Raw genomic sequence first — 144,179 nt, 5'->3', positions numbered from 1 at the left:
TCTGCGGGTATCATTTACAAAGCGTTCGTAATGGTTCTCTTGGCCCTCTCCCGTGCTTGGTTTGCCACGTCGGTGTAAGAGGAAAATCACAGTTATGTATTAATTGTGGCGGAAAGCGATACAGGGAACTAAAACGCTATTATGACAAGCGAATTAAAAACGCCGTCATTGACCCCACCGCCGATTTCGTCATTAAAACCCCCCAAGACTACGTTGAAAGATTCATAATTAAACCAAATAATAAATTAGACAAATAGTATTATTATACAAATGGACCAAGAATTTCAGCCGCATCCTGTGTTCGTCAGTTACGAGGCGTCTCGCGACGGCATTGTTAGAAACCGCAAACTGAAGAAGCCGGTTGGTACCGTAAATAATCACGGGTATTTAATGTTTGGTGCCGGAAAGAAGAAATATCTCTGTCACAGAATCATCTATGAATGTTTTCACGGATTAATCGAGAATGGGCTTGTTATTGATCATATTAATAATAATAAGACTGATAATTCTCTTACAAACTTGCAAGCCATCTCTCAGAGTGAAAATAGTAAAAAAGGCCAAACCGGTAAATACCCAAAGAAAGCAAAACCCGTAAAGTCATTTGATACAACAACTCACGAGGAAAAAATATTTCAGTCGATGAATGAAGCCAGTAGATACTTTGACATTTGTATCGCCTCAATACGAAAAGTAGCAGAACGAGTATATCAAACAGCAATCTCAAAAAAGACCGGGCATAGAATTCGATTTTCATATGTAGATACGAAGTCACCGGCGCCTATGGCGCTGACGAGGTCACGTCTAACGAATTATTAAACACCTCGGGATTGATACACGGGGTTTCATTTTTCTTTTTATTAATATTTTTGATATTAGAAACAAGATGTTTTATAAGAATAATGAATATCGAAGACATCAATAATATATTAGCCGAGATTTCAAAATTAAAAAATCAAGGAATTGAATTATCTGATGGTCTCGACAGTGAAAAAATATTATCCGATTATGAAATTATTAACGAACAATCGAAACGGGGGCGTTTTACCCTGGCCCGCGAGTATTTTTTTATAAAACGATTACAACATACGATCAATGAAAACTTGTACCACAATGACGCAAATGCATTCATTGGACTATTCACTGCCGTTGAAATAATACGAAAAAAACTTGGACGTGTTTATGAACGACGCAGGGAGATTTCTAGTAAAATCAAAAACATTAGAAGAATTATAGACGGAGCCTCCGGCGAGAAATTAGAAATTGCTTCGCAATTGCAATAATGGTAGGTGAATCACTTACTACTCGGCTAGCCAGAGAGCGGCTAGCAGCGCTTAAAAAGTTCATACCGTTACGAGACAGGGTCCGAGAACAACTTCAAACGCGGCAGCAAATGCAAACTGATTTTACTGTTGGAAGCGAACAACTCTTTGCCCCGGTAACTAAAGCGACCAAAGATGTTACGGCGGCAACTGTACCCGTTCTTGGTGCGCTTGAAAAGATAGCGGCTCAGACCGAACAAACAAAAAGGTCTTTAGAAACACTTCCTGCAAAAATAGCGGCTGCTACAACACGGAGGCCACCACCACTCGCTATAACCGAACCACAAGAACCTTATGTTACAATGGCCGATGAAGAAGAACTAGGTGCTACTGCGAAAGAACCAGAAGAAGAAATACCCGAAGAAACACCAGAAGAAGAAATACCGGAAGAAAAAGAGGGGAATATACCCCGTATTGTACTCAAGAAGAGCACAATAGATCAAATTAGAGGCTTCAACAGCAGGGAAGAATTAATTAATTTTACTGCCAACAATTTTGCTAAGAGCATACGAGATAAGAAGCATATCAATAGCGGTTACGAGAAAAATATAAAGTCGTTAAAGGACTGGGCAAGAATAGTGTATTTAGCAAGTAAACATAAAGATGCATTACCACATCGTAGTAAATCCGATTACGACGCATTCCACAAGGAAGTTAAGAGTATAACACCAAAAAAAGGAAAAGGATACCCTGTTGGTAAAGAATCCTACGGCGTTACCTGCCCTAATAGTGTTCTCAGTGATATATCACGGCTGGAAGTACTAATTGGAGGAAAACGAGCCGGAAATAACTCTACGGAAATAATCAATGAGGCCGCTGATATTTGCAAGCGTTTATTTGCAGGCGGTATTATGGACATTAATGCATATCGAACGCTCATAGACGAACTCGTGGATGATTAATTGGAAAACTGGTGTTTTTAATAAGGATGATCATACACTACAACCATGATAAACCAGTACTCGTCTACGTGGTAAACTCGCGATTGCCTGTTTACCGCGCGTACTATGGAGATGGTCTCGGTAGCACCATTGCGGGGTTATTTACAAGAATGGCTCCAAAAGTAGCGCCGTTAGCCAAACAATTAGGAATGAAGGCTATTGATGTTATTCGTGATAAGGGTATTAGTGCTATTGGAGACGTTGCCGGAAAGGCGCTTTCTGCCGCGCGAGACAAACTAATGTCGTTGGTGAAATCCAGGAGAAAAAAACAGAAACCACCGGTGATGCCATCAACGACAGTGATGCCTGCAAATGTCAGTAAAGTAATAAATAACGCCGTGGAAGAAAAATTAGAGTCGTTGGCGACGACTCAGTCGTTGGCGACTTCGCCATCCGCCGATGCGGCAACCAACGCGCTCATGAACGCGATAGCGGGGAGTGGTTTAAATTCAAAGAATTTACGACGAAAAAATCGCAATTGAAAACATCAACATGATAAATAATAGAATGTTTGCGCGTACCGCTGATCCCGCGTTTGATATGGATGCCCCAGTGCGCAGGGATGATTCTGTCCGTGATTATCAATATTATTCTTATTATGCAGCGCAACCCGACCTACGATCGCGAATTGAACTTCAAGTCCAAGATACCAGTAAATACTTTCTGCCGTGTGAAGCGTTTATCGAAATCGAGGGAGAACTCGTGACAAATGCCGCCGATAATGCACCATACGCAGATGACCATCGTGTTCGAGTTGGCTTCGTCAACAACGGTATCATGGCGTTATTTGAGAGCGCCAGATATCTTATTGACGGGCGAGAAATTGAATCAATAGAACGCGAGGTTGATGTTGCAACGACGATAATTGGGTTGGCGAGATACTCGGATGATTATACAAGATCGGCGGGCCCATCTATAATGTTCGCAAAGGACACCACTAATAACGCTGATCATATTCAGTATATCAACGTGCTAGCGAAGGAAAATATCGCAGGTGATCAGGCTGAAGCAGCCAATCCAGATCGCAGAGCAAAACCAGGCGCTGATTTCAATATTATAAAAAGTCTTAACGGTAATTACAATATGGGATTCGCAGCACGAGTAGGAATGTTGCAAGGACCACGCCGACAGTTTTCATGCGCGATTCCACTCCATCACATATTTGGATTCTGCAGAAATGTCAGAAAAGTTGTCTATGGGGCTAAGCATACAATCGCGCTGACGCGAAGGGGCGATGATAACAATGCAATATGGCGTGCTGCTGGCGTCACTGCCGGTAAAGTCGTTTTAACTAAAATGGCATTGTGGATGCCGGTGCTGACTCCATCAGTTACCACGGAAGCACGATTGTTAGCATTTATGGAACAGGGAGGGAAATCGTTGTTGAGTTGGCTAGCGGTAACAACTGATGCTAAAGAGGATAACGTCGCCGATACGTTTACATGGCACCTGGCGTCAAAACAGGGTGTTTCAGCCCCGCGTCATATATTCATAGCGCTGCAGAATAGGGAACGATTGGGTAGTCAAGAACGCAGCCATATGATATTTGATCAATTAGGAGTCAGGGATGTTTCGCTGAGAATAAACGGACAACAGGAACCATCCGAGGATATACAGCTTAATTACGGTGACAACCATGTCGCACGTGTGTATCATCGATTGCTGTCATATATGGGTCGTGATCAAAACGTCGACACTGGTTTGCAAATATCACAACTTGATTTTAAAAACCTGTATCCGATTTATTACTTTTCGTTGGAACATCTTGATTTAACGAGACAATCCGTCGTTGATATACACTTCCGAGCTCGTATAGCCCCGGCTGGTGCCAATTATAGAGCGGTTGCTGTCATTCTCAGCGATAAATCAATGCTGCTAGAAGGTGTTGGTGGACGAATGAGAATCGTTGATGCGCCAGTGGAAAACATGTAATTGAAAGCACAAAACGCGTTTACAATAAAATGTCGTATAGTGTCGTCAGTGTAGAGTTGACTGATGGTCAAGTCAAGAAATTACGATCAAAGTCGGCTAAACAATGCGGGACCACAATAACGCTGAAGCCGTCACAGATGGCGGGTGGTAATCATAAGATATCGTTGACGGCGCGTCAAATAAAACATTTCAATGATGCGATGAAGAATAAAAAGGGTGTTCAAATAGATTTTTCCGCCGCAGCAATTAAAAACATGGAAAGGACCGGTGGGATATTTCCGCTGTTAGCTGCGATTCCGGCATTAATTGCCGCGGCCGCACCAGCAGTGGCTAAGGCGGCGGCGTTAGGAGCCGTTGGTACCGCGGCGGGGATGGCATTGAAGAAGGCAACCGGGAAAGGCTACAAAAAAAAACGACCCGTGGCCGGAAAGGGTCTAAGACTACCGGGAACCCCGTATTCATGGTACTCGGGAAAGGGTCTAAGACTACCGGGAACCGTTTATTAACGCAAGAGTCTATGACTCCTGAGTCAATGACTCCTGAGTCTATGACTCCAATGTCTAATTTTGATTTAATAGACGCCGCAAACGCGCTAGCGATAAAAAACTTCAGAGGTGTTTTTATGAGGGATCAATTGCCGGCGGCACCAAGGAATATTGAAACCGGCATAATTAACCTCGATGGGTCCTCCGGAGCGGGAACTCATTGGGTTGCGTACGCGATTGATCCGCGCGCGATCGTCTATTTTGATTCATACGGGTTAGCCCCGCCGAAAGAGTTCATGCGGTATATCCGGGCGTGTTCAGCCCGGGCGTGTTCAGCCCGGGTTTTTTATTCCACGCTGCCAACACAGCAATTGAGTGACCCACCGATATGTGGCCGTGAGGTATTGAACGTACTCGCGGCGATTTCATCATCGCGGAAACCACCTCATGTGGTTGTAAACGAATACACTAGTGGGGTCGTAGAAGCTCAACGGATTTTAGAGAATAACATTTACAATAACGATGATTGATATTTGGGGACGACCGGTTTCGGCGCTGAAAGAATCCACGGAAACGGCCGCCGCCGACATAAAAAAACTAATTGAGGATGAAATCGCTGATACGTTGAACTTAACCAGTGTTGACCCAGATGAAATAGTTGTATTTCAAGACCGCCAGGGTAAATTGAAATCCGGTAATGTGTCGCTAAATGACGTTTTATTACGACAGCGTGATGCCGCCGAGAACACCATCGCGTTGTATACCGGCGACGGACTACTCAAACCGGGTAGACATATAGTGGAGATAGAGAATACGATAGAATTAATCCAAGACGGTGTTATAAGGTTGAATAGATCAATAATCGAACTCGAAGGGCATGTGAAAGCAACTATCGATAGATTTTTTGGGTACCCGATAGTATTCGAACCAAATCTTGCAACAATAAAAAATACTATTTTGGAGTTTACGACACTGTCGGGCCAATTTTACACGTTACGAAAAAATGTTAACAGGATCGATGACAACTTTGATAAATTCCTTGGTAAAAAAAATACCAAGCCGGATGAAATCACAATAACTATAAATGATATCACTGCGTATGGACAGGAAATAGAAACAATCAAAACTGATGTTGAAGCGAACAAAAAGGGTGTGGACGCGCATGAACGGGAAATAGAAACAATCAAAACTGATGTTACAACGATCATAAATAATATGGACGCGCATACACAGGAAATAGGAACAATCAAAACTGATGTTGAAGCGAACAAAAAGGGTGTGGACGCGCATACACAGGAAATAGGAACAATCAAAACTGATGTTGAAGCGAACAAAAAAAATGTAGACGCGTATTGGCGGGGAATAGGATTAATCAAAACTGATGTTGCAGCGAACAAAAAAGGTATAGACGTACATACATATGAAATAGGAACAATCAAACTTGATGTTGCAGCGAACAAAAAAAGTATGACCGAGAATACACGGGAAATAGAAACAATCAAAACTAATGTTGCAACGAACAAGAATAATATAGACGCGTATTGGCAGGAAGTAGGAATAATCAGAACTGATGTTGAAGCGATTAAAGACGGGCTACCGAGAGTAGCAGAGCAATTCGAAAAAATAAAAATCCCTCATGAGAACATCATCAACACAGTATACACAATTCGGCATGGATCATTCGATTGGACTCCTACACAGAATACAGTAAATATCACCGCAACTGTTAAGGGCATTTATCGATTGACACTGGTTTCAATGATGCAGTTTAATATATTATCGTCGAGTTCATCCGGGTTTAACAATACAATATCAACAATTATAGACAAGAACGCAACTGAACAGTTTACAATTTATGCCGTTGATAGAAATCTAGCCCGGGCAAACATTACATGGTATGTGGAATTTGTAGCGAATCTAAGTAATTAAAAACACTAGTTCTTTTAAAATAAAAATGACCACCAAGGAAATTGAATCAGAGGTATCACCGACGTCACATCAATATCGATTCGATACCGCAAAAGAATTTTCCGCGAACTTGAAAACGCTTTCCGAACAATACCGTGTAAAAATAAAAAAATACCGTCGTAAAATAACCGCCATCGACGCGGTCGTGTACTCGGTGTCGGGTATAGTAGCTGGCGCCGGTGTTATTTTATCCACGGTGACCACGATAACCCCAATCGCTGTTCCAATCGCTGTCTCCGCAATGACAACAGTTGCTGGAGTTGCCAACGCAATCACTAGGAAGATATCATCGTGTTTTCAGAAAAAACTCAACGAGTATACAGTAAAACATCAAATAGTATCCGACGCATACTCGAAATTATCCGGGTTGATCTCGTTATCGATTGATAATTTGTTCGTATCCGATGTTGAATTCTCCACGATGGTCCAGTTATATAGCTCCGCGATGTCAAAAATCGAGGATTTTCAACTGGAAGCCGAAACCACCTGGTTGTTAAAATTAGACACTAAAAACAACGAATAATAATAATGTCGCTGAACCCCGAAGGGTCTCAATTACTTCAGCGGATCGCGGAGAACACCACTCCGGTACAAACAAGTATGATATCGATAACATCAACGAAACCCGAATTCAGTGTGAACTTCCCATCACCGGTTCCAGTAAAGGAAATAGCGCTGGCAAAATTGCGAGTATATCACAGTTGGCCTAATATCCGAGCGGACGCATTTAACGGACAACAACCTAATAACTCGCTGGTTTTTGCACGGACAAATAAACCCGATGGGACCCCAAACTGGGAGGAGGTTACAATACCAACTGGGTCATACCAAATAGAGCAAATCAATAAAGAATTTCAACGCAGGATAAAATCGATCACAGGAAAGGAATCAAAAATCGCTATTACGGTTCATGAACCGACGTTATCGTCGACGATTGAAATAAGCACACCGGGGTATATGGTTGATATTTATAACAGTTCAATAAGAACCATACTAGGATGGCCTGAGAATCCACCCGCGGACACCCCCCCATCAACTATCCTCAGACACGATAACGGAGATGGTGGTAGGCATATTGCCCCGTACAACGTAAATATCGCATCAGTGATAGCGATCAATCTAGTGTGTGATGTTATCGAAGGGAGTTATCAGGTGGATACCAAGCAATCAAATCAAGCTCAACAGGGGTATATCCTTTATTCGTTTTCACCAACAGCCCCTCCGGGATTTTTGATCATTGAGAGTCCGATTAATCCGGTCTATATGCGATGCCATGATCGGTTTTTAACGAGAATTAATTTCAGACTTACCGATCAGTCAAATAACCTAATTGATCTGCAAGAGGAGGAGTTAGTGATCACTCTGTTTGTAAGATCATAGCAGCAGAGGGGGCGATGACATCGACGCGGTCGTCGATGTGCTTACCGGACGCTGACGACGCTGGGGATCGACGCGCAGAAGGTGTTAATTAAACCAAATGACGACGCGACGATCCCCCAACGACGTCGTCGTTTTTTTTTTTACCAGGCGCTGACGACACTAGATCATTGAGTGCAGAAAGTAATAATTAAGCAAAATAACGATTGGACAAAATGTCCGATTCGCCCCCTCTGCTGCTACGTCTGCGATATGTCTATGTTGTAAATCAGGGTTTTTATAAGCTACATCATGAACATGACAAGCTGCATCGATAGCATTTATTGGATACTCACCAGGTTTTGGTTGATCTTCACTATCGAGTCTGATGTCAAGTCTGGTTCCAGGGTCGCAGTAGTTGTATCCGGGAAGATGCTTTTCTCCGGGATACTTTGCCCAGGGAGTTCCAGGGAGTTTTCCAAGTAGGGCTGCGATGTCACCTCCGCTAAAACCTTGCTTTTTTTTTTAAATCTAAATTTTTTTGTGCCACATCGAGCACACTTACCAGAAAGTGCTTGTCGGTTATTCTTTGTTGTAATGGTTGTTAGGTCGTTTGTTGGGGTTCGTGCCTTACACTTCACACAATATAAATCCATAATATTATTTATTTGTATACAAATGGAAGTTACTGACTTTTCTGCGGCGAAGAAAAAAGAACCAGTTAAACATAATAGTGTGTTACCAAATTCAATCCGAATGATTATCATAGGACCATCAGGTTCGGGTAAAACACAGCTGTTGTTGAATTTGATAATGAAGTGGATGAAATGGGATAAACTGTATTTGATAGCTCCATCTGCAGATGACCAGCGATGCTATGATGTTATAAAAGATTTTAACGAGAGTACAAAAGCAATCAGAGAAAGTGATGAAAACATAGTTGAAATTATCACTGACATCGAAGAAGCTCCATCCGTAGATGACATTGATGGATCGATTAACAACTTAGTTGTGTACGATGATGTCATGCTAGATAAACAAAAAAATCCCGCAAGAATATTTTCCCGTGGGCGGCATAAAAACACTGATGTCATTTATGTGACACAACGTTATACACAGATACCAAAAGTGATCAGAGACAACTGCAATATTTTAGCAGTGTTTAACGGAGTTGACGCGCACACGCTGAGAAATATTCATCAAACTTGATGTGGCGGTGACATGGATCTCAATAAATTTAAAAATTTCTTCAGTCATGCACAGCGAAACCCACACGGATTTGTAACAATAAATTTACACGACCCTAGGACACGATATCGTATCGGTCTTGATACATTGTATGCATAACACTGTTGACATAAAATTTTTCACGAGAGCAGCAACGAGGGTAAACCGGTCAATAAAGTTTCACTGGGGGGCCCACGAGGAAAAAAAATGTTTTTATCCCATTTTTTTCACGTCGAAAAAAAATATTTTCACAGAGATTTATTTGTCAAATTTTGTAGATGAAAATAAGGACTTATTTTCGTAAAATAACCCTTTATTGGGGTCAATTTTTCGTGTAATGGTTTTCTCGGGAAACAAACTTGTACGGTTCACCCCCTCTGCTGCTTTAGGGGTTTCTCCTTGGAATACTTTTATACGTAAATCTTTTAAAGCTGTTTGTATAATTTGTAACTTGGCTGTTTTATTAGCGAAACATTTGAGTTCAGAATATAAGTAGTGAATGGGGCACCCTAGCCTCAATGGGAATTAGCATTACAGACCCCCCTTGGGCAAACCTAGCCTCAATGGAAATTTAACATGGGAAAAAATCATGGGCAAAACCTAGCCTCAAGGGAAATTGAACATGGGAAAAAATCATGGGCAACTCTAGCCTCAAGGGGAATTGAAAATGGAACAGGGTCGGGACCCTATTTTAATAGGGTCCCGACCTGATGGGTCTATGGAAAGGGAACAGGCGAAAATTGAAACAGGGAGGGTCTCTATTTTTTGTTTTTAAAAAAATAAAAAAATAAAAAAAATAAATATGGCTTGGCAATTGAAAGTCGATCTCTTTTCGAGAGATGTGGGTGGCCCTGAAAAGGGCCTTTGGGTTTCTTCTTCTTCTAACTCCTTAACTTCTTTATCCATCCCCTTATTTTTTCCATCATTCCTTCCTTCTTCTTCTTTTCATTTTCCGGTATCCAGTCCGGGTGACGCATGGCTCGGAACTTCTGTTGGATTTTCATCCAGTTAGCGTTTAGTTTCTCTAGTTCTTCCTTTTTCTTTCTATTTTCTTCTTCTTTTCTTTCCTTAGACCACATTTCTTTGATGTTCTTGACCTCTTCGGTCAGCACTTTCCTCATTACTTCTTCCGCTTTCTTAAGCTTGTCTAAACCCCACTTCACAAAAGACCAATCTGTCCATTCTACAATGTCTTCTAAAAAAACACCTTACACTCGTCACATAAACTATGGCTTCTTTCAACTTGCCCACTTTCACATACGGTGGGTTAATGAAACCTCTGATTCTCTTCTCCTCATCCTCTATCATTTCTTTCACAATATTGATGGCTAAGTGGAGGATGGTTACTTGTCTTGAAACGAAGTCTTTTGTCACTGCACACCTCCATTCAAGTTCAAGCATTTCTGCTACATTCAATCCATCCACCATCCAATGCCAGCTTCCCATAAGGTTGTTATACAAAGCTGAAGCTACTGGCATCTTCTTCTTTGCTTATTCTGTGGAATGGGCTCCAATGGCAAACACTTTTAGTTTTTATAGCTAAAGTGTGGACGTGAAGGAAAACATCCCCTTAAAACGTAAAATTGATCTTACCTAGATCATGACCAAACAACACGCAGACATGAAGGAAAACATCCTCCCCACTTCTCATTTCATATAATATACTATTCACATAAGTGAAGCAGCAATAAACAAACCCCAAATCTACTATTCACACACACACACACACACACACACACACACAAGAAAAGAGGAGTCAGTGTTTATATTCACACTACTCTACATACACACATTGGCAAATCGATTGTTATTTCTTTTCTAAAGGTTTGGGTAGCCCTGAAAAGGGCTGTTTGTTTTTGAACTCCAGTGACACCTGGTTAATGATGGCACCTTCCAGGCCTGGCACCACACACACATCTTCTTCCCCAGTCTCCTTTTACCTTTTTTCTTGGGAGTGCAGAGGCGGGATAAGTGGCTTCAGAATCCCAATCTTCTGTCTCTGGGATTCTGAAATTTCCTCTCTCCTTTTCTTCCTCTTCTTTGTTTCTTCTCTCCACCTCTTTCATCCTTCCATCTTCTACTAGGGCCTCTGCAGCCAGCTCATTCACTATACGCCTGGCATATTCCAGGTGTACATGAAGTTCAAGCAGTTTTGCTAGTCTGGTGTTCATTCTCTTGATCAATCAACAAGGGTAGCTAGACTGCCGAGCGAGTTTCAATTTATACTAAAAGCGCGGACGTGAAGGAAAACATCCCCCTAAACAAAATTGATCTTACCTAGATCATGACCAAACAACGCGAGGACCTAAAAGAAACACTCACTCACTTTTTATACTACCCATTTACTAACATAAAAATTTTCATTAATTACTTCAATATACTATTCACATACGCAAAGCAATCAAATCAAACCTCAAATCTACTCTCCACGCACGTCAAACAGCAAAAAAACATGATCATCATCTACTATCCACACAAACACATACACTCACACCACAAAAAAGTCAGTGTTTATATTCACACTACTCTACATATACACATTGGCAAATCTATTGTTATTTCTTTTCTAGAGTATTGGGTAGCCCTGAAAAGGGCTGTTTCTTTTTGTTTGCTATGGCAATCGTTTAGTTTCTAAGAATGCGACGTCCTCTGAGCATAGACTTTCTGACGATAGGTCTGCTTCTTCGGAAAGAGAAGAAGAACTCTTTGGTGTCGATACGACAATCGACAAAGCCTCTGTCAGGTTCAGGTTGCTGCTGCTGCTGCTGTTGTTGCTGTTGCTGCTGTCTCTGAAGTCTGTACTTCTCTGTCCATTCTTCTTTCTCCCTGTTCACTTCTTCTCTGAAGAGCTCTTCTATCAGGTCTTCAGTGACTTTTAACATTCTCACATTCTCTATCTCTTCTGGCTTCGGTATCAGACTGTGTCTGACCCTATGCAAATTCACGTAGGCTTCGTTTAGCTTAGCTAGTTTGGAGCACATCTTCGTAGGAGGATGAGTCGACAATGGATGGTTAGATTGGAAACTACCCCGGTTCTTAAAGTCAAAGCGCGGACGTGAAGGAAAACATCCCTCTACGGTTTTCGAGCCGGAACGATCAATGAGTGTCATGAGAGAGATAGAGAGAAGTCAAAGAGCATGAATCAACATTCTTATAGCCAAACAAAAGACAAAGGTATTTTTTTCAAAAACACAACATTTTTTATTCAAAAATCACTTAACCCTAACCAACAACTCTAACATTTTTTAACAATAATCCAACAATATAACATCAAACATTTTTTTTCAAATCTCAAACATTTTTTTCAATTCACACTCTACTTTAAACAGGGTTGGCAACGTTGTGAATGAAATTGTGATTTCCACTGATGGAAGTCATTAGGCCATTGATGTACACTACGTTTCCTAGCTAGAGACAAAAGATAAGCATAATGGTCAAAAAACCATTGATCTACTTTCACATCATTTCTAGAAGAAGAACGAGGATCAAAATGAGTCACTAAATGTTCTAAGGAATAGCCCAGGCTGCGATGATGCAGAAAATACACACAATATTGTCCACACACCAAGGAATCTGTGCCTTGTAATTTCACATTATTGAATCGGGTGGTCTGAGCATTTCTTCTCATAAAGTCAATGATATCGTCTTCCAAAGGAGGCAATCCGTACGAATCGAAATATTCCACACATCCTTCTTGAGGAAAGTAGACGGCTACCCAGTGGGTTCCTGGGAGATGACTGTCGTCCGTGTTGATCACATAAGCTAGATGGTCTTCAGGATTCCAAGAAGCCGTGTACGAACTGTGGTTCAAAAGGTAATAAAGTTCCCAGGTATCCATTGATTTTTGTTTTTTTTTTCTTCACAGGTAATGATAAGTCATCAATTCGATCCTGACTTTTTGCTTGAAAATGTCTGACAAGTAAAAGGCGTTTGGCTCCGACTTCTTATTCTGGTCAAAGAGAGATTCGATGCGACGGCGCTCCAGAGACGTTAATGGAGGAGAAGAATGTTTATCCAAGCCTTTATACCACTCGTTCAACACGAATTCTATTTCGATGACACCCCAAGCTTTGTCCAGATATTCGTCCAATTTTTCTTCTTGGCTCAACATCAGACTTTTGTCGTGTTGAATTTGACTGGGATGATCGTTGTGACATCCATAGCACTCTTCCTTGATCAATTCTTTCATTACATCTGTCAGGAATGTTGCAAAACAGGAGACTAAATGGGCTTCTTGTTCTGGCCATCTTGACTTCATCATGATAACTTCTTCGTCTTGGGATTCTTCTTCTTCTTCTTCCATGGTCTCCTCACATTCCATCTCCAAAGTTTCTCCACTAGGTAAAGAGGGATAACAGTCTTCCATGGCTTCTAATAGTCTAGAATGACTTCTCTCAAACTGTTTATTTATGTGGTATTATCGAATTCTGCATACAGGATGACGTTCACTGGCTCTGGCAGAGGATTTGGAAACTGAAGTTCCACACGCATCTGGCAAGATTTTATAGGATGGAAATGTCCCTCGTCGCTGCCCTGGTCAGGAGTGAAATCGAAGGCCCACAAAGCATATCCTCCTGCGTAATCCTCGTGCGTAATGCCGTGACTGGTGTTGGTACCTAATTGTCCGGTGGCTTCGTACAGGGACAAGTACGATCTCAAGTAATTCTTCTTGGTAAAGTCAGGTTCAAAAGGTCTGGTACACAAGGTCTTGCCATCGCGACTGACTTCGATTTTCTTAACGTCGAAGTGTTGAAAGTGGAAAGGATTTTCAGTGAAGGCTCCGTTGAAGGCTCAATTCTCGACCATACCAAGGATTAAACGCTTGGGAAACTGTCCTTGAAACAGATGATCTTCGATCAAGGAATGATGGCTAGCGGGAATGGTGAACGTTTTCACTTCCACACGTCGTATGGGATACTTGGCGGTCGTTCTGCTCAACGTCTGACTCATGTCATTTCCCACTTTAGGTAACACTTCCACGCGTCGTACGTAGAGTTTGGCCTCCTCGATTTTGCTTTTGGGATTGACGCCAGCACTATCAGTCAACAAATGGAAAGCGGTACTGCTACAATTCGGTCTCAAGCGGACATTTACAACGTTCAGCAAATATTTCTCTTGCAACCATATGTCCAAATGCAAACGATCCATCAGTTCTAGATTCTGTTCATTTAATATTTTGTCTCTTCGTTCTAAAAATCCCGCATTGTGTGGTGTTTTGCTTGAATCAGGTTCGGTTTCGTTAAACTCGCCCGCATCGTCAGGATCCCGTAACACGCAGGCATTGAGATGGGTGTTCTTGGCGTCTATTCCGTACGTCAAGAGATTTTCCACGTAGGCACGGCAAGGGTAAGTACCCATGCTGCTGCTGACCAGTTTGTCATTCAAGTACAAGTCCACTGAGCTGAACAAGGAATGCATGAAATTGTTGACGGGAGCTACTTTCTCGTCTACTATAGTATCTCCTCCCTTATCTAGAACTTTGACTTTCAGGTACAAGTAACTGCTATTCAGATCGATGTAATCTTCGGGCTGTCCTTTGATTTCAAACTCGATGGGAGCGGAATCTGTCAATGAGGAGACAGGGTGAAATTCCACCCATTGGGATTCTTGCATCGTCATCATGGTAGGTGGCATGGCAAACAGATCCAGTTCCGACTTGGAACAGGCGCATGACTCTCGGTGCATCATTTTTTTCTGTGTCTCAATAATCAAAAACGTCTAAGTCTCGAACGGTTCTTCTTTTCTTTGTCTTTCTAGCTTTAGAAGTGTGAAGTCTGGTGAAAGGGTGTTTTCTTCGTCGTCTCTTTCTGCCTTGTCCTTGCTGAATGCCTGACTCGGTAGTGTGCAGGGCTTTTATAGGTGTTTCTCGTCGACCCAAAAGGTCTTTACCCGTTTGCAGCAAGACATTTTTGCCAGCCCTCATGAAGGCTTCTTTAGGGTTTTGTTTGTCGATGATGACATTTTGGAGAAATTCTTTGCCTTACGTCAGTGCCGCATCTTTCAAGGCGTGCAATCCGCGTGTTACCATCGGTTTCAACACCGGAACCACCGAACGAAAGGCCGATTTCAGCATATCTCCTAAACCATGTCCTCGCTGTCGTGCAACCCCTCGGTACACTGGATACATGACTTACGAGTCGTGAGAGAACCGTTTTCGAAAATGGAGTTTCACCGTGACTTTTCCTTTGGTGAATGGAATATTTTGTCCCAGATCTCCTTTTATAGCAATGTTGACCGTGTCCAAATAAGACTTACTGACAGGTAAATAGTGAGGATGTACAAACTCGCGGTGGACGTGATAAGTGTTTCCACTTTCCTGGTCATCGTTCGTGGTAGAATTCACTTTGAAAGGAATGACACGCAGTAACGGTACGGAGGTGTGTCCCACCACGTTGTACTCCACCACATCGGAGTACACAAACATCAAATTCAGTCCCTGGTTCAGTTCTACCGGGAAACGAAAATACCTCGCAAAATGCGCGTTGTTGTCAATGTCTGCCATGTGAATCTTTTTGGTCTGCTTATCCGTGACCATATTGAGGTCTCCACCCAAAATGTCATACAATTCAGGGCAAAATTTAATACGAATACTTTTTTCCTCACTTTCAAATTTGATGAGTAGACGGTGAGACAGTTGATGGTACTCAATGGTGACACGTTTTTTTAGTTCGGTCAGAACTTTGTCAAATGTTGCATGGAATTTGTCAGCGATGGCCTCCACCAAATGTTGACCACTAAAATAATGGCCTGGGTTAATTTTAAAGTGATAAACGTAAAAAGGAGGAGAAGGGTCACTGCTGCTACGGGGTATTAGGGTCTTCGCAAGTGATTTATGTTGAGGAGTGGTCACCATGGTTTGCTGCACCTTTGGGTCGAGAATTTCGATGTCAAAAGTGTTTTGAGTTTCAGTGATGTTTTTGATTTGTGTTGGGTAAATCATTTCTACCAAAGCCACTTCCCAATGGGCTTCGTGATCTAATGGGATGGCCTGAGGTAATTTGGCCGTGTAGCAGCACAACGTGTTGTGGGGAAACACCTCCATGGAACTGTCACTGGGTAAGGTTAAGTAAAATTGGTTTTGGTGACTCATAATTCCAGAGTTCTGTGGCTGTCCGAGGGGTTACTGGACGTTAGAGGTGTGTCTCCGCCCAAAATGGGGTTCTGGTTGTGGTTGTTGTTGGAGTGGTGACTGGGACTGGCACTGGACACAAGGTTCCCGTGGTTCCCGTTCGAGGAGAATTTCAGGGAGGGATTGGGAAGCAGGTAACCGATGCAACTGCTCAATAAAATGGTCCACAATTGTTTGTCTCCTTGTTGCAAACTCAAATTGGCAATGGCTGCCCCGATAACACAATACAGCACGAAGATTTGGCAGAAAAAGACGATTTGCATTTTAGGCACACGTTCTCCACACCACACCCACAAGGGTTGTTTTTGTAAATCTTGCAGAGAAGAACTGGGTGAAGGAGTGGTCGACGTAGCTGCGTCTGTGTGAAAGGGCATGATGGTCACTTCTTTTTATAGTCGATGACTTGTGAAGCGTCGATCCAAGAATCAAAACTGGGTGGATATCCTTTCCAACGTACTTTGACTTCTTTGACACGTCGTTTGCCCACTTTACGGGTTCTGCGTTCGAGAATGCTTTCGATGTCGTACACGTCGTCTTCTTTTTTGGTGACACGTTGTAACTCGGGCAAATAAAACGTTCCTTTGAGCACTTCTCCGTTCATGTCTTCCAATTTATAGACGGCAGGATGACGGCCATGCACTCGTCCAGTGACACGAAACAATTCGGTCGTCCAGTTAGGTAAGTAACCTTTGTCGAAAGTGCGTTTGGTTTTGCCAATGTGCACCCAATCTCCTACGTCCAACACTCCACTTTTCTTGGGGACAGCCCTCGTCGGGGACGTACCAAACAGGCGCTCAAACACCAGCACTTCGTTTTCGGGAGTCACTTCTTGCGGGGCACGTCCGATGCTTCGATGGTAAGATTGGTTGTACGCTTGCACCAGGTGCGGTAAGATGTCGATGTACTTCAGAGTGTGGTGATGCGTAAAATATGTCCACATGCGTTCTTTCAAAGTGCGTTGAAAACGTTCCACGATGCTGGCTTTGGTTTCGGGATTCTCGGTGGTAAAAAAATGAATGTCACGTTTCTTTAATTCTTTTTGGAAAGCTTGGTTCAGAAATTCGGTGCCTTTGTCCGTTTGCCATCGAAGAGGGTGACGACCGCTTTGTTTCAACACCCGTTGCAGGGCTCGCACTAACTCGCTGCTCGATTTGGAAGTCAAGGGCACGACCCAGGAAAATTTGGAAAAGACGTCGATGACACAAAACAAATATTTGTAGCCACGATTGTAGCTGGGCAAATGAGAGACATCGGCTAAATCGGCTTGCCATTGATGATCGATGCCTTCCACTCGGGTGCGACTTCTGGCAAACTTGCGTCGAATGGGTTTGTGTAAAGTGTAAGTAGCTTGCTCTTGTAACCATCGTCGCACTTGAGGTAAACGAAGACTTTTCAGTCGAGTTTTGGCAGCACGATACAATTTTTGAACTCCTGCGTAACCTGCAGGATGAGAGGGATCGTAGTAAATGCTGGCTAACACTTTTTCTATTTTTTGTTTGTTTGTTTGTTAATAAGGCACCCACTCTTGGAAGATGCTACTCTTTTTGTCTTGGGGTACTTTCTTGGATTGCAATGCTTTGCGTGTGCGACCGGCAATAGGTGTCGAGGAGGATGAGAATGAGGATGTCAGAACAGGGGATATTTTTTCTTGTTTCACTTCTGTCTTCACTTTCTTTTTCTCTTGTGATGAAGAAGGGGTGGTCATATCTTTTTAATCCATCCAATTCTGGAGGTAGGTGGTGTTGTTAACTTGCGTACTTTTTCTGGTGGAGTTTTAAACCCTTCCTCTTCTTCTTCTCCTTTTCCTTTCTTGGTGACTGGTAGCGGTGGTGGTGGTACTGGTGATGGTGCTGGACTTTTCATCAAGGTCTTAAAATCTTTCAGAGTGGGTAGAGCTGTTTCGTCTAAAGCTTTCTGGTGAAAGAGTTGCAGTCGTTGCAAGAGTTGACCGTACTTTTGCGATTTTTCTGTTTCGGACAAATCTTGGCGATCCATCAAGGACTGCAATTCGTGTTGTAACTGGGACATCTCGCTCAAATGGGGATTGGGAGGTAAATGCGGGGTGCGTTGTTCTTGCCAACGATGGTATTCCATCCATCGTTTGTAAGGCACTAAAGCTAGTTTTCGTCCTTCCATGGGGTTGTCAGAGGTCGATTCTGAGATCTTGGGACTTCAAAGCCCTTTTTATCTTGCTCCCACCAGTCCTCCCAACATGGTTCCCAAGACTCCTTTCAGCAATGGACCTAACAAGAGGGGCAAAATACCTCCACGTTGGACCAACATCTTCTTCTTTTGACGAATGGGAATTTTCTTTTGAACCATTTGGCGAAGAACGTGACGATGTTTGCCTAAGCATTGTTTCTGGTGTTTGGACAAAGGGATCGTGCCTTTCAGGACGTTCAAACAACATTTGCACATGGTATCGACGACCTCTTTGGAGGCTGATTGAATGAGTTTTTTTCGTAGGGGTGGAGAAGCTTTGGACAGGACAGATAACATGTCCCCATGTTTGACTAAACGAGGAGGCAGTCCTTTCCTTTTCTTTCCTTGGATTTTAGAAGAGGGATGTTTTCTGGAGGGTGACATCTTTGAGTCTTCAGCACCAAAAACACTGATACCCCTACTTAGTCTACGTAGTCACAGGCCTTTTTTATACTGGAACGCGTCGCCACTGGTTGTCTTTACGGCGTATCAACTTCAGGACAGGCATGACACGTCGTGCAGGGGTACGTAACGGACTAAATCGAGCCAGTTCTTGCTTGGACAAATCCAGTAAACTTTGTAACATGCCCGATCTTTCTTGGACTTTGATTTTGGGCGAAGGAACTTTGTGAGCAGCAGCCACTGCCACTAAATTGGAGGGTCCTGCCACTGGGGAAGTTCTTGGGTTTATCAACGAAGAAGTTCTTGGTGTGATCAACGTCTCCAAGTACTCTTCAGTTCTTGGCGACATCAACGGGGAAGTGAATGAACCTGAGGGTACCGGAGACGCGGTCACCGCCTTTGCAGGTCGTGGTTTGCGACTGTAAGGTTGCGTCCTGGCCGAAGTGCCTCTCTTGCGACTAGTTTTCTTCTGTGGGCTTTTCTTTTTCTGGGGACTTTTTCTCTGTTTCTTTTTCTGGGGGCTTCTTTTCTTTTTCCGGGGTGGTGTCTGGTAAGAGGAGGGTCCCGCCACTGGAGAAGTTCTCCTTGGGGACCTGGTCTTTTTCTTCTTCTTGGAACTTCGTTTGACTTTTTACTTAGGGAGAACTTTGGGGGCATTAGGATCCCATCCTAAGAGAGAGCGAATGATGACCCCTCCTAGAGTACCGCTCCCTCCAGGTTTCAAAATGATTTGTTTTTTGGTTTGAGTGTCGATGCGGAGATCGGCCAGTTGGGTCAAAGCGACTTTGTTTCGATCAAAAAAGCGTTTAGTTTGATGAGGAATCTGAATGATCCCTTGGAGTAATTAACGTGCCGTCACCGTGAACCATCGTAAGACTTCTTTGAGACTAGCTTCTAAGACACGAGCCCGTATTTGTGGATTGTTTTTATGACTGATGCCATACAAGGCACGAATCAATTTGACGGGAAGATGCGACTGAAGGGACGTCATGTTCAAAAACTGTGTGAGACAGACGAAAAGGGTATGAGGTTTTTATAGATTTTTTCATGGGGAGTGAAGTTAAGTCGAGGACGGAGACGTGTACAGGACAGGCCCTCCGTCTTGGTACAAGTGGTGAAACAAGTGGGTACGAAATCGCAAATCATCGGGGGTCGTAGGTTTCAAATCAACGAGTAAATAGGCGTGTGGAGCTTGAGTGCCATCGTCGTACGCCTGAGTCAGCCAAGGCGTTCCTAACTGTTTGGCTAAGACTTGCACTTGCGATTTATCTCGAGGGCTTTTAAACAAGACCACGTAATGCGCATTGAGACTGATGGTGCGATGGGCTTTACTTTGTTGAAACAAATTTTGGGTGATGTAAACGACACTGGCATTACGGTGATGCCCTTTGCTCGTGAACCACAGTTTAATTTCTTCTTCGTCTTCTCCTAACATGTCGTCGAAAATGACCAAATGGGTTTGACGGGAGTCAGAGACGATGCCGTCGTCTTCTTTAGGAATGCCTTCCACAAACACGATGGAATCGCCTTGACTTTCTCGCAAGAGGCTGTACGCCGATTGCCACTCTTTGTAACATCACACGATGCGTTGAGGTGGACGATCGATCAAATGATGTTTATGTTCGATCAAACGTTTGACGAATTCGGTTTTGCCTGAACCGCTAGGTCCAGCAATGAGCATGTTAAAGGGATGGCGAAGATACAAGGCCTCCCAACTGGCACGATCTAAGTGTTCGTCGATGACTTTGACAGTAGAGGAAGAGGGAGCAGAGACAGCAGAAGTAGCCATAGTGTCAGGAATGTCATTTGTGACACGAAAACAGACAAGACGAGAGTTTATATACTTTTTTTCAGAACACGTTTATTGAATGTTTTAAACATGAATACGAAATACAAAAATACATAAAAGCCAAAGGCTTAAGTACAACGATAAAAGGCACATGATAACCATCAACGTGGAATAAAAACAAGTGTCTGTACAACATGTTTTGGGTAAAGTTCTGACCAGTTCTATAGGGGGTAAGGTCACACAAGTGTCCTCCTGGAATGACCTTTCAGGCATGTCCACGACAGTCCTGTCCTGGGTGACGGTTTCTTCTGGCACCGTCACTAACACAGGTTGAAAAGTGACTTTTTTCCTTGAACAACTCTCGTGCATACTGGGCCACTTCTTGGGTCCAAGCCTCAAAAACCCCTTTTTTCCAGTCACGGACATCTGTCCAATGGGGGTGTAAGTCACAAGTTACACACACACATCGTCATACACGTCTTGGGTAGCTAAAAGTTGACGAATCTTTTTTTCCCGTAGATGTCGAGAAGTATCCAGATGAAAACGCAAAGCTTTGAGCAAAAGGAGTTTTTCGTGACCATTTAAGGCCATTGAGGTGGTAAGTACTGATCGTAAAGAGTCCACAAAGAATCGGCTGGTAAACGAAATCCCAGAAAACAAGTCACTAAGACACACACCACTTGTCGACCCAAATTGGATGGATACAGTTCTTGTAATAATCGATGGTAATGATCCACGGTTTGAATATGGTCATTGAGTTCCTTCCACGGAATCTGTTGGATGACATGTGACATAAACCGTGGCATGACAGCCTGTTTTTATATTCTCTTTTTTTCGGATGCAATAGACGTACTTTCTAGCCAGAGATCTTCGTTCTCCAGTAGGGAATCTAAATCTTGCATACTGTAACCGAAACGTGAGAGTTTGTTTAGAAGTTTCCTCTTCCGCTAAGTAGATTCCACGTAAAATATGTTGGTAATTCTTTAACTTGTCTTCCTCAATGCGTTGCAGTAGGTGAATCTCGAAGTAATCAAAATGATCAACACGTGGATCATCGGGGCCCTGGAAGTATTGAACAAGGTCTGACCACTGAAACAATTTCTGACGAATCAGTTCTCTTATACCATTCAGGTACCAGTGGTTAAAGATCTGGTGACGTAACGGATGCAATTGTTCTTTACGTTGGACTTGTATTTTCACCAGCTCTCGGTAAATCCTTTCTCTCAACTCCTCAGGCAAGCCCAAAATGTTCTCTTGTAAAGTATCCATAAGTATATACACTGTTTTTGGAATCCTTGGGTGGTGGCCAATAGCCTCGTTTACCTTTGTGCCTGATGTAATATCCACTCATAATCAGTCTTCTTGTACTTTGGAACAGAGCATAATTTAAAAACGGATGAATAACTTTGCGTTTGCGTTTCGCTTGTATTTTGATCAGTTCTCGGTAAATGCGTTCTTTCAATTTCACATGCAAAGCACGAATGTTCTCTTGTAAAGTATCCATGAATAGATCATACTAAATCCTCTTTTGTCTGACACAACTAATGTACCGTTTGCACAGACATGGTTTTACTTCAGTGTCGAATTTAAATCGTTTAGTTACTAATTTACACATTACAATTCGTTCAGAAGTTTCCTCTTTCACTAAGTTGACATTGTGTACAAGATGTTGGTAATTCGTTAACTCTTCCTCTGGAATTCGATGCAGTACGTTTACAATGTAGTAGATAGAATCATCCATACCAAACCAATTCTTTTTATAGCCAGGGGATCGTTGATCAATGTCTGTCCAATGGAACACTTTCAACTGAATCAGTCCTTGTATAGCATTCAGGTACCAGTGGTTCAAACACAAGGTGACGTAACGGATGCAACTGTTCTTTACGTCTCACTTGTATTTTGACCAGCTCTCGGTAAATCCTTTCTCTCAACTCCACAGGCAAAGTGCGAATGTTCTCTTGTAAAGTATCCATAAACAGATTATGGTAAGTTACGTCAATGTCTCGGTCCCACTAAGGGTAAGTAATGACAATTCGGTGACCATCGAGCATGTTCTACGTAGGCCGAATCTTGTGGTTCCCAGTGGTGAAGTGACATACCGCAACTGAAGCACTTGACTTTATCTCCTTCGCCCAAGTAGAACAATCCGGCTCTGGTTAATTCTTCGGGGGTCGGTCCTCCCAGATACTTAGGCCATTTTCCTTTGAACGATTGAAGACGATTTTCAAAGTCGCAGTATTCCGACAAACGCACAGGAAACGAATATTCGTCTTTCACAGGTTCGTTTCGATGAGGGTTGGGTGACATGAACAGGAGTTTGCTCAGGGCTGGATGACATCCGTAGGGAGGTAGACGTGAAGGTGAACATTCACCTTTAAAACGAAACCCAGTAAAATGTCCAAGAGGACGAGCGGCATCGCTTTCGCATCCCTCAGGTTTGACACGCACAGCATCACTTTCCATGATAGGGGTAGTGAGAACAAAGTTCCCATGATGCTTTACGGCATCGCTAAGGTAACAGCGTACAGCATCGTTTCCATCGCAAGGCTCACAATCGCATTCCACTTCAGATGCCCCAAACTTGAATTGTGCCTTTCTAAACTTGTTTTGTGTTTCTCTGAAAGTATTCATCTTGTTCGCTTGGTCTTGGTAGTCACAATGAACTATCGATCTTGCCTAGGGTTCCTTTTTATATACAAAGCAATACCGACGTGTCCATACGGTAAGGTGAAATGATTGGGACGTCTCACTCTCTTCTGGTACACGATTTGATAGACTTTTTCCAGGGATCGACTGACGATGTGGTGAGTGGGTAAACGTACAATCTTGTTGGGTTGATAGGTGGTCACTTTAAAGTGTTCATCCTCTCCCGATTGCAAGGCTTCTTTCAATACCCCAAAGTTGACCACACGACTGGTACGATAATTCAGAGTCAATCCTTTCACTTTACACTTCGTTTGCAATTCTCCTTGTGGGTCCCGGTATTCGTAGCCGTAATTTTCTGGACCGCCACTGACGAAACTTAGAATCTTGTCGTCGGGATGCTCGTCTGTCCAGGCTCCTAAACGGTCTCCTGCCATGTCCGGGTGCTGTTGACTCGGGTGATGGATGTAAATGCAGTTGTCCGTGTCAAAGTACAGGACGCGTTCCCCTAACAGTTCTAAAGCTCCGTACAATTTTAAGCGAGCATGAGCTGTCACGTAAGCCGCAATGATGACATTTCCAAAAGGGTCGTCTTGTACAAAGTCCAGATCTTCTTCGTAATTGACCAAGATCAAATCCTCGCGAACGACGTCCACGTGTTTCATGAATTTGGTTTTGTCGTGAATCATCTGAAAGTAGCGGGAAGGTTCTGTCAAATACTCCGTCTTGGGTAAACACGGACGTTGTGCCATTTTACCCCACAAGCAATTTAACATCACTTTGGCAAACGATCGCCTGCCTTCGTTTTTCTCGATGTGATCTGAAGTAATGCCTTCTTGTGCCCAGTATTTCACTTTGAATGTCTTTTGGTCTTCGGGAGTGTGACACCAGGAAGGATAGCCACTGGCTTCTTGTTTCAGTTTCAAAAAGGCATCCACGTAGTCGGCGAAAATGCCTTTCTGACTGGGGTCACCCTTGTGGTATTGTTGTGTCTTGGGAAAGTAACAAATTTCGTACACTTCTAACAGTTGATATCCCATGTCCAGGGCTTTGAACAATTCTACGCTGACCCAGGTTCCCGTCAAAGCCCGTTCTTCCTGGGTGTGCTGACAAGGCTGATCTTGGTTGCACGTTTCGGCACAAGTACGGTACAAAGGAAACATCAGTTTTCCTTGGCAATGGTGAGGTAAGACGGGATGGTACAAGTCCTTGGGAGGCAAAACTTTGCACTTGATCAAGCCTTCGTATTGTCGAATGTTTTTCAGGTCGATGTGTTCCGTGAACAATTGTGGGTGTTCTGCAGGAAAGCGACAATATTTGCATACGTAGGGATACAGCGAACACACGTCCAAGTATTTGATTTCTTCTCCTTTCTCTTCGTCGGCTTGGTACAGCAAACAGGTGGCATTGGTCCTTCCTCCGTACAAACTATCCCTTGGGTTCAGGGGGTCCCTGAACTGGTAACTTTCCACGAGGCGTTTAAATTCGGGATCGGTTTTCAAACGGTGATCGTATTCGTGTTCCCCCTTTCCACCACTTGGTATCCTTCCTGTTCTAACTTTAGGCGTCGCTGACAAGTGGCCTGGTACAAGTCTTCCATGGTTCGTTGTAAAAACTGATTTTTAGTGCCACGGTCAGGGTAACAGACGGGACATCCGTGAAATAAGCAACCGTTAAACTCGTACACGATCTTGGGGTTTTCTAAGTCCCAGCCATCGACCGAATGCGTTCCGATGGTCTTTTCACCACCTCCGTTGCGGGCATGCAGAATCCAATGGTCTTCCTTGTCGCACAAGTAATGTAACCAGCGTAGGGCTTTGACCGAGTATTGACATTTGACATAGTTGGTCGTTTGAGGACTGATGACAGCCACGGTGTTTTCAGGCATGAATTGTTGCCGGTACACTAAGGAACACGCTTTGGCAATGGTGCAAGCTTCTTTCAAAGGATCGACCCCTCCGTGTTCCATGAACAGTTCTCGAAATTTTCCACAGCATCGCCGTAAAATGTCCACGTCGGAACGACAATACTTTAGCATTTCTTCCTGAAAGTCGAAAGGGTCGGAGGCGTGAGCCTGGTAGCAAGCGTAGAAAGCTTTTCGTTGTTCGGTACGCATGTTGTCGGGGTCGTAATAGTGAGCCTCGGGCAAATGGGGTAGAACGGTATATTGATTGGCTTCCGTATCGAAAAAGTGAGGAAAATAACCTTTAGCCATTTCTGTCATTCCAAACGTTTTAGGCATTCGACTCAAAGGTATGGCCAAGTAACTCATCGAATCTTTAAACTGTACTTGTCCCACTTGCATGAAAATGATTTGGACTCCGTTCAAAGTGACTTTAGGACGTTCGGTGCCATGTTCCGTATAGTACCTCAAAAGAAACTGTCCATCGTATCCGGAGAAATTGTGAGCCATCACCGTGGCATGGCGATGACAATCTCCGTAACGTTCGATGTCCTCTTGGCTCCACGTCTTGTCGATGTGGTCTAAGACCCATTGAGCGAGATCGGCTAGCGTGTTGGGTCCCCGAAAGAGTTTTTCACGCCCTCCAGGAATCTTACTGCAGTAAGGGCAATGACTCACGATAGGTTCTTGAATGCACTTTTCGCACGCTCGATGAGCCACGCAGAAAGTAGGAATGTGAATACCGGTCTCTTGCATGCATTCGAAATCGAAAAAGATGAAATTGCCTTTCTTCTTGTGTCCATCCTCTTTCTCTGGTTGGTATTTTTGCACGTAGCACTGGTGTGCCAAGACCACGATGTGGTGACAAATGTGACATTTTTTCTTTCTTTGAATATACGTGTCCCTTGGCACTATTAGTACATAGGCCTTGTCCACACGTGGAGCACAATCTCAGCAGTTGACAAGCGCATTTCTTCTGTGAACCTTGCATCTTCAAATGCTGTTGGTAACAGACAGGGCTGACAAACGTGCGCAGACAAGTGAAACAATGCACTGGTTTTTGTCCTTCGCTCTGACAGGGTGGAGAGGCCAAACATCCTGAGCATTTCGATCCACAATGCTTGTGTTGCTCTCGATTGCTATAGCCATAGTCACATTTCTCATAGGAATAACTGTATCCCAGGAATCCAGTGATAGTGGTAATGGTATCGAAATGGTCATCGTGATGATAGACGTGAATGTATTTTCCATCCTTAAAGTCTTTCCCTCGAAACAACAGAGGCCCACGCATTTCTTGAGGATGCACTTTCAAGGTGTAGCGTGGAGCTAGGGCATCTTGCAATTTTTGCATTTCAGGAATGCCACAGGGTTTGTCTTTGGGCAAGCCAGCTTGTCGTAACAGGAGTTCTGCTTCGTTTCGTTGTTTGGCTCGGTCCGATTGACGAATAGTTTTCCAGGCTCTTTTCCATTCTACCGTGTCGTTCTTGTTGACATAGGTTCGTCCCACCACGATGGCCCTGGCTAAACACATCTGGTCTTGAGGGTTGTGAATTCGGACGAGACTTGTTTTGGTGCTGCGAAGCTCGTCCACCAATAACATCTTTTTGCGTCCAGTCCCTTTAGGAGGAGAGACGTGGGTCATGTCCAGTGTGGCTTTTCCATCGGTGATGTCAAACTGGTCATTGGATTGTTGTACGTGTTGAATCTTGCCCATGACTTTGGAAGCGGTCAATTCTGCAGGAGTGCTAAACTCGATCCAAACAGGGGATTTCAAACCGTCGAGAAATTGGAGTGGCCCTGATAAGGGCCATTATTTGGTGTAGGGGTGAGTTTAAGCAATCAACTTTAACTGTCTTAAGCCTTTGCCACGGCCAAGGCCTACTACTGGACTGCGTAATGTTGATGATGATTTGGTTGAAATCACTAAGGGTGGCACGATAGGCTTAGTCACAGGGTTGGAGTGTTTAGCTCGGGAAGGTCGTATTCTCTTCGGTCGTGATAAAGAAGTCTGATACATTTGTTTCAGACTTCTTAACTCCGCTAAAAAGTCTAACACTACCGTGACCGTTTGATTTTCACCCTCTTGTTTCTTTGCTGCTACTTCTTCTTCTTCTTGTTTTTTTTTCTTACCTCTTCTTCTTGCTGCTGTTGCTGTAGGAGAAAAGCTTGTTCCGCTTCCTTTTGTCGTTGTATAAATTTCTCCAATTCTTCTTTCTGTCTCTGTCTAAAATTCTCCACGTGCGGTAATGAAGAAGGTGACGAAGGTTCCGGAACAAATTCTTGCGAGGTAAGAAAATCCACAAAATCTCAATTTACCTCTTCTGAAAGTAAGTCCGGGTTCCCTTGGGCGGTCTCCACTGCTGGTGCACCCCAATGGATCGTTTTCTGAGTTTCCGTCATGTTGAATCACCGTCGCATAGATTGACTGCACACAGGCGCTAGCGATTCTATATAGATCACGTGACGTCACATACTGCTCTCTTCGGATTGGATGCGGGCTGACTGAATTATGTAACGCGTGTTTGGATTGGTCAATGAACTCAATTCGTTTCAATCCTTCCTCTACCTATAAATAAGCGCAGTTCACTGCATTGATTCACCTGTTCTCGGCGCCTCAAGATGTGGACCAGAGTCGAATCATCCACCCTTGTTTCTTCGATGATGTTTAGGACGGACATGCTAATGTATGTCCGATCCAAGTGGACAGTTGTCCACAAGTCAGACACCAGTCTGTGGATACGAAGAGTGTACGTGGAGAGACAAGGTTGCCTCAAGAGGACTCTTATTTATGGCCCTCGAGTAAGACGCAGCTTGAGGACAAGAAGATGCCGCAGATGCCCTTTATGTTAAGGGCATATTAACATAAATCCAAAGGCCCTTTTCAGGGCCACCCACATCTCTCGAAAAGGGATCGACTTTCAATTGCCTAGCCCTATTTATTTTTTTTATATTTTTTTATTTTTAAAAACAAAAGATAGAGACCCTCCCTGTTTCAATTTTCGCCTGTTCCCTTTCCATAGACCCATCAGGTCGGGACCCTATTAAAATAGGGTCCCGACTCTGTTCCATTTTCAATTCCCCTTGAGGCTAGAGTTGCCCATGATTTTTTCCCATGTTAAATTTCCATTGAGGCTAGGTTTGCCCAAGGGGGGTCTGTAATGCTAATTCCCATTGAGGCTAGGGTGCCCCTATTCACTACTAATATATATTAGGGCTTTAAGAATGTGTTGCTATCTTTTTCTCATAGATTTTTGCCCTTGCTCGGTAAAAGTTTTAATTTTTCTCCACAACTCATTAATATTTACTAACTACGTCTGGACTTTATGATAATAATATAGATCGTTCACGTCTGGACTTTATGATAATAATATATAGATCGTTCACGTTAAGACTTTATGATCATAATATAGATCGTTCACGTCTGGACTTTATGATCATAATATAGATCGTTCACGTCTGGACTTTATGATAATAACAGATCGTTCACGTCTGGACTTTATGATAATAATATAGATCGTTCACGTCTGGACTTTATGATCATAATATAGATCGTTCACGTCTGGACTTTGATAATAATATAGATCGTTCACGTCTGGACTTTATGATAATAATATAGATCGTTCACGTCTGGACTTTATGATAATATAGATCGTTCACGTCTGGATAATAATGTATAGATCGTTCACGTTAAGACTTTATGATCATAATATAAATCGTTCACGTCTGGACTTTATGATCATAATATAAATCGTTCACGTTAAGACTTTATGATCATAATATAAATCGTTCTGGTTAAGACTTTATGATCATAATCTAGATCGTCCACGTCTGGACTTTATGATCATAATATAGATCGTTCACGTCTGGACTTTATGGTAATAATATAGATCGTTCACGTCTGAACTTTATGATAATATATAGATCATTCAGGTCTGGACTTTATGATCATAATAGAGATAATTCACGCCTCGACTTTATGATAATAATATAGATCCTTCTGAGTTCTCTATTAGTACACGTCATTTAATTACACAAATTATATGGACTTAAAATTTTACGAAAACCCTCCACGCCAATTCTTGCATAAACCCCTCAAAATTGTTAAAACAAAAGTCTTGAATAAAAGCAATCACGTATCCCAAATTGAAATATTACTTTTCACTATGCAGCTAATCTAATTTAATAGATTCATGTACTGTACTATGCTCATAGCTTTGTCGATAGAACTGTCTGGCTGACAATTCTACAGATGTAGCGATAACCTCTTTACAAGGCCATACTTGACAGACATCTCCCCTACTTAACCTTGATCTTGCTTATAAAATATAGCAACTACATGTACAGCCGGTTTTGTCAGGACATATTTATGTGGCTAAAATAAATAAATTGTTTACAACTACACAGTTTATATCTCATTAATAAATAGCACTTATTTTATAGCAATTAGCGTAGACCAAACGAAGTAATCGATTATCCATAGGAGAAAGACCTTATGAAGCAAGGTGGGCATTTTACCTTTAAACGTTTAGTTAGTATTCACTGCAAAGTGGATTTGAAAATACAAAGATTGAGGATATGCCCTGGCCTTTTATTAAATTCTTTTGGTGTACATAAGACGAATCTAGTGATATGGTCTTTTATACAAATTTGAGTAGCAAGTGACCCAGAATTTTTCCATACAATTACAGAAGACCACAGCCGGCCGAGGCACCGTTTTAGATAAAACGTTGCAGACTCTGGCAATTTTGAAAGCCATTGGCCATTTATTTCCATACAGTTCTCAAGCTTACTGGCGCAAGTCTTTTTCATAAATTTTGGAAGACTAGTGTTACAATTTTTTTTTTTTAAAATAATGTGCGGCGCAATGGTCTTTGTTAGTTTTCCCCAAAACATTTTGACTTCGTCTGGGACAGATCTGTTTCTTCATTAATATGTGAGGTCTGCTAGTTATTCTTTTTCTCATTTTCATAAATATCTGAGGACCAGTTATCCAGGTCTTCTAAAAAAAAAACAATCTTGAACGACAGTGGCATGGGAAGGGCATGGGCAGGGGGGTGGGGTGGCTAGATTTTCTTTCAAAAATGAAGACTGGAGTATGGGTCACATGCTAGCATATGTCCCAATATCCAAGCTTCGATTACTACTTTGACGAGAACAAATTAGAGACAATTATTTACTTTTCCAGAAATTCAATAAGTTAGCATATTTTTTTATTTATTTACTCTGCTTCTATGAGTAGCATGGCAAGTCGATAAATTACAAAAGCATATCAATGACACCATTGGCCCCTATTATGACCTTATGGAAACAACTGCCCTGACGAGAGCACCAATGCACTTTCTGCATTGTTCATGGAGGTTTAGGGCCTTTGCAAGTATCTGCCTAGGATCCCCGTCTGGATTATTTTCAAAGAGAGAGAAAATGAAGTTTGTAAGGGCGTCCATACGTAGTATTATACTGTTGACGGGTGAACGGTAATTGACAAGTTCTTCAGACTCCAACAACACAGCTGTGTATTCAACCAGATGATGCACCTCCATGTACATGTCTATCAAGTTTTTCAGGAGATGTGGAATTTTTTCGGAATCGCTGCTAATGCGTACCCCTTTAACCACATAATTCCTCAGCTTTTCGCATTCTCCAGCAGGGCACTTCTTGATAAAGTAGTACTTTAACTTTTGAGACAAACTAGGCAATGCTGATTTCATCACTTTTGTTTTCAAAGGATGTCTCTGTGTCCGTTGCTGCAGCGCCAGCCTATACCATTTGTGACGCTTTCGATGCACAAGGATGTCTTCTGGCTGGATGTTGACCAAAGTTGTGTAGGCCGTGCTATTGTAGCCATACTTAAAACAGTCTCCCCCATTGTGCAAGTTTCCTTCCCAGCTTTTGAGACACCCCCAACAGAAAGCCTGTCCACATGGGCACACCATATGAGGACATCCGCCATTTTTTTCAAAGAATCTTTTACAGAAAGGACAATTCTTTCCGCGAACTTCAACCTCTTTGATGACCTCAACTGGAATAATAGATTCGTCGCCACTCTTCCTCAGCTTGTCTCTGTAGGTGGATGCCCTCTCGCAAGGGGCCGGCCAGTGAGCCTCTTGCAAACACTCAAAGCAAAGGGCTAGGCCGCATTCACAATGAACAATTACTGGTCCCTTTAAAGTAGTCTGTAGAACTCTGCCACACCTGGCATTGGGACACCACTTTGCAGCTCGGCCTGCCTCGACATGGTGGTCGTGGCACCTCTTTTGAAATTTCAAAAGGTCATCAAGATTCATTAATGACATCACGGTTCCTACATCAACCTCATTTTCACACTCATATTCTGGACATACCATTTTTCTTGAGCCTTCTTTTATTGACGTCAGCAAGTGCTCTCTCCAGCAGGAGTCACAGAACCAGTGCCCACATTTTAGTAGAGCCGTAGAACGGACGTTGACGCCAAGCTCTTCGTAGCAAATATAACACATAACCTCATCGGGTGCAACTAACTCGTATCCTTCGACTTCAGGCGAAACGTCGTCTTTATTTATTCTGAACATGTTTTTATACAAAAGGCAATCATCAGGTAGATAGCTGCCACACTCCCATTTTGAACAGTCCTTAAGGTTTTGAAAATTGGTCAGTGCTTTTCCAACTATCGGGAAAGTTCTAGGCATAAAAACCTCCTCAGGGAGAGTTTCCATAAAGAACACTGTTCGCTGTATGAGTTCATCAACCGTTGATTCCATAAAATCAAACAAAGTCTCGATCTTCAGAGACCTCAGACATGTGGTCATTTTCATGTTCAGGTGAACTCTGTAAACATGCTCGAGTTGACTGTTTATCTCATTGTTAACATCATGAGAGAATACTAAGCAAGCTAGGATGTGAAACTTCCCAGTTTTGAACACCGAACTTCGCCTTAAATTTTCTGTTATGTCCAGGATGAACTTTCTAGGAATACACTGACCAAATATGATCTTGTCATCAAATTTTTCCCTCAGACTTGGATATGAAATTTCTTCAGTTGAAAGAATGATGTGAACAGGCTCTGTTATGGTTGGATCAATAACTTTAGTTTCAGCCTTATAATTCTTCTTCTCCGTCCCATTCTTGGAGTTTGGTTTGTTGTCTTTTTTAATTTTTCTTTCAATGTAAACGATATTTCTCTTTTCAGTGTTCCCTTGACAAGTACTTTCTTGTACCCTCAAGTTACCCTCACGTTTAAAGTTTTGATCAAAGTGATCTGATGCTCTTAGTGCGCGGGACAAAAGATCGTCGAGCAAGAGATCTGTGGACCCATGATTGAAAGGGCTACTACCTTCTTCCGGATCATCACGTATGTCTTCTTCGTGTACATTAAAGTCTTCTCCATAATCATACATCATATCAAGTTCGTGTTTAACAATATCTGACAGCCCTCGCTTCCTTCCCCTGCGGGCTCTTCGTTTCGACTGGCCGTCTGTTGGGAATAAATAAGGCCGGATATATTTGGCATTATGGCAGATAGAGCTTGTGACTGGAGAAGGATAAAATACTTCATATAGCGTGATCGGCTTTTGTTGGTCGAGGTTTTCGCCCTCGTTATCACCCTCTGCGCCCCCGACTTGCTGATGGCGATTGTGTCTGCTCTTTCTCTTTCTTCGTCCAAATCCAGGCGGTCGTGCATTTAGAATGCTGGCAGCAAGTACGTAACCAGACCTTTTGCGCCTTCCTCGCTTCTCCTTGAGCTGCTTCACTGGTCCAACTGTAGAGTACCATCCAATGCAATTACTTCGTTTTTTAATCTTATGGTACTCAACCAACTGAACACCAAAAGTGCAATCGTCATATTCTCCTCGTCCGATAGATTCTTTCAATAAGCCAGGTAGCGACCATCGCCCTTTCTTGTTTAACGAGTAGGCAACATCGTTTTCTACAACGTCAAGGTCACATAGAACTTGATCAAAGTCAGCGGATTCGTTCGGTCGTCTGACACTGGAGCGAGTTAACACAGCCTCTCTCCTGAAAATAAAGGAAAAAAATAATATTTAGAGGCAGCTCTATTTTCCCCCTTTTTAATAACAAAGAGTTAAGTAGAAAGTATATTTACATAATACTTTCAAAACACAACCATGGTACAGTCACAAGTTTAAGTAATAAGAAAGACTATAAAATATATTTGACGTGTTCCAAAAGAAGAAATCGGTCGTATTATGCATATGTGAATGAGCCCAGGATCTAAGGAGAAAGCTGCAAAGCCAGTTCATCCGAAAAGAAAAAATAAAACCACAAACTTTAAGTGGATAAATTTTTAGTATTCGATAAATTAGAAATAACAATTGTCAACGAATATTATGAAATGTTTAAAGCTCGTGAGATGGTAGAAATACTGGGAAAGGCAAGGAAAGGAGCTTAATCATATGGTCAATGAAAAATAAAATCTGTGAAGTTAATAAACAAGCCAAGTCTTGGATAAGTGCTTCACGATTGTTGATACTGGTAATTTCCAACAATCTTGGTGTATGGGGTACATTACATTATTGCATATAACAGGTTCGAATGATGATGCTGACCTATATAGGAGTGTCCCTTTTTAGTTAGATAGAAACATTTTTTATTCGTATCAGACTGCAACAGATTATATGACTATATAGATATAAATGTTATATCCATCAAGGTTCAGGCTGCTTTAAGAGCCGAGCTGTCAAGACCATATTTATTATTATTGGTGTATTTACACATTTAATTAATTCTTGTCACAATTATTTTTTCTCTTGTAGAGTTTGAAAAGACTATGGATTATGAAGTAAGATATTTAACTTGGTGTGAGGAAAAAAGGCATACGAAGTAACATTTCGAGTAATATGTAAATCCATACATGATAATGAGTTGCCATGAACATTTTCACAACAATAGTTCATTTTGAAAGTTTATGTTAGACTTGTGTAGGGCAAGGTGAGTGTTTATCGCCATTTTTGTTGCAATGTTCCTAACTGATCTGGAGAAGATGTAATGCTAAGATATTGAAATTAATATAACATGGTGATGATGTACGGTGATGATGTACGGTATTTTACTAGTCTAATGAAGATTTTCCAAAGTCCATTCATACGCTACAGCAATATTGTTTACAGTGGAAGTTTGTTATTAATATATCAAAAACATATCTTATAAAATGTATAACTTTTATATTTTTTTAGATGTCTCAACATGTTTATGACAATACATCAGTTTTTTAAAGATATCTGATAAAGTTTATAGTCTTATGTAATAAAAACTTGCAAACTTCGTAACAAGTACACATCTTATAAATATACAATATATCTTATATAATAAACAATTGTATGAGTTATACAATCTATACGCTATCTTATGAAATTTATAAGATGTTTTATATAGTTTATGAGATACCTACCCTTTTTTAGAATATATCAATTTGGCTATTTACCTTCCAATTAGTTGTAACTGCAAGTCGTTATGTAATTTTCAAGTCCCAATGTAAAAAAGTAAATTACCCTCACTACAAAGAGCCTTTATTTATTTCTGCAAACATGATGCAGACGTCACTACTACTACTACTTAGGGCCGGATTAAGGCTTTGGAGGGCCTGGGTCACTTAAGATACGAAGACACTCCTCTAGCTCTACAAATACATCTTGAAATCGGTTCTTAATCTGTCTTTTATGGGTATTAATTAATATGGCTATATTAGGCTGGGTATTAGATGGTTTAGACCTATATATCTTTTCTTTTTAAAACAGGTACCGAGGAGAGGGGCCGCAAACGTAACACGTTGCCCCCGCCCCATTAATCCGTCCCGCTACTAAAACTATATGGTGGCAGTATTATTGGTAGTTGTCCTTGTTTGTATTGACCGTGACAAAGGTAAAAGTTTATGAAGATGAAATAGACTATTGTGTTCACTATCTTTATCATCATGACGACGATAATATGAACGTGTTTACTACTACTAACAATAATAATAATAATAATAATAATAACAAAATAGTATTATTTATTGATTTGTACGTTCTACGTACATGTATGTTTGACGACAAAGACATACAGACAGGCATTTAACGGTTAATATTACGTACCTGTATCGACGCAAGTAACTCGATGTTGGTCCTTTTAGACTGTTACCAGAATGGACTCCTCGTTTACCAATTTTCAGAACCATGTTTGTTTCTTACTCAGTTCTGATCTAGTAACAAGGACTTGAATGAAGCAGTTCAATCGTAATAACCGGAACGCTATTTATACCTGACTAGATTGCGCTCAGTGGTGCAATGTATTTTATTTTAAGCACAACGTGTCACCGATACACGTCTGTGTTGGACGATAAAAATAAACATAGACGTTCGTTTGCGCTTACATCAAACAATCAAGACTTCTTATAAAAGCGAGGGTATACAGGTACAAGAAAAAGGAATTGGTTTGTTTACCCGTATATGATTGTGTTTATGAAGTAGGGGATTCTCATATTTGACGGTAAACAAATAAACTAGATACAGTAATATTATCACACATTCATATATATATATATATATATATATATATATATATATATATATATATATATATATATATATATATATATATATATATAATATACACACATAGCAGCAGCAGAGGGGCTGTACAGACCGAAACTTTTTGCACAATAAACCCCTCCAGGAAACTATTCCTCGATAGAGGGCTTATTTCGACGAAATAAACCCTTCTATTCAGAATACAGGACAAAAAAAAATGTCCCCCGAAAACTCGAAGAGTTTCCAGGGACAAACTCGTTGAGTTTGCACTGACAACTTGGGTTACTTCAATAAATCTGAAACAGTTTCCGTGGCGGGGTCGTTATTGAAAAATCCATGGGTCGGGTCCATCCCCTCTGCTGCTCTGGGAAATGAGTTTCCAAGGAAAAACATTTTTATGTTGCAAATAGTGTATCAAGTCCAATACGGTATCTTGTTCTGGGATCGTGTAAATTTATTGTCACAAATCCGTGAGGTTTTCTTTGAGCATGACTGAAGAAATTTTTAAATTTATTTAAATCCATATCGCCACCACACCAGGTTTGATGAATATTTCTCAGTGTATGTGTATCAACTCCATTGAATATCGCAAGAAGATTACAATTATCCCTGATTACTTTAGGAATTTGTGTATAACGCTGAGTAACATAAATCACATCAGTGTTTTTGTGACGTCCCCGGGAAAATATTCTTGCGGGATTTTTTTGCTTGTCCAACATAACATCATCATACACTACTAGGTTGTTAATTGATTCATCAAGATCCTCGACGCTGGGGGCTTCTTCGATATCAGTGATAAATTCAACAACATCCTCACCGTCTTTACTCAGCGCGCTTGCACTCTCATTAAAATCTTTTATAACGTTATAGCATCGTTGATCATCTACAGATGGAGCTATCAAATACAGTTTATCCCATTTCATCCACTTCATTATCAAGTTCAGCAACAGCTGTGTTTTACCTGAACCGGATGGCCCAATTATAATCGCGCGGATAGAGTTTGGTAGCACTGAATTATGCTTAACTGGCTCTTTCTTTTTTGTCGCAGAAAAATCTGTAATTTCCATTTGTATATAAAGAATAATAATTATGGATCTATATTGTGTGAAGTGTAAGGCACGAACCCTACGAATGATCTAACAACCATTACAACAAAAAATAACAGACAAGCACTTTCTGGTAAGTGTACGCGATGTGGCACAAAAAAATTTAGATTTCAAAAAAAAAGCGAGAATTTAGCGGAGGTGACATTGCAGCCAAACTTGGAAAGCTCCCCGGAACTCCCTGGGCAAAGTATCCCGGAGAAAAACATCTCCCAGGATACAATTACTGCGGTCCAGGGACCCGACTAGATATCAGACTTGATGAACAATCTAAACCAAAACCGGGAGAGTATCCGATAAACGCTATCGACGCAGCGTGTCACATACATGATGTTGCTTATCGAAGTAAAGATCTACAAGACAGGCATATCGAGGATGTGAAATTAATTCATGCACTAAGCGCCATAAAAAATAAATCATTTAAGGAGTCACTCGCTAATTGGTTAGTAAGATCAGCGATGAAATCTAAATTAGTATTAGGCGCTGGATAATTAAATAAAAATGCAAGCGATTTATTATTCCCCAATCGGATACTGGAGAGGTAACTCAGCAATTAATAAACTCGCCAACGCGGCATCAGTAACACGCGAGGTTGCCAAAAATTGGCTATCAAAACAAGCAATATGGCAAATCTACTTACCACCACCTCGACAAATCAACTTTGCACATTTTGATGTTAGTGTGCCCAATGAAGTTCATCAGGCTGACATACTATTCCTGCCTCATGATACTGTCCGTAGAAAAATATACAAATACGCGCTAACAGTAGTTGATGTTGCCAGTAGATACAAAGAAGCAGAACCGTTAGCGACTAAAACAGCGTCCGAAGTCGCCTCTGCGTTTAAACGAATTTATCAACGAGGACCTCTAAACTGGCCACGATTATTACAAGTTGATCCTGGCAAGGAATTTCAGGGCGCGGTGTCATCACTGACAAAGCAGCATAACGTTACCATACGACGAGGACATACTGAAATTCATCGGGATCAGGCAATTGTTGAGCGATTTAATAGAACACTCGCTGAGAGATTATTCGGATACCAGTACGCGAGGGATTCATTTACGATACGAGATCTCGTGAATGGGTTGCAAGACTGCCAAACGTGATAGCCGCACTGAATAATGAAATTACCAGAACAACAAACATGAGACCTGTAAATGCAATCACAAAAAAATATATACCCCGCGTCAGTGAACGCGGACAACAGCAACAAAATGTTTCAACGCAGCCAGGGACGCTAGCGTCCCCACTGCTGGGTAATGTCACCGTTAGGTATTTATACGAACCAGGCGAACTAGAAGGAGGAAAAAAAAGAGCAACCGATCCCACATGGAGTGTTACTACACATAAGATATCCAGCATAACCAGATCAACTGGGAGAAACGCAATCTACAGATTAGATTCGACTGCTCCTCAACGCGGATTTAAACGCGAGCAACTTCAGGTGATTCCCGAGGATACACAATTACCACCCCGATCACTAAAGTGATCCGCACTGAAGTGATTCAATCATTTAAATAACTGCAGCAACACCTCTGCGTCGGTTACACTCAAGACAGGTCAACATCACATTTTCACGTGTATGACCGCGACTGCTATCTATTCTATCTACGGTGAATTGCCTTGGGTCGTTTTTCGAATACTGCCACAGCAATAAACAATTACAACTCGCACAGTGATTATTCTGCTGTTGTTGTAATTGTATTACAAATTCAACATCCAAACTTTGTTTGGGATCAAACTCTCTACCATTTTTTTTGTCGCTCTGTTTGTAACCGGCTAATTTCTTTCTTATTGTGTCATCAGCGATTGAGCTGTCGTTGACAACATCATCTAATACAATTCTTCGTAACTGACCTATCCTTCTTACTCTTGACACGGCTAAATAAACTAAATTTGACCACTCGATGCGATCATCAACAATCCAAACTGTTGTATCTGAAATAGTTAGTCCCTGCGAACTGTGGATGGTCATAGCGTATCCTAGCGTCCACGGGGATTTGCTCATTTTCAGTGCCTGTTCAACAGCATCAACATCAACTGTGACAATATCATTTAATACTAAATTCTGTTTCTCCGGACCCGACGCAGTCAGGCGCCCTGGAATATCAACATCAATATTCTGCAATCGCGTATCAGCTGGTCTATAACACAACGGCACTGGCAACATGGGAAATTTCTTCTGATGTAACTGAAATAACCGCTGCTGAAGTGTGTCCCTGACTATCTTTCTACTTGCCACAATTAAATCACCTGGTTTCCACGTTTCCCAAAAGTCGCTCAGCGAAGTCTCTGGAATTATTTCACGCATTATCTCACACTGGACTTTATTGGTTTGTAGCCTGATCAGTGCCTTAAACTCTTTCAGCGTTTCATCGAGTGCTCTAACATCGTTAGTTATTTCCTCATAATAATCTACAAAAGTTTTCAGCCACTCGTGTGGAGATTCACCTGTAAATGGGGGTGGTTGACCATGATCGCCGCACATCACCACTGCGGTATTTTTCTTTAGCAGCCAATCCAGAAACTGTTTTAATGTATCCAACGGCACAGTGTCTATCTCATCCCAGATGATTTTCTCGGGAATATATTTCGTTCCCATTCGTTCAGGTGTCCACGTGCCGCCGCTGTATTTGAAAAAACTGTGATACGTGCACGCGTTAACATCCCGTTGTCTCATCTCCCTGGCAAGTCTGTGTGTGGGTGTTAGCACAATCATGTCAGAGTTTCTAAATAATTCAATCGCTCGAGTTGTTTTACCAGAACCACCAGGACCGTTCAGATAAACTGTTTTGTGTCTTGTAACAGGATCGTGCACCGGCGGCAACAACGAAGTTGCCCCCGACGAAACCATCGAAGATATTTCTGCGCTGCGATACTCATCCTCGATTTCAACATCAGCCGATTTACAATATCCGTGTAACATTTCATTCTTTATTCTCCACGAGCCCCACGATGGATCATCCGATATAACATTATCCAACAGCGCTGAGTGTTTTTTATCAATATAAAATGAATCCGTTGCAACTCTCACTGCGGCAACAGGGAATCTATTGATCATCGACAACAAATTTATGGATACATAAGCCAGCATCGAAGATCTCAAATGTATGTACTGAGATGATTCTCCGTCAATATAACTAAAAACAGTCCCTAGTTTTTCCCCGTTTGACAGAAACACATCTTTGCGGTTACAGAACATGTTGTTCGTGGCTGCATCAGCGACAATAAGATCCAATTCAGTCTTGTCCATGATTAATCGACTGTGATGTTGTTTATGATCATACGCTCCACCTTGAGTGAATTTCCCTATTATTCTTCGTCCTAGATCTTTTGCTGTGCTTTCATCATTTCTGAGTTTGCTTTTAAGTACTTCAGGAGCTTTCTTGATGATAGCGTCGATAGAAGTTTCTGGATATTCTCGTGACCAATCTTCGATGACTTCTTCTAACGTAACCGGCGTTGGAGTTGGCAACCAAACTTCGGTTTGACGACAATAACATATAATCGCTTCGCTGACCGTCAGCGACAACAGTATTCGACTGTCAAGCATGTATCGCAATAACACTATCGGTGCCCATCGCTTCTCAACGAAATGTCTGCCAAACCAAACATAACACACAGGATGTAAATCCTTAGCGAATTTAAACGACGACACACAAGCAAATCCGGTCAAGTCAAAATCGGGTAAAACACCGTTGACAGCTACTCTTGTCATGGTATTGCCAGCGTGGCCAAACCGTTTAAAATATTCGCTGCATTCTCCACGCCCAAGGAAACTTCCTGGATAACACGCCGTCATGTCCACGGATATCATACCGCGGTGATCATACTGAGTATTCCACAAACCGCCGTGTCCGTATTCGACACAGCTCTGCTGGATATCAGCAAGACAACTTTTCGGAGTTGGTCTCCATGAATTTCGTTCCCGGGCTACATGCGCGACAACACCCGGGACAGTAAAACAGTGTGTCAGTAACGTATCAGTGTTGCCAGCATGATATTTTTCTGCGAGTTTTTTCATTTCCTGCTGTAACGCCATTGTTCTGTATATTTCCCCGTTGGGTCTCACAAACTGATCATATTCTCCATCTTCGCTACTTCTGAATAACCACACAGACACTGGATCGGTTTTACTTATCTGATAAATAAAATCAAACATGCTCCCAGAATTGCTTTGCAATTCCGGATAATACTTCACAACACGGTCTTGCGGAAATATCCTAACCGAGTCAGTCCAGGCGTGACTGTTATGATCGATAATAGTTATTGGTGTTCCACGGGAATTGTATTTACACTCATACAATACCTCACCGGTTAACGATGAAACCGTTATAGGAAATTTTAGTAATCGCTCTAGCTCAGCAACATCATTTATTGACGCTCCTTTATCCGCTACTCGTGTCGCCCACGCTGTTATTTTAGTTTGTCTTAGCGGTGTTAGGCCGTTTCCTCGCATTGCATTTTTAAAATGTTCCATTACTCGCTCAGCTACACAATTCAACACCGACACCTTCATCGGTTTGAGTTTATCAACGCGTGGTTTCTTCATCGGATAAATTCCATAAACAACTGCGGTCACAGGATACGCTCTGGCATAATATGGTATATCAATCCCAACAAGTACTCCCGGTTTTGAGTCTTTACTTAACAGAACGGTTTTTCCACGAACGCCTCTGGCATCAAGAACAGGGTCTAGTTTGTCTCTGATAATCCACGTTCCCTCGCCGACTCCAACAATAAATTTTATCTGTACGAAATATCTTCTATCGTCGAGATACCCAATTATGTTACGCGCGATTGTATCGTTCATGGTAGCATCAATGATACGGTCACGAGAAATGCTCGCGTTTCCGAGGATAATTTTATACGAAGACCACGTGTGTGCGGCACCATCACGACGAAACTCTTCTTTGGCATTCTTGATAACACCAATTACCTCTGCTAACTCTCTTCGTCGTGGATCAGCGGTTAACCGGTCAAGATCGAATCTAGAACCTGATATGGGTTTTATTCTGGATAGTCTTTCAAAACCCATTATTATAATTAAGACAAATATTTAAATAGACAAATATATTATATGATGAACCAATGCAAGTGGATCAAACTAAATTCATCAGCGCCGTGTAGCAAACCCTGCAGAGGCGAATACTGTGGACAACATGCTCAACAGGTCCGCGGTGGGAGTCTAGGACCGATACCGTGTATCAGATGCGGCATTGGAGTACGAGGAAAAACGCAATTATGTTCAGCGTGTGGTGGAAAACGCTATCGAGAACTAAAACGGTATTATGATAAAAAAAATCCAGACTGTGATAACGCTCTCAAATGCGAGCGTGATTACATAAATAAGTTTTCAGACAAATTATGAATTAGACAATGATTTGCTTATAGTATAATGAATCAAGAATTCGTCCGACATCCAACTATTCCAAATTATGAGGCAAACCGAGATGGCATAGTGAGAAACTACAGGCTGAGGAAACAAGTTGGTACAGTTGATAATGCTGGTTATTTAAGATTTACTGTTAGGAAAGGGAGGTATTTATGTCATCGTTTCGTCTATGAGGTTTTTAACGGAGAGATCCCTAAAGGCCTTGTCATTGATCATATTAACGGGAACAGACTTGATAACAGTATTGAAAACCTTCAAGCGATCACTCAGAGCAAGAATACCATACGAGGAAGAGTTAAATGTAAAACAGCTATAAGAAGAGCAGTGAAATCTGTGAATGTTGAGACTCGTGAAGAAATAATATTTCAATCAATGAGCGCAGCCGGTAGGTATTTCGGTATTTGTCCACCTTCTGTACAGCATGTCGCAGATGGGATCTACAAAACAGCATTTTCAAAGAAGCTCAAACAGAAGATTTCATTCTGTTATATAACTCTTATCGTTGACACAAACGACGATAACTCCTCCGAGAGTGTGTAACGCTTTGCAGAGTTGTCGTTGCTGGTCAGAGGATTTGCTCCCCCTAAGAAAGCCACCTTGATAAAATATTTTATCGAGTTCATAACATGTAATCATTTATTTACCGTAGAATATATATTTTTTTACAAACAATATCCTCGTTTTACTGAATATATCCGACTGTTTTGCTCTTCTGTGCTTGTTATATGACCGCGCTTAAGAAAACATACAATTAAAATATTTTAAACAAGTCCCGCCCACTGCTAGAGCGAATTTCCAACTCGCAAGTAACAGTTGGGTTATATACGAAATCGCTCCCTAAGACCTTTGGGTCGATCGAAAGTCAGCACGCGCAAGCAAAACCATAAATTTAATCCGCCAATGGCGGGTGTCTTTTGTGCACCATCCAATGGTCGATTCAATGGATGGTTTTGCTCTGCTGCTGACCGTAGAAAATGACCCACCTGTGTATGTTTGTGTCGTCATAGGATAAGGTCTTAGGATAAGTTAGGATAAGATTACATGTTCATTGTGCCTTTACTTGCTGTCATACTCGAATCAGAGGTAAAGGTTGTCTGTTCTGTACCGTCTCTTAGGATAAGATTACATGTTCATTGTACCTTTGCTTGCTGTGATACTCGAATCAGAGGTAAAGGTTGTTTGTGTTGTCAAATAAATGTTTGCCGGGCCTGCTAGAGAACTCGATCCTAGAAGCCAGGGCTGTCTCGTCTTGTAAATAAATGTGCCTCTGAGTCACTTGGCTGTCAGAGGGGTCCGTCCTTAGGATAAGTTACGTGTTATATGTTTGTCCTTGTCAATTCACTAAACACGTCCTCTTGAGCCTATAGATATCTAGAGGCTCTTGCAGGGGATAAAGTGTTTCGTGTTACATGTTGTATTGTCATGTCGGAAGCAGTCCTCGTGGGGTTCTAGAACGTTATTTGACGATCTAGGCCCTTGCAGGGGATAAATGTTTCCGACTGTCTCGTTTTGTTTTGGAAAGCTAGCGTTTCTCATGCAAAGTGTTTCTATTAAAAATATAAAAATATATAATAATATGAATCACGAAAATATAAATACCATACTTGTTGAAATTAAAGAATTACAACAGCGAGGTTTTAATATTTTACTAGACACTGAAACAATTATGTCAGATTTTGAATCCTTGAATGAGCTATCACGCTTGGGGAAGAACAATCTCCCTGCTCGTTATAGGTTCATTAAGGGTTTGCAAGATCGTGTTTACAGATCACTTGCCGGGATAACTGAAAATCAGGTATCTGAATTTATTCCACTGTGCCGTGCAGTTGAGAAGATTCGTCTTGGATTGTCACAAGAGTATGAGACTCGAAAATTAATTAGCACCAGGGTGAGACGGTTAAAAGGTTATATAAAGAATCTAGACACGGAAATGCCTTGCATTTCTGACAAAAATACTAGTGTTTCTGACTACGAGGCCGACAAGGAAGTATAAACCGCATAGCGTGTGACTCACAGCACAAAGTGAAAGTAGAACCTGAGAACGCTAGCGCCCCCCCCCCCCCCCGCTTGGAGTGTAAAGCACATTTCCACGGGTAAAAAAAAAAGTGTATTATTTTTTTTGCCCTTGGAAACTCAAAGAGTTTCTCAAGTGAAGGGCGCTTTCAGATTTTCAGGATTTGCTTAAGCGTTTCAACATCAATACAGGAATGAGAATAGTTCATAATCTGTTCTCGTTGACACCAAACTATGATCATATGATTTTGCTGTAGCTCTGTTAATTGTGACGGAGTTAACAAGAAGTCTTCGTCACCATACACGTCAATAACTATTTTAACGGGGAAATACTGTTCTGGGAATGTCTGTATTTGAAATGCGGTTTTTATTGCCTCGTAAAGAATTTGCTTATCATGAATATGAACTCGTGCATGAATGTACTCGGGTTGATACATTATACACAACCGTTTTTTTTTAAATGCGTGCTAGCACTTTCAACGATAACTTATGCTGGTTTTGATAGGGTATTTGCACGATAAAATGACGAAAATGGATCAGTGCAGAAAAAAAAACTATTATAAATATTATGGATCCCTTGACTTAGGACTTCACCAGTAAGTTTATACTAACAGTCTCGTCACGCAGGTCCAACAAATTCCCCCTCTGGTCGGTGAGTTTGAAATTTATCGTTGACAACCACGGGTTATGACACCGTAGATAGACCGGATTGATTGGTTCTTGCACAATCAGAAAACCAGGGGGGTCTCTTGGTGTGAACGTATACAGGATAAACCCCTGTTGTGCCGTCGTAGTATCTGATGCGCTGTAACTGCCATCGATGACGTCACATACAAGATTGACCGCAATAACATCTGTGATATTTACGATCCCGGGTGAGATGTGTCTGCCATCGGATGCTGTACTGTTGTCGTGCTTGAGAATAACAGGTTGTGGTTTTATTCGTTCGTACGCGGCAAGAATATCTTCGAAAGATTGATCGATGAGATCAGAGACTGATTTTCTCAGCTCGGGCACGTTATATCCAGGAAATTTAAAATCTGAAATATCATTCACTTGAATACCATATTTAATTGCAAAATCTGCTCTGGCTATCTGTCTATAATTATCATCGATATAGTCTTTAAGATCCAGTAAAGCCTGAATTATTCTTAGATTTATAGTTTCCATGGCCGATGCGAGTTTGTTTAGTTTTTCTATGGTTGTGATAATATTATCACGCGGACTTGTTAAATCAGAAATATAATCTTGGAAATATACTCGCAGGAGTTGTAGCTGTTGTTTATGTACTAGATTGATCGGAATAAATAATTCAGATTCTATATCATCTAGACGGTAAACACGGAGCTCCTGCCCCCCCTTAACACGTGGAGCTTCTATACTCCAAGTATCGGGCATTAAAGTACTTTTTCTTGCTAGTAATTGATCTGCAAGGAGTAAATAATAATTGTACTCGAGGTCGTGTAGTGCTTCTTTATAGGTCATAAAATCCGATTTTTCAGGTTTTGGTGGACGAGGTTTAACCTCGGGGGCCTTTGGCCATCCTAATAATGTTCGGATTGAGCTGTTATAAATATCCACGGCGTATCCTGGCGTTGAGATTTCAATGACCGCAGACAGCGTTGGTTCATGAGCTGTTATAGATATTTTGGCTTCCTTGCCGGTGATTCGTTTTATTTGGCGTTGTATCTCATTATTGATTTCTTCGATCTGATAACTCCCAGTGGGAAGTGTAATTGTATTCCAGTCAAGTTCACCCTGTTCGCCGGAGTCGGCTTTGCTTTTCCCGAACACGAATGAATTATTTGGCTGCAGACCACCAAATGATGCCGACCTAACATTGGGCCAGCTGTGATACACACTGAGCTTTGCTAACGCGATTTCACTCACTGGAATTGGAGTTCGAAAATTAATACCGAATTCTGGTGTCGTCGAGGACACTGAGATCATTGTGGTCCTTACCGGTGTTGTGTTTGTGACTATTTGTTGAAGCAGTTCTATTGACATTATTTATTTGTTTAGTTTTCAAATAGTCATTGTACGCATCTGACATTAGTTTGAATTCAGAATCTGATATCGTAGCGTCGCTACTTTGCACGTCTAACGATGATGATATCAGCGATGATAATTTCTGATATGCGGTCGTGGCTGTATTTAATTTTGTCGTGTAATCGTGTAATTTTGTGTTAGCACATGATGATATTTTTTTTGCTATGATGCCGAAAACTCCAGCTGTTGTTGTGGCCGCGGAAACACAGATCGTGGCGGCGACTGCTGCAGTTACCGGAGTGACCGCTGATAGTATTGCTCCGGCAGATGCAACAACGGCAGATACTGAATAAACCATAATATCCAGCACTGTTATGCGGCGCTTGTATTTTTTTACTTTTTGACTAGTTACTTCGATGACAGTTTTTAACTCAGATTGCCACTCACGGACTTGATTGTATCGATATTGTTGAGCATCTGGCGTCGTTGACATTATTCAATTACGCGGTAACCAATTGAGGCGTTGCAGCGACGAATTCCAAACAAAACCAGTAAGATGTTGCTGTTAAACTATCGTCCTCGGCTTCAAGCATAAATGTTTCCTCGGTTCCGCTGTTTAGTATTACAGTGCAAACCCCGGAATACTTATCGGTGGAATGTCTCCAAGGATATGTTGTGAAGATTTCAAATTTAGCGGCTGAAAACACAGACAACCTGTAAACACCGGTGGCTGTTGCTGTATATTTGATAGTGTTATTTTGTCGTGACCATGTTGCGAATCCCGATGATACCGTGAATACGATGTTGGTGATATGCCCCGGAGTAACTCCAGTGGGAACTTTAATCAAACTGGTTTTGTTAACGATATCAGGAATACCCGATACGATATCCTGCTGTGTTTGTTTGATCGTGTTAATGTCGGTCTTTACATCAGCGAGTTTTACATCGACGACTGGAGGAGTCCCAAAGAACTTATCCACGACCTCATCAGTTTTTACGAAGTTTCTTCGAAATCTTGTAAACGCGCCCACGTGAACATCATGCTCTGCACGCAGCGTATTTAGTTTACCGTTGACGATGTCCACGTATTGTTTGTTTGACGCATCCTGGTCGGATTCGGGATTCGCTAACGCGGTTATTTTGTTGCCGCTCATGCTGAGTTCGCCTGTCATCGTGTCACCGGCTTTTTTCACACATTTATCAACACCTTTATCAATACTGTCTTTGATGCTTGCGATTGATATATTCGAGTCCTTGATCCGGCCGCCATCACTAAATGCAACGAAGTTATCCTTGGTAGCTCCAAGAACTCTGCGAATTATATCATTCCACTTAATGTTGCTCGTTCTTAGTTTTCCTTGCCTGTCTTGGAAAATAGCAACTTCATCTGGGTCAACTCCAGCTATATTCAAAAGATTATCGACTTCATCTTTGGTCGCATATTTTGAGAGATCAGCATCTGTGCTTGGTTTACCTCCTCGTGTGAAAGGTCTTCCGTAAATATCCACCATTATTCTTATTGCTGTTTTTCAAATGCTAGCATTTCTCGATGCGGTATATTCATACACTACTTTATGAGGAGGAGTTGCTGGATTTCTTGAGATTGCATCAAGAACATTTAAAACCTCCCTCCCACAAATGGGCGGATCAATTAATGTTTGTGTTGGTAACGTCGACTGCCACACTGGAACATTAGAAAATCTGCTGACATACTTGAGAAACTCAACTGGCGGTGCTAAACCGTACGAATCAAAATAGATAATTCCACGTGGATCGATCGCGTAAGCAACCCAGTGAGTTCCCGGACCATCTTTGTTGTCGAGATTGATAATGCCAGTTTCTGGATTATTCGGTCGTTGCGGTAATTGATCTCGCATAAATACGCCTCTGAAATGTTTTACACGCAATTTTTTAACAGCATCGAGTAAATCAAAATTGCTCAACGGCGTTAGAATTTTTTTGGATACCATGATGGTGGAGTTCCTGGTAGTCTTAGACCGCGTCCCTTTTTTTTCTTGTATCCTTTTCCCGTTGCCTTTTTTAGTGCCATTCCAGCTGCAGTTCCAACTGCACCGAGTGCTGCGGCTTTTGCTACGGCTGGTGCTGCCGCGGCAATCAACGCCGGTATTGCTGCGAGAAGAGGAAATATTCCACCGGTTTTAGTCATGTCCTTGATAGCTGCAGCAGAGAAATCAAGTCGGACACCGGTTTTTGCTGTTAGTGCCTTATTAAAATGTTTAAGCTGAGTATTAGTCAACGACAATTTGTTTGGACCACCAGTAATCTGATCTCGTTTTAGTGTTATTGATGTCCCGCACGTGCTTGCGTTCTTTGATTGCAATTTCTTCGTTTGACCGGAAGTCAAGGTGACATTAACATGACTGTATGACATTATATCCTAAGTTTGATTTTAATTGCGTTACATATTCTCGATTGGAGCGTCGATGACCCTCATTCGTCCGCCAACACCTTCAAGCAGCATTGCTTTATCGGAGAGTATGACAGCAATCGCTCTGTAACCACCAGCAGGAACACCTACACGAGCTCGGAAATGTAGGTCGACAACAGATTGTTTAACCAGATCAAGATGTTCCAGCGAAAAGTAATAAATCGGATATAAACTCATAAAGTCTCGCTGTGATATTTGCAGGCCAGTGTCTACATTAAGGTCGCGCCCCATAAATGACATCAGACGATGATACGCGCGTGCGACACGATGATGTTCGAAATCTATTAATATATCCTCAGATGGCTCCTGATGCCCATTTATTCTCAACGAAACTTCAGAAACTCCAAGTGTATCAAATACCATTGGATTTCTTTCCTGGCTATCTGTTCTAGCACGGTATTGAAATGCAATGAAAATATGTCGTGGTGCTGATACTCCTTGTTGCGATGATATATGCCATGTAAACAACCCACCATTATCACCCTGAATAACGTCTGTGGTTGTTGTTTTCCAGGATAGCAGTGATTTACCGCCCGTGTCCATGAAAGACAACAGTCGTTGTTCTTCGGTGATTGACGGAGACAACACTGGCATCCACAACCACAGTTTAGTTAGTATTACCTGACCAGGGGCAACAGCAGCATCTCGCCAGATAGCGTCATTATCATCAGGTTTTCGCACAAGTACAACTGTGTGTTTGGCACCGAATATGACCTTGTGGACATCTCTGCAGAATCCAAAGATGTGAGACAATGGAATCACACCTGAGAACTCTTCATCTCCACTTAACATCGATCTACGTGTTGCAAAACCCAAATTAAAATTTTCGTTCATCGATGCAACTGCGTCACCGGCATTATTCATTGTTACATTCCTGTTCTCGGGGCTGTCGGTTATATCCTTTGCAAACATCATTGATGGTCCGGCTGATCTGGTGTAATCATCCGAGTATCTCGCCAACCCGAGAATTGTTGTGGCAACGTCGACGTTATCATGAATTGTTTCAATTTCTTTTCCATCTATCATGTAAATAGCGGATTTAAATAACGCCATGATGCCGTTGTTAACAAATCCAACTCGGTCGCCGATTCCGTAGTTAGTGTTATCATTCTTTAAAAGCCTACCTTCAACTTCGATGAAGGCCTCAGCGGGCAAGAAGTATCTACTTGTATCCTGGACCTGTAGTTCAATTCTTCCGCGTTGGTTAGGATCACGTGCTTCATAAGAATAATATTGAAAATCACGTACAGAATCATCTTTAAGTACTGGTTTGGACATATCAAACGCGTCATTGGATTTTCGTGCAAACATTATTATTATTTGTGATGATCTAATTAAAATGTTATCGTCACCGGAAACCACTACCAGCTATCAAATTAGCAGTTACACTATCTTGCAACGCTTTGGAGGTAATTCCTGCTGTTGCGATCTCAGCTAATTTCTGATTTACGGCCTTATTTACTACGCTACTAACATTTGCCGGCATAGCTTCAGTGGATGGTAGTTTTACTGGCACCAACCTCTCGACTGGGTTTTTTTTTCGTATCAGCTGTGCTAGTCGATCCTTGATTGATTGAAATGCTTTCCCGGCAAGACTACCAACAGTGCCAATGGCTTTATCCTTGACAACATCAGCGGCTTTCATCGCGAATTGTTTTGCTAACGGTCCAGCTTTCGGAGCGATTCTTGTGACTAAATCCCTAACAACATCACCGACTCCATCTCCGTAAACAACCTCGTATACTGGTAATCGTGAGTTTACTACTCTGACACTTCTTGGTCTGCGAAAAGAATCGTGTAGTATCATTTTATTTAATTATTGTTTATCTAACTGAATTTGCTAGCAAATTTAATTATTAGTCGCTGTGGTAACCGTCTGCGAGTTCATCAATGAGCCCCCGGTAGATGCTGATATCCATGATGCCACGCTGAAATAGTCTCTGACAGATATCTGCGGCTTCATTTATAATTTCCGGAGAATTGTTTCCGGCACGTCTTCCTCCGATGAGAACTTCCAACCGTGATACATCATCGATGATATTATTAGGGCAGGCAATAAAACCGGATCCTAAACCCTCCCCTGTTGATGGTACAATTCTTGGGGATAAAATGTCTTGAGGCAAACTTTCAGAAGATGTTGTTAAGCTAATTATCGGCGACCTAGTTTGTTTGAATTTTTGGCCCCGCGGACTTCCTTCAGATGCAGCCTCGTATTCACTTAACGGAGTTAGGTCAGGATCTATTGCTCTTCGCCGTGAAGGATATTGTTGTCGTTCTGTGTGTTGCAACGGTGATTTTTCTTCTTGAGGTTGCGATGGTGGAATTTCAAGTTTACGTATAGCATCTACAAGTCTATCGTATTTTGTATCGTCCCTGCTGATTTGTTTTTTATTTTCACGTATACGATACGAATATTTGATAAAATTATCATCTGTCATAGAACCGTGTTCTGGGTTTAAAGACACATCTCTTCTAATCAATCCTAACAGTATTGTCTCAGGTAATTTCTCTTCTGGTACATTTTTAAGAAGTTCAATATAATCCGGCGTAAATCTTTTGGCGGGGTCAGTAATTCTCCCTGTTACTCGCTTACCAGCAGGTACTGACACAACAACTTCATCGGGTGGAGGCGGGGGTTTAAGTCCAGCTGAAATATCCTGTAAAATTTTCCTTTGCTCTATTAAAGCCTCTTTGGTAACAGCTGCGGATTTTTCAGTAGCTTTGGTCACGGGTTTAAATAATTCCTCCGTAGTCTCTGCAAAGCCTTCCCGTGCTTGCTGTCTTAGTTGTAATTTTTGTCTGACACTATCACGGACAGGAAGAAATTTCTGAATTGCTTCGAGACGTTCTCGAGCTAATCTAGTCGTATGTGCTTCTCCAATATTTGCCATTATTTATTTGTCAATGATTTAATTCCGCTAACATAAAAATGTTTTTCCTTGGAAACTCATTTCCCAGAGCAGCAGAGGGGATGGACCCGACCCATGGATTTTTCAATAACGACCCCGCCACGGAAACTGTTTCAGATTTATTGAAGTAACCCAAGTTGTCAGTGCAAACTCAACGAGTTTGTCCCTGGAAACTCTTCGAGTTTTCGGGGGACATTTTTTTTTGTCCTGTATTCTGAATAGAAGGGTTTATTTCGTCGAAATAAGCCCTCTATCGAGGAATAGTTTCCTGGAGGGGTTTATTGTGCAAAAAGTTTCGGTCTGTACAGCCCCTCTGCTGCTCACATTCATATATGTGTGTATGTGTCCCTGTTACAATCTGCGCGTTAAGACCATTGGAGGAAAAGGCTCCCAGTTTGCTACCAACTAACCAAGTAGCCATACCAGATGTGACAGTTTCATCTATAATTTTCAAAGATTTATCATTTAGCAATATGTACTGTTGTAAGTTTCAGGTCACCACATATACATTGGATAAACCTACAAAGGAAAACTAAGCAGGTGAAGTGATGTCGAGGAAATAAATGGAGTAGTATTTCAATACGCGCGCGCGTGTGTGTGTGTGTTTATTTTTAAATCAGTCATATCGCTGCGATGTCTGCAGTGTGACAGTTTATAGCATTGTCTAGCACTAGGGCATCATGCCGCAGACATATAATATCATGACCCACCCAGTAACATTATAAATGGAGTTGTTGTTGTTCTAGGGTTTAACGCCATTTTTCAGCATAAGATAGGCCATACATGGCGGCCAGTATAACTGGTGGATGAAGAACCCTGGAAAACCCAGGGAAGAACCACCGACCCACAAGAAGCTACTGGCAGGCTTTCCCACGTACCCACGATAGCCGAGCCTTGGACTCGAACACACGCAGACAGAGGTGAGATGGTAGTGATCCAGAACAGTTGAGCGCTTTAGACCACTCGGCCACTCGGGGCCGCGTATAAATGGAGTAGTATTTCGATACGTGTGTGTCACTGTGTGTGTGTGATTTGGATTTTGAACGTAACTTTAACAATATTTCAGTCATATCGCTACGATGTCTGCGCTGTAGCAGTTTAAAGTGATGCCTAGCACTGGGGCATAGTGCCGCAGACATGTAGCATGATGTCCCACCCAATCACATTAGCCGGACACCAGGCCGACTAGTCCTAAAACTACCGTCTTAATGCTGAGCGTCAAGCGAGGAAGCTGTATGTACCATTTTTATAATTCTTTGGTACGAATAGCCGGGGTTCGAACCAGCGACCTCCCGCATCCGAGGCGGACGCTCAAACCACTAGGCCACTGGAGCGGTCAACAATACATATGTGGAAAAGGAAAGAGATGGCAAGAAGTATTTCGTAGCAAATAGAAAGAATGGAGTTCAAGCGATAGATTTTACGAATGTACAAAATGAGCAGGAAAGACCATGATTGGCTGATATACTAGCCATAGTTAGCATAAATGGAGTACCTTGGGACAAATTAGCGGAATAAGTCGAGCTGAAAAGGAACTTTTCATCATCAACCAAAATGGAAAAGAGCTGCTGTTAGAAAAGGGACTTTTTAAAGTCAGGGGGGAAGGCAGCAGCAGTAGTAACCGACCAGCCGCCTATTAGACAAGAAATTATACCGAAAACCGTGGAATGCATATATGGCAATGTTTAGAGACTATCCAATGATGAAATCAGAAGGCAGAATATTCGATCGATCGATCGATCGGTCGAGAGAGAGAGAGAGAGAGAGAGAGAGGCTAAGGCACTGAAAGCAGTTTTCTACCTGCATGGCTTTTTGGTAAGATCATGGTATAGAGCAGGGGTCGGCAATCTACGTCATCCGTGCCACAAACAAGGTGGCACGTCAAGAAGTTATGTATGGCACGCGAAGAGCAGCCAAATATCTTGATTTTAACATTGTTACACTCTTACTGGTGGGCACACACTCGTTCATTGTGTGTGTGATTTGGATTTTTAACGTAGCTTTAACAATTTTTCAGTCAGATCGCTACGATATCTGTAGTGTAGTTTATAGTGATGCCAAGCACTGGGGCATCATGTCGCTGACGTGTAGCATATGTCCCACCCAGTCGCATTGTCCAGACACCAGGACTGGACTGTTGGGTCAGTTCAGTGCATTAAGGAGAATGGATTTCAGCTGGAAATATAGGCTAATCGAATTCCAGTACAGTTACTGTGTGTATAAAGTTTTGCAGGACATGTCGGTCGGATTTGAAGAACTACCAAAGAAAGTACAATTAGAGGAAATTCAAGATGCATAAATGTGTGCATATTTAATACCAGTCTTATTACCAGCTAAAGAAAACATGGCTAAGCCCTCTCACCTGCATCTCGCTGTTGGATGGACCCCAGCTATGACCTATATCATATAGTGTCTTTTATCGCTAGCCCAACATTGTATCAAAATAGTTACGGGGGGGGGGGGGCGGAATTAAAAAGCAACTGTTGTCTGACACTCCGTTTAGCTTGCGGAAATAATACATTTTCGTTGTCTTGGATTATTGGCTCTGAGGATCTTAGTTTCCTCCAAGACCTTCATTTTTTTACATTAAAAAAAATTCTGAAATGTTTTGACAGACTTGTAAAATGGTATGTTTCTGATAGATATGCGATAGCCCTTGGCCTCAATATGATTTTCTGTGCTACATTTTTTCGAACCTAGAGAGCACTCATCATAGTCTCAACAATTCTTTTTGCGAAAAATATAAATATTCTCCTAAATAACTGTTTCAATGATTAGAACAGTATTTTCAAGTATGCGTCTCTCACGTTGGTTGTTGACATAGCGAATAGCACGTTCATTCGTTTGCTTCTTTGAACGTTTGATTTTTGACTCAGTGAACTCGTCCACATCGTTAACATTTGTTTTCTTCTATACTTTCAAAATGAGGAAACACCTGCTTTAGTTAATTCACAAGCAAATTTAACCAACCAAAACCTAAAGCGTCTACTACATGAGTGTACATGGTTTGTTTACATAGTAGTTCCTAATACACTATACTATCTTTAGGCACACCTATAGTACACGTGCGTGCAATGTGAAGGTTTCAGGATCGTAAAGTACTGACAATGTAAAGTGATGTGATTTGGATTTTTAACGTAGCTTAAACAATTTTTCAGTCGTATCGCTACGATGTCTGCAGTGTGGCAGTTTATAGTGATGTCTAGCACTGGGGCATCATGCCGCAGACATGTAGCATGATGTCCCACCCAGTCACATTATCCTGACACCAGGTCGACCAGTCCTAACACTAACCTCTTAATGCTGAGCGCCAAGCGATGCAGCTGTTAGTACCATTTTTGTAAGACTTTGGTATAACTCGGCTGGGGAGACAATATAAAGTTAACGCAGACAAAAATAAAGCATATAATAATATTTAATAGAAAAATATCTAAAGGCAGATCTACCCTTCCTCAGCCTTTCTTTATCACTGTCTGGACTGGTAAGGCAGCAGAGTAGTCCACCAATAAATATAGGGATATGCGATGAATTATTACCTTTATGGTACCCAGCTCAACATCTCTCTCTCTCGATCGATCGATCGATCGATCGAAAGATACCAGCGAAAATCCGTTAAAAAAACGAGTGTGTCGGATTTTCGCCTGCGTCGTGCGACGATGTCCTTGGACCAATGAATGGTGGAAAAAATTCTAGTCACATTGTGCAACGGAAAAGGGACAGTTAGAAGCGGAAGATAGAAACAATTGCATGGCTGGTAGTAATATTAATTAAATCATAATAATGACTGAGATGAACTATATATACATTTAAATGTTTGAATTACGTCTTATCATTTCGCTTATTTTATATTTCCAGCTCGTTTAAATATGCTTGCCGGTATGTGAAGTAGTTAACCGTGTCGTGTTTGTAGTGCTCTACTTTCTCATTTAAACCATCTTTCATGTTTAAATCATAAGCGTGTCTTTTATTTATTTGATCAATATGAACGAAATAAAAGTTCAGAAACTAAAAGAAGCAACTTATCAAATTGCAAAGGAGAGATTGCGATAGTTCACGAAAGGTTAAGAACTACATTTTATAGCAAGCACACTGGACAGGGCTGTGCAGAATTCAATCATTCCGTCAATACACATATTATGGCAGTCACTCTTAACTGCGCTAGATATGAATGAATGTGTGTGTGTGTCTGTGTCTGTGTCTGTGTGTGTGTGTGTGTTATAAATAAAATATATGTATAGCTGTACGCTGTATCTTTGATAATACCAAGCGCTGGATAATTTGTTTTTATTAAAAGGAAACTCAGCTATCCTCGTTTCCGTTTAATGAACAACGTATATATATATATATATATATATATATATATATATATATATATATATATATATATATATACGACGGCCAGTTTAACTAGTGGAGGAAGAATCCGGGAAAACTCGAACCCAGGAGATGGCAGTGCAGTGATCGGTAAAGGCGAGCGCTTTAAACCATCCGAGATCCATATTTATAAGTGTAACTAAATAATAATAATAATAATAATATTAATAATAATAATATACAGAAAGCATGAATACAGAAAGCATGTATATAACGTATCTGCGCCGCCTTTGCACATTTAGTTTTTCTAGTACTTACCACATGTACATTTAGATTATATACTCACAAGGAAATTTCTGCAGATGTTTTAAATTAAATAATTAAAAAAAATACAAATAATGATGATATTCCATTGTTTGGACAAATAGCTTTATTGAATATTTAACATAATTCATTACAATGTTCGGTGGAAATAGGTGTTTAAAGAAAACAAAGAAGACACTGTTGTCATTTTAAACTGCATTTCCAGCTTTACCTGTCATGACCTAATTTGCCTATTACCAATGCCTCAACAAAATCAAAATCTGCATTAATTCCAGTATTTGTCGGCTATTTTAATGCGGTTTTCTTTTCTCTCTAGGCGGCTGCATCAAAGAGCATATAGAAGCTAAAGGATGCTGTTTAGCGAGAGATAATTTTCAAAGTGAAATTATAAATTCCAGAAGAGCCAACATCTTATTTGCCAGACGTTGATCCAGTCGCCCTTGAGGTGATGGACACTTACGACGACAACATAACTGGAAACACCCTGACGAAAAGCGGTAGTGGAGATTGTCTCTTCAATGCCGCCTCTATCTTGCTTTGTGGTAACGAAACCACGTCAGTGAAACTAAGGTACCACACTTGTATGCAGCTTGTTACAAGCTAGGAACAATACATGCTGCATCCACAGGGACCTAAAAAAAAAAAACAATTGTTTTCTAGCAGTTACGCACAGTCTTGTCTGGACTCTGCCGTCATCGGAAAATTATCCAATGCGTGGACAATTATAGCTTTGGCAGATGCGGTTAACATGAAAATAAGAGTGGTATACCGGTATCCATACACAAACGGGAAAAACGATATCGCCTACAAAACTTTGAACACCGAATTCCAACCATCTGGAGATTTGGAAAATAGATGGCAGCAAACAATCCTTTGGGACAAGAGTGGATACGTACCAACACCAGAACCGGGAAAGTGGTACGCCGTCAACCACTTCGCAGCTGTTATACATGCGGTTCATATGTTAGCTTATCCATCAACGGATGACAATACTGTTGAATATGGTGTTAGCCATAAACGCAGACTTTATATCTTCCACTTCAGTGGCATCTACAGGGAGTTTACCCTACCCCCACCCCCAAGGCGTTGCACTAATGTATCATTACTATCACTGGAAAGTGAATTGTCGTCATCGAAATACTTCGATAATCATCAAGATTTAACAGATGCGGAAAGTGATTATATATATATATATATATATAGAGAGAGAGAGAGAGAGAGACAGAGAGACAGAGAGATCATTAGAGTATATATCTTTTCTAGGAGAAATAAACACCAAATTACCAAAGGAAAACATTTTACAACAGAAAGACCAGCCCGACACAGAAACTATAGAGCAGACAAAGCATTATACCATATACACAGCAAACGTGGACGGTAGGAAGATCGTTGGCCACGATCACTGGAAATAAGAATCATCTTATGTAATTCTAAACAGACAAATATGTCAATGGGTGATAGTACAAAAACATATAACAAGTTATAAATTTTACAGAATAAAGCTATCAAGTATTGGGATAGGAGGAAATAAGGGGACTGGATATACAAGAACCTCAGAGAACGACTCATCCAAGAAAGTAACAAATTAAGAGAAAACACCGCAACAAAACTATCATATAAATACATTTTCTTTTCAAATTTAAAAAAAAAATTACGGAAAAAACCCAAAACATAAATATCTGAGGGTAGGAATACGAACACATACACTCCTTTGAATGTTTCGAACAAGGAGTCATGGATGGGTGGACAAACTCGGGACCACTAGCTAATTATATAAAAATGTCGAAGGTGTGCCAACGTATAAAAATTAAAACTCTCCATGAATATAGATATCTGCAATTAAGTATACAAATTATATATATATATATATATATATATATATATATATATATATATATATATCGTCCCGGACTATGTCGATAATTTCCGAGCTAATTCTAATTGGAGATGTTCGTTATGCTTCGTACAAAGACTTTCTAATTGCTTTAGTAATTTAACGTATTTCATTTTGACTCAAAACTTAACTTTGCAATGAATTAAAAAATATCTTTAGTAGTAGATGTAACACGCGCTTTTTTCTGGACAGTATTTGGGTATATTTGGGCAGTATTTGAGTAGTATTTGGGAGTATTGGGTATATTTGGGTAGTATTTTGGTGTATTTTGGGTAAATCGTGCCGCTCGGATTGGACCGTTGATCATCAACTTTTAATAATTAACTGGTATCACTTTGAAAACTGATTTTGGTAATATGCCACATACATCTAAATAAATTTGACTGGTCTCCTAATATTCTCATAAGCTACACATAAATATATCTGTAAACCCGGCTTAAGAAAACTTTGATTCCAAAATTAGGCTTTGAATGGTGATACGAAGCTATGGAACAATCCGCCATATTGTATAAAGTTAAATGTGTCCAGTCTATACTTGTTTGTTGATCGAACGTGTGTGACCTAGCCACGAAACATAATCAAACTGAGAAAGGTAATATTTCAATTTGTTTTTATCTTTCGGCTAAAATTATCATTTTGGACTACTTCATACGATAGAACAATACAGACAGCTTTCAATAAGAGGAAAAAGAAATGGGAGTGCATTTTCTCCCACCAAGGAAAGAGGAAACACTGGTCGTAAACATCATTATGTGTTAACGAAAACAATAATCTCCAGCATTGTGGTTTCTGGCTTATTTATGGAAACCATGACTGATTTTCTTTAAGTGAGCATTACGGAGTAATGAGCATTACGGAGTAATATACATGAACGTTTTAAAGGAAAGCTAAAATAAGCAACGTGGTGGGTTTTCCCCAATGGACTTTCCATTCTTAAGCTCAACAGAGTGCAGTAACTAAGGCTATCACGTTAAAAAAAAAAAAAAAAAAAAGCAACAAAAGAAACATTGTAAACGTTTACACGACCAAAGGAAACCACTTGCATCCCAGAACTGTCACTTTGCGCTGGATGTGAATTTTTTCTTCATCAGGGGACACTGTTTTCCCAGTTTCTTGAGCTTTTACTTGAATTTTTGACAAAACAAAGACTGTTACATGTGACAAGATATATTAGCAGCATAACGTATATTCCACAATAAGGAATGATTCATTGCTGTAATGATCTTGGTTCTTTATAGGATTCTGGATGTTGCATTACATAACTTCTTTGAACAAATTTGGAACACGATTCCTAAAAATAGTAGATCAGCATTTTGTTTTGGACATGACTCTTGGTGGAGAACAACTGTATGAAGACACAATTCAGGCTGCTTTCTTTTAATAAAGATATTTCAACCGACCTTTGTATCCAGATGGTAAGTATATATCACAAGGTTTTTGGGATGATAGAAGACATCTCCCTACTCCTTATGGTTTTTGGTTATCATTATCTAGGAGATGATTAACCTTGATGTTATTGCCCTGGTTGAGTAAATAATAACAAAGTTTGAAATTAATGGATGGAATAAGAGATCTGAGCAGAGAATAGAACAACTCAAGCCGGCTTATGTATGTTTAATTAGTTACAAAATGACATGACATTTGAATAGTTCACTTTCTGTTACATAAGCAAAATGACATGACATATGAATAATTCACTTTTTGTTACATAAGCAAATTGACATGACATTTGAATAGTTCACTTTCTGTTAGAAATAAAGTTACAAAATGCATGAAAAATTCAGTTAGCTCTTCTGTTATACTGATAGAAAAAATTTCATCATTTGATCAAGGGACTGATAAAACTCAGAACGCTGGCATGTCAGCATCACCGTGTGGTTCTGGTCTTTTCCAAATCACATCACTCTTGTTGATAGGCTGGTGTGTGTAAATTTCTTTTCCTTCTCTCTCTCTCTCTCCTTTTCGTGTCAACTACCATCTTGGTTTTAGACCGATATTTACACTGTTTAGTACAATATGGAGCTATTTGTTACTTCAATTTAAAATATATTACCCAACTTAAATTTGTCAGGTGGTTCTTCTCAAGGGATTGAACAATATTTCTACTCTTTTATTTTTTTTTTTGCATCAGAGATTATCTGTAATAATTCAGCAGAATTAAGCTATGGTCAGCTCGCAATACACTCACAATGCTATTAACGTGAATTTGTCTTTTCTAGCAGCTCCTTGCATTCTTAACTGGAACCATTTTATAATTAGACCTCTAAGATAAGCCATCCTTATGGTCTGTATATTACTAACTATGTCAGTTGGCACATGCACCTATTGCTAATTCAGACTTAATTACATCAGTGAATTAATAGACTTCACTTCTTGTCTTAACTATGTTACACTGCTAATTAGAGATTCGTTGACGTACATTTCCAGGCATAGAAAAATCAGTTCTCAGCATACATGATACAAATCATTTAAGACAGATAATTTACTTCTCACCAGAAATGCATGAAATTTGTATGATACATTATTTCTTTTATATACAAAAGAACTAAAATCTGAACTCATTCTTATAATACGTGAGTCGTATAACATTAGTGACAAAATGCATGCAAGCAATTAACTTTTGAACTTAAGGAACATTTTATGTATGAACTTAAAATGAATAAATTTGATAAGTAATTTCAAACTCATATCAGTGAACATACATTGTTTGCAATTGAGACTAACCTTGTGTTTGTTCTGTTTTAAAACAATATTAATTTTTTCTGCAGATGAACCAGTAGTGTTTGATCAATGAAAAACCCTAGATCCCTGAAGTATCAAGCTGAAATGTTGTAGTGTTTATTGCAATAGAGATCAGCAAAATGAGGAAGATACGACTCTCTGACACTGATGTGGAGTTTTTTGACCTGGAGATATCTCCATCAGAATACATGTTCTATCAGAAGCACAAAGATGCTTTTAGAACCATGTGGATAGAACAGGTACCTGATGTTATAAAGCAGCTTTGAAATTATATAGTTGTCACAATCCAGGCAGCTTTGAATATTTTGTTGCACTATTTAGAACTATCTTTCAATCCTTTAAGAATGCATTTTTTGTTATTTTTATAAAGAGGCAAAAGTCCAAAAGGAATTTTCACATGGCTTAACCCACCCCCTCTATATACTTATTGATTCTATTTAAGATCAGCAAATACAAGAGACCAGTTTCTGTTTCTAAGCATGTATGATATGATTTGATTTAGATGTTTAACGTAGCTTCAAAAAAAAATCAGTCATATCGCTATGATGTCTACAGTGTGGCAGTTTCAGGGATCGTCCTGGGCTTCGCCAATGTCGCAAATTGCGATTTTTTTTCCTTATTGGCGACAAAAATATCCCATCTGGCGATTTTTTTGGCGACATACTTTTTGGTTATTTAATTTGTACATACAATCATGGATTTGGACTGGATAAATTAAAAGGCAGAACGAAAGGAAGCCACAAACTTGACTAAGCAATGCATTGGAATCAATCTGTTACACAAACGATCCTTTGTTCTTATTGACAACCCCATCTTTACAGTGCATTGTTACATCATAATCTGCTTATGCTGACATCTGGGCTGAAGACTGTATGCTGCGATACAGTCAATCATGCTACTGCACTATACCTACAACTGACCGACTTCTGAAGACGCGAATAGAACAGATACAATTAATTGTATGGCTAATCCTTCTGTTTTTTTTTAATACATATACCAATACAGTAGTTTTGCTGAACCTTCATAGAAAACTGATAACCTTTGAAGTACCGACTACTGTGTATAAATACAAAGCAAATGGAAAAAATCTCAATCACAGTTACATCTGTCGCCAGTGCAGCATTTTACTCATTGATCTTTTCCTTTTGCCATCAGTCTCGTGTTACGGCTGTAGAAACTTAAACTCCGCAACAAGAAATAGCAAAAAAAAAAAACAAAAAAAAAAAACAGTTTTGCATAATTAATAATAATTATTTATTTCTCAAAATACAGGAGTGAAAGAATCCCTAAATTGGGTGTGAATTTATGCTTATATATACGGTCCAGTATTGCCAGGTGTTGACTCGTGTACGTTTCATTCGTGGGAATGGAGATCCTATTTTTCTTGTCGAGAAAATTTATACAGCATTCAGTGATCATTCTTGGTACTTAGGAAGCAATTCGCTACAAGCTTTGTGAAGCTAGCCATGGTGGGGGGGGCTGCTGAGAGACTACTAGTGTCACCTGTCAGCACTGTAGACTGTGAACGTGGATTCCGTATGATGAACCTCATAAAAACTGACATCAGAAATAAGCTCTGCATCTCATCTCTCGAGAATTTAATGAGAATCAGCATGTACAGATGTGAAAAATTAGACGTTGAAACTGCATTCAACAAGTGGGCAGCCCTAAAATCGCGATGGATCTTCATGTAACACTTTGTTAATGCTTGTTGTAATTAAAGTATTAACTAACCCATCTTTTGTAATTTTCATTGCCTGTTACATTAATAGACTAAATTAACACTTGGAAAAATGTACACTACTTGTTGTGGCGACACTTTTTGAAAATTGGCGACAAAATATTGAGGTTGGTGATTTTTTTTGCGACAGCTTTTTAAACGCCAGGACCATCCCTGCAGTTTATAGTGATGTCTAGCACTGGGACATCATGCCGCAGACCTGTAGCATGATGTTCCACCCAGTCACATTATCCTGACACCTGGTCGACCAGTCCTAACACGAACCTCTTAATGCTGAACGCCAAGTGAGGCAGCTGTTAGTACCATTTTTATAAGTCTTTGGTATGACTCGGCCAGGGATCAAACCCACGACCTCCCACATCTGAGGTGGACACTCTAACCACTACGCTACCTGAGCGGTCTTTCTAAGCATGGCTTGTTGTCTTCTTAGCAGTGTTGGGACACCTGTGACCAGAACTGATCCGTATTTCATGATTATCTTCATTCGTCATTACAGTTCACAATATCATTAATCTCTTACTATTAATCCATTTTCTCAACTTTCAAATTATTTAAACTTTCATGAAAATATAAAATTTAATTAAAATTTGTTACATTATCTTTTTTTGATTATATTTTTTGGGTTACCTAAATGGTTTTCACTTTGGAAAAAACACTTTTCTGACAATTTTTTGTTGTGGATTTTTGTATACCTGAGATATAAACCCATGAGAGAAGGAGATATAAGGAAACATAGTAAATATTAAGCTGTCAGTTTTAAACTATAAATTAATATTTTGATTATATAGTTGTTACATTTAATGTAGAAGTCATCTTAGAAGTTCCATTCCTTCACAAAGAAAGTGTTTCCTAATAGGACCATTAGCAGTTCTATTGAAGGGGGCAAATGGTGAACTGTATTACATTGTTCCTGGTGAAGAATGTGGGCTTTGTCATAAAATTATACTTGGGACCTGACGGAGCTATTCAAATATTGTATCGTGGTCACATGAACTGTTTTAGTAATCAGAGTGTTCTGGCATTTATTTTAAAATAAAATTCCTTTCCTGGGTACCAGATATACTTAAATGGAACCGCCCTAAGGTTGTATAGAGCCACAGACAAGGAAACCCTGATAAATATTTGCCCTTTGTTTATTATCTAGTATTCTTTTTTACAAGAAATTAATACTCATCTATTTTGTTAAAATACAGTTGCAGTCCAGTGATCAGAATTTTGAACACCATTACTGTGTTCCCTTGGCTGTTTGAATTAATGTACTTCTGTGTTGTTAATTCTTATATCTAAGGTAGACAAAGAAGTTTAAAATGCCCTGACAGATTGTGGTCTTTGATATTCCAAGGCTATTCGCTATTGCTATATTTCAGACTGTTCCTAATTGCAGACATGTTGTACATTACACTTTGCAGTAGTCTGTGACTATCAATCTCCTAAAAATATTGTTGTTTTACTGCAGTTCAGATATGGCTAGATATGTGTTATCATTGCTTAATAATTTACTTTATTTTAGTTTTTTTAGTACACCTCCACAAAGTAGAGGAAAACTGTTATACCACCCAGGCATTGGGACATATTAAAAGCCTCAATGCATATCATTCATTCTTTCTGCCTAGGTCTCGGCAACAGTTTGGAGTGGGTTTCATGGCACCAACCCCAAAAGAATAGGGATAACTTTATATATTATTTGCACATTCTTGGTTATTTGGATTTAGCTAAGATTTTTGCATTATATAATACTAAGACTTGATGAATATTATACTGTTATTACAGAATTGGTAAATGTGACCCATATTTTAAGCATCACTGACTTATATATTTTTAAAAACAAAACTTGCATAATCTCCTGCATCACCACCAGACCTGGTGTCTGGGAGACTACCTTAAATTACTTTGTATCTAGACCTTTATATACATTTGCTTATGTAAATACACACACACACACACAGACACACACACACACACACACTGTAAATTGCCTGCTATCTTGAAATGCAATAGTTTCCTTTGAGAGAAAAAAATAAGTATGTTTTAAAAACGTTTTACAAAAAAGCCACCAAAAGTTGATGCTAAGGTACACATTTTCTTAGCATCATCAGTTCTGTTATTTGCCAATTACATGTTTATCCAACCTTTATGTATGATAAAACAATTGAGTGAAATTTGGCTTTTTTTGAGGATCTGTATATAATATGTATGATAAAACAATTGAGTGAGATTTGGCTTTTTTGAGGATCTGTATATAATATTTATGATAAAACAATTGAGTGAAATCTGGCTTTTTTGAGGATCTGTGTATAATATGTATGATAAAACAATTTAGTGAGATTTGGCTTTTTTGAGGATCTGTATATAATATTTATGATAAAACAATTGAGTGAAATTTGGCTTTTTTGAGGATCTGTGTATAATATGTATGATAAAACAATTGAGTGAGATTTGGCTTTTTTGAGGATCTGTATATAATATTTATGATAAAACAATTTAGTGAAATTTGGCTTTTTTGAGGATCTGTATATACTATTTTGCAAGAAATAAGTTGATCAAACTTTTTATTTCTTTTAAAACACCTTTCACTGTAATTCTAAAACTTGGTCTTAAGTTTGGATTTGTTTCACAAATAATTTCCAGAATTGTTCACTAACTGGACAGACATAGAATAAATGCACAGTATTTTATATTCGTACAAAAGGTGAATTTATTATTTACATTAGGTTTTTTTCCACAAACTTGTTTATGACATTATTTCTGTGAAGAGATCTTAAGTTTAAGTTAATCAGTTTGGTAGTTTTTGGTACAAAGTTTAGTCATAACAAAAGAATTGGTCCATTAATCAGGACCAGTTGGACACTCGAACTGCCAGTGCCATAAAATGCTTCGCTGACTTGAGTTAAATTAGGTGTTTTACCTTTTTTCTCAAGCACTGCTTGCAATAGAATTACCAAGCTTGATGACTGTGCATCATTATTAGTTACACACCCTTATAACACAAGTTTACTGTGACCTATATTTCACAATTTCCTGCATTTCTGTTCATTTTTTGGACATTTTATACATATTTTTACACCTGGAATTGTGAAGTTTGGTGAGGGAATATATCTCAACATAGAATATTGTGATCCTTATTTCATGTTTCATTGAAATATTTTTAAGTTTTCTTTTTAACTGTTCATGCTTGAAACATTAAACTAAATGATTTTAAGGATTTCAGTTAGTACAAAAATATCACCTTGTCCTACATTTCACATTTTACTAGCTTGTGTTAATTGTTTGCATTTAGCTCATGATAATTAAATGAATTTGGTAAGCATTGAAACATACTGGAATTTCTTTCTCCCCACTTCCAGCCCCCAACTTTTATCCAAACATTACAGTGCTGGGCTTCTCAGGTTTTTGCTGCTGCAGTATCAAAAATGCTTCAGTTGTACAGACGAATACTTTTAGAAAAGTACTCTAACTTGACCAAAAATTCCCTGTACTTGAATACTTTAAAAAGTACTCAGTCCCAAATCTTGACTCATTATGCATACATTATAGTGGTCATCATAGATTGTTCAGGCAGAAAACAATATTTTTTGATAGCTTTGTTAAAAGTAAATATAACTTTTCCAGTCAAATACAGGAATGTTAACATGGGTGAAAATAGCTGACGCTGATTTGATGCATTTATGTAATAATTATTTTGTGTTTTCAACTATCTCAGCTTGAATGTGATGTCAATACAAATTTCCCATGAACAGATTTACACTGTATGGCTTGTGTTAGAAAGATGAGGGTGGGAGATTTTAAAATAACTCATTTATGCTCTTGTTTTCATGTTCATATTACTAAAATCATTGATTTTAAACTGCGTAGAGCTAGGTCATTGGTAATCTAACCTATATGTCTCTCTCTCTCTCTCTTTCTTGTAAAGATTAATCTTAAATAATACATGGTATGAAATGTTTGAACATGTACCTTTCAGGACAAACCCTTCTGGACTCGATTTGTTATTACATTTCGGAGCTACACTGTGAAGATAGGGGTCATGAAGCAGATGTCCATAAATTCTCCAACCTTTGAGAATTTCATTGATCAGGCATTTATATTCATTCATGAGCAGTTTGTAGATGGTAAGTTTGTATACTTCCTATGTACACATTTTACTGTGTGGAGATGACAAATAGGGTCAGTCTTTTTGTTGCAGATAAAAGACCTTGATTTTTGTTTTCTCTGCATTCCTACCTTGAACATGTCTATTTCACAGCCAAACAAAATCCATTAAAGTATTCATAACAAAATAACCCTTTATCACTGATTGTTTTAGTGATATCCTATACTATGTCTGTTGTCCTATGGAATGTAGTTCATATATGTCACCATACCACTCAATTCTTCCAGAGAGATAATTTACTGTAGAATGTAGTCCATCTCTGTCACAGTAGCACTCAGTTCATCCAAAGAGATATAATTTACTGTATAATGTAGGTTCTGTCACTGTAGTAGTCAATTCATCCAAAGATATAATTTACTATAGAATGTAGTCTTTCTCACAGTAGCACTCAAATCATCCAAAGTGATACGATTTACTATAGAAAATAGTCCATATCTGGTAAGTAAGTTATGAATGTAACAGTCTGCAGATGAGGAAGATAAATTAGCTTAGCATACTTAAATTTGTACTTCTTTAAAATGGAAATGGTGGCATCCAACTTCTGCTTGATGTCAGCAACTGAAGCACTTGTGTCTTGCAGCATTAATGACAGTTTGGACAGAAGTGATATAACATCTGTCATGAACAGCATAAATTACAATGTAGCAGGTTCTCTCATTATTTTCAAGAAACCTTTGGCCTTTCCAAATTCATCTGACGTAGCACCTTTCTGTGAAGGAAGCTGATAACAAAAAAAACTTTTGGTGAAATTCGAACTTCTTAGTTTAAAAAATATGGACGAATTAACATAATATGGATAAAAAAATAAATAAACAGTAGTAATAAACGTACCCTTTTAAAATATAAGTTAAAAAATGAAAGCAATTTTTACAATTAAACTTTGTACAATTAAACGTATGAATGGAACGTATTTTCATGTGATAATTTGTTACATTTACAATTCATTTGCATTATATGCGAGTGACAGAGCCGTGCATTTAAAACTGCATTTTATATTTTCAATGGGTATTTAAATTTTAAATTAAAGATTAATACCTGTTCAAGGTGGTTCTTAGTGGATGTATATCCTATCCAGAAGCTGTCAAGAGCTCTCTCAGTGTGCGGTAACCAGCGTGTGCCTCCAACCCTGCTTGGCATCACTGATGATACGTCTAGAGCAGCAAATGACCTATTTAAATTACTTCTATTGAGGGCACTGTTGTGGTAGTAATAATACAGTCCCATCAAAAGAGTGTTCATCTTTGTGTAATGAGAGGTCTTTGTCACTACATCTTTATATGCCAACTCAAGCCGGTGTGCAAAGCAGTGAATACCCTGTAAAGCTGGTTGGATGGTTTTCAGTTTAGATACAACTCCATCATTACACTTGCTCTGTCACTACCAAATGCAACAATCTTGTTCTGCCAATTAGCAATTCCAGCATTATCCAGTGCAGTGATAATCAACTTCAGGATCCCTTCAGCATCTGAAACCTTACTTCATTCACACCTTTGACAGATTTCTGTCTTTCGCTTTCAGCCATGTAGTGAGTAAATCTAACAACCTGTTTATCATTCCTGTAAGTCTCTCCAACACCAACTCCTTTCATCTCATTCAGCAGACACATCCATACAAAATGAGTTTAAAGTCTTATGTTCTTTACGAAAGCATGTGCATTTCTAAACAAATTAATGAGCCGGTCAAATACATTCCGATTTAAACTTTCCAAGATCTTACCAGTGGTCGATTCTTCTGGTGATATCTGCATAGCTGCTTTTCTCTCTGAACTCTTTTCGTGTTGCCCACAGCTATCATTTGCATTTACTGATTCATTTTTAAAGTTCGAACAACCTGCAGCAAAACTGGATGTTTTCTCTTGTGTTTGTTTCTGCGAATTCCATACACCAGTTACACCGCATAACGTTCTTTTCCTCATCATAATTTAGCCATTCCCTGTCTTTTGTCCATGTCTTCTGAAACGTTCGATTACGCTTTTCCCTATCACAAGAATTATTCCTCTCTTTTATGTCATTTTCATTCAACTTTTGCTTTTTCTCTGGAGGCTGAACACCTTCTATAAAATGCCACATTTTGCCTGACTTATAAGATGGGAATTGTGCCTCATTTTGAAATACGAGATGTTACAGTATAGCTGACACAAATTATTTAAAGTAATAAAAGGAATAGCACAGTGTCCTTTATATAAGAAAGTCAGAGCAAGAAACACGTTTCAAAACACGTGCCTTTGCCACCCACCCCTAAATTTAATGGCCTCTCCCTAATAAAGACTTGACTGCAGTGGATGTTCTGCAGGATCAAAGCAGTGGCTATTTTAAACATGGTTATAAAATATTAACATTAAAGACAATGTTAGTTTCAGCTTGGAAAATGTGTGTTACCATCAAATGAAGCCATCTGACTCAGTGAATTGTATTTAACAGCTCCAATTACAGTCTCATCATTAATAGTGTAAGTCTGGTAATTTTTCCTAATTAATCGGACCTCAGTGTATTGTTGAAATTAAAAATAAGTGGGAAAATTTTCAAATCTTAGATGCCCATGCTGAGAGATTTTAATTCACAACAAATGTGCAGCATTCTGCTTGGATATCTCCACGTGTATTCAATTATTTGTTCATTCTTGTATGGAAAAAATATAAAAACTATTCTTATTATCATAGAAACAGTAGTTGTATGGAAAGGATGTGACAGTAAGGTATTCATGATAAATTGATCTAATTCTTATAATTATTTTGATGCGAACGTAAAATATGCAGTCTCCCATTTGTGACTGTTGGAGTGTTTGGCTAGCAAGCAAAATTAAACCTTAAACAAACAAAACATGCAAACTAATTTCTTTGAATAGTTGATGCCATGTTCTTTTGTGTGGTATAACGCTTTGTAGTTTGTTACTGTGGTTGCGTGAATAAAGTGTGATGCCAGGTTATTTTTCATTTAATTCGCTATCATATTAATTAGGATCAGTTACCAAACTCTCGTTATAGATGTGTCTTGTTGAGTACAGTACCATTTCATATTGTCTCTTTCTGGCAGTGGATCACACCAGGTTCATGCAGTTTGGTATATAGATGTGTTTTGTTGAGTACAGCACCATTTTTTGAAGTCCCTTCTTCTGGTAGTGGCTCACAATTATAAAACTGTTGAGCATATCTACAAACCAGCCCCATTTAATATCCTTCGATGATAAGTATCTATATTAAATTGTGTAGGAAGAGTTGTGGTCCATCACAAATACATGCACTGCCTGGCAGGATCCACTTAATTCCTGCCTTTTTGTTACAAAGTGTAGCGTTGAAATGACCATGCTTTATGTATTCAATTTCTTGCCCTCAATACTTAGTACAGCCTCTAAATATTCTAATATGATCATGTACAAGCAGGGGTACATACAGTAGTACACTTTTTTCATCTTAATGTCCGATTCTCAATTAAAATAAATATCTTAAAGGTAATGATACTTGCATTTAACCTTGAACTTCATGTAATACTTAAAAGATTCATGTATCCAAGCACTGGATAAATCAATTTTAGGTAAAGTGAATATGGCCAAGACATTCTTGGAAGATGTGGCAAAGCTAGCTCAGAACCAGGACAAGCTACCATTTTTGGATTCCAAGTCATTTGGTAAGAGTTTTTATGATGTGTAGAAAATACTGACATGTTGTAAATATTTTGTAAATATCATTCAAAACATACAGGGTTTAACTTTATCCTGTTTTCATTCTAATTATAACATATACCTCTTCAAATCAGTCTATAACCTTAACTTTAATCCAAAATTTTGCATTAACTTATTTGACGTAAATTCATGTCAAAGAAATTATATCCACTAGAATGGATAAAATTATTCTTATTGTTGGTTGATCGATGTTGGGGAACCGAGACTTTGTTACATTTGTCTCAGCTGTCTATTGGATATGTGCAGTTAAAAATACAATATAAAAATAATAACTACTGTTGATTTTATATCATATTTTCATGCAAACTGTTTCTAAAGTTTTGAATAGTGTTGTTGCATTGTTTTGGATTAAAGTTGATCTGAAATGAGGGAGTATATGATATAATTGACTGAAAATGCATTTGATAAGACTGATAGAAATTTATTATATGTACCAAATTTGTATTTAATCAACCATGATGATTTTTGCTTCAAAAAGTCAAATTGATTTGCAATAATTTCTTATTTTTAGCTGCAAACATATAAAAGCTTGTTGAGACATATGTAACAAAATCATGGGTATATGTAACAAAATCATGGGTGTATGTAACAAAAATTGCAATAGTGTAGTTCCCCAAGGAAAACATGATAATGCAATGCAAAAGACTAAGCGGAGGTTGCAAAACTGTTGAAGCAACTTAGCAAGTAAGATTAGCTTTTTTTACACTTCAGTTTTCCATTGCCCCTTTTAAATGGTGTGTTCCCCAAATTTGGAGGGTGGGGGCACAGTCCCCAGCCCATGGGACCATGGGTGCAATACTGCTGTACACACTTCAATTCAGATGGTATTCAGTAGTTGACTTTCTGATTTTTATCTTGTACTATGCTGCTGCTGATGTAGTCTTTGCTAAACCATGTCCTTCAGTTGGTTATTTAATGATTTTGAGTTAATTACCATACTTGAATGTTAAGTAGATTTAAAAAGACAATACTTGTGTCTGTTATATGCCTCTCATTAGGTTGAGTGTATTATCATATGAAGACCAGACTTTATGGATGGCTTGTACCTGGGCTAACGAAAGAAGGCTATTGATTTTGAGTTGAAAAGTCAAGGTCGCTTAAACTGAAGGAAGAAAAATGGTTTCTGCACAATATTGGGGTGTTTTCCACCATTCACAGTTAACAAACTTTGGATAGCATGCACATGGGATAAAGAAGAACTCTATTTGGGGTCCGAATTCAAGTTCACCTACTTAAAGAATAATGGTTTTGGCACAATAGCTTGAATTCTTAATCTGCAATTACCAAACTTTGTGGATGGCTTAAACATTGGCTAAATAAAAACCCAATCAGTTTTAGGCTTAAAAGGTTGAAGTCATGGTTACTCTGTGTGTAGTCTGTCATGGTTACTCTCTGTGTGTAGTCTGTCATGGTTACTCTGTGTAGTCTGAGAGAAAAAAATGGTTTCAGTATAATGACTTAAGCTGGCCCTCAGCTACAGTTGCCATGCACATTAGATGGGAGAGAACTCTGTAGCAGTGAAGAACCCTATTGATGATCTACATTTGGAATATGGAGGAACCCTATTCACATTGGAGTCAGAAGATCATGGACACTGTGATTGAAAAAGGAAGAAGGGTTTCTTCACAATAGCATTAGTTAAACATTACATCAACCAGATTTTGTGGGATGACTTGGTTTAAAGCAGATGTCTATTGATTTTGGGGTCAAGATTACTATAACTGAAAGAAACAACACGTTTCTGCACAGAAATTTCAGTTTGTTTTGGGTGAGAGGACATCCAAAGACCTTAAACCATACTTATCATTTTAAAAACCCACCTTTTTTAAACAATATCTAGATGTTATATCAGTTCCTTGTTTTAGCAGTGTACTGTTAAGATTTAGAACTGTGTTTTTTAATTTAAAGAAAATACAAACTGGCCAGTATGAGCGGTTACCCAGAGAATGTTTGTGTAATAAATGTAATTTGAAAGCAATTGAGAATGTATAGAAGTTTATATTTCTGTGTCCATTTGATGGGGACTTGAGTTTATATTTCTGTGTCCATTTGATGGGGACTTGAGTTTATATTTCTGTGTCCATTTGATGGGGACTTGAGTTTATATTTCTGTGTCCATTTGATGGGTACTTGAGTTTATATTTCTGTGTCCATTTGATGGGGACTTGAGTTTAAAATACTGTGTCCATTTGATGGGGACTTGAGTTTATATTTGTGTGTCCATTTGATGGGGACTTGAGTTTATATCTGTGTGTCCATTTGATGGGGACTTGAGTTTAAAATACTGTGTCCATTTGATGGGGACTTGAGTTTAAAATACTGTGTCCATTTGATGGGGACTTGAGTTTATATTTCTGTGTCCATTTGATGGGGACTTGAGTTTAAAATACTGAACCAAATTCTATTTTCATATGAATCAGGAAATGGAAAAAATTCTTTTCAAAAGTTTTGATTCACTATCAGCATTCATATATTTTACAGATCTGAAAAGATCTAAAGAAAATTTCATTCTTGAAAACATATGCATTTTATTTTATCCTAATTAAAATGACATTTTCGTTATATCAGAATGACACTGGCACTTTAAGTTAATCATATTTTTCTTTAATTTTACTTGGCAGGTCACACAGCTTAAGTTCACTTGCAGCAGGAAACTGTAATGTACAGCTTATTACCGAATAATTTTATTTGTGCTGTTTTCTTAGTCCTCTTTATAAATGTATATGAACACATGTCATTTGAAGTATTTGACTGTTCTTCTCTAATAAGAAGCTTTATGTCTTTCCAGCCTACAGTGTCAGTGTATACATTAATAAACTGCATATGGTATTGAATTGTATTTCAGAATATTATAAGATTGCCTGTCTCTTTTGTTTTTTTTTTCCTTTAGCTCGTGACCCATTTTATTTGAAAGAGACCAGGTAAGGGATGAAAACTTTTTCTTTTTTGTTGGGTAATGTTTTTAGAACAATCTTTTTTTAACTGTAGTTATAGAGGAATCCACTTGTACTATCCCAAATCATTATTAGAATCCACTTGTACCATTTAAATTCATTATCAGAATTCACTTGTACAGTAAAATCTGCTATGAGTGACCACCTGTCATTTCCGACCACAATCGTAATGCATGGATCGATTTTACTATATAAACGCTCTGTTATGAACGACCACCTGCTGAACGCGACCAGTGACCACGATTTCTTGGCAACATATGCATTTTGACACTGCTATGAACGACCGCATCGCCATAAAAACAAAACAGATTGACACCACTGACCTTAACTTAATCCTTTGTAAACACTAGAGCTCGGGATAAATGTAGTATGCAAACAAAGTGCACATTAAATAACACTATAGTTGAACAACCATATATCAAGATAAACACTTCCTACCATTATTTAATCCTTTGTAACAAAGACAGCATAAATAGTAAAGATTGCTCTAATAAAGTATTTAAAAAGAATTTGTCTTGCTACAGTACCAGTTTTGTGAAATTTGCAACTCCAGTGTATGGTGTCATTGTAAACTGCAGTAAACCAGACTAAAGTACATGTCACTAACCGCCATTATAGTGCTAAGTCATGTGAATAGCCAGTAAGAGTAACATCAAAGGGAGTAATGATGGATATACGCAGTCAATTTAGAGGTTTGTATTTTTTCTTTATCTTTATGAAAACTCACAAAACGCTGGTAGTCCTTATGTCCCAGTGAGAAATCGTTTGAAAGGGCTTCAATGTAGGTTTGAGTACAGCGTTTGTCTTTCCAGTTAATCCATAATGCCTGGAGGGTGAATGAGCTCATTGTCTTTAATACTAGTAAGTGAGAATCATTCCGGATTTTTTAAAAATTATTTTTAGTTCTTTTTATTTCTTTTGTTAGTGTTTCACCAAGCCACCATCTGTTTACCTGGGTGCAGATGGGCGCAACCTTTGTTTATCGAGCTATAACGCTGTTGATTTAAACTTCATCTCAGGATAAATATATTTTTTCTTGATGAGTTAATTGTGTCTTTTGGTTTCATTCATTGGTACATAATATATATTTATTCCACAGTTCCCCAAAACCTGATCAAAACCGATAGTCTTTATAACATCAACACTAATAACAATGGCAGAACCTCCGCTGAAAAAAAGAAAAATTTTAGCACTGGAAGAAAGGATTAATGTCATTGAAAGAAATGAAAAAGGGGAGACCGCTCGCAAAATAGCAGTCAGCTTAAGCGTCGGTAAAAAATGTAATCAAAGACAAGGAGTCCATTAGAAACAAATGGCAGAAAGGTGCACAAGCACAGAGGAAATATGCCACAGCACGACGGACAGTTTACGGAGATCTGAACGAGTGAGTATGGGAGTGGTTTTGTGTTGCAAGGAGCAAAAACGTACCAGTAAGTGGAAAGTTGATTCAGGAAAAGGCAGTAATTGTCTCAGCAGAACTGAATTATGATGACTATGCTGCATCAAATGGATGGCTGGAGAGCTTCAAAAATAGATACAATATCACAGCAAGTGTGCTCAGTGGAGAATCAGCTGATGTGAATTTGCAGACAGTTGATGACTGGAAAAAAAGACTACCGACCATCACAGAAGGGTATAACCTATGTGATATTTTTAATGCTGATGAAACAGGACTCTTTTACAGATGACTTCCTGGCAGGTCCCTAGTGGTGAAAGATGATGTTCGCAAAGGAGGGAATAAAGCAAAGGAGAGGTTGACACTATTGTTAGCATGTAGTGCAAATGGAGAAAAACTGGACCCCTTAATTATAGGCAAATCGTGCAACCCAAGATGTTTTAGGTCATTTAATTTAAGATCTGTGGGTGTTGCCTATGAATCCAAAAGAAAGGCTTGGATGACATCAGACATCTTTAGTAAATGGCTTGTAACTGTCAACAATAAAATGAAAAGGAAAAATCGGAACATTTTAATTATTGTAGACAACTGCAGTGCACACCCAGATTGTCAGTTTAGCAATGTAAAACTGGTCTTTCTGCCCCCAAATACAACATCTAAACTACAGCCTTGTGATGCAGGGATAATTCAGACTGTTAAAATTCATTATCGGAAGAAACTCCTGTGACACATTCTTTCCAAAATGGATGAGTGCTCTACAGACTCTCACTGTTCTAGATGCCATTTTATGGATCAAGTCTGTGTGGGATGCTCCGTCTTCATACACCACTGAAAGGTGTTTTGCCAAGTGTGGCTTTTCTGTAAGTGTTGAAGCCATAATGCCAGAGAGTGAAGAGAGTGAACAAGATGTGCATCCATCAATGGAACCTCTTCTCAATGGCATGACATTGGAAGAATATGCCAATATGGATCACAGTCTAGAAACTTCTAATGTATTCTCAGGGCCAGACTGGGGGAAGGATATTCTTCAGAGAGGTAAATCTGGTACTTCTCCAAGTGCAGACAGTGATAGTGACAATGAGTCATCTGTTGGTGAAATTCTGCCTCAGGTTATTTCACATTCTACAGTCATAGAACATTTAAAAGAGATTAAAGAATATGCTTTAAAACATGTTGATCCCAAAATTTTGCTTCTTTGCTCAGAAATGGAGATACATGTTCAGACCAAACAGCTGAGTAAAACATGTCAACAAAGAAGTATAATGGATTTCTGAAAAAACAAGTGAATAAGTGTATAGAATAAGATATATACATCATATCTAACTATTCATTTTTTGTACATATTAATGTGATGTTGAAATATAAATTTTATTCTCGTTGCTTGATAGATGTATATCTTTATTATATAAAGATATTTTGAGAGGAATGCATGCAATATTTAACAAGATTTATGAATAAAGGATATGATACATGTACAGTGAGTATGGGTATTATTTATTTTTCAACAATGCTAACTATTGACCCTCAAAACCAGTCCATTTTCACACACCTCTTATGAGAGACCGCTTTTGGTTGGCAGAAGGGGCAGTCTCTCATAACAGGTTTTACTGTACTATCCAAAATCGTTATCAGAATCCTCTTGTACTGTTTAAACCCATTATCATAATCCACTTGTACTATTCAAAATCATTATCAGAATCCACTTGTACTATTCAAAAGCATCAGAATCCACTTGTACTATCTGAAAACATTATCAGAAGTTATTGTCATCATGGTTTCAAGGAGCACAGGGATACTGTACAGTACTGTACTGTATATGTATGTATGTATGTATGTATGTATGTATGTATGTATGCTAAAAGTTGGGTCCATTTGCAGACGGCATAAACCCAGATCTGCTGTTGTATAATATGCAGAGAAATCAAGGTTTATATTTTTTTGTTTTACTAATTAACCCGTATAAATTGCCTTGACATGACTACTGATGCATTATGCAGTGGCATAGATGGGTCCATGCCGGTTACATTTGGGTTAGAATTATGTATGTGCAGTACTTGTGTATATATGCATATAATGTACTTTGTACTTGAACTTTGAAGAGGGAGACAGAGATATGGGTTTTACGAAGTTGAACACAGAGTTCTAGTATGGATTTTTTCTTCGTATTATTAGTCTAATTTTGGAACAAAAATTATTAGTCTAATTTTGGAACATAGCTGCATGTAAAGTGTGATGAAAAGAACTGGTCATCATACGAGTTAATCATTTATTATTCTTAAAGGCATCTGAAAAACACACATTATAAAAGTTGCTTTGATATTCAATAATTTTTGGGTAAATCTGCTAAAATAACCACCTACATTTAGCAACAACTTGTTTATAAAGGTAAAAAGGTTTTGTATCTGCAGGAATCAAAACATACTGATATTTATTAAGATGCTTTAGTCTGGTCCCTTGATTTGTTGTTATATGCAAGTTCAACTATTATTTTCAAAATGTGGAAATTTTGGGTACTCCCTACTGCTTGTAGCTGGGATATTTGATTTGGTCCATAGGAAGTAACTGGACGTTGTGCCTATTTAATTAACACATGTACACTCTTCTACTCTGTTTCCACCAAACAAGAATGTTTCATTAGCAACAAAGACTTTTTAATGAGTGATCATCACAAAATACAGGAAAATGCACCTTCAGCAACATCATTAAGTGGCTGAGAAAAAAAAATGAATTGGGGTACTTTGTGTAGTGTGCAAGAAAACATTGATGTTGCAGGAATAGACGTTTCTGCCTCATCTTATCATCGCTGTCACCTGCATCATAAATATGACATAACTTCGTCATTGGATTCTAGAGATTCACTGACCAATAGTGTGGGTGCAGTTTTTTTGGCAGATTTGATGCAAAGCAGTGATCTGTTGTGTGCTGAAATAATTTGGATGTCAACAGCCTTTTCCATGCGACAAATTGGCAGATTAAGCAGAAAAGAAAGGGACAGTCCGACTAAATCTCAGTCCATTGGACTGAGAATAAAAGGGAAATAAAAGCACTAGAGTTGCGGCTGGAGTAGAAAGTAAAGCAGCTAAAGTAACCTGGGTATAGTGATCAATAGATGTTTGCTTTGTGAAATTTATTTGTTTTCCTCCACAGGTAATCAATTGAAAATAGATTATCATTAATTAATGGCACCCTATTGAGGTAATTATATTGAAACCTGGGGACATGAAAGGTGTTTTCCATGATCAATAATTCTAATAATAGCCAGTTAACACGTAATCTTTACTTTATCCAAAACAAGACAAGGGAGCTTCTGCACATGTCATTTGATGTGTATACCAACCAAAAAAAACGTTTTTTCTGATTTTTGCAGTTTTTATAACTCACTGAGAGAATTATAAGAAATTGTGGCAGTAGGTATTCTGGTAACCCATATTACCTTGCCATCTGCCCAATCATTTTAATATTGAGCAGTTTTCTGCCAAGTTAGTGATCTTGGGTCAAAGAAGGCTTTTCTAAAAGGTTTGGAATAATTTGGACTCTGACCATTTAAGTAAACACCTTGCCAAAAAATTGATTGCAGAAAAAGCATTTGACATAGACAAAATACATTTGATAGGCATATATGTACGCATGAGATGACCTGATTATTTCTTCATGTCACTAAAGTAATTTTTCCTTTTTTGGTATAATTTTAACTCGTTAGAATTGTTTGGTACTGCATTAGGTTTAGACACACAAAAATCTAGTTTGTATTGGTCTCATATGGTAAAAGTGCAACTACCTTTATTTATCTCAATGTAATCACCTCATAACATATTTATATTCTTTTTTAACAGTCTTAGCCTTATTTAAAACTGCTTTATCTTGTAGAGACCTTTTTCGACGATTTTTTGGACCTCCTGACCAGAAATCTTCGTATGTGAAGGTAAGACTAGAAATTGTCACAATTTTTTTAAAAAGAAGGTCTTGGTAGTTTCATAGTTTTTAAATATTTTGAAATGAGTTTTCACAAGAATTCTTTTGATGTCTAGTTGTTCTTAAATAAAAACGGTGCTTATCTGATGTGCAATGTGGCTATTTAGTACTGATACTTCTCATGAATGGCTGATCATATCAATATCTACTTCTCACTGCAAGACTTCTTGAAAATCCTGTTAATGGGACTCGATGGCAGAGGGTTATATTGGCAGGTTTTTTTCACAAGATGACTTTTTATGATGTCTTTAAAATATCTTTTTTTCAGATGCAGAAGACTCAGTTTGTTAGTGTTTGGCCCAGTGGTTGTCACATTGTGCTATATATACTGTATATGTTGTATATAACAGAAAGCCGCAGAATAGATTAGTTCCTGTAACTGAGTTATCTTCTCTAACTAAAGTCCTCCTTATTCTTCTTCTTCTTCTTCTTCTTATTATTATTATTATTCTTAAATTAAACTGGTGCTGATACGACATCTTGAAAATATTGTTTTTGATACCCTTAGATAGAAAGTAATTTTGGCATAGAGGTTTTCATTAGAAGAGTTATTATGGTATCGAGTTGGTCATAAATGAAAATGATGGAAATTGACCCCCAATATGGTCATCATGGTGGTGATCTTGAAAGTATTATTATTTCTTCTCCTCCCAGAGGGGCCCCGAGTGGCCGAGTGGTCTAAAGCACTCACTGTTCCGGATCACTGCCATCTCACCTCTGTCTGCGTGGGTTCAAGTTCAAGGCTCGGCTAACGTGGGTGTGTGGGAAAGCCTGCCAGTAGCTTCTCGTGGGTCGGTGGTTCTTCCCTGGGTTTTCCAGAGTTCTTCCTCCACCAGTTATACTGGCCGCCATGTATAGCCTATCTTGTGCTGAAAAATGGCGTTAAACCCCTAGAACAACAACAACAGTCTCCTCCCAGATGATGGTAAATCAACATGGGGTTTCACCAGTAGACTTCTTATTATTCTTAGTTTGTCATAAATGGTTCATTTGTACATCCATTATGACTGCCTTGATAGCTGTTGTGAAACTCATCAATCACTTACACTCAACATCAAAGGGAGCCAATGCAGCCAACAGTACAAAGTAATTGATTATTAAGCTACAAGTGTTTAATCTCTTCCTTAAAACGCTGTCAATCAAGTTGCACCATCAATTAATTTCTGGTGAATATGGTGGGAAAGTTCAATTTAGCTCTCCATAGGTTCAAACAATGTCATCATTCCACATGTGAACCAAACACGCAACCAGGTGCCTCTTGCTCAATGAAATGATGTGTTCAGAGCCCAACAAAATATGAAGAGGACTAAATTGAAAGTGAAAGGAAACACTCCTTTGTCTGAGACACCTCATGCTGAGTGGATGATACAAAAATGTGTCAAATGATCAGACCTAATTATCCACTGCAGTGAGAATGCTTAATTCAGCAACATCATAATAATTTCGCTGACAAATATTTTAGTGTACCAACAGACTTGTTTGAAACAAAGCTGATTTAGTGGGCATATCCAAAAATCAGTGAAGTGCAATACACTGCAGTAATAAGTGTAAATACCTTCTGTTTCATTTGCTGTTGTTGCTGGCATGAGTTTAATGCCATTTTTCTGCACATAAATGAAGAACATGTGAAAACCCTGTAAAAAACCACCAACCCATGGAAAGCTACTGGCAAGCTTTCTCACATACCTATGTTGACCAAGCCCAAAACTCAGACTCATGCAGATAGTGATGCAATGTCAGTGACCTGTAAAGGTAAGCGCCACAGACCATTTGGCCACCTGAGGACCCTATTACGTTAGTAATTGTGTAATAGTGGCATTTTCAAGTCATGTACCCTGTTACATTAGTAACTGTGTAATAGTGGCATTTTCAAGTCATGTACCCTGTTACATTAGTGATTGTGTAATAGTGGCATTTTCAAGTCATGTACCCTGTTACATTAGTAATTGTGTAATAGTGGCATTTTCAAGTCATGTACCCTGTTACATTAGTAATTTTGTAATAGTGGCATTTTCAGGTCATGTACCCTGTTACATTAGTAATTGTGTAATAGTGGCATTTTCAAGTCATGTACCCTGTTACAGTAGTAATTTTGTAATAGTGGCATTTTCAAGTCATGTACCCTGTTACATTAGTAATTGTGTAATAGTGGCATTTTAAAGTCATGTACCCTGTTACATTAGTAATTGTGTAATAGTGGCATTTTCAAGTCATGTACCCTGTTACATTAGTATTTGTGTAATAGTGGCATTTTCAAGTCATGTTGTTCATTTGGGATTAAGCATGCATAAACATGCTTTCACAAGTGTTGAAACCGTCCCCAATATTCTTCAGTGATAGCAAAATTTTCAATTAGCCGTTGTGGTTGACACTGAATGTCAGTTTGGCACCATTCTCATTAAGGACTAAGCAGACTTCATTAGAAATCTTTTGGTGAAAAACCATGTGTTAATCAATATGAGCATCTATGCAGGGGAATAATGTATAAAAATTTGCTGAACATCAAGATAAATGTTTTGATGTGTTTTCTTATCAAAGTTGTACTTAAAAATGCAGTTGTGGACATGTATATTTGTAAATGATAACAGAAGCATATGTCATTTTTTGCAAATTTTATTACTATTTCAGTGATATATAGTTTTATGTACTTTCAAACATGATCAACATCATAATTTTGGCTGCAGTTGTTTTATGATGCTCCGTTTTGTCCCAGTGTATTTCAGATTGCTTCTCAGGTTACCAACACCCCAGTTGAAATTGTTAAATTGAGTAAAATGGTTACCGACACCCCAGCTGAAATTGGTAAACTGAGTAAAATGGGTTACTGAAGGGTCACATATTCTTCTAATATTTTTACAGTTTAGATTTTTGTTACATGTGAATAATTGAGTTTGGAACAAATGTATTTTGTTAATATTAGTGATAGTAATTCAATGAATTGTGAAACATTGTTCATAATTTCAACAATTTTAATTGTGCATGTAACTTGTTAAGGATATTTTCAAATGAGTTGCAAGTCATGCCTCCACTTTCTCTATGTGGTAAAGTTCTGTCTTTCAGCAGTTCAGAATTACATTTATGTTCAAAAACATCAGTGCATGATTAATATGCTTTTAAAAGTGTCTGATAATTACAAGACATGAAGAATTATTTTGGTCAAGAAAGTTTGGTTGTCTGTAGATACAGCAAAAATGACATTCTTCAGAATTTCATAACACTTTTTTGACTGCTCTGGTGGCCTAAGTGGTTAGAGTGACCGCCTTGGATGCTGGAGGTTGCATGGTCGAACCATGGCCAAGCCATACTAAAGACTTATAAAAACTGTACTAACAGCTGCCTAAAGTAAGAAATTAATGTTAGGACTGGTCAACTTGATGTCAGGATAAGGTGACTGGGTGGGACACGATGCTACATGTCTGCAGCATGATGCCTCAGTGATAGACATCACTGTAAATTGCTACAATACAGACATCGTGGTGATATGTCTGAATTTACTTTTAAAGCTATGTTACAAATTGAAATCACACACACCATACTTTGTTTATTCATGATTTGTGGACTGGATGAAAATAATTGTACAGGTTAATATGTTCAATGAAATTGAATATTCATTTAAATTCAGCTCATTTTTTAAGGTGATTAATTCTGCTTATTGGCTGTTTGACTCAGGAGTGTATTCAATTTTTTACTGCAAATGTTGATTTAGGTTCAGTAATGTAGAAAAGATCATTGTGTGCTTTTCTGTAAGCAGAATATTGGTAATTTAGATCTGATGAAAAATTAAATAGAGTGAAATTATAATGCAAGCCTAACCTAAGAACAGATGAGATGTAGAACAGTCAGTGCATTAAGCAACTGGTCTACCAGTCCACTTTAGCAGGTGTTATGTAAAAAGCATATTCCATGAGACTTCAAGGTGAGCACTCTACCATTTGAGCTATGAAAACCAACATTCCCTCACTGATTCCTGTAATGTATATATGTATGTACACATTATATACATAGTTTTACTCCGATTGTGTTTTTTATTTTGTTTGCAGGTGTACATTCTTTGCCCAGTCTACTTGCGTTTTGGAGGTTCAGTTTGCAGGTGCTTGACTAAGTGGATTGATTCTCCGCCATTGTCCCCAGGGGATGATTCCTATTGGATACCTCCAGCTCCCATCACAGAGAAACCTATTCAGTATACCCCCTGTCATGGGGGAAGTCACATGTGTGCAAATTGTATGGATGATTGTGGAACTAAATATTTTAAAGAAAAAATTTGTGGTGGTCCAGATGGACCCAAATTTTTAGACTTTTGGCAACTGGGAGATCCAAGGTTTAATGACACTGACAACCCTCTTTATGATCCGAAAGCTAAGCATTTGTCTGACTGGCGAGATGAAGTTTCTGTGGAACAGTTTAGGGAGTTTTTTCAGTATGCAAAATTCAAATATGGAAAGGAGATGGACCAATGCAAGGAATGTATAGATTTAAGACACAACCACGGTAAAATGTTTCGTGTATGCCAGGACTCAACACATAAAAAGAAAAAGAAAAAGAAGAAAAATAAAAAGCAGAAAGAGAAAGAGGCAGAGAAATTGGAGGATTTGACTGAGGAGCAATTGAGTGAGAGGCTGATGGAAATTGTAAAGAGAAACACCTCACTAGAAGGTGCTTATAAGGAGGCAAAGGAACTGCGGAACAAGATCAACATTATAGATTCCCCCAAAAAGGCAGTGGAGACGGTTTCCTCAGAAAAAGCAGAAAAGATTGACGAGGCTCAAATAGAGCGAGGTGTTTTCACCAGTAAAGCCAGAGTATCAGATGATTTCAAGTGTGTCATGTCTAGGTATGAGGAGGGATCAAAGAACAATGTTATTTCAGGGTTTAAGATCATCAGAATGGAAGAAGAATCAACTGGTGCAAAGGAGACTACAGTAAAAGTGGTAACTCGTGTTGTAAGTGTCACATTTAACCCCCACCATATTTATCTTTGTATAATTTGTACTCAGTTGTGAATATCATAAAGCAAGATCTATCTTTGTATAATGTACAATCTTATCAGGGTCTGTACTGTTTTCCTGGATGTTTAAGAAGGAACAGCATGATATGTGACAGCTGGCACATTATATGAATGCATATTCTTAATTTTGAAGACATGAAATATTTAGTAGGAATTGCTTTCGGTCATCAGATGCTGAAAATGGGCCCCAGTATTAATATACTAGATTTCAGAATTAAATAGTTCCTAAGTTCTCATAACATGGTGAAGTCACTTTATGCTGCAGACAAATCAAGGTGAACTGAAAACCATGATGGAGACTTGATATATATGGATTATTATATCAAAGGGACATATTATAGTGGGTTTCTGTCTTGCTTACATTTATGGGAAAGTATGATACAGCAGTAACTTTTCTGCCATCATCTGTGTCAACTTTATATTAAGGTGTTGGCTACAGTTTTTCCATTTCTTTTTTATTTCCTCATCTCTATGATGGATGTTTCATGCTTGATATGATTTATTATAAAACTTAAATAAGTAATTATGTGATACTCTGCTTTATCCATTGACCTTAAGGTTGAGGTCATGGTTAGAAAATGAGCATCAAGTTTTGGTTGAAGTTTTTGAAACTATTAATTATTTTCTAAACTATCACGAATATTTTCTTCATACTTTGGATGAATAATTATGACAAGGTTGAAACCAATATGGAAAGATACCAACATTGCTTTTGGTTCCAACATCAGGCTGATGTGCTCGATTGTCATATCCATCTTTCTGTATGCTTGTGAAACATGGACGCTCAAATCAGCTCTACAAAGAAGTATTCAAACCTTTTAAATGAGGTGCTACTACAAGATCTTGGGCATCTCATACATTGACCGTGTAACCAACGAAGAAGTTCACAACAAGATCCAATGAGCCATCCGATCCTATGAAGACCTCTTGACCACTGTAAAAACATAAACTGAAGTGGTATGGTCATGTTTCAAGATCATCTGGACTGGCAAAAACAAATTTCAAGTAGCAGCACCATTTTAGAATCTGAAACTGGTTGATGGTGACTTCCAGCCCCTGTAATAGACTCAGTGATGTGTGAAGAGGAGCGATGTCACGCACCAATGGCACAGTAGACACTGGACCACTCAGGTGGCATAAGTGGTTAGAGCATCCAGTACGGATTGGGAGGTCATGGGTTCTAACTCCAGATGAGTTGTACCAAAAACTTATATACTGGCAGCTGCCTTGCTTAGTACTTAGCATTAAAAGGTTAGTGTTAGGATAATGTGACTGGGTGGGACATGATGCTAAGATAATGTGTCTTGGTGGGACATGATGCTACATGTCTGAAGCATGATATCCTAGTGCTAGACATCACTATAAACTTCCACACTCTAGACATCATAGTGATATGACTAAAATTGTTAAAGTTACTCAATGTATCCCCCAGGGGTGTAAAACTGAGGGAAAAAAAAACCTTGGTGTCAGAACTGGGGGTCAAATAAAAAATGTGGGAGCCAAACACATACTGACAAATTTTCATCTGACTTGTACTTTTTCAGCTTGAAATAGGATATTGCAACTTGCACAACATACTCTCTCTCTCTCTCTCTCTCTCTAAGCATAACAAATAAACCAACATGCACAATTAACAAACAAATGCATTGTCCATTCAAAGAATACTTTTAATAGTTCATTTTTCTTTTAAAATCGTACTTTTAACAGACTCCTTATAATCTTTCTGAAGCAATATTATAGACCAACATATTACATACAAGCCAATACAAAAAGCCTAATAACTCTTTTTAACCAAATGGCAGTCAATTTACTGCCTGTCATAAAATGTGTACTATCATCGGTTTCATTGTACTTCGTCCTAGAACAAATTTATCCAAAAATCAAGGAGGCTAATGATTCATCTTGTTTTTAATAAGTTACACTTGAACTTTAAGGTCTTTCTTTTATTGCAGCAAAGTTAAAAACCAACAAAATCTGCAATGACCCCCTGACTAATCCAAAATAAACACATTTGTCTCGGCAAGTTTACTGATTTATTTGTTGTGAAAGAATGTCTTGGGTTATAATGTGTTCTCCAGATATCTTGTGGCGAACAAGGGCAGATTTGTTAAAATTCTTAAACCCTGTCACGAAAATATTATTCACTTTTGCAGACTTCACAATCACACTATCAGAAGTCACACCGGTAATCCTAATGGATGTGCCGTGTTCCAGTCAAGGGAATTATTTTCTCCATTTTTCATTAAAGTTAGATCCACAGTTACTGTTTTGTGTTCTGCTTCTTTCACTTTCTTTGCTAATGATTTTTAGTGCGCAACGTTTTAATCTGGAGATCACTTTCTAGAGCAACAAGCTTTGAGGTTAAACATCAAAATGACATCTTGCTGAGCTCAATGGAAATCGTGTGAGAACTCGCAAGATATGGGGAAGCAACTCTGTCATAACATTGCCTATGCTAGTCTGGTTCCTTATTTCGTATGTTCCCTGCATTCCACTCCGCTATACGAATAGAGGAGCCCAACACAAGGAGTAAACAAAGCGGGGAACCAGTCAGTGCGTATGCTCGAAGTATACATGATGCCACCCTTCGTCCAACGCATTGGATATTAAATAAATCCTGATCGAATTATGCGAATCCCTTGCGTCAGAAAAACACACAGCAACAAAATGTGTGCATCAGTTTTCTCCAGTGTGCATCCCTAATGCACAAATGTGCATAAAGTGAAACACTAGTTATGTTAAAAATCCCAAAACAAACACCTGCTTTAGACCCAGTGATGGGTGATGAGGAGCGATGTCAAGCACCAATCTCACAGTAGACTCAGTGAAAGGTGATGAGGTGTGATGTCAAGCACCAGTCCCACAGCAGACTTGAAGGATGGTGAGGATCAATGTCAAACACCAATCCCACATTAGACTCAGTGAAGGGTGATGAGGAGTGATGTCAAGCACCAGTCCCACCATAGACTCTGTTAAGGGTAATGAGGAGCAATGTCAGGCACCAATCCCACAGTAGACTGTTAAGGGTGATGAGGAGCAATGTTAGGCACCAGTCCCACAGTAGACTCAGTGAAGGGTGATGAGGAGCAATGTCGGGCACCAATCCCGCAGTAGACTCTGAAGGGTGATGAGGAGCAATGTCAGGCACCAGTCCCACAGTAGACTAAGTGAAGGGTGATGAGGAGCAATGTCAGGCACCAGTCCTGCAGTAGACTCTGAAGGGTGATGAGGAGCAATGTCAGGCACCAATCCTGCAGTAGACTCTGAAGGGTGATGAGGAGCAATGTCAGGCACCAGTCCCACAGTAGACTCAGTGAGGGGTGATGAGGAGCAATGTCAGGCACCAATCCCACAGTTGACTCAGTGAAGGATGATGGGGAGTGATGTCAAGCACAGTCCACAGTAGACTCTGTTACGGGTGATGAGGAGCAATGTCAGGCACCAGTCCCACAGTAGAATTTGATGTATATGATTTTAGGTTCATTCTGAAGATGATTTGAACTTAATAAAGCATTATGAAAACAAACTTTCTGTCACTACTGCTAATATATGGAAGTTACCATTTGTATTTCCTATCAACGTTCAACTGTTTGACTATTGATATATATTTCATAAGTATAGAAAACTTTCCTAGTGCATAATTAGTCTTACTCTTCAATTGTTAACTATGAGTAATTTTCTTTTCATGAACTTTAACATATGTTTAATGTATAAAATATAAATATATACCTAATTTAAAGTTGAAATTTCAGAATATTAAAGTTTCTGAATTGGAACAGTAACACTTACAAATGTAGTATCATAACTGTCAAGATGTATGAAGTCTTGGGACTCTTTTTCTTTTTGCAGCTGTATTAATCAAGGTGCCATATGATTGAAATGGTTAATACAGCAAATGATCATATGTTACAACATCAACATAACATGGTAAGAAAAAGAAATCTTTGCTAAGAAAAAGGAAGCATTTGTGGCATATTTTACTACATATACATCTATACATAAGAAACCCAGCCACCATCAAGTGTTGTCATGTTATATGCACCATAGACATGAGAGAGTAAGTTGTTTTGGGCACATACACAGATATCTAAAATAAAATAAGAATGAACATTTTAAAGTGGAACCTATATTTTAGCCCCAGATTATTTTTATTTCTGGCAAAAAATAGGTTTTCTGTGGCCTCTTTATCATTTATTAGCCACTGGATATTGACCACTTCAGTTGCCTAAGTGGTTAGAGCATCCACCTTGGATGCAGGAGGTTGCAAGTTTGAACCCTGGCCCAGTCATACTGGTAGGCCTAGTGTCATGATGGGTGGACACATGCCACATGTCTACGGCATGATGTCCCAGTGCTAGACATCACTATAACCAGCCACAGACAATAAAGTGATGCGATTCCAATTGTTAAAGCTGCATTAAAAAATACATCCGTGGGTATTCTGTCAAAATTGACTATCTAGCCTAAAATTTTGATCCCATGGCTTGCTTATTGTTCGATTCCTTTAGTTTTTCCCTAATACATACATTAAGAGAGACTACATTCATTCGATTCCTTTAGTTTTTCCCTAATACATGCATTACGAGAGACTACATTCATTTTATCTAAATATTAAGATCATTTTATACATTAAGGTATGGACTTGTAAAGTATGTGTGGGTTTGACATGATATTTCTAATCAGAAACATTGTGTTAATGAAGCATCTGCAGGAAGGACAAAACGTTGTTAAAAATATCCCAACTCAGTATTGCTGGAGATAGGGAATGATGTCCTGAAAGAGCATTTCAGTGACCAGAAAGGATAAACCCTTGTCTTGGAATGTAACTATGGACATGAAACTGACATCTTCTTGATTTAACAGTAATAAATATATAAAACTGCAAAATTAGGATTAAAAACATGTGTCAACTTCATTGTTTCATATTGGTGGTCATTCTTTTGGATAGTCATCTAATGCAGTGGTTCACAACCTGTGGGTTGTAGATGCCCTGGGGCTGTGGGGGTTATCCCAGGAAGTATGTATTTTTACTCAACAGAGCCTAAATTAGAACTATTAGCATGTGGGGTCCGCAACATTATTTTAAGTTTAGAAGGGATCCTCATACTCAAAAAGATTGGGAACACTGAGCTAATGTACTTAATGATCATTATGAAAAAGCAAAAATGAAGTCCTGTTATTGAAATTTGTTCTTTGCGTTCTCAGTAATGGCACAGTCACAACATCATTTTGATATTTTTCAATGATGTTGAAATTGTTAGAAAAAGATCATGCGGGTAATTTGTATCCTTTGTCGAACCAAAACTATTTTTTGTACACAATTCACACAGGGAACTATTGTCTTTCATACAAAAATAACTAGCCAGTTATCAGGAGTTTTATAACTATATGAAATGGACAAGTTAAAATAACTGAAATTTATTTAAAAAAAGGTGTCTTAGATGTTATATAAATTTTTGTGACATCAAATTCTGCACCATATATTGTAGTTGACAGGTACATCGGTATTTTCATATCCTTTGGTCCAAAAACTAGTGATATAGAAGATAATGAATTTCACTTTCCTGCTTTGGCAGATTGAAGTTATTTTTATACTTATTTTCATCCAAGAATTGTCTCTGAGTTCTTTTTTTCAGGAATGTTGTCCTAAAAGGTTTTATTTATTCAATTGATGAAATTGTTTCCTATGAGCTCAAGCCCCATTCCCAGTCACTCAAGAAAAATGCCTATATAGTGACCAGTTGATTTGCAAGCTGAAATACCATAGTCATGTGAAAATAAAGTGCAGTGTATAATAATGAAATATAATGGACTTATCACAGCAGAATACTTTCCTTAAAAAAAAGAACTTTGCAGTTTTGTTTACTTGTCATGGGTGGAGGGGAATATTCACAAGTATCTACTTATAATTGGAGAATTATGATAACTTCTACTTTTGCAATCTACAGCAGACACAGGACGATATCAACAGGAAGCCCAAAGAGTCGGAATATCCATTGAATGCCAGGATGATCCGGAACAAGATTGAGGGCTTGCCGGAGAAGCTGGAGTGGTGGGAGGGTGTTGGATGGTGTGTTGCTGTTGTGAACTACGAGCATGAAGAAAAGGGCTTATTCAAACCCCCTTCAAACTTCACCCTCAAGGTGACAAGTCCTAGCGAAGATGCCATGAAGCGCACCATGCTGAAGTGTGAGTTGCATTTGGGGCATATTTTACCAATGTAGATAAGCAGACAAGTTTGTTTTAACAAAAAGTCCATGGACGTTTTTCACCAACTGTCGATGGGAAAGACAAAATAGACAGGACTAGATGGATTAATGATAGAAAAAGCAACTAAAGTGAGCTTGTTATGGTTGGGAAGACCTTGATTAATATACTAGGTTTGCAGTAAGGCTTAAGTGTGCATCAGGGTGCAACCACCTGTTGCTGTAAAAAAATTTTTTTATTGTATTAAAATTCCCATGTGATGTAGAAATTGTACTTTATTTTTGGGATGATCTGCATAAGTGAGTTTAATATTTGACCATTTCATTTCTGTGATAGATGTTTATGATTAACTGTATGCAATTTCTTTGGGATAGTTTGTGGAGAATCTGCCCAAATAATTTCTATCTTTTGTCAATGGATTTCGTAGAATATCTGTGAAAATTTTATGTTCATAATTTGGTGTATAGCATGCACTAATGCACACCATGATTTTTGAGAAAAACTTGTTTCAGCCATATTCTGCACATGTAAAATAGGTCAAAATCTTGATTCTGGTCCATATTTGTAAAGAGCCGGTAGTCTACCACTTTGGATAGTGTACTGGTTGGCATGTTTGATTTGAACCAAAACATGATGGTGTCTCTGTTCTTTTCTATGAGTACTTAAGAATTCTCTGAGTAACCTGATTATGGCAACAACAATAAATTGTCAGCATGAAAGACAACAAAAGTATATCTTTCCAGTTTTATGGTTGGCCCATAAAAAGGTTATTTTTAGGTTTACCTTATCAGTGGAATTAAGTCTGTTTCATCAGAACCATTAAATTCCTGTTCATTGTCATCACTATTGACTAGTCAATGTTTGTCCTTGTTTATCCTTGTTTTGGGTAGCTTTTGTCTTTGTCTTCAGCCTAACTATCAAGATCAGACAGAAGCTGGCATGTAAGTTCAGGTCCATTATTTATTTATACTTGTTTGGACTAGCAGGACACATCAGAAATATATTTCACTGACCAAACTGTAATGGGAATGCATCATAATTATGTTTGCCACATCAGAGTTTAAGCCTGTGCTGCTTATCTTTGAAACCACAGGGGGTCATTTATACATTGATCACTTTACATAGTATTATCAAATATTATGATTAAGATGTATAATAAAGAACCAAGTTTATTTTCCAAACAAAAGTAAATAAATGGCATTGTAATTACCTTTGGCGTGATTGCCTAGAAGCATCAATCTCTGTATAGTCATAAAGACATTTCAAATACTGTGATTTAAGATATGAAATAAACCTAAGAACTATGTTTATTTTCCACTGAAAAGTAAATTATTTGCTGATACCTCAGCTTGTTATTTTATTTCAGGACATACATCAGTGTTACCTTAAAGTCAAACCATGCTCACGATGTTTTGAAACTTCACATTTAATTGGCACCATGTAACAGTTATTGTGGTGAGGTGCTGCTGAACATTAATGCATGCCTACACATCATCTCATTAATTTGGAAGCACTGTTTGGGATTATAAATGTGCAATAAATATTATCAGTGACAAAAGTTTGGGTGATCATATATTAGCCATATTTTTCCTTTATTTCAGTTAGTTAAATAGGTCACATGTGGGCAAGTTAAATGTAAAAAACTGTTTTTTTTTCTTCTTCAAATTAAAATAATTGATTTGGCAAAATGTGAATAACTCTGAGTAAAGAATTTTCTGCTGCTTAGAATATATTAGTTGTAATATATTCTATGAATTTATTTTCAGTAACTTATCAGCATGTAAACATATTTTGTTTATGACTTTTTGTTGGTTGTAATTCTTTGTTTTTTCTGCCTTTAAAAAGGAATGATAGCTCTTGGCCAGTTTCTTGGACTTGCTGCACCTTGCTTTCATTCTTTGTCATGTTTGTTTCATGTGCTTGTTAACTGCAGTGTTAACAAATGTCTATTTGGACAACTTGATTTCATCAAAGAGAAACTGATCAAGAAAGGAAAAAATTTAATGGCTATATGTTGCATTTATATATTTAAATACTACAATATTTGTGGGAAATAAAGTACAGTATATTTAGGAAAGATAGTTCCAGCAAAACAAAAGAGTTATTGTGATTTCTAATAGTGAATTCACTCATTATTGTGGGTATTACTTTTGTTGGTCTTGGCACCAAAAAAAATACATTTTTTTGAGGAATAATTTTATAGATTTAGGTTCTGTTTTTTCATTGAAAATTCAATATTCATTGGGTCTTTAAATTTGTATGTGTTTTAGTGATGGTGAAAATTTGTACCTCACAACAAATAAGTGAATTCACAGTATCATAAAAGAGTAGCAAGTCCCTGGAGAAAAAAAGTCTTTTACCTGAGGTGAAGGTGGGCATTTAGCAATAGTATGACTTGCATTGTTTTCCAATTCCAGTGCTGTACTATGTGGCCAAGAGGAAAAAGAGGTACAGCCCTGGCTGGTGCATGGATGATGATGATGTTGTAGCCTGTGTTCTTCCTGATGATTCCCCTGACCTTGCTGGTCTTGCTGTTACGATACAAAAGGGTTTCCGATTTGAGGACAGACTCACAGATGAAGAAAAGAAAACTAAAACCCAAAGAGTAAGCACTAGCTTTTCTCAAAGGTTGAAAGAAAGTTGTGCTTATAATTTAGCGTTCCACAGAATGAACCCTCTATCAGTGTTGATTTTAGCTTAAACCTGTATCTTTGTTAATGCTAACATTCCATGGGCTGAACCCTGGATGTGTCAACACTAGCATTTCGCAACCTGAACCCTGTATCTGTGTTGGTACTAAATTAAACCTGTATCTGTGTTGACACATGAGTTCCTCAATTTGAACCCTGTATCTGTGTTGACACTAACATTCCACAGTCTGAACCCTGTATAGGTATTGACACTTGAATTCCCCAATTTGAGCCCTGTATCTGTATTGACACTGACATTCAACAGCCTGAACCCTGTATCTATGTTGGTGCAAGCATTCCACAAGGTTAACCCTGAAAGAAGATAAATGGTTTTCACATAATAAAACTAGTTCTACATCACAGACTTAGACCAACTTTATGGGTGACTTACATCTGGTGTAACAATGAAGTTTATGATTTGGGGTCCAAATGTCAAAAGTCTAGTTGGTTGTAATGAAAAGAAAAAAAGTAGTTTTTGCGACACAATTTCAGTTATTTGCATAGAGGAATATTTATAATGGGGAAGGCACACTATGTGCCATTCATGGTACTTTTTTGGTGTAAATTTGGTTTCTGCTATAACTCGTTCCTATTATCTTGGATTTAACCTCTGATTTCCATTCTCTCATTTGTATTTTTTTGTCAACATAATTCCCACAACTCCCTAATTCAAAATTTGTATATCAATTTATCACAAGACCTGTTTTGTCAGTATTGTGCAGTGTACATTCATGCCATTTAAAAAGAAACCTTTTATAAAGTTATTGCAGTGCCAGAACTAGCACATCTGCATTTATCATAATTTTCTCAAGTAATTTTTATTCCCCAACATAAGGGACATGGAGTGTTATCCTGTCCATCTCAGTATCTGTCCACTGGTTAATTTTCATGTATCTTTAAGTATTTTGACACTGATAAGGGGCTTTCATGTTTACTGAATATATGTATAGTTCTTACCCAGATCTCAGAATGAACACTATACTAATATGCCTGGACTTACACTTGCAGCCTTATGTGGGAAGAAAGGTATTGATGACATTAGAGCCAGGATCTGCTGCCAAAATGCTCCAAGTAAGTATTTCAGTTTCATTTGTAAAGTCTGTTTGACAACCCATAACATAAAAAATATGTGAAAGTAAAAGGACAAGTGTAAAACTTTGTAAGCTTAAGTTGAAATATATTTGTGAAATCAAGCATGTGCATTTACAGTGTTTAAACCCAAAGTTTATATTCCATGTTATCAGTTTTAGCTCACCTGGCCAAAGTGGCCTTGAGTCTGTCTGTGTTGACCATTGCATTTTGTGTCATCAGCAATAAAATTTATTTCAAACAGGATTGGCAGAAAGAATCCTGGCATGGACTTTAGGTTGATACTGATAATGCCAGAAAGAATCCTGGCATGGACTTTTAGGTTGATACCGATAATGCCAGAAATAATCCTGGCATGGACTTTTAGGTTGATACTGATAATGCCAAAAAGAATCCTGACATGGACTTTTAGGTTGCTGTCAAATATAGCCACCATTACTAAAGTAGGAAAACTTTTCAGCAACTTGTTCTCACTGACCGCTCAACAGAATTTGATAGAAAAAATAACAGAAAGTATCCTGGCATGAAGGGTTTTTAAAATGGTGTCAATACAAATTGAAATTGAACAGAAATCATCACAGCATAAAGTTCATTACATATTTTACACATGATGCTGATCTTCCAACAAATATGGTTGCTACGACTACAATTACAAAATAAAACACTAACTTCTCAGAACCTGCTCAGCAGAATTTGCTTAAATTTGACAGAAAACATCCAGTCATTAAAGGCTTTCAGATTTATCATAGAGGCACAGTGGAGGCAACCATCCTGTCCTTTGATGAGGTTGCATCAAAGATGGTCTTGAACTTTTTTGAGTGCAGTTTACGTTGGTCTTTGTTTTTTTATAATCATACTTGTTTATTTTTGTTTTGTGTGCCTTTCAGTGGATACATACAAAAAAACAGACATCCTCCTCTTGAAAAAACAACAACAAGAATTTTACAAAGCAGTCTTGCTAAGGGGCCTTTCAAGTTTATATTAATGCTGCCAATTTGCTTTTAAATTTGTCCATCGTTACTAAAAATAGAAAACATTACACAAAACTGTATATAAAAATCTTGACAAACTTCTGACATGAAGTGTCTTGGCTTACATGAATTCCAGTATTGGGCAAATAATGCTGACACATCATCAGATATGGATGTAGATAAGCAAACAAGAGAGAAATTTCACAAGATATGCAAACAACAGTACTGGAAATAATTTCTACAGTGAGACTCAGATATCTGCTTCAGCATTTGGTTGTTAGGCAGGTGCCAGACTTGTGAGTGATCTCAGGCCCACTTGAGCCTTTTGTATGCATCTAACACAACTAATTTACCTTTGGAGTGACTGCTCCGGTGGCCTAGTGGTTAGAATGTCCGCCCCAGATGCGGTAGGTCGTGGGTTCAAACCCCGGCTGAGTCATATGAAACACTTAAAATGGCACTAACAGCTGCCTCACTAGGTACTCAGCATTAAGAGGTTAGTGTTAGGACTGGTCGGCCTGGTGTCAGGATAATGTGACTGGGTGGGACATCATGCTACATGTCTGCGGCATGGTGCCTCAGTGCTAGACATCACTTTAAACTGCCTCACTGCAGACATTGTAGCAATATGACTAAAAAATTGTTAAAGCTACATTTAAAAAAATCTAAATCTAACCTTTGGAGTGAGCTGTCAATAAGAATTACCAATTCTAAAACAGTAACATTTTCTGTGAGTGAATTGGTGAAATGATGGGTCAGCACAACAGTCTTATGCACATCATCATAGGTTAACTTATGGTGGCAGTCAATCACATCTTGTCCCTTAGCTGTTAAATCTACTGAGTGACCTCTGTGTGGCAAGCCATTCAGAGCATTTGCTTGTGAATACTGAAGTATAGGGCCAAAATTTTAACAACTTTATTGATGTTTATAAGTATGTATGCATCCATGCATGCTAGAAACTCTAAATTTGAAGAAAATTGAATTGTATGGCTGGTCATTTAGACATTGTAACTATTATTTATATACAGAATTTGATTGCTTACCATTTACCTTAACTGGGTCACTCTTTCCCATCATATGATAATAACTATATGTATGAAATTATGTTTCGTCATTCCACAATTTTCATTCATTATGATAAAAGTTACTAGTGCAGTAATATGATAGAACCTAAATTTGTTGTGCCTCAGGATGAACCTGTCTCATAAAAGGCAGGTATTTTAGCTTATCCAGTAGAATGTATAATGTCTTGGAGGGTCATGCATATTTGACAAGATCTGTTTTGATTGTGATGAGAGACTGTTGGTTGTAAAAGAATGTACATGGTTTGAATGTACAAGTTTGCCTTGTAATGTTTTGACATTATCTGATATTATACAGTTATGAATAGATCATTTGTCCTGACTGGGCTGCATTTTCTTTTGTGAACCTTTGATCATATAATTTAAGGGAGTATAATACCATTAATAACATTTTTGGTCTATGATTGCATGACACTGTTTTTGTCCCATGTTTCATGCATGCATGACACTGTTTTTGTCCCATGTTAGATGCATGACACTGTTTTTGTCCCATGTTTCATGCATGCATGACACAGTTTTTGTCCCATGTTTCATGCATGCATGACACTGTTTTTGTCCCATGTTAGATGCATGACACTGTTTTTGTCCCATGTTTCATGCATGCGTGACACTGTTTTTGTCCCATGTTTCATGCATGCATGACACTGTTTTTGTCCCATGTTAGATGCATGAGTTAGACTTTCAGCCAATGTTTCATGCATGCATCACACTGTTTTTGTCCCATGTTTCATGCATGCATGACACTGTTTTTGTCCCATGTTAGATGCATGCATGACACTGTTTTTGTCCCATGTTTCTTGCATGCATGATGCTGTTTTTGTCCCATGTTAGATGCATGAGTTAGATTTCAGCCAGTGTTACATGCATGTGGCAGTGTTTTTGGCTTATGTTTCATGCATGCATGACACTGTTTTAAACCCATGTTTCATGCATGCAAGGCAGTGTTTTAAGTCCATGTTACATGCAAAACAATGTTTTCCTTCTCTGTATTTCGTATATATGTCTTATATCTCTTTTTGCCTTTTCAGATGGATGGTGGACATGAAAATCTGAGAGACTTGATTGACAGAGTTATGGAAGAGAGTGGTGTTAGTATCCATACTAATCAAATGTTAGAAAAAATCCTACTCTCTAAAGTGATTTATTTTTAAAAAAACAGTCATTAGCTTTCATATGTCAGTTGAAATTTACAGAGCGTCTGTCTTTCTAAAGAGATCAGTTTGCCGTATCATTTTGAATCATGTCATTTTAATTATATTGAATATATGGATGCAGATTTAATTACCAAAATGTCATTTATGTTACTTGTTACTCCATTCATTCAGCAAGATGGTGGAGGGCATCTGAAATTGGTTGTTTGTGTGTCTGTGTGAGTTTGGGTTCAAGGTAACATGTTTTACAGTAATACTTAGACTGGCAGGCCCAGGTCTTCTTGGTGGTGGAAATATCAGTATAAACATATTAAATTATGGAGTTCGTTCTACCTGCTGCTATCTTTTCCAAACAAAGTTGGATCAATTTAATCCCACAAGATTATTCTAATAACATTATTCAAGGCTAGGTTTACTTAAAGATGATAATAACTTGTTATCATTTGACATTTTTCTGGATGTACAATGTTTTCAGTATCAGGATGATGAAGGAGATAAAGTGCTGCCTTTGCACCCTGGGACCACCCTTTACATCCCTGGCAAAGGGGGAACTCCAATACTGGATGTGTCGTAAGTACTATGCATTATCAGTCAGATTGGATTAACATTTTGTATGTTTAGTGCAAGTAACCAGTTTAGATCTGTAGGATTTAGTATAACAGTATATCTGTTTTTGTGACAAAATTTGATGACTTCACAAGTTTTCTTGGGGTCCCCAAAATACATATATTTTATCAAGGAATTAGTTATGGAGGAGTTTAATGTAGTGAAATGTTGTTACTCATAAAAAAAGTAAATTGTTTTCAGTAAATTATTTTTGTTAATCTATAGGATCAACTGCAGAGAAAAAGTGCTGTCACTACATCAGTTATCACAAGAGTTAATCATTTAAAATTGATTTATTGAATGTGGAGATGTTGGCAGAGGAATCAAGAACAGTATTGCATATGTTGAGCCCAATTAAATAGGTCAGCTAGTATGTCCTGGTGATTGTGCTAATTTTGGCTAAAGTTTTGTCTAGCTATTTTGTATTCTCTGTAATTAAATTAAACCAAACAGGCATATTCTTCTTTGAAGGAGTCAAGAAGACTGTTTATCAGATCACAACTATAGTGCTGTTAACTTTCTCTTTTTGTTTGATTTTGATGAGCTGCATTTTCCATGTACTCTCAGTTTTATTGTTGTTGTTGTAGGGTTTAACACCATTTTTCAGCACAAGATAGGCTATACATGGTGGCCAGTATAAATGGTGGATCCAGTGATCTAGTGGTTAGAGCATCCACCTTAGAAGCATGAGGTTGTGGGTTCGAACCCTGGCCGAGTCATACCAAAGACTTACAAAAATGGTACCTACAGCTGCCTCACTAGGCGCTCAGCATTAAGAGGTTAGTATTAGGACTGGTTGGCCTGGTGTCGGGATAATGTGACTGGGTGGGACATCATGCTACATATCTGCAGCATGATGCCCCAGTGCTAGATATCACTATAAACTGCCACACTGCAGACATTGTAGCAATATGACTGAAAAATTGTTAAAGCTATGTTAAAAAGTCCAAATCACACACACACACAGATAAATGTTGGAGGAAGAACCTTGTGAAAACCCCGGAAAGAACCACCAACCCACATGAAGCTACTGGCAAGCTTTCTCACATACCCACATTGGCTGAAACCAAGACTCGAACCCACACAGACAGGTGAGATGGCAGTGATCTGTAATGGTAAGCATTTTAGAGCACTCAGGCACTTGGAGCCCCCTTATTAGTTTTGTAAATGTTTACAACTTAATGTTGTAAATGTGACAGTTTTGTAAATGTTTAAAATTTTGTTCCTCATATTGCTGCTTTGATTTGTGATGGGTTGTTTTAATTTTTTTTCAGAATTAAAAAGTTTGGAAGGAAACAATACTCTTATCACTTATTCATTCCTTATATTTTCAACATCCCAGATAAAGGTAGCATATTTATTCTGTAAAATATAAATGATGTATATGCATTTTATATGAATTTCAAATGAGTTCTGTATTTTTCCAGTAAAACATTTTATTTATATTTTGGTGTATGATTAAGAGTGTGATTCAAGTTGGAACTTGGATATTATGGGAGTCTCAGAATGGATGCAGATTTGATTTTAAAAGCACACTTTTTTTTTCATCGCAAAATATTGTTGATTCATTTCAGTAATATATGGTGCTTGAAAATATAAATTTTGTATCAAAAAAGTGTGGGAGCCCTGTGTTGATCTGATTGTTTGCCTAATATAGTGTATTGCATGAATATTAACTTGGCCGTTATTTAGAGTGTACAAGTTATGTATATTCTGTTGGGTTTTCCTTATTGAAATAAATGTATTTATTCTTTTTTTTTCTTACAAATTTCAGAGGAACTAAGCCAAAAGACATGCATGTAAGTGCTGATGTACTCTTCTATCCATGAATTTGAACCACAGATCCATCATACTGGTGTATGTTATGATGTACTCTTCTATCCATGAATTTGAACCACAGATCCATCATACTTGTGTATGTTATGATGTACTCTTTTCTTCATGAATTTGAACCACAGATCCATCATACTGGTGTATGTTATAATGTACTCTTCTATCCATGAATTTGAACCACAGATCCATCATACTTGTGTATGTTATGATGTACTCTTCTATCCATGAATTTGAACCACAGATCCATCATACTTGTGTATGTTATGATGTACTCTTCTCTTCATGAATTTGAACCACAGATCCATCATACTGGTGTATGTTATAATGTACTCTTCTCTTCATGAATTTGAACCACAGATCCATCATACTTGTGTATGTTATGATGTACTCTTCTATCCATGAATTTGAACCACAGATCCATCATACTTGTGTATGTTATGATGTACTCTTCTCTTCATGAATTTGAACCACAGATCCATCATACTTGTGTATGTTATGATGTACTCTTCTATCCATGAATTTGAACCACAGATCCATCATACTTGTGTATGTTATGATGTACTCTTCTCTTCATGAATTTGAACCACAGATCCATCATACTGGTGTATGTTATAATGTACTCTTCTATCCATGAATTTGAACCACAGATCCATCATACTGGTGTATGTTATGATGTACTCTTCTATCCATGAATTTGAACCACAGATCCATCATACTGGTGTATGTTATAATGTACTCTTCTATCCATGAATTTGAACCACAGATCCATCATACTGGTGTATGTTATGATGTACTTTTCTATCCATGAATTTGAACCACAGATCCATTATACTTGTGTATGTTATGATGTACTCTTCTATCCATGAATTTGAACCACAGATCCATCATACTTGTGTATGTTATAATGTACTCTTCTATCCATGAATTTGAACCACAGATCCATCATACTGGTGTATGTTATGATGTACTCTTCTCTTCATAAATTTGAACCACAGATCCATCATACTTGTGTATGTTATAATGTACTTTTCTATCCATGAATTTGAACCACAGATCCATTATACTTGTGTATGTTATGATGTACTCTTCTATCCATGAATTTGAACCACAGATCCATCATACTTGTGTATGTTATAATGTACTCTTCTATCCATGAATTTGAACCACAGATCCATCATACTTGTGTATGTTATGATGTACTCTTCTCTTCATGAATTTGAACCACAGATCCATCATACTGGTGTATGTTATGATGTACTTTTCTATCCATGAATTTGAACCACAGATCCATTATACTTCTGTATGTTATGATGTACTCTTCTATCCATGAATTTGAACCACAGATCCATTATACTTGTGTATGTTACTTACAAAATGAATTAAACAATTATTCTGGATAAGCAAATTAGAGGATGGAATGGTAATTAAACTTGTTTTTAAATTAATATGAAAGTTAATGTTAATTGTGCCCACACTAATTTTAGAATGTAAGCCTATTATCCAGATTTTACCTCAACTCTGCAGCATTAAAATTTTTTTATCTGTAGACCTTACATAGTGTCTAGCACGCTTGTTACAAGTTGCTAGATTTATGTACAATAAGTAAAGATTAAATAGGCATAGTTGCTGCATTTGGCAAATATTTTTATTGTAATCAAGATTCTGACTCAGTTCAGTGCAATTAAAGGAGATAAAGATTATCCAGCAAAGTAAGACCTTACATACGATCTGGGAACATTTATTACAAGTTGTTATGACTTGTGCAATTGACATACAAAAAATAAAAATGAGAAATAATTTTTGGCATTATAGTGTTTTTGTTTGTATACAGGCTGAATCCATGTGGGATCAACTATTGGCTAATCCAGAGAAGTTTGAGTTATTCCTTATGGTTGATGAAGACAAAGGTAAGACTGAGATAAGGTGATGTAAACATTGATATTATTATATGTAATTTCAAGCATATTCTTCAGACAAATCTTGTAACAAGTTTTATTGTTTTATGTCATTAAAATATTCAAACCTAACTGAATTATAAACACATAAAAAACAATAATGTTATCTTATTCCACTCTCTGAAATGTTAAGTGATGAGTAGTTACTTTTATTTTTACCACCATTTACTCATTAAATTAGTGCATGTTCAAAGATGTTTCATATATTGTGCTCAGAATGGCCAAGTACAGAAATATTTAATCAGTGAACATGAAACACTTTTGCAGAAATCTCCATCTGCTCTTAAAGGACAATAGTTAGGAACCCCTTTCCTTCATTTTCCATATCTTACCTCTGTTTAAAGGCCACCTGTACTTAATTGGAAACAGTGTTTGGTTCCATCAGTGTCCTTTATAGAAAGATTACCATGACATTATAAAGATTAAAAAACCATGGTGGCTCAGTGGTTAGCATGACAGACTTGTGACTGAAATGGTTTGGGTTAAAATCCTGTCATCAGGTCAGCTGCTGTGGTGTGTCATTAAGTAAGGGAATATCTTGAACTTCATAACCTGCTTTTGTTTCTGGGATAAATTATACAACTTGAGTACGAGCATGGACAGTCATAAAAGAAAATATTTAATTGCAGATATTTTATATTCTTCTTGCCTGGCCTCCAAGGATTGTTAGCCTCTCAAAACTGTTCTCCTTCAAGTTATGTTTTAATATTTATTAGGTCCAAAATAAGAGTATATTGTTTTACTCTAAGAGAATAACTATGTTGTTTATTAACAACATAAATAGAAACATGTCTTTATGTTGCACTTGTATGGCACTGTGTTATACAAAGTATTAGATTCCTTGAACTTTCATACTTTTATCATGAGTTGCTCACATAACCTCTGACTTTTTGTTTATCCCTACAATTTTTTCTCTTGTCACAATTGCAGTGCCAGAGTTTAAGAAACATGGTTTAAAGATAGTGGATGCAGAAACTATTTGGCAGAGTGTTTGTAAAACGGGGGAAAGATCATGTGCATATTGTAATAAACAACTTGAGAGTTGTAAATGCTTTGGGGATAAGTCCAGACTGGACAGGGCTAAGAATGAAAAGGAAGAGGTTAATCAGAAGACTGAAAAGATGGAAAAAGAACAGAAACCATTTGAATCAGTTAAGAAAGAGGCAAAGAAGGAGGTTACTTTGGCTGAAACTTCAAAAGCAAAGAATGAAACAAAAACTACATCTGCAGACTTCAAAGCTACTACTGAAGAAGAAAAAGCAGGAAAAATCTCTACATTGAAAACAGCAAACAGCTTGAATGTTTCAGAAGAAGCTAACTTGAAAAGAGCAGGGCCAATGGTAAATGTAGAATCGGTCCAAGATTCATCCACTTTGTCACAACCATCTACAGAAAAAGCTAAGGAATTAGAATCAGTCCCACAGGAGTTTAAGTACAAGACAGAAGAGAAAAGAGAAAATTTGGTAAGGGAACAGCAAAAGGTTAATAGTGAGGAAAAACAAACTGCAATGGAGGAAATCTTGTTCATGAAAGGAGAGCAGACTATTGATAAAGTTTCATCAGGCATTGCTGTTGAAAGATTCAAACATTCCTCTTCTAAAATTAGTATAATAGGAGAAGATGAATTTCAGATGGTACAGTCATCTGCAGCTATTCCTTTACCATATGGATTACTAGCAAAGACTGGAATGGAGACTTCACGTTCAAATGTTGATTCAGGGGATCAAAGTACAACCTCAAATGAGAAGTTTCTGAGTACAGAAGATAATATCCTCAAAGTAGATGACAGTATGACTGGTCAGTCCACTGAAAAGGAGGAAAAGATTAATATAGGACTCTGTCAGAATGATACAGTTCAAGAGCAAGATGGCAAAAAGGATTTCCCATCAGGAACTGGCAATACTGATGATGCCGTCAATCTGGAGAAGAGCATAAAGACTGGCCAAGGGAAGCACATCTCCATGGCACAAGGAGGACATGATTTGGTTGTTAATACTACAAAAATGTCTCTTAATAAACCAGCCACTGTCATTCAGCTTGGACAGACATCACCTGTCTCTTTAACATCAACAACTAATAGCTTGACTTCTTCAGAAACAGGCATTACTTCGGCCACATTGAAGGATAACAAAATGCAGAACAAGAACAACAGCAGTGTAGTTGAAATACCACTAAATGGCTTCATTGTTGATAAGTTGCCAATACCATCTGAGGGAACAAGTACGGTCAAAAGTTCAGCAACAAATACTCCCAAGTCATCAGAACCACCTAAAACACCCATTCCATCTACTGACACTAAGAGAAATGCTGTCCCAAAATTGACACTGCCAAAAGGGTTTAGAGTCCACCTCAATGTTGTGGGTGAGCCAGGCTACAAATCGAAACTGGAAGAAATGTTGGAACCTTATTTCACAGAGAAAGGTACAACCAATAGACAAGTTCTTCCAAATGGGACTGTTATCACTCAGATGGTTTACCTGTCTACATTTGAATCAGAAGAGGACAGTCAAAATAAATCAGAGAAGACTGAATCTGATGTGCAGAGCCAGAAAACAGCAGACAAAAAGATGGAGTCTAGTTCACCAAGCACAATTGTGAAAGATCATACAGCTGTGTCAGAGCAAGAGAATAATGATGTTAAACAGAAAGAAAAGGAAGAAGCAAGTGGGAAAGAGATGGGGCAAAAGACAGAGATCAATTTGCAGAAAAAAGGAGTGGAAACTGAAATTGGAGTTGAACTTTCTTCACTCCCATCAGCCATGAAGACAGATAGGTATTACAGTTTTTTTTGAGTAATTTAAGCTTTTTTTGCAAGAAAGAAAAGCCAACAATTATTTTATTTGTATTTAAAAAAATTACATCATATTCTACTGGACAAGCTGAATGAAGCTTGGTCAAAACACTTTTTGGACATATGCCATCCCCCTGGAGAGAGAAGTTTTATGATTAAATCCACCCGTTGATAATAACCCAGGTAATAAAATGAACATCCGGGTACCCATTAAAAAAAAGTATTCCAAGTTTGGATCAAGACAGCATAACGATTACAGTTCGAGGCTTTTGTCATGTGCGCATTTATTCATCATAGAGGCTCATATGGTTGCTTAGAGTTTACATGTCATGCATGCACTATATAATAATCGATATAATAATATAAGGGAAGACACTTCTCCTTTCTCATGCGACCTATTTAAGAATCAACGCTGATATTTCAAGCTAGTCCATCCTAACTTCGTACCTGTCCATGCTTCATATGCCATTTTTCTCGCAACTTAAAAATCTAATACAAATTGACCACATGTGTAAATATGGTAATTTGTATATTAATTATTCATGAAACTGTTCCTAGAAAACGAACGGGATTCTTGAATGTGAAACCATTTGTCTTAGATTTGTTCTATTTTGATACTACATATGTAGTAAACCAGTCTAAATTGAAAATATATGGCACTGGATATCATTTTAAAAAATAAATTAAAAAATGTAGGCTGTATCGATGTGACTTGGATTTTGTATGACTGTAAAATGCTAGAGGAGAGGGATTTTGTTAAACCTAAAACATGTACTGGACCGCCTTTGAGTGATGAACCATGGCAGGTTGAGGATGCTACAACAGTAATCATTTGTGGACTGCAGAGTCAGGTAAGTAGCAAAAATAAATGTGCATTAAATAAAATATGTACGTTTTTCATACAGTTTTCTGTAATCATGGCATGTAATACATAGATTGCTCTTTTTAAGCTCAGATTACCCTTTTTGTGCCACATATTAGTAATAAGTTATGCTTATACCTCTCTTGGAGATTGGTATGTGTGATTACCTACAACAGAGCAGTTCAGGTTTACATTTAATACAATCTCCCTTTGATCAGGTACCAGGGTAACCGATCATTATAATTGATGGGTACCCGGTAGAAATTTACCAAAATTTTACATCTCTATGATGCAGTGATACAGCAGAAAGAAAGGGGGTGGGAAGATTCGTGTTAGAGGAAGCAATCAAGCTACATTATAGGCAAGAAAAAATTATTGTACCCCAGACTTTCTGAATAATTATTATGGGATAAAGGGTTCCCACGCTATCAGGATAAAGTCGGGAGAAATGATAATTTGTTTCCCAACCGTGAAAAGTCCTTGAATTTTGCAAATATTGATGAAAGTCAGGAAAAACATGGGAATTTTTCTCCACAATGTGACGCATGAAACAGTTACGCATTTGAGTCGTAACTGAACTGATCGGGAGTTTAATTTATTGATTTCTAACCAGAATGTTAGGAGGTTGCAGTATGGATCATTTGGGTGCTTTCCGTAAATATATTGAGACAATCCAAACTCTCAGTGGATTAGATTCATCAAGTAGACTTTTTTTTTCAGACAGCTTGATATCCGTATTTTTTTATTATTATGGAAGGTATGAAAACCAGTCTAAAAGCGGCCAACATGGTGGTGTTAAAGCATATCTCCTTTGCGGATGGGCTAGCAAACTTAAACGTTAAATCGAGTATTACCTGCATGAAATCGATATGAAAATTATTTATTTTCTCAGAAATTGCGAGGGTATTAAAATCATTATGTCTTTAATCTGCTGAAAGACGATAAAACTAATGTGTTGATGAAATTTGAGCTGGTACTAGCACGAGCACACAGAATTTTACAACCGTCATTTTGAAATATTGTAGAGAAAAAAAATTAAATGAAAGCCATATACTGGTTGTAATAGAAATACAAAAACGAAAGAGCACAAAATTCTCTATTCCGAGACCAACTTCGGAGTTTTGTTGTATCATGTGATTACCACATTGACATGTGCTCTCTCACATAGGGAACATATGAAGCAGGTAACCAGACTACTCTGCTTAATGAATCAGACTGACCCACTTTCTTGTAGTTCTTGAAATAAATATGTTGAGAATTATATGTTCTTTCTGGTTTTTACAAAAGGTATCAGACTTTCATTTAATATAATTGAAATTTTATACAACAACATTAAAAAGGAGTTTTTTGTTGATATCACATGCCTGTTGGACTTCCGATGTCATTGTTTGAGATTTGTGAAGTAATGTGACCATTAACACAAATGGTGAGTACCGTGTCAGGTTTCATCTATGCTGAGTTTCCTCTAGTCTGTCAGTGGATTAAAGACATAACAATTATAATACTTGCCATTTTTGAGAAAATAAATAATTTTGCTATTGATTTCATGCAGTTATAAGTAGATATAACCTAGTTTAAATTTGCTAGCCTGCTGGTAAGCTATCTTATGGTGGTGGCAGATTTCAAATTTGATATGTAATTGCTCTAAACCCACACTCCATCCAAAATGTCAAAATGTGAAAAATGGGGTTGGAATATTCGACGAAAACCCAGATTAGAAACATTTTGAATCTCTGAGCTGAACTTTGGTGCGAAACTATTACACAGTGACAAGTAGCTTGAAGCACTGGTTTCTGATCTTAAATGGAATGCAGGAAAAATGGGAAGTTGTCGTCCCTTTTATTATATATTAAGAAACAATAATAGTCCATGTATCAATACAGGTTTGGGGACTGGTTTATTGATATTACAGAAAATTCAGTCCTTGTTTATACAACAATATATAATTTTGAAGATCTTTTGTCAAAATTTAAATCACCCCTTTTGTAAATGTCCTTAAATGATGGAATTTTTAACCATATCATCTTAAGAAGTTTAGTTTGGTCGAAAAATCTTGTTTGAGATTTTATTGGCACACATTATCATTGTTTCTGACATGTATGTTTTGGAAAGTCTTGAAAGAGAAACATCTTCGGATTTGGAAAATGCATGTTTTATAATCTAAAATGTTCTTTAATTCCATTCAGTAATGGTCATATGTTAACCTTGAAAAACTTAATTTCATCCTGGAAAAGACCTGGAAATTTATATTTAGAAAAGCATAGGAACCATGGGGATATTGGACTTTCTCATGAGATAAACCTTAAATGCACCAATAAATTGCTTGGTTGAAAACATTTCACCAAAGTCTTTGAGATGTTGTCATGAATGTTTTACAGATCCCTTTATGTTACTTGACATAATTTGGTAAGATATTCTTTATCTTTACATTTTTAACTTCCCTTTTAATCATCACCATATCCGGTCATTGTGCTACTGCTATAATGTTGATCACTATGTATGCGTACATACAGAGAGTGACATATATCTGTTCACGCCAACTTAGTGGCAGATGTTGCTGGGTGGCTAAATGCTGGAAGCATTTTTTTAAATATTTTTATTTTGTTTTAATTGCTGAAATAAATTAAAATGTAAAGCAGAAAAAACCACTAATAAGCAGTTATTGAAAGTAAGATTTGCAACCCATCTTTTACCAGTACCACTCACCTTTTTGTTATTACAAAGGGCAGCATTTCTAAATGAGCTTGAGGCTGCAAAAACCTAAATATGTTGATGCATATGGACATTATTCCCATTTGTAGTTAGGTTTTTTTCTTCAGAATTATTTCATTTTATTTATGAGAAAAGAGTGTTAGAAATATTAAAATCCTGCGATCAGCAGTCTCTTAATTATATTTATGGATGTTTTTACTAGGGTTTAAATCTAGACCCAAGGATGCTTGTATCTCGGCACAGTAGTTTCATTACAGTTTGTTAAGTTGTTGCACAAGACACAGCTCATTGTTTGGTAACTCTGTGTTTTCTCGTGCATAGTCACTGGAATAGGATAGTCTGTAGGGATGTTAGGTTTTCATTTTAAATTCAAACACATTATTTTCTTCTGGAGGTTCAGCAAGAATGTTTGTACAATCATTGTACAGTTGTCATACTTTAAAACTATTGATATTTAGTATTTCACAAAGACCAACTGCTGTCAATTCTGCTTATCTACAAGAATTATGTGAGTCAGATATACCCCATGCTTGTTGACTCAGATATACCCCATGCTTGTTGACTCACCTGCTTTAACATAGGTGAGACAGTTTTCACTCAATGTAGTCATTGTTTTCGTTGATCGTTACGGTTTTGGTTCTAGTCTGTCCATATGGTCATAATTGCCAAACTCTGGGGGATAGCAAATCAGTACGTAGTCCACCTAAATATCTATTCAACTCTGTTCTCAAGTCAGGACCATTTGAAAAATGAAAATATATTTGTCTCATACCGGAAAGCAGGTGTGACTCATGATTGTTTCTTGTGATTACACTTAACAGATAATGATTGTTTTTCTTTGTCGCAGCTTGCATGCACTGTAAATACTCTTGTAAGACAAGATTTTATTTGGGTATAGTACATCTAGAACATTTTTTATTTTTAAAGAAAAGAAAATTGACGGTATTTCCTAACATTAGACATTATGGAATGTGGCAGAAGAATTGCAAATAACCTACTCAGCAAATGTTTATTGTTTTGTCCTAGGGCCCTTGGTGTACACTTTCATGAAGAAATCATACATTCAGGTTTCACAGTGGTTGGGTCATAGATTCATAAAATCTTTCTTTAGCACAAAATCCCCAAATTTTAACATCATGTAGCAGTGCAGGACCAAATGTACATTTAGGCAAGCTGACTGGAAGATGTATCCTACCCTAGGGACATTTGAACTTGCACACAAACATGACACGGTATTATCATAAAAAAAGATAAAATGGAAAGTAAAAAGAACTATAGGCTGTCATACTGAAATTGTGTTATATTTATTTTACAAATTGTGTTATATTTATCTTACAAACGTATTTTATACATTTTTATCTATTGATCTAAAAAGATAATCCATTAATATATGTAAGTAGCTACATAGATGAGAAAAAATAAAGGTTGTAATTGATTGCCTGGGAACATAATACGTAGAGAGATTAGTTAGAATAGCACACATAGATATAGCCTATACTGTGTGTAAAACATATTTTTCCAAGTCAGGGATACTAATTAATCCATGATGTTTGGAGTTTTATTGCAAGGTTTCATTGCATCAAACTGCCTTGTTTTCTTTGCAACAGGTTAATTTGATTTGCTTGTGGAAAGTTTCTTTCTTTTGCTGAGATACACTAACAGACTTCTCTCTTTGACTACATCAGCAAGAATGAAAGCTTGAATTAGAAGTTAGATTGGTTTTGTAATTTATTTTTTTAAACACCTGAATCATTGGAAACAGCTTATTTATCCATGTAACTTTTTGTCGGATAGTATGTCCCAGTCTCCTGTAATTAATACATATTTAATAAATGATGAAGCTTATTATCGAATCTCTCTCTATGGTATACTTGATTATTTTATAGATATATAGCATTGAAACAAAAACAATTCTATTTTGTTTTTTTCTCCTTCAAGGATCACACCAAATGGAAATATATCAGATGTTGCTGAGGGGTCAGAGAACAAACAGAACAGAACTAGTCAAGGAGCAACTAGCACTGAAAAACAAGAAATCTGTACTTCCAAGGATAAGGGAGCATCATTCACAGAAATCACAGAGAATGGTCTACGAATGTGTTACAACTGTAATAAACAGGAGCCAAAGAGAAAGATGTTTAAAAAATGTCAAAAGTAAGTACTTTAAACAAAAAGTGTCAGAAGTAAGTACTTGAAACAAAAAGTGTCAAAAGTAAGTACTTTAAACAAAAATGTCAAAAGTAAGTACTTTAAACAAAAAGTGTCAAAAGTAAGTACTTTAAACAAAAAGTGTCAAAAGTAAGTACTTTAAACAAAAAGTGTCATAAGTAAGTACTTTAAACAAAAAGTGTCATAAGTAAGTACTTTAAACAAAAAGTGTCAAAAGTAAGTACTTTAAACAAAAATGTCAAAAGTAAGTACTTTAAACAAAAGTGTTAAAAGTAAGTACTTTAAACAAAAAGTGTCAAAAGTAAGTACTTTTAACAAAAATGTCAAAAGTAAGTACTTTTAAACAAAAAGTGTCAAAAGTAAGTACTTTAAACAAAAATGTCAAAAGTAAGTACTTTAAACAAAAAGTGTCAAAAGTAAGTACTTTAAACAAAAGTGTCAAAAATAAGTACTTTAAGCAAAAGTGTCAAAAGTACCATATATACTTGCGTATAAGCCCATTTGCATATAAGCCGACCCCCCCCAAACTGAATAGGTATAAACACTAAAAAGTGCATGACCCGCGTATAAGCCTACCTACAACTCTGAGACATCTTAAGATGCACAAGGTAAGTTCTAAATGCATTTATTTAGACAAAGTTTTATTTTTAAAAAATTACATGTATACTTATCTCGAGGTTAGCATGCATGATTATTAAAAACAAATGGTATAAACTTGTGGAACTGCATGCAAACACCATGAAATCAAGGGCTGAATGTGGAACTGTATGCAAACACCATGAAATCAAGGGCTGAATGTGGAACTGCATGCAAACACCATGAAATCAAGGGCTGAGTGTGGAACTGTATGCAAACACCATGAAATCAAGGGCTGAATGTGGAACTGTATGCAAACACCATGAAATCAAGGGCTGAGTGTGGAACTGCATGCAAACACCATAAAATCAAGAGCTGAGTCTGGAACTGCATGCAAACACCATGAAATCAAGGGCTGAATGTGGAACTGCATGCAAACACCATGAAATCAAGGGCTGAATGTGGAACTGAAATCAAGGGCTGAGTGGAACTGTATGCAAACACCATGGAATTAAGGGCTGAATGTGGAACTGTATGCAAACACCATGAAATCAAGGGCTGAATGTGGAACTGTATGCAAACACCATGAAATCAAGGGCTGAATATCGAACTGCAGCATAAAATATGGTTCATAATGTTTGCCTATATAAGTATCGAGCTTACCTTTGTAAAAAAGTTCCAAAACATAATTTTTGGTTATATGTTCTTTTCTCACACCAGGTAGGCAGAGTTGGCATAGTTTCACAGGATGAATGGAATACAAACAGTAATGGCATCAGTTGCTGGTTCAGTACTAATTGTTAAAAATAAACGAGAAACCATGATATTTTTGGTTTTGCGAATACAACATATCATTCTAAATTATTAAATCAAACTCTTGTTTTGGTGCTAAAACTTTATAGAACTTCATTAAATTGTTGACATTATTATAAAACCTGAATAGCCTTGTCATATCCAAATTCATGTTATAATGAAGTGTGTTATAGCAGGATTTCGTTGTACACATACTTACTTTATGACAAAAGTAAGAGTACTTACAGTTCTATTGCATGATGACTGTTGCAGTCACACATACTGTATTGGTGTTGTATAGTCTAAGGCAAACAGCTTTGACTCAAATCTGCCATTGCATACTACGCTATTAAATCTTGTAAAGCAATATATTAGTTTAATTTGTACTTCTTTTTTCTTGAAATTGTGCAATTTTCAGTACATGTTTTTTTTATACATGACAATTTGAATCCTTTTTTTATGGTAGTATAGACTATGCAAGCGTACATACCTTAATTATGTGAAAATCTATGCTAAACTGCTGATTCATTGTTACCTGCTTTTCATTGAAAGAGCGACTATAAATTTGGCCAGTCTGTCCATCCATTAGTCCTTCCTTCTGTCCCCATCACTTCTGTTTCTGCACAGCAGCTCTCTTGATTACTATTGCATTTCAACCAAATTTGATATGGATCCTTAGATTGATAACATCTGGGCCAAGTTCATTCTGCATCATCATTAGCCCCTGTTTATATTTGGTTTCTGGTAACTCCCATAATTATTTTTAGATTGGAATGAAATTTTGTGTGCAGTGATATTGAGTAGACCTTGGTTGAGTTTGATTGTCAGTTTTGTGCATCACAATTTAGCAGAGTTATAGACATTGATTGTCATACACACATACTTTTTTTCTGCACAGTTAAACTCATTGTTTACTGTTGGATTTCTGCACACAACTCCCTTCATTATTATTAGACTTCAATCCAAATGTATAGCTAGCTTGATATTGATGAGGCAACTAAAATTGGGGAACACAATTCCTTTATTTTGCTTGTTTATATTCTGTGATACCTAGACAGTGGAGTCCTTGAAGACTAACAAAAACCTGTCCAGTAAAAAGTTTCTTCATTGTTTTACAGATGCAAGGAAGAAAATGTTCGGTTTGCCCGCTATTACTGTAAGAGAGAGTGTCAAAGTAAGTGATGACTTTCAAGGTTTGACTATATGTACTAATCAAATATCCTTAATTAGCAAAAAAATTGAATGTGCATTATTAAGTTTATTGAGTTTTTCAGTGTAATTAAGTAAAATTAATAGAAATGAAAAATATGCTGATAATGAAACTAGGATATCATTGTCATCAATAAATGGATTAGGATATCCCTCATTCTCTTCATAAATGTAGAATCACTCAGATGGGAGCAGAAAAATATCTGTATATTCAAACCCTACCTTTATGTTTTGCTAATTCCTTTGTGTCAATTCTCGTTGAAAAAATTCCAGCATCAGATCTGTGCATTAAAGTAAATACACAATGATGTTGGGAAGATTTCAGTAGATGTGTTATTTTGTGTGTTTTTCCCCATCCAAGACTAATAAGTGCATAGTTTTCAGGCCAAATTTTTATATAAAAAATTGTGAGTGAAAGAATTTTATTCCTTTCTTTGATACTTGGTTTGACTCTGTATGCAAGAGGCAGATACAGTTTCATTGACTTGCATAAAAACATTTCACTGCTATGTTAAGGGCAAAATACTGTCAAAGATTAAAAGTTTTAAGGCAGTTTCCATCAAAAGTGCAATAGTTATTGTACATCTATTGTGCATGTAAATTCCAAGTCTCTTTCAAGGATGTACAGTTGTATGATTCATGTGAATTTCTAAAAATAATGTTGCTGAAATAAAACCTGAAAGTGTGAAAATCAGAATTATATTTTCCATAACAAAGATTGTTACTTTATTTTGCTAGCTTGATTCAGTTCACAAAAAGTGGTTCATTAGCAGTGTAGACATCGTTACACTCGAGTCAGATTTAAGCAGTTATTATAGTCATAGCTTTGATTAAAGACAATGGAAACAGTGTGTTATCTCAATTTTACTTAGAAACCATGATTTCCCAACATTAAAAATATATCATCAGGTTGGTATGGATTAGTCAATTTAAAGGATTTGTCCATTATCCTTGCAGTAGCACAGAGTAAGCATCGCTAATTAACCTATTTGCTCTAACAACTAAACAATAGTCAATAACAAAAATTGCCTGTGGGTGTAAATCTTCAGTACATTGGGTATGCTTTAACAAAACCAAAGTGGCTAATCATTAGAGATGGATACCTTTTATTTATATCAAAAATATCCCACAAGTTATATCATTAACAATTATCAACTAGTTACCTTGAAATCGCTGACTTGTTTCAAAACAATCTATGACAGTTGGATTGTTTTTAGTCAACAGGCTCTGCTTATTTCTGAGCTACATTTGGCTAGGTAAAAAATAAACGTAAAAAATAGAGAATCAAAATAAATAGGTCAAATTCTGGAAGAATATTAATACTAACTCCAACTGTCATATTGTTTCTTGATTGTTATTTTACCATGGACCTGCATACGTACTTGTTGCCTAAAGTATGCCATAAATCTATTTTGATTCTTGATACCAAAATGTACACATTTTTCTGTAATAAATACAATCAGAATTATAATTCCGAAATTGTTTTATTTATATTTTCATTTCATATTTATATAGAAATAAAGCTTGTATGCAAATTGTAAAGTAGATTTTAATGATCACTGATTAACAGAGGGTTAAATAGTGGATTAATATGCGAGTACTTTTGAAAAATTGACATAAAATCGTAATACAATATATGTATTGCTGTGTTTTCTGGTGGATGGACATGTATCAGAGAGACAGAAATAGGCAAGTAATATCTTTTTTTCATTCATTACTCGATATGTTAAGATAGATAAAATGTTTGGTTTACTTCATGGTAGCACACTGTTGTAGAAACTACCAGTAGCATCATCATTGCAGAAGGGGGAGAGGGCACATATTGTTACCCCCCCCCCCCATTTGTTTTGGGACACAGATTAAGGAATTTTATGTCTTTGAATGACAAAAAGGTAAGAAAAAAATTAGACTTTTCAGTTAATCCATCATTATGGCCAACATACCCTGTCTTGAAGTGTACTAGCTTTCAACAACAAAAAATTATTTCCATTAAAACTAGTATTAATGTTTTGTGTGAAATTTTCAGAACATAGAAGCAAGTCTTGATAAAAGCATTATGCACACGAAAGTTATAGGCCTGATTATATCTCTTGTTTAAATATCCTTTAAAAATTGTTGTCAGTAGTTTATTTATCTATTTTCAGTTGAAGATTGGAACAAGTGTCACAAAAGGGAGCACAAGGAGAAGTTGCTAGAAATGGGCTTCAGAGCTCAGTAGCCTTTTGCATAGCTGCTACCTCAGCAAAAAAACATTCCTTGTCATTCAGAATACCTCAGATCCTATCATTGATAATTAAATTGTGGAAACCAGTTGTTAATTATAATTGTCAAGGCAACTTAATATGTTATAATTAACATTCAGATTTCTTGGTTTTTATTCTGTCATCAATGATACAATTTGAGATATTTATGGGGGGGGGGTACATGGGTGTGGTACTGGGTTAAATTTGAACTTTCCACTACTGTATAGCATTTCATTTTACATAGGATTATTTTATTTAGCATTTAATAAGAATTTTACAATTAGGTATTGGGTTTTAGCCAGCTGGTCACGGACCATAAGAGCTTATGGTATTATAATATCGTCTGTTGTCCATTGTCAGTCAGTTTTTTAGCACAAATTTGTTATCACTAATACTGTTAAACAACTTGGAGGATTGACATAAAACACATTCATCCCATAATCTAGTTGGTCCTAAATGAAATTGGTGCTGCTCAAACACCCAGTAGGGTTGCCATAGCAGCCATCTTGAGTTTTGTTATTGCTACTCCTGAATGATATGTTGGTCCTAGATTTAAAAAAGTGCCAATATGATGTCAAATATAGCCATCACAGTAGCCATCTTGAAATTTAGTATATTGCTAGTCCAGCATGGTCTTAAATAAAAATGATGCCAAGTTAATGTTTAGTTTGGCTGCCACAGCATTTTGAAAATCTTTTTATCACTACTTCTCATGAATGGATGAATGGTCATACCAAATTGACGTTTTCACTGAAAGACTTCTGATGAGGTCTAGTTGGTGCCTGAATGAAAATGTTTCCTATCCAATGTCCTTGATGGTAACCATAGAGGCAAGCTTAAAAATCTTGTTATTGCTACTTCTCCTGAAGTAATATTGCCATAATTCTTGTAATGTCTAGTTGGTCCTCCATGAAGTGGGTGTCACTTGCACATCCAGTCAGGTTTCCACAGTGGCCATCTTGAAAATCTGACTGGTTGTCTCATCATGGAGCTTTTGCTAAATGACTTCCAATGATGTCTAAATAAAAATGGTGTTGTTCAGATACCCAGTAGGGTACCACAGTGGCCATCTTTATAATCTTGCCACTACTCCTGAATGAATGGTCAGATATAATGATAATGTGTTTTACCGAAAAGACTTCTTATCATATCAAGTAGGTCATAAATGGAAATGAGGCCAATATGATATCATGTATGGCCACCATGGCAACCAATTTGATAATCTAGTTCTAGTGAATTCTCCAAAACTAGTCCTGTCAGTCTGGGTTTTACACAAAACATTTATTTTGTATTCAAGAGTTTTGACCAGAAAGGCGCCATTGATTTTTGGTAGAGTTTGTTACTTTTGAAGTCAATAGAAATCAGTTAAATGAAATTTAGAAGGAAAAAAAGAAATTGCACCATTGAACAAAATGGAAAACCAAGATCTTTTGTTTGTGGTGTATGAAATTGTTATAAATAATAAAATTTTCAAATACTTCAGGTTTGTATAAAATGTAGGTTTTCAGAAGAAAGTGTTTTTATACCAGCAATAAGTGTATGTTGGTAGGAAAACAATAAGTAAACATGGGACAGAGATTGTTTTTCCTTGTTTGTTGAACCTGGGTTTCTGATATTGGTACTTATTAGATTAAAGGGAAGTAATAGTGGTACTTATTAGATTAAAGGGAAGTAACTGAACTTTATTCCCGGTTGCTTGTGAAACTTTTGCATTAATTATTGATGGCTGTGGAAGCTGGTTTTCATTATCCCAGTAAAAAGTAAACAGTGTAAACTTTGTTGGCAGCTACCATGAGTTTTTGTATATGCCGATATATATATATTTATGCATAAGAAATGTATGTAAAGAATTGCTGCAAAACTGTAGGAAGATGAACCCATCTAAATAAATGTCATGATGTAAATATGTTGTACTGATAAAAGATGTATCTAACTATTCAAGATAAAACTAAAAGTATAAAATCCTTAAAATATAGGGTACACTAAAACAAAAACAAAAAACTATCATTGATGTAGACCATGATTTTTCATATAAATTTCGGTTATTTTGAGTTTGCAGGGGGTTATACTGGGACACAACAAGTCATTGGAGTGATGCAGAGTAGTGATTGATGTTTGATCAGAGGGCCAGGTTGGAATTTAAGTGTGTATTTTTGAAAGTTAAGTACTTGAGTCATGTATTTTATATGTATATTTCTTAAGTGTACATTGTGAACAGATTTTTCTGTATATTTAAATGTACATGAATCTGTATTGTATGATTTTCCATAGTTTTGAAGACAGGAGTTTTACATATTATTCTATTTAGATAATGCATATCAAGATTCAGGAATATCAGTAGTGACTTGTCTTATAATGTAGCTTTTGACATGTTAAAAAAGGAGATAGAGAATAGAATCCATTATATGTTGCAGAAACCATCTACAAAAATATAAATTTTAACAAAATGACTCTTTGAAGCATTAGGTTCATAATTAATCATGCATTATTAACTATATTATGCCTTTTTCTAAATTGGAGATAATTTAGATTTCTGTGTGAAAATTGTAAATTTTGCAAATCTGTTCTGTCGAGTTGAATTGTATTTTAATTTTTTTTGTTCATCAGTTCAGAACACCTGGCAATTTAACCATCACCTGGTTATAAAATGTGTTTTTAGTTGATTGTTAACATGAAAGTTATATAAGGCTATTCCAGAAAAACAGTTTATTAGGTGGGAGGAATTTGGGTTGCTGGGAGTCTTTTTTTTTCTTTCTGCTTTAATACAGCCTACTGCCCATATAATGTTAAGGGCTGTTCCAGTAAAACATCCCCCGCTCCCCGGATGGCACTTAAAAAAACTTCTGTAGGAGGTTGTGTTTCAACTATTTTGATTCTGACAATGGAAGGTTGGTTAGGAAAATCACTTCTGTTGTGGGCTGTGTTAACAAAATGAGAAATCGCTGGTGGGTTGTCAGAAAAAATAAAATAACAAATCTGTTTTTAAAATCACGTCTCACTCCCTCCTAGTCGTTGAACGTGAATAAAACATTGGGTCAGAAAATGATGCCAGTACACATAATTTGTACGAATTCACATACTTTTAAAGCATTGATACGCATTCTGAAAATTACTTCAACATCGCGGCTATAATACCTATGCTTTGCGCATTATGCAATTTTTATTAAACTTTTAAATTTAAAAGTGCATTTCATGATGTAATTCATGCTGCCAGTAGCGGTCTTGCAGCACTTATGCGTCATCAGATAGCTGGATACTTCAGTTTGATATGAATGGCTGTTAAGCTAAATTGATTGGTTTATTGGGCCCTGGAACTAGCATTTTATGGACGTTTGAACCTGATTTTCATCATGGAAGTTTTACAAATGCGTGTTTCGAATAAGGGCCACACAAGAAACCAAAATGGCTGAATAACATGGTTTGTCTTCACGATGACGTTTTCAGTCGGTAAATACTGGCTGGTGATATCTATGATGACAATGAATTTCATGTATATTGGTCTGTTGGACATTCAGAAAATGTTACTGGAAATAGCAGCGTGTGATTTTGAGCCCAAAATTGATGTTGAGTGCGAGTTCGATGTGCGAATTGGATGGACAATATGCCGGTTATATTTATTCAAGATACCCATGTCTGAACAAGTAGACTATGGGAATGTTGGACTTAAAACCCTTATACAGCATTATGAAAAAATTTGGCATAAGAGGCAGCAAAGCACTGATTCAAGGAAGTGAATCTTTGGCAGAGTTCGTGTTAGTGAAAATTCAGAGGTCTCGGAAATACTAAATCATGTGTATTTGGATGCCAATTTGTTTATTGGGCACACAGAAATCACTTAGGTGAGAGTCCTCCGTACGCATGTAATAGGTGGGTGGCAAAGTTAAAAAACTTGCCAGTCCTGCTTCAGTCACCTGCATAGTGGGAAAATGTGTTGATCAGTTAGCTGTGCTGATATTTACAATGGCAGAATTTAGTGGCTGAAAACCCCCAATCCCCTTGTACATGTACCAAATAAGAGTACATCAAAGGAACATGCTGCAGTAGCTTGATGGCAAGATCAAAGGCTTTGACTGGCAGCCAGGTGGGAAAATGTACTGATATTTACAGTGATTGAATTCAGAGGCAGAACGACCCAGAGATGTACATGTGATCATTTATAACAGTACATCAAATAAACAACTTTAGCTTTCATTATTGTGTTCATTTCTGAGTGTAGCGGAATAAGCAGTGCACTTGACCTCAGAATCATGACATGTTGAGACTTAGACTTGAATTAGTATTTTGGAGTTCAACGGCAAACTGACAAAGATTGTAACGAGATTCTGGAGAGTGCTAAAGTTGCTAGAACTGATTGTTTGGATTGGACAGTAGCCAAGTGTAAGAAAGTGTGTGATAACTAGCTTAGTGCTTTGAATAAGACCTTCCTTGGATTGACAAAATTCAGAATCATTCTGATGGACAAACAAGAATTATGTCAGCGTTATAAAGAATGTAGAAATTAAACTCAATGGCAGCTAATAGTTCTTACAATTTGCATAGTTTTCTGGGAGGAGACTGCAACCTTTACTAGTGGGACTACTATTTTACCAAAATGGGAGTCCTGGACTCCTAGTTTTAAAATGCTAATGAGACCTCTGGTTTTGGAACAGATATCCAAGAGAGAATACCCATGGGGCCATACCTGTGAGATATTGGGGCCCTGAGTGACCAAGTGGTCTAAAGCGCTCACAGTTATGGATCACTGCCATCTCACCTCTGTCTATGTGGGTTCGAGTCGCGGGTTCAACCTATGTGGGTATATGAGAGAGCTTACCAGTAGCTTCTTGTGGGTCGGTGGTTCTTTCTGGGGGTTTTCCGGGTTCTTCCTCCACATTAATACTGGCCGCCATGTATAGCATTTCTTGTGCTGAAAAATGGTGTCAAACCCCACAACAACAACAACAACAACCTGTGAGATGTTGAAAATTGCACAACCATAAAGAACAGTAACTTGTTCAAGCTAGTTATGCCTATGTGTTTTAGACAGTAGGCAATGAAAGGAGTTCCCAGCACAGAATAATATTCGTACACAGAGGAGGAGGATCATATTGAATTCAAAAACGGTTGACAGATTAATGCTCATAGGGACCATCAGAGAATTCCCATACAACATAATTATGCATGTGTAGATCTCTAGTTGGCAGAACCCCTTTGGCAACAAAAGAATAATGCAGTATGAATCAAGTATATAATCAGAGTCCAACTGAATTGTTAGAAATTTTTTAATTCTTTTGACAACATTGTAATTAGCTGTCAAATATGGAGTAAGCATCTGGTCTTTCTGCCATCCCAACCATGACCCCACCACAACCAAGTGACCATGCCCAATGACATCACTGTAATAATCTCTATACAACTAGGGATGACATCTCTGAGTATTTCGATTTCAGTAGAGCTTTAACAGAATGGAACAGTAAGAAAGAGTGACAGATATTTAAGTATTAGGGAGTTATTTAACAATGGATATTCCTCCCACCACTGTTGCCTTATTGGAGATTGCACACACAACTTTCTGAAATCCTGGCAGCACTGAAATCCTGGCAGTCTCCCTGCAGGGGAGATAACTTGACTTTGATTTTATTGGTCTCTGGTTATCCCATGGTATTTCTGTTACTTCAACATTATCTTACTGTGTGTCCAGTCAGCATTGTTGAAAAAGGCTTACAACAATTGAGAGTTGTTGAAGGACTTGCATTACTACAGATATGAAAGAACGAGAACCATACTATAAATCAGTGAAGATAAAATGGGTTTGACTGTCCAAGATTAGTTGATAATGAAAGTAAGATCTTGGTAAAAAGAATCTTTTGAGAGCTTGTCCTACTAGTAACTAAAAAAAGTGAGGGACATTGCTTTATTAGTATAATTTCCATCCCTTTACAGACCTGAGTTTGTAAGACTCTTTATTGAAATCAGCAGCTGACTCTGGTGCAATATTGAAAGCACACATTTCAAATTTGTGTAGGTCCAGAAAATGTTGCAGCTGTTAAGGGTTTTTTTTCACAAAAGCTGTCATCATAGATGTGTCTATACTGATACAAATTTGATCATGAGCACTCAAAATTTTAAGTTATTGAATTTTAATATGGTGTTTGCAGAGGTTTACAGTGGGAACTGAATTAGTACAGCGAGTCCTGAATTCTTGAGTTTTGTACAGAAACATGGAATCCAAGCAGAATACATCGAGAAATGTGGAGATTTTCAATCTTGGCTTTAGTCTCCCCGTTGCATTTCACATTGATATGTATATTCACAACATTTAGTATGGTTATAGGAAAAGTTATTGACAAAACTGGATACATATCACAAACAAGACAAACAGTATGTGGGGGGGGGGGGACATGATCAGAAGAACAGGCTGGAATGGAGAAAAACAATAATGAGTAGATGTGTGCCTCTTGTGTACAACATATCTTCTCAGCTTCAGTAAGAAATTACATCAAAGGGAAGACAATAAAGGGTGTACAGTTAACTTGACCAATGTGAATTTTGCTACTTAAAAGATGTATCAGATCAATTTTAACCTTCTGGTTATATCTGTTCTGGTCTGTTTCTCTCCATTCTGGTGATTATGTCCACCGAATTTGTATGGTTGGAAAAAAAGAGGCGAATTTGGCAGAAGATGATTACCATTATACATGTATACTACTTCTGACTGAGAGAGAGAATAATTTTATTTCTTGGTTTGTTGATTCTGTAAACTATTCAGCAGCATGCATGAAAAATCATTTTGTATAAACTGATGATGACTTTTTGGTAACTGTCAGAAAGGCATAACTGATGATATTCCAAGGTCTACAAAGATTACTAGAGTCAAAATTTGTAAACCCAGTCTCATACAGCTGTGGCAAAAATGATGGACTAGTATCTTTGCTGCTGTTGCTACAGTTGATTAGTTAGTTGATTTAATTTGGTTTTTTTGTTTGTTTTTTAATGATATATTAGGTGGAGGAAGAACCCCGAAAGACCACCAACTCAAACTGGTTGATCTTTGACAAAAACTCACTCTGTGAGATGTGCAAGTGATGTAAAAGCAAGCACCTTAGTACACTTAGGAACATGGAGCCTCTGTTGATTTTATGTTTATCTCCAAAAGTGAAGTCATTTAGATGTGAGATCTCGGGGGGTTTCGGTAGATCATTATGGCCTTTACATCATTTTCAGATGAAGAGAATCTATGTATAGCAGCCACTTTTACTGCTGAAGAAAATTCAAGTACTTTTGAGACACCAAACACCACTTATGTAGAACCACTGACCTTCCACAAGTAACTGACAACATTCTCATTTACACATTGGAGGCAAGTAAAAACATGACAAGCATCTTGTACCACTGCCATGGAAGCCCCTCAGATCTGTATCACAATACAAGCATCTTAAACCACTCTGCCATGAAAGCCTCTCAGGCCATAGGTATAAGTCTCATATGAAAGACTAGAAGTGTGAGATAGAACCTGTGACAAATGGATTGAAAGTGCAGAATGTTAATGCTAGGCCATCAGTGATGATGATGATGCTGTTGACAATACAGTTAACTGCAATGATATTGATTTTATGAGTACTCTGGGAAAAATTATTCCTTGACTTATATCCATTTTTTAAAATCTAACTCATGGTTGTTGTTGTTGTTGTTGTGGGGTTTAACGCCATTTTTCAGCACAAGATAGGCTATACATGGCGGCCAGTATTAATGGTGGAGGAAGAACCCGGGAAAACCCCGGAAAGAACCACCGACCCTCGAGAAGCTACTGGCAAGCTTTCTCACATACCCACATTGGCTGAATCTTAGACTCGAACCGCCGTAGACAGAGGTGAGATGGCAGTGATCCGTAACGAAGAGCGCTTTAGACCACTCGGCCACTCGGGGCCCCGTAACTGATGGTATAAAAATGTTTGACTTGCTATATTTCTTTCTTTTTTTAAAAATTTATATTTTGCAACAAGCATAAAAATAAGACATCAGTAATTGAAATATGTTCTTACAAGAAATTATATAGTGTAAAAGTAGGCAGAAATAATGCAACATCACTTCCACAGGCATTAATGGTTTTTTCTTCTGACAGATCATGAATTATAAGTTTACCAAAACATTTATTGAAAAAATATAATAACAAGGAATCATAGCATCTGACCACACAGTTAAAGCAATACAAGATTTAACTATTCTAATAAAAGCAGCATGCCTGAGAACAAAGAAAAATAGCAAAATATAGTGATCACTTTAGTAAAGACACAGCTTAGGAAGGATACAAATTCATGATTTCTGTATTAGAAATCCCTATTATAAAATCTATATTCATAGACATTAAATTAGTAGGTATTAAGAAACTGATCAATGACATACAAATAATAAGCCACCATGAAAATTTGTGATTTCACAGTATCAGAGACATACATGGCTGACAGACAAACAAACAAAAGGACACAAATTTGATTATAATGAATGAATACAAATAAAAATATGGAGTAGATTATATGATCTATAAGTATTCAGTAGACACCCTCCAACCATCGAGTCCAAGGCTCGGCTAGCGTGGGTACGTGGGAAAGCCTGCCAGTAGCTTCTCGTGGGTCGGTGGTTCTTTCCTGGGTTTTCCAGGGTTCTTCCTCCACCAGTTATACTGGCCGCCATATATGGCCTATCTTGTCCTGAAAAATGGCGTTAAACCCTAGAACAACAACAACCCTCCAATCAGCTGTCATTTAAATCGCTTCTGTCCCCAATCCAATATTAAAATCACTTCTAATGCCCACTAACCCATAGCAGAGATTATGTTTAAAAAAATGCTTCTGAAAGGGGGCAGTGTTTTTTAATTTTTTTAAATTGCTTCTGTTGTGGGTTGGTTGACTTTGAAAGTGCCTTCCCCCCGGGGGGTATATGTTTTACTGGAACAGCCCTAACTGGATTTTTCAACATAACAATGTTAAAAAATATTACCCCACTCTCTGTATAAAATGAAATATAGATCTCTTCTGACAACCCACTAAGCTTTCCTGGAGAAGCCCTATGTATGAAATAGTTATAAATGTTGTAAAAGTCAATTGACAGCTTTTTAAAGGTTTCATTTCGATGGGATAATCATTTACAATCACATGTTGATAGTTCCATATTGGGATTTTTTTCCATGTCGGAATTATAGTGACAGCTGAACAGATGAGAGCATTTCAGCAATGGTTGGGAGCCACAATTGCTTCTTTTGTGGGATTTTTTGTGTTATTTTTAAAAAAAAATATCTTGTGTTCTTGGAATAAAAAGTTTGTAACAATATTTTTTTGTGTTATTTTATAAATTATATCAAATAAATAATAACAACTAATTTCTATATTTCTGCCATGTTTTTGACTATCAGTACTTGATTTCACAGTTCTGATTTTGATTGGACATGTGTTGTTGTTGTTGTAGGGTTTAATGCCATTTTTCAGCACACGATAGGCTATATATGGCAGTCAGTATTAATGGTGGAGGAAGAACCTGGGAAAGCCCCAGAAAGAACCACCGACCCACGAGAAGCTATTGGCAAGCTTTCTCACATACCCACATTGACTGAATCCGAGACTCGAACCCACGCAGACAGAGGTGAGATGGCAGTGATCCGTAATGGAGAGCGCTTTATACCATTTGGCCACTCGGGGCCCCACCAGATTGTGGGGTCACATTAAGGCTTGCTCCAGAAAGGTTAACTGGAAGTGTCACCGTGTGGTTGACCCAAACACATCTTGACTTAATGTGGCCAAACAAAAGAACACATTGGTGACATTAAACTAATCCTTGTCAGAGTTAACCCAAATGCAAAAAGCCAGTGGACTATTTCTGTAGTTTACTAATATTGTTAGCGGCTGCGGCTCCCATGCTTGTAAAAGCGATTGCATTGGAGGCAGTCAGGACTGCATCCTGGATGGCTTTGAAAAAGGTGGTTGGAGGACGCATAGTGTCTCGTAAATGTATAATAAAAAAATGGAAAATGTCTTTGATTACCAGGAACAAGTCGCAGAATACCCACAGGCCAACTGACCAGTACAACTCACTAAAGACCACGTGTCCCTTAACCAATATTGATTTACTCATGATGGCAAGTCAGTGAAGCATTACCGAGTTGTCTTTATGCAGACTGAACTAGCATTGATGATCCCATGCACAAGAGTAGCCAGTATCATTGGCCTGAATTCGACAATTGGACCTAGGACTTGTTGAGTTGCATAGGCAGAGACACCTGATCGTCTATTGTTTGACTCATATGGGCTTGCTCCCTCACTTGAAGTTGTTGATTATTTAACCCGAAGCAGACGAGGTCGTCTATGGCTGTTTTATTTTTTCATTTCTGCAGTTACCAACTCTACTGGATGGAACAATATATGGACATCTTGTTATTGAAGCGTTGCATGCACTGCAGTGTTAATTTTCTCTTGACACTTTTATAGTACACTTAATAGTATTAATATCCAAGGACGTTATTCCACCCGACGCGACACTCAGGTGGATAAGCAGGTTGGCCACAAAGCGGATTTGATGGAGTTTACCAGCTGGGTTGTTGTGGACATTGACCCGCGCGAACATGTGATTATCTGAGATCAAACTGGAAAACATAAAACGCCTAACGTGGATATTCAAGATATTGTTGCTGCAGGCTGCCTTTGCAAAGAAGCTGGCTGAAATTAATGAAATCGGGTGAATCAAAGACTTTGGTGTTATTGGAATTTATCAAAAACTTTGCTGACAGAAATACGAAACCAAAAATAAAAAGTCTGGGGATGAAATGAGAAGAGACTTTATTATAAGAGAAACTGAATTGAACTGATGCAAGAACCTGTCGATAATGACGATGCTGCAAAAAACAATATGTGGATATAAAATTCAGTGATATAAAGGTCAAGATTGGCATCAGTAAACTGACAAATAAATTTGTAAGGATTGTTGATGGAGTGCTCTCTGACATATTGACTGTAACAAATGTAAATATCAATGGGTTCCATCCCAGTGGTGCTAATTATAGATCTGGATATTATTTATTTATCGTGAACACATCTGCTACCACATGGGAGATATTATCATTCAGTTAGTAGATCAAAGACAATCACTGGACACTCCTAATGCCTGAAGACCATAGAAATACTCTGTTTAGGTTACATTCTATTGACAACTCCTTAATAACTTGCTTGGTCACAGGATCGTTTAAGAATAATAAGGACTAAAAAATAGATACGTGTGGGATAAATAAGAATGAAGTGTTTTGGTGTTTGTCTTTATTATTACGTATATGTGATGGATTTTGACCCAGGCCATGAGGTGGAATTTAACGATGGGTGTTGAATTGGCTAACGTTAATAGTGGTTTTGTTCCACTTTTTGATGCATATCTACCTGAAAATAGCGTTAACCAACTCTCGTATGCACTGAAATATGTTTATGAGGGTCAAATATAAGTCATTATTTGGGACCACCTTACTGTCATAATACCAACTCAATGCCAGCATGGAATCATTGCATTAGCACATGAAAACACGCAGTTGCGGATTAAAAAAGCCAAGCATGAAAACATGCAGGGACTGCTTCTACAAGGATGAAGTGGAATTCACAGTCAAATCCATTTCGGTTGCATCATCCGTTGATTATGTTGTACCAACACTGAGCTCAAGCAAAAGGAGAAAAATCTAGACTAACAGTCTAACAAGGACATATTTACTCGATCAACAGTGTTTAGACTAAGATAAGAACAATAGTTTCAGACACTATTCAGTGACGTAATTGGTTTGTTTCTGTATGAAAATGGTACTAGGTCACCAGGACGAACAATAGCTGGAGACAAATATTCCTCGGGTAGATTTTCTAAATTTTTTTACACTTTTCCCAGTGAAAAATAACAATTAGCGTAACTTGCATGTGCGTCTTGTACCTGAGCAAGGCAACATTTTCGAGCATTTATTCTTCACTATCACTTATTAGTAGTAGAACTATGATAGACCATAGCTGTTACTAAAGTGAAAAAATAATCGAAGCGGAACAACTGTGAGATACAATCGCCAAGAAAACCGCATTGCTTATGAAATAAAAGCGCACGTGTGTCGTTGTAGATGCTATTTGTTGTTGCTGTTGTAGGATTTAATGCCATTTTTCAGCACAAGATAGTCTATACATGACAGCCAGTATAACTGGTAGAGGGGGGCCCCGAGTGGCCGAGTGGTCTAAAGCGCTCACCGTTCCGGATCACTGCCATCTCACCTCTATCTGCGTGGGTTCGAGTCCAAGGCTCGGCTAGCGTGGGTACGTGGGAAAGCCTGCCAGTAGCTTCTCGTGGGTCGGTGGTTCTTCCCTGGGTTTTCCCGGGTTCTTCCTCTACCAGTTATACTGGCCGCCATGTATAGCCTATCTTGTGCTAAAAAATGGCATTAAACCCTAGAACAACAACAACAACAATAACTGGTAGAGGAAGAACCCTGGAAAACCCCGGAAAGAACCACCTACACACGAGAAGCTACTGGCAAGCTTTCTTTCGCACCCGCGTTAGCCGATCCAGAGACTCGAATCCACGCAGATAGAGGTGAGATGGCAGTGATCCGGAACTGTGAGGACTTTAGACTCTTCGGGGCCCCCAGTGCTATTTGCAGAATCGTCGTGGCAACTACCGCTGGCATTGGTTTGGCGGAATTCACGACAACAATTATAGACACACCAATTGGAATTGTTGGAGACATATCAATAATAATCGGTGTGACTGATGTCGTTGGTAGAATAATTAGGAAAAAATTGACCTTACGCCAGAAGGTAGATCGCTCCGCCTACCGAATACGTGACTTGACAACCTCTTAACCTCCGACAAACATTCTGTGAAAATGGCGGCGTGATAACATTAAAAGATATATCAGACGATATTGGTGAGCAATATTTGCCATATGAAACAACATTGAGACAGAGATAGAAAGCGAGAGCATTTATCCATCGCTTGCACTTCTCTAAGTTACGTCGGTATGTGGAGAACTCGCCCCAGAGTGGTTGGAAAAGTCGCCCAGTTGGTTGGAGACGTCATCCCAAAACTTTTCACCCAAATAACCTTTTATAACAGAATTAAGTCATATTTTACGTGATTTATATATATATATATATATATATATATATATATATATATATATATATATATATATATATATATATATATATACTAAAGAGATATTAATTAAATTAAAGCAATATCATAGTAATATTTCTAAGGACGAAATTAAGTCTGTATATTATCTAATGAATGCCGACAGTATAGTGATTAAAAAGGATGATAAGTCAAATATTATTATTGTGAATCAAGATGATTATGTTAAAGAAGTCGAACGTCAATTAGAAATTAAATAAAAAATTTCAACATGCATTAATGAGATCGCTAAAAATATTAATTCCGAATATGAGGAATTTAATATTTTCCCTCTTAACATACGTACACCTCAAAAGTAATTCCGTATATGAGGAATTTGATACTTTCCCTCTTAACATACGTACACCTCAATTCTACCTATTACCCAAAACTCATACAAATCCTGACCATAATTTACCTTTAAATTTTCTAGGACGACCCGTTATATCAGGTTGTAATTCATATACTGAAAACCTATCCAAATTTAGTGATAGTGTTTCACAACCTTTAATGCGATCGCTTCTTTCATACATTAAATATACAACTACTTTCATGAACAAGTCGAAGTCTATTCCACATCTATCTGATAATTTCAATCTTGGTATCATTAGATGTAACATCACTATACACCAACATTCCGCATGCAGATGGTATTGAAGCGTGCAAATATTGTCTTGATAATAATCCTAATAATAGCACACTATCGAGCGAAAATATTTGTAAAATAATACAAACTTATCCAAGAAAATAATTATTTTCAATTTAATAATATGAATTACATACAGATAATGGGTATTAATATGAATATACTCTTCCCTTTAATGGGTGAGTTAGAAAAGGATTTTATTCAAAACGAAAAGTTTAATCCATCTCTTTTGGTCCAGCTTTTTAGATGACATATTTATGATCTGGAAGCATTCAACTGAAGAAATGAAAAAAATTATCGATCGCTTAAATCATTTTCACCCGACGATTAAATTTACTTATACTGCATCTAGTACGCATGTTTCATTTTTAGATGTAAATGTAATAAAAAATATTGATAACACTTTCTCTACAAATATTATTAAAATGCATTTAATGATTTGAAGAGCAGAGCAAAAGGGACAGATAACACTTATTTTTCGTTAAGTACAGAAGCGGAGTTGATCAAATGGAAAAGTTGAAAAATTGCAAATTTTATAAATTTAATAAGTTATTAAGTTGAAGATAAACAACAATAAATAAAGCCTTAACCATGTGGCGACATATCAAAATTACTATATATGATCCTAGGGGCGACTTCTCCGAACCGTTGAGAAATTTGTAAATATATACAATAGCCGAGTCGATATCGACAGAAGCAGCTTGTCGGAGGAAAATGGCGGACGTAAACAGTGCATGCAGGTGTGTATAATAGCACTCGCTGATTGGTCAAGCGAGCAGAATGATTGACAACTGGCGATAGGTCAATTACATTCACGAATACATGTGTATTCGGAACATCTCATGGCAGTACAAAGTAGTCAGTACGATTAATAAACTCGACTCATTGGCTATCGAGGATGAAATAATTCGAAATCGTCTTTGTGGAAATGGAAAACCATCGACGACTTGGTGCAAGCCCAAAAAGGTGATTGATGTACAGACTGAAAATCGAGTAACTTTTTAGTTTTGTCAGTGAATAATAACCAGTCAGCCATCATGTTTATAAATGCATTGGTCTGGCTGCGACATCTCTTTAGTAACTTCGCGTGAGACTCACCGCATGTTACAATCGCGATAAGCTCACCGTGGGTTCACGAATGTAAATTACAATCATTACCCTTTAAAGTAAAGTAATGGGGTATTGAAGGCTTTGACCTATATAAGTAACAGAAAATTCGAAAACCCATAATGAGGCTACTGACCTAAACCCAAAAAGTTTTTGGAAATTGAAAACTAGGTCACATTCATTTACTTTTGGTAATGTGTGCGTTATATTCTGAAGCACATCTACATAAAAGTTACATGGCTTTGGTACTTGCAATGCCTGAGAAACTGACCGAAACACAAAACGTGATTAAGGTGTGACATAGATTTATGTATAGACATGGGCAGTACTATACGACTTAATCGTGGTGGGACATAAACATTAGTTAATTAAATGGAAGGATGACCATTACTTTTGCACACGATGGCACTGAAATTGAACCTACCAGTCAAAACACTAAAATTGCATAGTATGATGTCCCTGATAACTTTATTAACAAATCAATTTATACATGCTAAGATGTGTGTTTACATTTTTGAACAAACATATTCACAATCAGCCAAATTCTCATTTACTAATTTGGCTGTTAATGTTGCACATTTTGATAAAAATCCATATACTGTATGTGACTGGCTGCAATTCAGATCCCATTGACGGTGTGACGTTTCCTGTAGTAAATGAAGAAGAAATAAGTCAATTATGTCCAAAAATTAACAAGCGAAAAATCTTTCAGTTATCAATTTAATGTTTGCAAGTTAAAGTTGTCGATAAAAATGTATTCTATCCAATCTGTTCATGACACAAAGAAAATCCTTAAAAAAACATATAGTTTCAATACTTTTAGAAAATTTAGATTGTCCTTACATTCATCACGTTATATTCCCTCGTAAACAAGTAGAGTTTATACTAATTTAACTCTAAAAATCTATTGGAGGAGATTTTAACATTCTACATTGACATAATGCATATTTTCCTGTTTTACATTAGTCTGTAAAGGGGGACAAAATTGTCGTACTTTGAGATCCAGCCACCACGGGACTACTTTTTTGGGGCATCTTTAGGAGCATCACGTGGACACTTGCATCTTTTATCTTGAGGAACGTCCTTCAGAGCCTGTTCTATATGCTTGCCACAGCCTGAAGTAAGAACAATGTTATATGCAGCTCAAAACAAGCTCGTTAAAGTCACACAAAAAGTAAGATCTATCTTACCCTTTTCTCTGATAGCATTGGTCTTTTTTCCTTTATTTTTCTATTTTAAAAGATAAACCAAATAAAATAAGGAACCTTAAGGTGTTCCAAAAATTAGTCACTTTGTTAACACGTTTCCTGCAAATGTTGATTAATATGTCCTTGTTCCCTGAACAAAACAATGACATCATTTTCCTGTTTTCCCCCTAAGGCCTCAGAGAAAGAAATAGCAATACATGCGATCATTAATAACTTGTAATGCAGACTTAAATAATTTTGGCAATAATCAAATATCTTTTTGAGCAACCTTGATCTTCGTTGATGGTATCGAGGTAACTGAATTGACTAGAGAGAAGGAAGAATAAGAATTTTAAGATGGTGTCCATATTTGAGATCAGATCGGCACCATTTTGATTCAGGACCAGCTAGATATGATACTAAGAAAAACACGTCATTATGAGTTTGCATTTAGGAGGAGTAACAATAAACGTATTTTCAAGATGTCTGTCATGATGACTATACTGGATATTTTTTTTTTGTACCGACACAACGTCATACAAGGTTTTCTGGTGAAAACTCCATTTTCCATTTGGGAGTAGCAAAAGGAATTTCAAGACTGTCTCTGTGGATGCCATACTGGGTATTAGAATGGTGTCATTTTAATTTATGACTAATCAGACACTATAAGAAGTTTTCTTTATTTAATATCAACTAAATCTTTTAATGAGTCTTATGATGCTGATATAACTTTCTATTCCTGAAAAGTATGTCGAATAAAGCAAAAACAAATAAAACCTTAACCAAGAATGTACATGTTTGTAGAAAATTTGCTCTCTCCTTATAGGGGTAGGTGCTTTGAAACTCGCTGCACACTGTTACGTTGGGCCTATGAAGAAAGAATCACTGCGAAGCTGTATGTAATCTATCAATCGGTAAAGTCTTGGGCCTTTCCGGCAACGATACAAAACACCTCCAAAATGTTTGTTGTAATTCGTCCTTCGAGTTCGAAGATAATCATGACATCACTAACTAGTTTGGTCTCTGTGAGTACTCGACCAGGTCAGTTTGTGCTCTGAAATGTTTGTGACACACTAGGCATAAGATGCCGCACAGGGATTGTTTGATTAATACATGAAGTATTGCAGTACTGAAATTCTGGCTGCTCGCGCTTCTTCAATGCCTCTGCAATTCTCCTCCGTTTAAAGTCTGCAGCTCCAGTATGAAAGAGACTGCGCAAGATTCTGTATGAGATCTTCCCAAGACTCAAGGTCAATGTTTAAGTGTTTCAAGGGTGACTTGAGTGAACCTTTGAAGCGTTTCTTCTCACCATCCTCAGACCGCTTTCCCACATTCAGTTCGCTACTTAAGTTCTGTGGTAGTCGTTCTTCTGGCAATCTGGTGAAGTGGTTTGTCCATCTCAGCTGTGATTTCATCAGCAGACTGTCGATATTTGGAATATATGCCCATGGGAGAACTTCAGTGTCAGGGACCCTGTTCTGTCATAGTATCTTCATCAGTCTCCCCAGGCAGCCCATGGAGATATGGTTCAGTTTCTTGGCATGGCGTCTGTACACCGTCCTGGATTTGGAAGCATACGCAGGGTCGGCAACACAATGGCTTTGCAGAACTGAAGTTCTATTTGCAGGCTGATGCCTCTGCGCTCATACAGAAATTTTCCACCGTATCCTTGGAAATTGCGAGCAATGACTGTCGCTTATCGAGGACTGTTTCCGTAGTGGTGGATTTCCTCTTCACCCCATGTGTCGTCGGTAGAGTATAAAATTCATTTGCAAAATCAGCAAGAGTACTAGCACCCCAAAAGATAATTTCCCGTCCTTCTGAGCTCTTACTACAATTTGGACAATTAAAAGCTGCATATACTTGTCATAATCACTATGAATTACAAAAACCTAGGGGTCTGAATACCAACATTGTGCGAACATTATTCATATTCTTGTTCTGAATGCCCTTTAATCCTTCCCTCGAGTTCATGGTCATATTTTTAATGCAACATTGATGACTGAAACCTATGATTTAGTCACAAAAACGGTATCATCTTCTCTTTCCAGACAAACGTGTGACTTTGGTTTTTCGTTTCAACAAGATGGCCAAACTCTCCATCATTGAAGCAATTTTCTGTTGTTGTTGCTGTGATTGTTTCATGTAATGTTATTCGTAACAAGTTTGAATGACAAAAAATTGATAGCAATTTGAGCAACGAACTCTTTCCTGTCCTTCAGAAATGCAAGGTCTGGAAGTTAAGCAACCACGACATCTCTCTCCACAATGAATATGTTGTTCCTTATTGGCAAATCCTTGGTCACATTTCTCGCAGTATTAACTATATCCGAGACATCGTGTGATACTTGTAATGACATCGAAATGCTCCTGATGATCATAAATGTGAATGTACTTTCTCCCCGGTTAATCTGGTTCTACGAGCACGCCAGCTCCGCGAAATACGTCAGAATATACTTTCAACGTATAATGAAGTACCATAGCGTCTTGAACTTTCTGCATTTCAGAAACTCCACACACATTCTCTTTAGAAGTAATTGCTTGCTGAAAAAGAATGTCCGCTTTTAATTGTTGTTTTCTGTCCGATTTTCGAATCATCTCCCATGATAGTTTCCATTCCGCTGTCTCAATTATATCGGTATAAGTTCGAACCGCTACGTTGGCATGGGCAAAAAACATTTGGCCTTGGTCTTTGTTCATTTGGACGATAATTCATTTGGTACCGCGAAGCTCACTTAAACATTTCTGCGTTGACTGCTACCTCTGGGGAGTGGAACGAGTCACGAGAAGTGTGGCTTTCCTAAAGGACATGTAAAACTCGTCATTAGATTGTTGGGCATTGAATTTGAAAGGCCAATTCTGCCAGCGCATTAACCTCAATCCAGACAGAACTTCGAATTGTTATAATTGAAAGATAGTCTCAAGTGATCGTCACCTTTATCTTGGCACTATCGGGTCGTCTCTTATAATGAATCGCATAAATCTGAAATGAAAGCCCCTGCTTAATCTGGTGGAATTAGAGACTTTGAATCTTTAAATTTATCCATGAACGTGTATACTGTCGTTTGATTTCAGGAAGACACTACCCCGTAATTGCGTTTCTCGAAAGTGAAAAAGTGAAAATAATCTTAAGGAGCTACAAAACGAGTTTTTTTCTTGACTGATCTGAACTCTCGCTCCCTCACAATGTTGTTGTCGTCGTGTCTTGGCTTCTTTTGGCTTCTCCTTACAAGGTGTGATTGTTTCACACACACACACACACACACACACACTCTCCCTCCCTCTCTCTCTCTCTCTCTCTCAATAGAGCTTCTCACCACAAGAGAACAAATTCATTCAGCTTTCAGTATGTGATGAAGGAAGAGTTACAGCAGAGAGCACATGCTGTCAGAGATTTACAGAAAATCATTCAAAACTATACTTCCAATAAGAGCAAGTATCGTTGGCTTTGTTTTGAATAACAAGAAGAATTTTTTTTTTAAATGAAATTTGACATCATTAGTTGTAAATGTTTTAAACCTTATCCACAGTCAAACCCTACTCCTGGTCTTGCGGTTGATGCCTTGATGATGGTATTAATAACTTCTGTTGGCGTCTCAGTGGGGAGAGAGTTGATGCAGTGATAGAAGGTTTAGATGGTTTGGATCGTAAAGGTCTCTTTCTCTTGGGAGTCTCTTTCTCTTGGGATGAGCTAAGGAAGTCTGATACATTTCTCTCGGGTGCTTTAACTCCGCTAACATTCCTTGTAACAAACTCATCGTTTGCTAACATTCTCTTCATTCTGTTCACTTTTAAATGTTTTTCCTTTGTCTTCTTTTCTCCAAGTTCTTGTTGTTGTTTCTACTGTTGTTGAACAAATACATTTTCTTCTTTCTGATGATGCACCACTCCGATGACCTAGTGGTTATAGCGTCCGCCTCGGAAACGGGAGGTCGTGGGTTCGAACCCTGGCCGAGTCATGCCAAAGACTTACAAATATAATACTAACAGCTGCCTCGCTTGGCGCTCAGCATTAATAGGTTATTGTTAGGACTGGTTGGCCTGGTGTCAGGATAATGTGACTGGGTGGGACATTATACTACATGTCTGCGACATGATGCCCCAGTGCTAGACATCACTGTAAAACTGCCACACTGCAGACATCGTAGCGATATGACTGAAAAATTGTTAATGGCTACGTTAAAAATTCTAATCACACACACACAAACACACACACACACACACACTCCTTCTGACATTGCAAAAAAAATATTCAATTCTTATTCTGTTTCTTTTCGAAATCATGATACACTGGTAACACTGGTCAACAGTGAAATCATTACTGACTTGAAAAGGCCCTAATCTGTAGTATTTTGGTGTGCCGAACACGAATATAACCGTGAAAAATTTGTATTGGCTCTCGTTTTGAAGATATTCATATACCTCATTTTCTATGTTTCACTGTGTAAATTTCTCCAGTAGGACTGCAGCAACATCCGGAATAATGATGTAACATTGCATAATACCATCATGCTCACATCATCCACAGTTGATTGCATCATTTTCTGATGCAATGCAATACTAATGCCATGCGGCTGCTGAAGTAAGTTGACGTCAGCAGTGTACTATACATGTGTAGGCCTATTATACTAATGCCAGGCGGCTGCTGAAGCTGACGTAAGCAGTGTACTATATAAAGCCCAATCAGATAGGTTCAGCATTTAAAATATTTTAGACGTTGTGCGAGACAGTTCAAGCTACTGTTACATAAAACTTATTATTTTATCCATTTACGTACAATAAAGAACAGTAATGCCTCGAAAGTGTGTTAATACCGCGGACAATTTTTGCTATATTTGTGGGGAAGTGACATTTGCCAACCAGAAGAAAAGTATCAATTCTCAAGTGAAGAAGGCATATCATCTTTACTTCGGATGCAAGGTTGGTGACCAAGACAAGCCTTGGGCTCCGCATATATGCTGTGCTACATGTACAACACAGCTTTCACAGTGGTTGAATTGCAAAAGGTCATCAATGCCGTTTGCAGTCCCAATGGTGTGGAGAGAGCCAAGCAACCACCTAAATGACTGTTACTTCTGCTTGGTTCCTCCTCTTTCCGGCGGAATAACGAAGCGAAAGAAGTCGAGAATAGTCTACCCAAACATTCCGTCTGCATTGAGACCAGTTCCACATGGTGAGGGACTTCCTATTCCAGAACCTCCAGCAGAATATTCTCTTGATTCATCTGACGAAGACAAAGGTGAGTCGACCTGTTCTTCTCCTGGTCCAACAGCATGCAGTGATCCAGATTTTCACTGTGGTGCATCATCAACCCCACACAGAATAACACAGGAAGAACTAAATGACCTGATTCGTGATTTGGACTTATCAAAGAACAAGGCAGAATTGCTAGGATCAAGACTCCAACAATGGAATCTTCTAGAAGAAGATGTCACAATTACTGCATATCGAAAGCGCCACCAGCAATTGGAGCCTTTCTTCAGAAAGGAAAGTAATCTGATATTCTGTTCCGATATTGAGGGCCTCATGAATGCTTTAAAAATCACTCATGACCCACAAGAATGGAGACTATTTGTGGACTCTTCGAAACTGAGTCTCAAGGCTGTGCTTTTGCACAATGGAAACATTCTTCCATCTATTCCAGTAGCGTATGCTGTCCACATGAAAGAGACATACGATAACTTAAGGCAGCTACTGAATTCCATTGAGTATAACAAGTACAGCTGGCACCTCTGTGGTGATTTGAAGGTAGTTGCCCTTTTAATGGGACTGCAGCAAGGATATACAAAATACATGTGTTTCTTATGCGAGTGGGATAGTCGAGCAAGGGAAATGCACTACATGAGGAAGGAATGGACTCACAGGCAGAATGTAGCCATTGGAGAGAAGAATATCCAACACCCAGCTCTGGTTGAGGCTCAGAAAATCTTGCTACCACCCCTTCACATCAAACTAGGTTTGATGAAGAACTTCGTGAAAGCCATTGACCGGACTTTGCCAGCATTCCGATACCTGCATGAAAAATTCCCTCGACTCAGCGAAGCAAAGATTAAAGAGGGAGTTTTTGTGGGTCCTCAGATTCGAGAGCTTTTCAAAGATGACCGGTTCAACAACTTGCTGGAAGGTGACGCGAAACAAGCATGGAATGCTTTTCGCCTAGTTTCTACAAACTTCCTCGGAAATGTTAGGGCAGAAAACTATAAGGAACTAGTAGAAGACATGTTGATGAAGTATAAGAAACTTGGCTGCAATATGTCTCTAAAGATTCACTTCCTTCATTTCCATTTGGATTTCTTTCCTAGCAACTGTGGTATTGTTAGTGATGAACACGGCGAACGTTTTCATCAAGATATCGCAACAATGGAACAAAGATACCAGGGAAAATGGTCCACTACAATGCTGGCTGACTACTGCTGGACACTCCTCAGAGATGCTCCCGAACAGCTGTACAAGAGACAGGCGAAGAAATCTAAGATGTAGTCAATGACTTGATTTTTTATAGGTAGGCTATTACAGTTGACCTTTTACTATTGGAATGCATTTCGTTATGTAAACATTAATTTCTTGCAGATTACAAAAAAACTAGAGCCAATTTTGAAATTTGACTGTCATATTCGTGTTCAGCACATAAAAATTGATAAGAATTGACTAATTTTATTTCAGTAACATGACTTTTGTAAAAATTTGTTGTCCAGTGTAATGACAGAAATGGAGATGAAGGTTATAATACCAATGCACGTAAATTACTGTGGAACCAATATGAAATCTGCCAAAGCTAAATTGCTTCCTTTGTTGTTTTTGTTTTGTTTGCTGCAGCCACGTTTTAGTCCGCACCAGTTTGTTCAAATCATGCTGTTGCATATCCTCTTTTCATCCTTCTTTCTATGATTTGCTTGCTGCTTTGAGTATTTCACCATTATGTTTAGAGTGTTGGTCTTTTCTTAGGGTCTGTTGTGTTCCACATTTTATTTGTTGAGTGTGGTCAATTCGGGTACTTTTTAGGCATAGCTATTTAGGTGGTGAAGATGTGTAAAAATGCTACCAAATCATTAACTGACTTCACAGAATTGTACCAATGGTTACAAAAAATATACCATGCTCGAGTAGGCGGATCCCCAGAATGTGCAATATGTCGCCGATATTTTTAAGATTTTGCTGAGTTTCGATCGTGTAACATACTTATCCAATGATTTCGATATCTGTTTCCACGGAAGTCTCAGCAAAAAAGTAATTTCCGTTATGCACACGATTTGTGCAGTTTGCCGCTTGTTTCTAAATACCGACACATTATTTAATCATAGTAATTTTGTTAGCCTTTCTAAGAAGCTTTGAGGATGAAAGATGAGAAAAACAGTGCTGCTCTACAATCTATTTTAAGTATGTAATATTTGCATTAAGATCGTACACAAGGATCCAGTGCATGACTCATCCTTGCATGGACTGTACACAAAGAATTAATTTGTGCAAAGACGCCAAATGAAAACATTGATAAGGGACAGCGAATACCTCTCTTAAATATTCAAAATATTCAAAATTGTCAAATTACATCACTGTTTAAAGACAAATACATGCTTGAGCGGTTTAATGTCTCCATTCACATCCAGCATTTCAGAGTTTATTTTATGTAAATTGGGAAACGTACTAAATTATGTTCGTGTGCATGATGATGAGCCAACATACCATATTTAATCAGCAGTCATATAAAAGGGCCGAGTTTATATGTACGTACAAATATCACAAATGAAACATCAAAGCAAAACAGAGGAACCATGTCATAAATCTAGATTACACGGCCTGCTAGCAATCGATATTAAGTGATCAAAAAATGAGTGTATTTTACTGTGAACATTTAATGTTTTCCAAGAACCATGTTCTCGTGTCAGCATTAATGTATTCCTTTCATGCTGATAGTTGGATTTTAACGTCACTTTATACACATTATAGGCAATATCATTCCAAGGAAATGGCAGCTTTTACCAAGAACACACCATGGATGCTGACCCGGACTAAGATGAGCAGGTATAGAACCAACGACCTTCACCTTACGAGTCCGCCTCTCTACTTAGTTACTACGACTACGCTCTTACACGCAGCAAGTACGCGTGTTTGGTGTGTGGGTAATGGTGGGTTATTGGTATCTTCAAGCCACACCCCAAATTCTTTCTACACGAAAGCTAATATAAATGAATAAATATTAGTGTTCAAATTGAATCTTGAGATCCAAATTAAATTGAAACTTTTTCCTGCTGAATAACACTGTGCCTCTAAAACACGTTTAATAACTCATCATATTACCCTATAAGTAGTTATAACAAATAATTACCAGGCAACATTTTAAATATTTACTTGACTTAATCTTTGTGTGACCAATATTATGAACATGTCTTTGTCATCCTCCTCATCATAATCTAGTCAATTATGGTATTAACTGAAACGTTATAAATTTTCTTTTCTTATGCGCCATTTATAAAAAAACAAAAGAAAAATGCGTACCCATGTCGATTCACCCATACACACACACACTTTAGTTTTCTGGGTGAGTGTATGTTATAACGTGCAATTCAAGCGTTTTCTTTTTTTAAATCGCTGCGTCCATTCATGACATGTATCATTATAAATTACAACTCTTTTTATACATTAAACTCTGTTATTGACGTTTATGTCATTATTACAATCACCGGATTATAACAGGATTTACAGTAGTTACAAAACTTTGTTCACTGATGATTGTTTCCAGAAGAGTACAGAATTCTGCTGATAAACTTGAGACAATGAGATATAATCTGGTTTAAATGAGACATACACAGATAGACAGACAGGACGAGAGAGAGAGAGAGAGAGAGAGAGAGAGATTACCTGTCCATGTTGGTTTGTTACATTTAAGGCAAGTTGTTTTGGAACACATTCTAGTTTCGAACTACAAAAACCAAGATATGATGGTACGCGAGTATCGATTATAAGCGTCTCAACAACGATTGTGGGTTGAAATTAGAAAACAATTTACGCAATATTGATACAGTGTTTAAAGGTGAGGACACAGTCCGACACGGGTACATTGGTATGATAGGCTAAATCATGCAGGTCTCGAGTTAAGATGGTTGCCAACAATTTGTTTTGCACCAAATACAGTTATCAAAGATAACATGTCCACTGTACAGGAAGCTGTACATTAATGGTTGGTGGTGAACGCGCGGCTCTCAACGATTGCGGTTTTTTGAAGATAAAAAAGGAAAATTTAGATATTTGAGTTTCATAACATGCTTTATGATTGGTTTAACAGATACAATACAACAATACAAGCATGATTATTGTCACTATATATATATATATATATATATATATATATATATATATATATATATATATATATATATATAAAATACCGCTCCGGTGGCCTTGTGGATAGAGCGGTCCGCCTCGGAAGCGGGAGGTCGTGGGTTCGATCCCCGGCCGAGTCATACCAAAGACCTTTAAAATATATATATAAAGTATATATAACCCTAGTAGTATATGGGGCCACCCTAGCGACAATGGGAATTAGCATTACAGAACCCCTTGGGCCACTCTAGCGACAAGGGAAATTTAACATGGAGAAAAACCCTGGATCACTCTAGCGACAAGGGGAATTGAACATGGAAATTGAACATGGGAATGTCACCTGGGGATCAGTGGGAATTAAACATTGGTAACGTCATAGGTTTATAGGGTCAAAACCTTTTATAGGGTGAAATGTATTTGTAGGGACAAAGGGTTGATAGGGACAAACATAGACATACAGAAACAAACAAATACACATTCAAACACACAGAAAAGAGGACAGAAATATTCTAAAGAAAGACTCACAGATAGAATAGAGACTCGATAAAGAAAAGTCTGTTGTATGGGTTCAAAACATTTATTCAGGTACATATATACATGGGCTCTCTGGCCTGTGCTTTGGTCTAAGCACTATCCATTAAATACATAAACATTTGAACATAAAAGAAACATATTTACGAGTTGTTTAGTTATTGACTCTAGTAAACTAATGTTTAAAATTAACGTTCACTCCTTTCTAAAATCACTTCATATGCAACGAATTTACATTAAATGTTCGTTTATAAGAAAAAGTTAAAACAAAACAAGTAACAAACAATCAAATAAGAGAAAGTTCGTGTTTGTCTCTCTATCCGTTACACACGTTGTTTAAAATCTGGTCAGCTACCACTTGTGTCCCAGCATAGATGTTTCCGATCTCGTATTCCCTGTCAGTCGTAAATCTGCTGTTACGTCCATCGTGCTAGGTACACTTATCAGTAAGCAGATCAAGAGCAGTGATCGTCTTCTTCCCATGGAGGTACAACATATGCCATATGAATAGTCACTTTTCCATCGGTGATGTCAAATTTTTCTCTCACCGACCGCACGTCTTCAATAGCCCTCAAAAGTTTGGAAGAAGTTATTTCTGCAGGTGTGCTAAATCCGAGACATACAGGCGAGTTCAAACTGTCGTGATACATAGATAGGCTCAAACGACCTTCATCTTTGACTTGGCAATGACATTTGAGTTCCTCTAACAGTGAGTCAAGTAGATCCGTAATGAAACCTGATACTTCCTCGGCTGGAACGTCAGACGCGAAGTCTTTAAATTTCACGTTGTAGGTGTAAGTTGTCGTTCTAAATTTTCTCGAGGTCGCTGTCTGGGTCATTTGGATGCTAAAATACTCCTTTAGGTCTATTGAATCCTTTCCCTTCTTGAACGCACTTTGCTGTGACGGTATGGTGGTGAAAGAGGTCAATGATGTTTGTTCCTTCTCTATTTTCTTCTGCGTAGAGTTATTCATCTTTCTCGTCGCTTGTCCTTGCAATGAAGTGTCGTTCTTGGAAGTCGTCCCTTTTTATACTGGGTGATATCAGCATGTCCATAAGGTAAAGTTTTGTGGTCTGGAAGTTTCACTGGTTGCATTTAGTTTGTCATGGCATTAGTACATAACAACTAAGATGTGGTATTGTATTGGTGATGTGATCGTGAGGCATAGAATCACACCCGAGTTTCTCGTTGGACTTGAGTCTTACGCTCTATACTTGCTGTTTGAAAGGATTCATTTTTGTCGATTGGTCTTGGTAGTGACAATGAACTATTGGTCTTGGACGTTGTCCATTTTTATATGCTGACCAATATTGATGTGACCGTACGGCAACGTAAAGTGATTGGGAAGTCTCACTCGCTTCTGGTACACGATTTGATAGATTTTTTCCAGGGGTCGACTGACGATGTGGTGAGTGGGTAAACGTACAATCTTGTTCGGTTGGTGAGTGGTCACTTTAAAGTTTCCATCCTCTCCCGATTGCAAGGCTTCTTTCAATACCCCAAAGTTGACCACACGACTGGTACGATAATTCAGAGTCAGTCCTTTCACTTTACACTCTGTGTGCACTTCTCCTTGTTTGTCCCGGTATTGGTAGCCGTAATTTTTAGGACCGCCACTCGCGAAACTTAGAATCTTGTCGTCGGGGTGTTCGTCTATCCAGGCTCCTAAACGGTTTTCTTCGATGTCAGGGTGTTGCTGACCCGGTCGATCGATGTAGATGCAACTGTCCGTGTCAAAGTACAGGACGCGTTCCCCTAACAGTTCTAAAGCTTCGTACAATTTTAAGCGAGCATGAGCTGTCACGTAAGCCGCAATGATGACATTTCCAAAAGGGTCGTCTTGTACAAAGTCCAGATCTTCTTCGTAATTGACCAAGATCAAATTCTCTCGAACGACGTCCACGTGTTTCATGTATTTGGTTTTGTCGTGAATCATCTGGAAGTAGCGGGAAGGTTCTGTCAAATATTCCGTCTTGGGTAAACACGGTCGTTGTGCCATTTTACCCCACAAGCAATTTAACATCACTTTGGCAAACGATCGCCTGCCTTCGTTTTTCTCGATGTGGTCTAAAGAGATGCCTTCTTGTTCATAGTATTTCTCTTTGAATTGTATTTGGTCTTCGGGAGTGTGACACCAGGAAGGATAGCCGCTGGCTTCTTGTTTCAGTTTCAAAAAGGCATCCACGTAGTCAGCGAAAATGCCTTTCTGACTGGGATCACCCTTGTGGTATTGTTGTGTCTTGGGAAAGTGGCAAATTTCGTACACTTCTAACAGTTGGTATCCCATGTCCAGAGCTTTGAACAATTCTACGCTGACCCAGGTTCCCGTCAAGGCACGTTCTTCCTGGGTGTGCTGACAAGGTTGGTCTTGGTTGCACGTTTCGGCACAAGTACGGCACAATGGAAACATCAGTTTGCCTTGACAATGGTGAGGTAAGACGGGATGGTATAGGTTCGTGGGAGGCAAAACTTTACACTTGATCAGGCCTTCGTAAAGTCGAATGTTTTTCAGGTCGATGTGTTCCGTTAACAATTGCGGGTGCCCTACAGGAAAGCGACAATATTTGCACACGTAGGGATACAGCGAACACACGTCCAAGTATTTGATTTCTTCTCCTTTCTCTTCGTCGGCTTGGTACAGCAAACAGGTGGCATTGGTCCTTCCTCCGTACAAACTATCCCTCGGGTTCAGCGGGTCCATGAACTGGTAACTTTCCACGAGGCGTTTAAACTCGGGATCGGTTTTCATACGGTGATCGTACTCGTGTTCCCACATTTCCACCACTTGGTATCCTTCCTGTTCCAACTTTAGACGCTGCTGACAAGTGTCCTGGTACAAGTCTTCCATGGTTCGTTGGAAAAACTGATTTTTAGTGCTACGATCAGGGTAACAGACGGGACATCCGTGAAATAAGCAACCGTTAAACTCGTACACGATCTTTGAGTTTTCTAAGTCCCAGCCATCTACCGAATACGTTCCGATGGTCTTTTCACCCCCTCCGTTGCGGGCATGCTGAATCCATTTGTTTTCCTTGTCGCACAAGTAATGTAACCAACGTAGGGCTTTGACCGAGTATTGACGTTTGACAAAGTTGGTCGTTTGAGGGCTGATGACAGCCACGGTGTTTTCAGGCATGAATCGTTGTCGATACACTAAGGAACACGCTTTGGCAATGGTGCAAGCTTCCTTCAAAGGATCGACCCCTCCGTGTTCCATGAACAGTTCTCGAAATTTTCCACAGCAACGCCGTAAAATGTCCACGTCGGAACGACAATACTTTAGCATTTCTTCCTGAAAGTCGAAAGGGTCCGAGGCGTGAGCCTGGTACCAAGCGTAGAAAGCTTCTCGTTGTTCGGTACGCATGTTGTCGGGGTCGTAATAGTGAGCCTCAGGTTAATGGGGTAGAACGGCGTGTTGATTGGCTTCCGTATTCAAAAAGTGTGGAAAGTACCCTTTAGCCAT

At 38.1% G+C, this 144,179-nt stretch overlaps 3 protein-coding genes and 1 long non-coding RNA gene across 6 annotated transcripts; 1 reads left to right on the top strand and 3 right to left on the bottom strand.

The window, feature by feature from the left end:
* Nucleotides 1-30,489: 30,489 nt before the first annotated feature.
* LOC149787582 (uncharacterized) lies at nt 30,490-35,538 on the bottom strand. The gene is made up of 2 exons (XM_089973754.1): nt 35,364-35,538; nt 30,490-33,288 (listed from the first exon to the last, which is right to left on the bottom strand). The coding sequence occupies exons 1-2, from the start codon at nt 35,444-35,446 to the stop codon at nt 30,588-30,590; spliced, it is 2,784 nt and encodes a 927-aa protein (XP_089829880.1). The 5' UTR covers nt 35,447-35,538; the 3' UTR covers nt 30,490-30,587.
* A 23,104-nt stretch (nt 35,539-58,642) lies between these two features.
* Nucleotides 58,643-124,077, top strand: LOC149787580 (uncharacterized). 3 transcript variants are annotated; one of them, XM_089973752.1, is made up of 18 exons: nt 58,643-58,781; nt 60,958-61,170; nt 66,634-66,781; nt 70,353-70,445; nt 73,391-73,421; nt 78,718-78,772; nt 82,863-83,765; nt 89,779-90,019; nt 92,455-92,642; nt 93,736-93,798; nt 96,901-96,960; nt 97,499-97,593; nt 99,404-99,428; nt 101,294-101,369; nt 102,348-104,190; nt 109,721-109,936; nt 112,438-112,493; nt 114,673-124,077. In XM_089973752.1, exons 2-18 carry the CDS (start codon nt 61,051-61,053, stop codon nt 114,744-114,746), a joined length of 4,287 nt encoding a protein of 1,428 aa, XP_089829878.1. In that variant the 5' UTR covers nt 58,643-58,781; nt 60,958-61,050; the 3' UTR covers nt 114,747-124,077. The 3 variants fall into 3 exon arrangements, with proteins under 3 accessions (XP_089829878.1, XP_089829879.1, XP_089829877.1); XM_089973753.1 differs by having other exon boundaries at nt 58,649-59,604; nt 89,782-90,019; XM_089973751.1 differs by having other exon boundaries at nt 58,649-59,604.
* On the bottom strand, nt 66,804-68,938 carry LOC149787581 (zinc finger protein 862-like). The gene is made up of 2 exons (XM_089975564.1): nt 68,276-68,938; nt 66,804-68,193 (listed from the first exon to the last, which is right to left on the bottom strand). Exons 1-2 carry the CDS (start codon nt 68,426-68,428, stop codon nt 67,813-67,815), a joined length of 534 nt encoding a protein of 177 aa, XP_089831690.1. The 5' UTR covers nt 68,429-68,938; the 3' UTR covers nt 66,804-67,812.
* Nucleotides 124,078-130,128: 6,051 nt separating the features above from the next.
* On the bottom strand, nt 130,129-139,985 carry LOC149787579 (uncharacterized). Its single transcript, XR_016424369.1, has 3 exons — nt 139,723-139,985; nt 130,674-130,794; nt 130,129-130,326 (listed from the first exon to the last, which is right to left on the bottom strand). It is a non-coding gene; the product is annotated as an uncharacterized LOC149787579 (long non-coding RNA).
* Between the last annotated feature and the right edge of the window lie 4,194 nt (nt 139,986-144,179).

The sequence above is a fragment of the Sinohyriopsis cumingii genome, chromosome 11 (assembly GCF_028554795.1).
Source record: "Sinohyriopsis cumingii isolate HCF-2022 chromosome 11, ASM2855479v2, whole genome shotgun sequence".
NCBI lineage: Eukaryota > Metazoa > Mollusca > Bivalvia > Unionida > Unionidae > Sinohyriopsis > Sinohyriopsis cumingii.
Note: the sequence above shows the minus strand (reverse complement) of the source record. Positions and strands in the feature narration are given on the sequence as shown.

Bases quoted from the DNA above. Each gene is read 5' to 3' on its own strand.
- LOC149787582 (XM_089973754.1), bottom strand. From the start codon at position 35,446: ATGGTTCTGAAAATTGGTAAACGAGGAGTCCATTCTGGTAACAGTCTA. The intron at 33,289-35,363 runs GTACGTAATATT...CTTTATTTTCAG, and splicing joins AGTTACTTGCGTCGATACAG to GAGAGAGGCTGTGTTAACTC.
- LOC149787580 (XM_089973752.1), top strand. From the start codon at position 61,051: ATGAGGAAGATACGACTCTCTGACACTGATGTGGAGTTTTTTGACCTG. The intron at 101,370-102,347 runs GTAAGACTGAGA...TCACAATTGCAG, and splicing joins TATGGTTGATGAAGACAAAG to TGCCAGAGTTTAAGAAACAT. The intron at 104,191-109,720 runs GTATTACAGTTT...TTCTCCTTCAAG, and splicing joins TCAGCCATGAAGACAGATAG to GATCACACCAAATGGAAATA.
- LOC149787581 (XM_089975564.1), bottom strand. From the start codon at position 68,428: ATGTGTCTGCTGAATGAGATGAAAGGAGTTGGTGTTGGAGAGACTTAC. The intron at 68,194-68,275 runs TCCTGAAGTTGA...TGGTAGTGACAG, and splicing joins GGTTTCAGATGCTGAAGGGA to AGCAAGTGTAATGATGGAGT.